We start from the raw sequence: 144,179 nt of genomic DNA, 5'->3' as shown, positions 1-144,179 counted from the left end.
GCTCTCTTGTAGAAAACTACTTTTTACATGTGCTGTTTCATAGATGTGAAACCATGTTCAAACATTTCTCAAAAAAGTATTTATTTTTTATGTTGGTAATTTCATTATACCATCTATATTATTCTTTTCAAAATTGAAATCTGGATGTGAATTTCCAGATCTACATTTTATTTGATTGTAGAAAAGTACTTTACAACCTCTGAAAAACGCTCTAGATGTACTGTTTATATATTATCAATGAAGTTCATAGATGAGAAAACTATGTTTACTCTTTTCCTAAAATGCATTTATTTCAATGTATGAACATTCATTTTAGAGTTATTTTTACTTTTTTCAAATTGAAATTTAAACGCGTATTTATTTTGCTACATTTTCTTTTCTGGTTGTAAACTATATTTTTAAACTTTGTTAAATGTTTTACAAAGGCTGTAAATATTTAAACATGAAAATTCATAGATGTGAAAGAAAGTTTAAACATTTATCAAAAAAGCATGTATTTTAATGTTTGTAGCTTCATTTTAAAATATATTTTATTCTTTTTAAAATTGAAATGTAGAAGTGAATTTATGGATCTACAATTTGCTTTCTTGTAGAAAAGTATTTTTTTCATGTGCTGTTTCATAGATGTGAAACCATGTTTAAACATTTCTCAAAAAAGCATTTATTTTTTATGTTTGTAATTTCACTTTACCATTTATATTATTCTTTTCTAAATTGAAATCTGGTTGTGAATTTCCAGATCTACATTTTATTGGCTTGTAGAAAAGTACTTTACAACCTCTGAAAAACGTTTTAAATGTACTGTTTATTTATTAACAACGAAGTTCATAGATGAGAAATGCATGTTTGATCTTTTCCTAAAATGCATTTATTTCAATGTGTGAACATTCATTTTAGCAGTTATTTTTACTTTTTTCAAATTGAAATTTAAACGCGTATTTATTTTTCTACATTTTCTTTTTTGGTTGTAAAGTATGTTTTTTAACTTTGTTAAATGTTTTACAAAGGGTGTAAATATTTAAACATGAAAATTCATAGATGTGAAAGAATGTTTAAACATTTCTCAAAAAAGCATGTATTTTAATGTTTGTAGCTTCATTTTAACATTTACGTTATTCTTTTTAAAATTGAAATGTAGAAGTGAATTTACAGATGTACATTTTGCTTTCTTGTAGAAAAGTACTTTACAACCTCTGAAAAACGTTTTAGATGTACTGTTTATATATTATCAATGAAGTTCATAGATGAGAAAAGTATGTTTACTCTTTTCCTAAAATGCATTTATTTCAATGTGTGAACATTCATTTTAGAATTAATTTTACTTTTTTCAAATTGAAATTTAAACGCGTATTTACTTTTCTGCATTTTCTTTTCTGGTTGTAAACTATATTTTTAAACTTTGTTAAATGTTTTACAAAGGCTGTAAATATTTAAACATGAAAATTCATAGATGTGAAAGAAAGTTTAAACATTTCTCAAAAAAGCATGTATTTTAATGTTTGTAGCTTCATTTTAACATTTATGTTATTCTTTTTAAAATTAAAATGTAGAAGTGAATTTACATATGTACATTTTGCTTTCTTGTAGAAAAGTACTTTTTACATGTACTGTTACATAGATGTGAAACCATGTTCAAACATTTCTCAAAAAAGTATTTATTTTTTATGTTGGTAATTTCATTATACCATCTATATTATTCTTTTCAAAATTGAAATCTGGATGTGAATTTCCAGATCTACATTTTATTTGATTGTAGAAAAGTACTTTACAACCTCTGAAAAACGCTCTAGATGTACTGTTTATATATTATCAATGAAGTTCATAGATGAGAAAAGTATGTTTACTCTTTTCCTAAAATGCATTTATTTCAATGTGTGAACATTCATTTTAGAGTTAATTTTACTTTTTTCAAATTGAAATTTAAACGCGTATTTATTTTGCTACATTTTCTTTTCTGGTTGTAAACTATATTTTTAAACTTTGTTAAATGTTTTACAAAGGCTGTAAATATTTAAACATGAAAATTCATAGATGTGAAAGAAAGTTTAAACATTTCTCAAAAAAGCATGTATTTTATTGTTTGTAGCTTCATTTTATCATTTACATTATTCTTTTTAAAATTGAAATGTAGAAGTGACTTTACAGATCTACATTTTGCTCTCTTGTAGAAAACTACTTTTTACATGTGCTGTTTCATAGATGTGAAACCATGTTCAAACATTTCTCAAAAAATTATTTATTTTTTATGTTGGTAATTTCATTATACCATCTATATTATTCTTTTCAAAATTGAAATCTGGATGTGAATTTCCAGATCTACATTTTATTTGATTGTAGAAAAGTACTTTACAACCTCTGAAAAACGTTTTAGATGTACTGTTTATATATTATCAATGAAGTTCATAGATGAGAAAAGTATGTTTACTCTTTTCCTAAAATGCATTTATTTCAATGTGTGAACATTCATTTTAGAATTAATTTTACTTTTTTCAAATTGAAATTTAAACGCGTATTTACTTTTCTACATTTTCTTTTTTGGTTGTAAAGTATGTTTTTTAACTTTGTTAAATGTTTTACAAAGGGTGTAAATATTTAAACATGAAAATTCATAGATGTGAAAGAATGTTTAAACATTTCTCAAAAAAGCATGTATTTTAATGTTTGTAGCTTCATTTTAACATTTACGTTATTCTTTTTAAAATTGAAATGTAGAAGTGAATTTACAGATGTACATTTTGCTTTCTTGTAGAAAAGTACTTTACAACCTCTGAAAAATGCTCTAGATGTACTATTGATATATTATCAATGAAGTTCATAGATGAGAAAGGTATGTTTCCTCTATTCCTAAAATGCATTTATTTCAATGTGTGAACATTCATTTTAGAGTTAATTTTACTTTTTTCAAACTGAAATTTAAACGCGTATTTATTTTGCTACATTTTCTTTTCTGGTTGTAAACTATATTTTTAAACTTTGTTAAATGTTTTACAAAGGCTGTAAATATTTAAACATGAAAATTCATAGATGTGAAAGAAAGTTTAAACATTTCTCAAAAAAGCATGTATTTTATTGTTTGTAGCTTCATTTTATCATTTACATTATTCTTTCTAAAATTGAAATGTAGAAGTGACTTTACAGATCTACATTTTGCTCTCTTGTAGAAAACTACTTTTTACATGTGGTGTTTCATAGATGTGAAACCATGTTCAAACATTTCTCAAAAAAGTATTTATTTTTTATGTTGGTATTTCATTATACCATCTATATTATTCTTTTCAAAATTGAAATCTGGATGTGAATTTCCAGATCTACATTTTATTTTATTTGATTGTAGGTACTTTACAACCTCTGAAAAACGTTTTAGATGTACTGTTTATATATTATCAATGAAGTTCAAAGATGAGAAACGTATGTTTAATCTTTTCCTAAAATGCATTTATTTCAAAGTGTGAACATTCATTTTAGCAGTTATTTTTACTTTTTTCAAATTGAAATTTAAACGCGTATTTATTTTTCTACATTTTCTTTTTTGGTTGTAAAGTATGTTTTTTAACTTTGTTAAATGTTTTACAAAGGGTGTAAATATTTAAACATGAAAATTCATAGATGTGAAAGAATGTTTAAACATTTCTCAAAAAAGCATGTATTTTAATGTTTGTAGCTTCATTTTAACATTTACGTTATTCTTTTTAAAATTGAAATGTAGAAGTGAATTTACAGATGTACATTTTGCTTTCTTGTAGAAAAGTACTTTACAACCTCTGAAAAACGTTTTAGATGTACTGTTTATATATTATCAATGAAGTTCATAGATGAGAAAAGTATGTTTACTCTTTTCCTAAAATGCATTTATTTCAATGTGTGAACATTCATTTTAGAATTAATTTTACTTTTTTCAAATTGAAATTTAAACGCGTATTTATATTTCTACATTTTCTTTTCTGGTTCTAACCTATATTTTTAAACTTCATTACAAGTTTTACAAAGGCTGTAAATATCTAAACATGAAAATTCATAGATGTGAATGAAAGTTTAAACATTTCTCAAAAAAGCATGTATTTTAATGTTTGTAGCTTCATTTTAAAATTTATTTTATTCTTTTTAAAATTGAAATGTAGAAGTGAATTTATGGATCTACAATTTGCTTTCTTGTAGAAAAGTATTTTTTTCATGTGCTGTTTCATAGATGTGAAACCATGTTTAAACATTTCTCAAAAAAGCATTTATTTTTTATGTTTGGAATTTCATTTTACCATTTATATTATTCTTTTCTAAATTGAAATCTGGTTGTGAATTTCCAGATCTACATTTTGCTTCCTTGTAGAAAAGTACTTTACAACCTCTGAAAAACGTTTTAGATGTACTGTTTATATATTATCAATGAAGTTCCTAGATGAGAAAAGTATGTTTACTCTTTTCCTAAAATGCATTTATTTCAATGTGTGAACATTCATTTTAGAGTTAATTTTACTTTTTTCAAATTGAAATTTAAAGGCGTATTTACTTTTCTGCATTTTCTTTTCTGGTTGTAAACTATATTTTTAAACTTTGTTAAATGTTTTACAAAGGCTGTAAATATTTAAACATGAAAATTCATAGATGTGAAAGAAAGTTTAAACATTTCTCAAAAAAGCATGTATTTTATTGTTTGTAGCTTCGTTTTATCATTTACATTATTCTTTCTAAAATTGAAATGTAGAAGTGACTTTACAGATCTACATTTTGCTCTCTTGTAGAAAACTACTTTTTACATGTGCTGTTTCATAGATGTGAAACCATGTTCAAACATTTCTCAAAAAAGTATTTATTTTTTATGTTGGTAATTTCATTATAGCATCTATATTATTCTTTTCAAAATTGAAATCTGGATGTGAATTTCCAGATCTACATTTTATTTGATTGTAGAAAAGTACTTTACAACCTCTGAAAAACGCTCTAGATGTACTGTTTATATATTATCAATGAAGTTCATAGATGAGAAAACTATGTTTACTCTTTTCCTAAAATGCATTTATTTCAATGTATGAACATTCATTTTAGAGTTATTTTTACTTTTTTCAAATTGAAATTTAAACGCGTATTTATTTTGCTACATTTTCTTTTCTGGTTGTAAACTATATTTTTAAACTTTGTTAAATGTTTTACAAAGGCTGTAAATATTTAAACATGAAAATTCATAGATGTGAAAGAAAGTTTAAACATTTATCAAAAAAGCATGTATTTTAATGTTTGTAGCTTCATTTTAAAATATATTTTATTCTTTTTAAAATTGAAATGTAGAAGTGAATTTATGGATCTACAATTTGCTTTCTTGTAGAAAAGTATTTTTTTCATGTGCTGTTTCATAGATGTGAAACCATGTTTAAACATTTCTCAAAAAAGCATTTATTTTTTATGTTTGTAATTTCATTTTACCATTTATATTATTCTTTTCTAAATTGAAATCTGGTTGTGAATTTCCAGATCTACATTTTATTTGCTTGTAGAAAAGTACTTTACTACCTCTGAAAAACGTTTTAAATGTACTGTTTATTTATTAACAACGAAGTTCATAGATGAGAAATGCATGTTTGATCTTTTCCTAAAATGCATTTATTTCAATGTGTGAACATTCATTTTAGCAGTTATTTTTACTTTTTTCAAATTGAAATTTAAACGCGTATTTATTTTTCTACATTTTCTTTTTTGGTTGTAAAGTATGTTTTTTAACTTTGTTAAATATTTTACAAAGGGTGTAAATATTTAAACATGAAAATTCATAGATGTGAAAGAATGTTTAAACATTTCTCAAAAAAGCATGTATTTTAATGTTTGTAGCTTCATTTTAACATTTACGTTATTCTTTTTAAAATTGAAATGTAGAAGTGAATTTACAGATGTACATTTTGCTTTCTTGTAGAAAAGTACTTTACAACCTCTGAAAAACGTTTTAGATGTACTGTTTATATATTATCAATGAAGTTCATAGATGAGAAAAGTATGTTTACTCTTTTCCTAAAATGCATTTATTTCAATGTGTGAACATTCATTTTAGAATTAATTTTACTTTTTTCAAATTGAAATTTAAACGCGTATTTACTTTTCTGCATTTTCTTTTCTGGTTGTAAACTATATTTTTAAACTTTGTTAAATGTTTTACAACGGCTGTAAATATTTAAACATGAAAATTCATAGATGTGAAAGAAAGTTTAAACATTTCTCAAAAAAGCATGTATTTTATTGTTTGTAGCTTCATTTTATCATTTACATTATTCTTTCTAAAATTGAAATGTAGAAGTGACTTTACAGATCTACATTTTGCTCTCTTGTAGAAAACTACTTTTTACATGTGCTGTTTCATAGATGTGAAACCATGTTCAAACATTTCTCAAAAAAGTATTTATTTTTTATGTTGGTAATTTCATTATACCATCTATATTATTCTTTTCAAAATTGAAATCTGGATGTGAATTTCCAGATCTACATTTTATTTGATTGTAGAAAAGTACTTTACAACCTCTGAAAAACGCTCTAGATGTACTGTTTATATATTATCAATGAAGTTCATAGATGAGAAAACTATGTTTACTCTTTTCCTAAAATGCATTTATTTCAATGTATGAACATTCATTTTAGAGTTATTTTTACTTTTTTCAAATTGAAATTTAAACGCGTATTTATTTTGCTACATTTTCTTTTCTGGTTGTAAACTATATTTTTAAACTTTGTTAAATGTTTTACAAAGGCTGTAAATATTTAAACATGAAAATTCATAGATGTGAAAGAAAGTTTAAACATTTATCAAAAAAGCATGTATTTTAATGTTTGTAGCTTCATTTTAAAATATATTTTATTCTTTTTAAAATTGAAATGTAGAAGTGAATTTATGGATCTACAATTTGCTTTCTTGTAGAAAAGTATTTTTTTCATGTGCTGTTTCATAGATGTGAAGCCATGTTTAAACATTTCTCAAAAAAGCATTTATTTTTTATGTTTGTAATTTCACTTTACCATTTATATTATTCTTTTCTAAATTGAAATCTGGTTGTGAATTTCCAGATCTACATTTTATTGGCTTGTAGAAAAGTACTTTACAACCTCTGAAAAACGTTTTAAATGTACTGTTTATTTATTAACAACGAAGTTCATAGATGAGAAATGCATGTTTGATCTTTTCCTAAAATGCATTTATTTCAATGTGTGAACATTCATTTTAGCAGTTATTTTTACTTTTTTCAAATTGAAATTTAAACGCGTATTTATTTTTCTACATTTTCTTTTTTGGTTGTAAAGTATGTTTTTTAACTTTGTTAAATGTTTTACAAAGGGTGTAAATATTTAAACATGAAAATTCATAGATGTGAAAGAATGTTTAAACATTTCTCAAAAAAGCATGTATTTTAATGTTTGTAGCTTCATTTTAACATTTACGTTATTCTTTTTAAAATTGAAATGTAGAAGTGAATTTACAGATGTACATTTTGCTTTCTTGTAGAAAAGTACTTTACAACCTCTGAAAAACGTTTTAGATGTACTGTTTATATATTATCAATGAAGTTCATAGATGAGAAAAGTATGTTTACTCTTTTCCTAAAATGCATTTATTTCAATGTGTGAACATTCATTTTAGAATTAATTTTACTTTTTTCAAATTGAAATTTAAACGCGTATTTACTTTTCTGCATTTTCTTTTCTGGTTGTAAACTATATTTTTAAACTTTGTTAAATGTTTTACAAAGTCTGTAAATATTTAAACATGAAAATTCATAGATGTGAAAGAAAGTTTAAACATTTCTCAAAAAAGCATGTATTTTAATGTTTGTAGCTTCATTTTAACATTTATGTTATTCTTTTTAAAATTAAAATGTAGAAGTGAATTTACATATGTACATTTTGCTTTCTTGTAGAAAAGTACTTTTTACATGTACTGTTACATAGATGTGAAACCATGTTCAAACATTTCTCAAAAAAGTATTTATTTTTTATGTTGGTAATTTCATTATACCATCTATATTATTCTTTTCAAAATTGAAATCTGGATGTGAATTTCCAGATCTACATTTTATTTGATTGTAGAAAAGTACTTTACAACCTCTGAAAAACGCTCTAGATGTACTGTTTATATATTATCAATGAAGTTCATAGATGAGAAAAGTATGTTTACTCTTTTCCTAAAATGCATTTATTTCAATGTGTGAACATTCATTTTAGAGTTAATTTTACTTTTTTCAAATTGAAATTTAAACGCGTATTTATTTTGCTACATTTTCTTTTCTGGTTGTAAACTATATTTTTAAACTTTGTTAAATGTTTTACAAAGGCTGTAAATATTTAAACATGAAAATTCATAGATGTGAAAGAAAGTTTAAACATTTCTCAAAAAAGCATGTATTTTATTGTTTGTAGCTTCATTTTATCATTTACATTATTCTTTTTAAAATTGAAATGTAGAAGTGACTTTACAGATCTACATTTTGCTCTCTTGTAGAAAACTACTTTTTACATGTGCTGTTTCATAGATGTGAAACCATGTTCAAACATTTCTCAAAAAATTATTTATTTTTTATGTTGGTAATTTCATTATACCATCTATATTATTCTTTTCAAAATTGAAATCTGGATGTGAATTTCCAGATCTACATTTTATTTGATTGTAGAAAAGTACTTTACAACCTCTGAAAAACGTTTTAGATGTACTGTTTATATATTATCAATGAAGTTCATAGATGAGAAAAGTATGTTTACTCTTTTCCTAAAATGCATTTATTTCAATGTGTGAACATTCATTTTAGAATTAATTTTACTTTTTTCAAATTGAAATTTAAACGCGTATTTACTTTTCTACATTTTCTTTTTTGGTTGTAAAGTATGTTTTTTAACTTTGTTAAATGTTTTACAAAGGGTGTAAATATTTAAACATGAAAATTCATAGATGTGAAAGAATGTTTAAACATTTCTCAAAAAAGCATGTATTTTAATGTTTGTAGCTTCATTTTAACATTTACGTTATTCTTTTTAAAATTGAAATGTAGAAGTGAATTTACAGATGTACATTTTGCTTTCTTGTAGAAAAGTACTTTACAACCTCTGAAAAATGCTCTAGATGTACTATTGATATATTATCAATGAAGTTCATAGATGAGAAAGGTATGTTTCCTCTATTCCTAAAATGCATTTATTTCAATGTGTGAACATTCATTTTAGAGTTAATTTTACTTTTTTCAAACTGAAATTTAAACGCGTATTTATTTTGCTACATTTTCTTTTCTGGTTGTAAACTATATTTTTAAACTTTGTTAAATGTTTTACAAAGGCTGTAAATATTTAAACATGAAAATTCATAGATGTGAAAGAAAGTTTAAACATTTCTCAAAAAAGCATGTATTTTATTGTTTGTAGCTTCATTTTATCATTTACATTATTCTTTCTAAAATTGAAATGTAGAAGTGACTTTACAGATCTACATTTTGCTCTCTTGTAGAAAACTACTTTTTACATGTGGTGTTTCATAGATGTGAAACCATGTTCAAACATTTCTCAAAAAAGTATTTATTTTTTATGTTGGTATTTCATTATACCATCTATATTATTCTTTTCAAAATTGAAATCTGGATGTGAATTTCCAGATCTACATTTTATTTTATTTGATTGTAGGTACTTTACAACCTCTGAAAAACGTTTTAGATGTACTGTTTATATATTATCAATGAAGTTCAAAGATGAGAAACGTATGTTTAATCTTTTCCTAAAATGCATTTATTTCAATGTGTGAACATTCATTTTAGCAGTTATTTTTACTTTTTTCAAATTGAAATTTAAACGCGTATTTATTTTTCTACATTTTCTTTTTTGGTTGTAAAGTATGTTTTTTAACTTTGTTAAATGTTTTACAAAGGGTGTAAATATTTAAACATGAAAATTCATAGATGTGAAAGAATGTTTAAACATTTCTCAAAAAAGCATGTATTTTAATGTTTGTAGCTTCATTTTAACATTTACGTTATTCTTTTTAAAATTGAAATGTAGAAGTGAATTTACAGATGTACATTTTGCTTTCTTGTAGAAAAGTACTTTACAACCTCTGAAAAACGTTTTAGATGTACTGTTTATATATTATCAATGAAGTTCATAGATGAGAAAAGTATGTTTACTCTTTTCCTAAAATGCATTTATTTCAATGTGTGAACATTCATTTTAGAATTAATTTTACTTTTTTCAAATTGAAATTTAAACGCGTATTTACTTTTCTGCATTTTCTTTTCTGGTTGTAAACTATATTTTTAAACTTTGTTAAATGTTTTACAAAGGCTGTAAATATTTAAACATGAAAATTCATAGATGTGAAAGAAAGTTTAAACATTTCTCAAAAAAGCATGTATTTTAATGTTTGTAGCTTCATTTTAACATTTATGTTATTCTTTTTAAAATTAAAATGTAGAAGTGAATTTTGCTTTCTTGTAGAAAAGTACTTTTTACATGTACTGTTACATAGATGTGAAACCATGTTCAAACATTTCTCAAAAAAGTATTTATTTTTTATGTTGGTAATTTCATTATACCATCTATATTATTCTTTTCAAAATTGAAATCTGGATGTGAATTTCCAGATCTACCTTTTATTTGATTGTAGAAAAGTACTTTACAACCTCTGAAAAACGCTCTAGATGTACTGTTTATTTATTATCAATGAAGTTCATAGATGAAAAAAGTATGTTTCCTCTATTCCTAAAATGCATTTATTTCAATGTGTGAACATTCATTTTAGAGTTAATTTTACTTTTTTCAAATTGAAATTTAAACGCGTATTTATTTTGCTACATTTTCTTTTCTGGTTGTAAACTATATTTTTAAACTTTGTTAAATGTTTTACAAAGGCTGTAAATATTTCAACATGAAAATTCATAGATGTGAAAGAAAGTTTAAACATTTCTCAAAAAAGCATGTATTTTATTGTTTGTAGCTTCATTTTATCATTTACATTATTCTTTCTAAAATTGAAATGTAGAAGTGACTTTACAGATCTACATTTTGCTCTCTTGTAGAAAACTACTTTTTACATGTGGTGTTTCATAGATGTGAAACCATGTTCAAACATTTCTCAAAAAAGTATTTATTTTTTATGTTGGTATTTCATTATACCATCTATATTATTCTTTTCAAAATTGAAATCTGGATGTGAATTTCCAGATCTACATTTTATTTGATTGTAGAAAAGTACTTAACAACCTCTGAAAAACGTTTTAGATGTACTGTTTATATATTATCAATGAAGTTCATAGATGAGAAATGCATGTTTGATCTTTTCCTAAAATGCATTTATTTCAATGTGTGAACATTCATTGTAACAGTTATTTTTACTTTTTTCAAATTGAAATTTAAACGCGTATTTACTTTTCTACATTTTCTTTTTTGGTTGTAAAGTATGTTTTTAAACTTTGTTAAATGTTTTACAAAGGCTGTAAATATTTAAACATGAAAATTCATAGATGTGAATGAAAGTTTAAACATTTATCAAAAAAGCATGTATTTTAATGTTTGTAGCTTCATTTTAAAATTTATTTTATTCTTTTTAAAATTGAAATGTAGAAGTGAATTTATGGATCTACAATTTGCTTTCTTGTAGAAAAGTATTTTTTTCATGTGCTGTTTCATAGATGTGAAACCATGTTTAAACATTTCTCAAAAAAGCATTTATTTTTTATGTTTGTAATTTCATTTTACCATTTATATTATTCTTTTCTAAATTGAAATCTGGTTGTGAATTTCCAGATCTACATTTTATTTGCTTGTAGAAAAGTACTTTACAACCTCTGAAAAACGTTTTAAATGTACTGTTTATTTATTAACAACAAAGTTCATAGATGAGAAATGCATGTTTGATCTTTTCCTAAAATGCATTTATTTCAATGTGTGAACATTCATTTTAGCAGTTATTTTTACTTTTTTCAAATTGAAATTTAAACGCGTATTTATTTTTCTACATTTTCTTTTTTGGTTGTAAAGTATGTTTTTTAACTTTGTTAAATGTTTTACAAAGGGTGTAAATATTTAAACATGAAAATTCATAGATGTGAAAGAAAGTTTAAACATTTCTCAAAAAAGCATGTATTTTATTGTTTGTAGCTTCATTTTATCATTTACATTATTCTTTTTAAAATTGAAATGTAGAAGTGACTTTACAGATCTACATTTTGCTCTCTTGTAGAAAACTACTTTTTACATGTGCTGTTTCATAGATGTGAAACCATGTTCAAACATTTCTCAAAAAAGTATTTATTTTTTATGTTGGTAATTTCATTATACCATCTATATTATTCTTTTCAAAATTGAAATCTGGATGTGAATTTCCAGTTCTACATTTTATTTGATTGTAGAAAAGTACTTTACAACCTCTGAAAAATGTTTTAGATGTACTGTTTATATATTATCAATGAAGTTCATAGATGAGAAAAGTATGTTTACTCTTTTCCTAAAATGCATTTATTTCAATGTGTGAACATTCATTTTAATAGTTATTTTTACTTTTTCAAATTGAAATTTAAACGCGTATTTATATTTCTACATTTTCTTTTCTGGTTGTAACCTATATTTTTAAACTTCATTACAAGTGTTACAAAGGCTGTAAATATTTAAACATGAAAATTCATAGATGTGAAAGAAAGTTTAAACATTTCTCAAAAAAGCATGTATTTTATTGTTTGTAGCTTCATTTTATCATTTACATTATTCTTTCTAAAATTGAAATGTAGAAGTGACTTTACAGATCTACATTTTGCTCTCTTGTAGAAAACTACTTTTTACATGTGGTGTTTCATAGATGTGAAACCATGTTTAAACATTTCTCAAAAAAGCATTTATTTTTTATGTTTGTAATTTCGTTTTACCATTTATATTATTCATTTCAAAATTGAAATCTGGTTGTGAATTTCCAGATCTACATTTTATTTGCTTGTAGAAAAGTACTTTACAACCTCTGAAAATCTTTTTAAATGTACTGTTTATTTATTAACAACGAAGTTCATAGATGAGAAAAGTATGTTTAATCTTTTCCTAAAATGCTTTTATTTCAAAGTGTGAACATTCATTTTAGCAGTTATTTTTACTTTTTTCAAATTGAAATTTAAACGCGTATTTATTTTTCTACATTTTCTTTTTTGGTTGTAAACTATATATTTAAACTTTGTTAAATGTTTTACAAAGGCTGTAAATATTTAAACATGAAAATTCATAGATGTGAAAGAAAGTTTAAACATTTCTCAAAAAAGCATGTATTTTAATGTTTGTAGCTTCATTTTAAAATTTATGTTATTCTTTTTAAAATTAAAATGTAGAAGTGAATTTACAGATGTACATTTTGCTTTCTTGTAGAAAAGTACTTTTTCATGTGCTGTTACATAGATGTGAAACAATGTTCAAACATTTCTCAAAAAAGCATTTATTTTTTATGTTGGTAATTTCATTATACCATCTATATTATTCCTTTCAAAATTGAAATCTGGATGTGAATTTCCAGATCTACATTTTATTTGATTGTAGAAAAGTACTTTACAACCTCTGAAAAACGTTTTAGATGTACTGTTTATATATTATCAATGAAGTTCATAGATGAGAAAAATATGTTTACTCTTTTCCTAAAATGCATTTATTTCAATGTGTGAACATTCATTTTAACAGTTATTTTTACTTTTTCAAATTGAAATTTAAACGCGTATTTATATTTCTACATTTTCTTTTCTGGTTGTAACCTATATTTTTAAACTTCATTACAAGTTTTACAAAGGCTTTATATAGTTAAACATTAAAATTCATAGATGTGAAAGAAAGTTTAAACATTTATCAAAAAAGCATGTATTTTAATGTTTGTAGCTTCATTTTAAAATTTATTTTATTCTTTTTAAAATTGAAATGTAGAAGTGAATTTATGGATCTACAATTTGCTTTCTTGTAGAAAAGTACTTTTTTTCATGTGCTGTTTCATAGATGTGAAACCATGTTTAAACATTTCTCAAAAAAGCATTAATTTTTTATGTTTGTAATTTCATTTTACCATTTATATTATTCTTTTCTAAATTGAAATCTGGTTGTGAATTTCCAGATCTACATTTTATTTGCTTGTAGAAAAGTACTTTACAACCTCTGAAAAACGTTTTAAATGTACTGTTTATTTATTAACAACGAAGTTCATAGATGAGAAATGCATGTTTGATCTTTTCCTAAAATGCATTTATTTCAATGTGTGAACATTCATTTTAGCAGTTATTTTTACTTTTTTCAAATTGAAATTTAAACGCGTATTTATTTTTCTACATTTTCTTTTTTGGTTGTAAAGTATGTTTTTTTAACTTTGTTAAATGTTTTACAAAGGGTGTAAATATTTAAACATGAAAATTCATAGATGTGAAAGAATGTTTAAACATTTCTCAAAAAAGCATGTATTTTAATGTTTGTAGCTTCATTTTAACATTTACGTTATTCTTTTTAAAATTGAAATGTAGAAGTGAATTTACAGATGTACATTTTGCTTTCTTGTAGAAAAGTACTTTACAACCTCTAAAAAACGTTTTAGATGTACTGTTTATATATTATCAATGAAGTTCAAAGATGAGAAAAGTATGTTTAATCTTTTCCTAAAATGCATTTATTTCAAAGTGTGAACATTCATTTTAGAATTAATTTTACTTTTTTCAAATTGAAATTTAAACGCGTATTTACTTTTCTACATTTTCTTTTCTGGTTGTAAACTATATTTTTAAACTTTGTTAAATGTTTTACAAAGGCTGTAAATATTTAAACATGAAAATTCATAGATGTGAAAGAAAGTTTAAACATTTATCAAAAAAGCATGTATTTTAATGTTTGTAGCTTCATTTTAAAATTTTTTTTTTTCTTTTTAAAATTGAAATGTAGAAGTGAATTTATGGATCTACAATTTGCTTTCTTGTAGAAAAGTATTTTTTTCATGTGCTGTTTCATAGATGTGAGACCATGTTTAAACATTTCTCAAAAAAGCATTTATTTTTTATGTTTGTAATTTCATTTTACCATTTATATTATTCTTTTCTAAATTGAAATCTGGTTGTGAATTTCCAGATCTACATTTTATTTGCTTGTAGAAAAGTACTTTACAACCTCTGAAAAACGCTTTAAATGTACTTGTTTATTTATTAACAACGAAGTTCATAGATGAGAAATGCACTTTTGATCTTTTCCTAAAATGCATTTATTTCAATGTGTGAACATTCATTTTAGCAGTTATTTTTACTTTTTTCAAATTGAAATTTAAACGCGTATTTATTTTTCTACATTTTCTTTTTTGGTTGTAAAGTATGTTTTTTAACTTTGTTAAATGTTTTACAAAGGGTGTAAATATTTAAACATGAAAATTCATAGATGTGAAAGAATGTTTAAACATTTCTCAAAAAAGCATGTATTATAATGTTTGTAGCTTCATTTTAACATTTACTTTATTCTTTTTAAAATTGAAATGTAGAAGTGAATTTACACATGTACATTTTGCTTTCTTGTAGAAAAGTACATCCGGTACCGCACGGATGGCAGTCTCTTCAATCTGAGGCGCCTGCAAGCTCACACCAAGACACAAGAGAAACTTGTCCGTGAACTACTCTTTGCAGATGATGCCGCTTTAGTTGCCCATTCAGAGCCAGCTCTTCAGCGCTTGACGTCCTGCTTTGCGGAAACTGCCAAAATGTTTGGCCTGGAAGTCAGCCTGAAGAAAACTGAGGTCCTCCATCAGCCAGCTCCCCACCATGACTACCAGCCCCCCCACATCTCCATCGGGCACACAAAACTCAAAACGGTCAACCAGTTTACCTATCTCGGCTGCACCATTTCATCAGATGCAAGGATCGACAATGAGATAGACAACAGACTCGCCAAGGCAAATAGCGCCTTTGGAAGACTACACAAAAGAGTCTGGAAAAACAACCAACTGAAAAACCTCACAAAGATAAGCGTATACAGAGCCGTTGTCATACCCACACTCCTGTTCGGCTCCGAATCATGGGTCCTCTACCGGCACCACCTACGGCTCCTAGAACGCTTCCACCAGCGTTGTCTCCGCTCCATCCTCAACATCCATTGGAGCGCTCACACCCCTAACGTCGAGGTACTCGAGATGGCAGAGGTCGACAGCATCGAGTCCACGCTGCTGAAGATCCAGCTGCGCTGGATGGGTCACGTCTCCAGAATGGAGGACCATCGCCTTCCCAAGATCGTATTATATGGCGAGCTCCCCACTGGCCACCGTGACAGAGGTGCACCAAAGAAAAGGTACAAGGACTGCCTAAAGAAATCTCTTGGTGCCTGCCACATTGACCACCGCCAGTGGGCTGATAACGCCTCAAACCGTGCATCTTGGCGCCTCACAGTTTGGCGGGCAGCAGCCTCCTTTGAAGAAGACCGCAGAGCCCACCTCACTGACAAAAGGCAAAGGAGGAAAAACCCAACACCCAACCCCAACCAACCAATTTTCCCTTGCAACCGCTGCAATCGTGTCTGCCTGTCCCGCATCGGACTGGTCAGACACAAACGAGCCTGCAGCTGACGTGGACTTTTTACCCCCTCCATAAATCTTCGTCCGCGAAGCCAAGCCAAAGAAAAGTACTTTACAACCTCTGAAAAACGTTTTAGATGTACTGTTTATATATTATCAATGAAGTTCATAGATGAGAAAAGTATGTTTACTCTTTTCCTAAAATGCATTTATTTCAATGTGTGAACATTCATTTTAGAGTTAATTTTACTTTTTTCAAATTGAAATTTAAACGCGTATTTACTTTTCTACATTTTCTTTTCTGGTTGTAAACTATATTTTTAAACTTTGTTAAATGTTTTACAAAGGCTGTAAATATTTAAACATGAAAATTCATAGATGTGAAAGAAAGTTTAAACATTTCTCAAAAAAGCATGTATTTTAATGTTTGTAGCTTCATTTTAACATTTATGTTATTCTTTTTAAAATTAAAATGTAGAAGTGAATTTACAGATGTACATTTTGCTTTTTTGTAGAAAAGTACTTTTTACATGTACTGTTACATAGATGTGAAAGCATGTTCAAACATTTCTCAAAAAAGCATTTATTTTTTATGTTGGTAATTTCATTATACCATCTATATTATTCTTTTCAAAATTGAAATCTGGATGTGAATTTCCAGATCTACATTTTATTTGATTGTAGAAAAGTACTTTACAACCTCTGAAAAACGTTTTAGATGTACTGTTTGTATATTATCAATGAAGTACATAGATGAGAAAATTATGTTTACTCTTTTCCTAAAATACATTTATTTCAATGTGTGAACATTCATTTTAGAGTTAATTTTACTTTTTTCAAATTGAAATTTAAACGCGTATTTATTTTGCTACATTTTCTTTTCTGGTTGTAACCTATATTTTTAAACTTCATTACAAGTTTTACAAAGGCTATAAATATTTAAACATGAAAATTCATAGATGTGAAAGAAAGTTTAAACATTTCTCAAAAAAGCATGTATTTTAATGTTTGTAGCTTCATTTTAAAATTTATTTTATTCTTTTTAAAATTGAAATGTAGAAGTGAACTTATGGATCTACAGTTTGCTTTCTTGTAGAAAAGTATTTTTTTCATGTGCTGTTTCATAGATGTGAAACCATGTTTAAACATTTCTCAAAAAAGCATTTATTTTTTATGTTTGTAATTTCATTTTACCATTTATATTATTCATTTCAAAATTGAAATCTGGTTGTGAATTTCCAGATCTACATTTTATTTGCTTGTAGAAAAGTACTTTACAACCTCTGAAAATCGTTTTAAATGTACTGTTTATTTATTAACAACGAAGTTCATAGATGAGAAAAGTATGTTTAATCTTTTCCTAAAATGCTTTTATTTCAAAGTGTGAACATTCATTTTAGCAGTTATTTTTACTTTTTTCAAATTGAAATTTAAACTCGTATTTATTTTTCTACATTTTCTTTTTTGGTTGTAAACTATATATTTAAACTTTGTTAAATGTTTTACAAAGGCTGTAAATATTTAAACATGAAAATTCATAGATGTGAAAGAAAGTTTAAACATTTCTCAAAAAAGCATGTATTTTAATGTTTGTAGCTTCATTTTAAAATTTATGTTATTCTTTTTAAAATTAAAATGTAGAAGTGAATTTACAGATGTACATTTTGCTTTCTTGTAGAAAAGTACTTTTTACATGTGCTGTTACATAGATGTGAAACCATGTTCAAACATTTCTCAAAAAAGCATTTATTTTTTATGTTGGTAATTTCATTATACCATCTATATTATTCTTTTCAAAATTGAAATCTAGATGTGAATTTCCAGATCTACATTTTATTTGATTGTAGAAAAGTACTTTACAACCTCTGAAAAACGTTTTAGATGTACTGTTTATATATTATCAATGAAGTTCATAGATGAGAAAAATATGTTTACTCTTTTCCTAAAATGCATTTATTTCAATGTGTGAACATTCATTTTAACAGTTATTTTTACTTTTTCAAATTGAAATTTAAACGCGTATTTATATTTCTACATTTTCTTTTCTGGTTGTAACCTATATTTTTAAACTTCATTACAAGTTTTACAAAGGCTTTATATATTTAAACATTAAAATTCATAGATGTGAAAGAAAGTTTAAACATTTATCAAAAAAGCATGTATTTTAATGTTTGTAGCTTCATTTTAAAATTTATTTTATTCTTTTTAAAATTGAAATGTAGAAGTGAAATTATGGATCTACAATTTGCTTTCTTGTAGAAAAGTACTTTTTTTCATGTGCTGTTTCATAGATGTGAAAGAATGTTTAAACATTTCTCAAAAAAGCATTAATTTTTTATGTTTGTAATTTCATTTTACCATTTATATTATTCTTTTCTAAATTGAAATCTGGTTGTGAATTTCCAGATCTACATTTTGCTTTCTTGTAGAAAAGTACTTTACAACCTCTGAAAAACGTTTTAAATGTACTGTTTATTTATTAACAACGAAGTTCATAGATGAGAAATGCATGTTTGATCTTTTCCTAAAATGCATTTATTTCAATGTGTGAACATTCATTTTAGCAGTTATTTTTACTTTTTTCAAATTGAAATTTAAACGCGTATTTATTTTTCTACATTTTCTTTTTTGGTTGTAAAGTATGTTTTTTTAACTTTGTTAAATGTTTTACAAAGGGTGTAAATATTTAAACATGAAAATTCATAGATGTGAAAGAATGTTTAAACATTTCTCAAAAAAGCATGTATTTTAATGTTTGTAGCTTCATTTTAACATTTACGTTATTCTTTTTAAAATTGAAATGTAGAAGTGAATTTATGGATCTACAATTTGATTTCTTGTAGAAAAGTATTTTTTTCATGTGCTGTTTCATAGATGTGAAACCATGTTTAAACATTTCTCAAAAAAGCATTTATTTTTTATGTTTGTACTTTCATTTTACCATTTATATTATTCTTTTCTAAATTGAAATCTGGTTGTGAATTTCCAGATCTACATTTTATTTGCTTGTAGAAAAGAACTTTACAACCTCTGAAAAACGTTTTAAATGTACTGTTTATTTATTAACAACGAAGTTCATAGATGAGAAATGCATGTTTGATCTTTTCCTAAAATGCATTTATTTCAATGTGTGAACATTCATTTTAGCAGTTATTTTTACTTTATTCAAATTGAAATTTAAACGCGTATTTATTTTTCTACATTTTCTTTTTTGGTTGTAAAGTATGTTTTTTAACTTTGTTAAATGTTTTACAAAGGGTGTAAATATTTAAACATGAAAATTCATAGATGTGAAAGAATGTTTAAACATTTCTCAAAAAAGCATGTATTTTAATGTTTGTAGCTTCATTTTAACATTTATGTTATTCTTTTTAAAATTGAAATGTAGAAGTGAATTTACAGATGTACATTTTGCTTTCTTGTAGAAAAGTACTTTACAACCTCTGAAAAACGTTTTAGATGTACTGTTTATATATTATCAATGAAGTTCATAGATGAGAAAAGTATGTTTACTCTTTTCCTAAAATGCATTTATTTCAATGTGTGAACATTCATTTTAGAGTTAATTTTACTTTTTTCAAATTTAAATTTAAACGCGTATTTACTTTTCTACATTTTCTTTTCTGGTTGTAAACTATATTTTTAAACTTTGTTAAATGTTTTACAAAGGCTGTAAATATTTAAACATGAAAATTCATAGATGTGAAAGAAAGTTTAAACATTTCTCAAAAAAGCATGTATTTTAATGTTTGTAGCTTCATTTTAACATTTATGTTATTCTTTTTAAAATTAAAATGTAGAAGTGAATTTACAGATGTACATTTTGCTTTCTTGTAGAAAAGTACTTTTTATATGTACTGTTACATAGATGTGAAACCATGTTGAATCATTTCTCAAAAAAGCATTTATTTTTTATGTTGGTAATTTCATTATACCATCTATATTATTCTTTTCAAAATTGAAATCTGGATGTGAATTTCCAGATCTACATTTTATTTGATTGTAGAAAAGTACTTTACAACCTCTGAAAAACGCTCTAGATGTACTGTTTACATATTATCAATGAAGTTCATAGATGAGAAAAGTATGTTTACTCTTTTCCTAAAATGCATTTATTTCAATGTATGAACATTCATTTTAGAGTTATTTTTACTTTTTTCAATTTGAAATTTAAACGCATATTTATTTTGCTACATTTTCTTTTCTGGATGTAAACTATATTTTTAAACTTTTTTAAATGTTTTCAAAGGCTGTAAATATTTAAACATGAAAATTCATAGATGTGAAAGAAAGTTTAAACATTTATCAAAAAAGCATGTATTTTATTGTTTGTAGCTTCATTTTAAAATTTATTTTATTCTTTTTAAAATTGAAATGTAGAAGTGAATTTATGGATCTACAATTTGCTTTCTTGTAGAAAAGTATTTTTTTCATGTGCTCTTTGATAGATGTGAAACCATGTTTAAACATTTTTCAAAAAAGCATTTATTTTTTATGTTTGTAATTTCATTTTACCATTTATATTATTCTTTTCTAAATTGAAATCTGGTTGTGAATTTCCAGATCTACATTTTATTTGCTTGTAGAAAAGTACTTTACAACCTCTGAAAAACGCTTTAAATGTACTTGTTTATTTATTAACAACGAAGTTCATATATGAGAAATGCACTTTTGATCTTTTCCTAAAATGCATTTATTTCAATGTGTGAACATTCATTTTAGCAGTTATTTTTACTTTTTTCAAATTGAAATTTAAACGCGTATTTATTTTTCTACATTTTCTTTTTTGGTTGTAAAGTATGTTTTTTAACTTTGTTAAATGTTTTACAAAGGGTGTAAATATTTAAACATGAAAATTCATAGATGTGAAAGAATGTTTAAACATTTCTCAAAAAAGCATGTATTTTAATGTTTGTAGCTTCATTTTAACATTTACGTTATTCTTTTTAAAATTGAAATGTAGAAGTGAATTTACAGATGTACATTTTGCTTTCTTGTAGAAAAGTATTTTACAACCTCTGAAAAACGTTTTAGATGTACTGTTTATATATTATCAATGAAGTTCATAGATGAGAAAAGTATGTTTACTCTTTTCCTAAAATGCATTTATTTCAATGTGTGAACATTCATTTTAGCAGTTATTTTTACTTTTTTCAAATTGAAATTTAAACGCGTATTTACTTTTCTACATTTTCTTTTCTGGTTGTAAACTATATTTTTAAACTTTGTTAAATGTTTTACAAAGGCTGTAAATATTTAAACATGAAAATTCATAGATGTGAAAGAAAGTTTAAACATTTCTCAAAAAAGCATGTATTTTAATGTTTGTAGCTTCATTTTAACATTTATGTTATTCTTTTTAAAATTAAAATGTAGAAGTGAATTTACAGATGTACATTTTGCTTTTTTGTAGAAAAGTACTTTTTACATGTACTGTTACATAGATGTGAAAGCATGTTCAAACATTTCTCAAAAAAGCATTTATTTTTTATGTTGGTAATTTCATTATACCATCTATATTATTCTTTTCAAAATTGAAATCTGGATGTGAATTTCCAGATCTACATTTTATTTGATTGTAGAAAAGTACTTTACAACCTCTGAAAAACGTTTTAGATGTACTGTTTATATATTATCAATGAAGTACATAGATGAGAAAATTATGTTTACTCTTTTCCTAAAATACATTTATTTCAATGTGTGAACATTCATTTTAGAGTTAATTTTACTTTTTTCAAATTGAAATTTAAACGCGTATTTATTTTGCTACATTTTCTTTTCTGGTTGTAACCTATATTTTTAAACTTCATTACAAGTTTTACAAAGGCTATAAATATTTAAACATGAAAATTCATAGATGTGAAAGAAAGTTTAAACATTTCTCAAAAAAGCATGTATTTTAATGTTTGTAGCTTCATTTTAAAATTTATTTTATTCTTTTTAAAATTGAAATGTAGAAGTGAACTTATGGATCTACAGTTTGCTTTCTTGTAGAAAAGTATTTTTTTCATGTGCTGTTTCATAGATGTGAAACCATGTTTAAACATTTCTCAAAAAAGCATTTATTTTTTATGTTTGTAATTTCATTTTACCATTTATATTATTCATTTCAAAATTGAAATCTGGTTGTGAATTTCCAGATCTACATTTTATTTGCTTGTAGAAAAGTACTTTACAACCTCTGAAAATCGTTTTAAATGTACTGTTTATTTATTAACAACGAAGTTCATAGATGAGAAAAGTATGTTTAATCTTTTCCTAAAATGCTTTTATTTCAAAGTGTGAACATTCATTTTAGCAGTTATTTTTACTTTTTTCAAATTGAAATTTAAACTCGTATTTATTTTTCTACATTTTCTTTTTTGGTTGTAAACTATATATTTAAACTTTGTTAAATGTTTTACAAAGGCTGTAAATATTTAAACATGAAAATTCATAGATGTGAAAGAAAGTTTAAACATTTCTCAAAAAAGCATGTATTTTAATGTTTGTAGCTTCATTTTAAAATTTATGTTATTCTTTTTAAAATTAAAATGTAGAAGTGAATTTACAGATGTACATTTTGCTTTCTTGTAGAAAAGTACTTTTTACATGTGCTGTTACATAGATGTGAAACCATGTTCAAACATTTCTCAAAAAAGCATTTATTTTTTATGTTGGTAATTTCATTATACCATCTATATTATTCTTTTCAAAATTGAAATCTAGATGTGAATTTCCAGATCTACATTTTATTTGATTGTAGAAAAGTACTTTACAACCTCTGAAAAACGTTTTAGATGTACTGTTTATATATTATCAATGAAGTTCATAGATGAGAAAAATATGTTTACTCTTTTCCTAAAATGCATTTATTTCAATGTGTGAACATTCATTTTAACAGTTATTTTTACTTTTTCAAATTGAAATTTAAACGCGTATTTATATTTCTACATTTTCTTTTCTGGTTGTAACCTATATTTTTAAACTTCATTACAAGTTTTACAAAGGCTTTATATATTTAAACATTAAAATTCATAGATGTGAAAGAAAGTTTAAACGTTTATCAAAAAAGCATGTATTTTAATGTTTGTAGCTTCATTTTAAAATTTATTTTATTCTTTTTAAAATTGAAATGTAGAAGTGAATTTATGGATCTACAATTTGCTTTCTTGTAGAAAAGTACTTTTTTTCATGTGCTGTTTCATAGATGTGAAACCATGTTTAAACATTTCTCAAAAAAGCATTTATTTTTTATGTTTGTACTTTCATTTTACCATTTATATTATTCTTTTCTAAATTGAAATCTGGTTGTGAATTTCCAGATCTACATTTTATTTGCTTGTAGAAAAGTACTTTACAACCTCTGAAAAACGTTTTAAATGTACTGTTTATTTATTAACAACGAAGTTCATAGATGAGAAATGCATGTTTGATCTTTTCCTAAAATGCATTTATTTCAATGTGTGAACATTAATTTTAGCAGTTATTTTTACTTTATTCAAATTGAAATTTAAACGCGTATTTATTTTTCTACATTTTCTTTTTTGGTTGTAAAGTATGTTTTTTAACTTTGTTAAATGTTTTACAAAGGGTGTAAATATTTAAACATGAAAATTCATAGATGTGAAAGAATGTTTAAACATTTCTCAAAAAAGCATGTATTTTAATGTTTGTAGCTTCATTTTAACATTTACGTTATTCTTTTTAAAATTGAAATGTAGAAGTGAATTTACAGATGTACATTTTGCTTTCTTGTAGAAAAGTACTTTACAACCTCTGAAAAACGTTTTAGATGTACTGTTTATATATTATCAATGAAGTTCATAGATGAGAAAAGTATGTTTACTCTTTTCCTAAAATGCATTTATTTCAATGTGTGAACATTCATTTTAGAGTTAATTTTACTTTTTTCAAATTTAAATTTAAACGCGTATTTACTTTTCTACATTTTCTTTTCTGGTTGTAAACTATATTTTTAAACTTTGTTAAATGTTTTACAAAGGCTGTAAATATTTAAACATGAAAATTCATAGATGTGAAAGAAAGTTTAAACATTTCTCAAAAAAGCATGTATTTTAATGTTTGTAGCTTCATTTTAACATTTATGTTATTCTTTTTAAAATTAAAATGTAGAAGTGAATTTACAGATGTACATTTTGCTTTCTTGTAGAAAAGTACTTTTTATATGTACTGTTACATAGATGTGAAACCATGTTGAATCATTTCTCAAAAAAGCATTTATTTTTTATGTTGGTAATTTCATTATACCATCTATATTATTCTTTTCAAAATTGAAATCTGGATGTGAATTTCCAGATCTACATTTTATTTGATTGTAGAAAAGTACTTTACAACCTCTGAAAAACGCTCTAGATGTACTGTTTACATATTATCAATGAAGTTCATAGATGAGAAAAGTATGTTTACTCTTTTCCTAAAATGCATTTATTTCAATGTATGAACATTCAGTTTAGAGTTATTTTTACTTTTTTCAAATTGAAATTTAAACGCGCATTTATTTTGCTACATTTTCTTTTCTGGTTGTAAACTATATTTTTAAACTTTTTTAAATGTTTTCAAAGGCTGTAAATATTTAAACATGAAAATTCATAGATGTGAAAGAAAGTTTAAACATTTCTCAAAAAAGCATGTATTTTAATGTTTGTAGCTTCATTTTAACATTTATGTTATTCTTTTTAAAATTAAAATGTAGAAGTGAATTTACAGATGTACATTTTGCTTTCTTGTCGAAAAGTACTTTTTACATCTGCTGTTACATAGATGTGAAACCATGTTCAAACATTTCTCAAAAAAGCATTTATTTTTTATGTTGGTAATTTCATTATACCATCTATATTATTCTTTTCAAAATTGAAATCTGGATGTGAATTTCCAGATCTACATTTTATTTGATTGTAGAAAAGTACTTTACAACCTCTGAAAAACGTTTTAGATGTACTGTTTATATATTATCAATGAAGTTCATAGATGAGAAAAGTATGTTTACTCTTTTCCTAAAATACATTTATTTCAATGTGTGAACATTCATTTTAGAGTTAATTTTACTTTTTTCGAATTGAAATTTAAACGCTTATTTATTTTGCTACATTTTCTTTTCTGGTTGTAACCTATATTTTTAAACTTCATTACAAGTTTTACAAAGGCTATAAATATTTAAACATGAAAATTCATAGATGTGAAAGAAAGTTTAAACATTACTCAAAAAAGCATGTATTTTAATGTTTGTAGCTTCATTTTATCATTTACATTATTCTTTTTAAAATTGAAATGTAGAAGTGACTTTACAGATGTACATTTTGCTCCCTTGTAGAAAACTACTTTTTACATGTGCTGTTTCATAGATGTGAAACCATGTTGAAACATTTCTCAAAAAAGCATTTATTTTTTATGTTGGTAATTTCATTACACCATCTATATTATTCTTTTCAAAATTGAAATCTGGATGTGAATTTCCAGATCTACATTTTATTTGATTGTAGAAAAGTACTTAACAACCTCTGAAAAACGTTTTAGATGTACTGTTTATATATTATCAATGAAGTTCATAGATGAGAAATGCATGTTTGATCTTTTCCTAAAATGCATTTATTTCAATGTGTGAACATTCATTTTAACAGTTATTTTTACTTTTTCAAATTGAAATTTAAACGCGTATTTATATTTCTACATTTTCTTTTCTGGTTGTAACCTATATTTTTAAACTTCATTACAAGTTTTACAAAGGCTGTAAATATTTAAACATGAAAATTCATAGATGTGAAAGAAAGTTTAAACATTAATCAAAAAAGCATGTATTTTATTGTTTGTAGCTTCATTTTAAAATTTATTTTATTCTTTTTAAAATTGAAATGTAGAAGTGAATTTATGGATCTACAATTTGCTTTCTTGTAGAAAAGTATTTTTTTCATGTGCTCTTTGATAGATGTGAAACCATGTTTAAACATTTCTCAAAAAAGCATTTATTTTTTATGTTTGTAATTTCATTTTACCATTTATATTATTCTTTTCTAAATTGAAATCTGGTTGTGAATTTCCAGATCTACATTTTATTTGCTTGTAGAAAAGTACTTTACAACCTCTGAAAAACGCTTTAAATGTACTTGTTTATTTATTAACAACGAAGTTCATAGATGAGAAATGCACTTTTGATCTTTTCCTAAAATGCATTTATTTCAATGTGTGAACATTCATTTTAGCAGTTATTTTTACTTTTTTCAAATTGAAATTTAAACGCGTATTTATTTTTCTACATTTTCTTTTTTGGTTGTAAAGTATGTTTTTTAACTTTGTTAAATGTTTTACAAAGGGTGTAAATATTTAAACATGAAAATTCATAGATGTGAAAGAATGTTTAAACATTTCTCAAAAAAGCATGTATTATAATGTTTGTAGCTTCATTTTAACATTTACGTTATTCTTTTTAAAATTGAAATGTAGAAGTGAATTTACAGATGTACATTTTGCTTTCTTGTAGAAAAGTACATCCGGTACCGCACGGATGGCAGTCTCTTCAATCTGAGGCGCCTGCAAGCTCACACCAAGACACAAGAGAAACTTGTCCGTGAACTACTCTTTGCAGATGATGCCGCTTTAGTTGCCCATTCAGAGCCAGCTCTTCAGCGCTTGACGTCCTGCTTTGCGGAAACTGCCAAAATGTTTGGCCTGGAAGTCAGCCTGAAGAAAACTGAGGTCCTCCATCAGCCAGCTCCCCACCATGACTACCAGCCCCCCCACATCTCCATCGGGCACACAAAACTCAAAACGGTCAACCAGTTTACCTATCTCGGCTGCACCATTTCATCAGATGCAAGGATCGACAATGAGATAGACAACAGACTCGCCAAGGCAAATAGCGCCTTTGGAAGACTACACAAAAGAGTCTGGAAAAACAACCAACTGAAAAACCTCACAAAGATAAGCGTATACAGAGCCGTTGTCATACCCACACTCCTGTTCGGCTCCGAATCATGGGTCCTCTACCGGCACCACCTACGGCTCCTAGAACGCTTCCACCAGCGTTGTCTCCGCTCCATCCTCAACATCCATTGGAGCGCTCACACCCCTAACGTCGAGGTACTCGAGATGGCAGAGGTCGACAGCATCGAGTCCACGCTGCTGAAGATCCAGCTGCGCTGGATGGGTCACGTCTCCAGAATGGAGGACCATCGCCTTCCCAAGATCGTATTATATGGCGAGCTCCCCACTGGCCACCGTGACAGAGGTGCACCAAAGAAAAGGTACAAGGACTGCCTAAAGAAATCTCTTGGTGCCTGCCACATTGACCACCGCCAGTGGGCTGATAACGCCTCAAACCGTGCATCTTGGCGCCTCACAGTTTGGCGGGCAGCAGCCTCCTTTGAAGAAGACCGCAGAGCCCACCTCACTGACAAAAGGCAAAGGAGGAAAAACCCAACACCCAACCCCAACCAACCAATTTTCCCTTGCAACCGCTGCAATCGTGTCTGCCTGTCCCGCATCGGACTGGTCAGACACAAACGAGCCTGCAGCTGACGTGGACTTTTTACCCCCTCCATAAATCTTCGTCCGCGAAGCCAAGCCAAAGAAAAGTACTTTACAACCTCTGAAAAACGTTTTAGATGTACTGTTTATATATTATCAATGAAGTTCATAGATGAGAAAAGTATGTTTACTCTTTTCCTAAAATGCATTTATTTCAATGTGTGAACATTCATTTTAGAGTTAATTTTACTTTTTTCAAATTGAAATTTAAACGCGTATTTACTTTTCTACATTTTCTTTTCTGGTTGTAAACTATATTTTTAAACTTTGTTAAATGTTTTACAAAGGCTGTAAATATTTAAACATGAAAATTCATAGATGTGAAAGAAAGTTTAAACATTTCTCAAAAAAGCATGTATTTTAATGTTTGTAGCTTCATTTTAACATTTATGTTATTCTTTTTAAAATTAAAATGTAGAAGTGAATTTACAGATGTACATTTTGCTTTCTTGTAAAGTACTTTTTACATATGCTGTTCCATGGATGTGAAACCATGTTCAAACATTTCTCAAAAAAGCATTTATTTTTTATGTTGTTAATTTCATTTTACCATTTATATTATTCTTTTCAAAATTGAAATCTGGATGTGAATTTCCAGATCTCCATTTTCTTTGCTTGTAGAAAAGTACTTTACAACCTCTGAAAAACGTTTTAAATGTACTGTTTATTTATTAACAATGATGTTCATAGATGAGAAAACTATGTTTTATCTTTTCCTAAAATGCATTTATTTCTATGTGTGAACATTCATTTTAGCAGTTATTTTTACTTTTTGAAAAAGAAATTTAAATGCATATTTATTTTTTTTCACTTGCTTTTCTGGTTCTAACCCATATTGTTAAACATTGTTAATGGTTTTACAAAGGCTATAAATATGTAAACATGAAAATTCATAGATGTGAAGAAAGTTTTAACATTTCTCAAAAAAGCATGTATTTTAATGATTGTAGCTTCATTTTAACATTTATGTTATTCTTTTTTAAAATTGAAATGTAGCAGTGAATTTACAGATGTACATTTTGCTTTCTTGTAGAAAAGTACTTTTAACATGTGCTGTTTCATAGATGTGAAACCATGTTCAAACATTGCTCAAAAAAGCATTTATTTTTTATGTTTTAAATTTCATTTTACCATTTATATTATACTTTTCAAAATTGAAATCTGGATGTGAATTTCCTGGAATACATTTTATTTGATTGTAGAAAAGTACTTTACAAACTCTGAAAAACGTTTTAAATTTACTGTTTAAATTTATCAATGAAGTTCATAGATGAGAAAAGTATGTTTAATCTTTTCCTAAAATGCATTTATTTCAATGTGTGAACATACATTTTAGCAGTTATTTTTACTTTTATCAAATTGAAATTTAAACGCGTATTTATTTTTCTACATATGCTTTTCTTGTTGTAACCCATATTTTTAAACATTGTTAAAAGTTTTACAAAGGCTATAAACATGTAAACATGAGAATTCATAGATGTGAAAGAAAGTTTTAACATTTCTCAAAAAAGCATTTATTTTAATGATTGTAGCTTCATTTTGACATTTATGTTATTCTTTTTTAAAATTGAAATGTAGCAGTGAATTTACAGAAGTACATTTTGCTTTCTTGTAGAAAAGTACTTTTTACATGTGCTGTTTCATAGATGTGAAACCATGTTCAAACATTGCTCAAAAAAGCATTTATTTTTTATGTTTGTAATTTCATTTTACCATTTATATTATTCTTTTCAAAATTGAAATCTCGATGTGAATTTCCAGATCGACATTTTATATGATTGTAGAAAACTACTTTACAAACACTTAGAAAAATTTTAAATGTACTGTTTAAATATTATCAATGAAGTTCATAGATGAGAAAAGTATGTTTAATCTTTTCCTAAAATGCATTTATTTCAATGTGTGAACATTCATTTTAGCAGTTATTTTTACTTTTTTCAAATTGAAATTTAAACGCGTATTTATTTTTCTATATTTGCTTTTCTGGTTGTAACCCATATTTTTAAACGTTGTTAAAAGTTTTACAAAGGCTATAAACATGTAAACAAGAAAATTCATAGATGTGAAAGAAAGTTTTAACATTTCTCAAAAAAGCATGTATTTTAATGATTGTAGCTTCATTTTAACATTTATGTTATTCTTTTTTAAAATTGAAATATAGCAGTGAATTTACAGATGTACATTTTACTTTCTTGTAGAAAAGTACTTTTAACATGTGCTGTTTCATAGATGTGAAATCATGTTCAAACATTGCTCAAAAAAGCATTTATTTTTTATGTTTGAAATTTCATTTTACCATTTATATTATTCTTTTCAAAATTGAAATCTGGATGTGAATTTCCAGATCTACATTTTATTTGATTGTAGAAAAGTACTTTACGAACACTGAAAAACGTTTTAAATGTACTGTTTAAATATTATCAATGAAGTTCATAGATGAGAAAAGTATGTTTAATCTTTTCCTAAAATGCATTTATTTCAATGTGTGAACATTCATTTTAGCAGTTATTTTTACTTTTTTCAAATTGAAATTTAAACGCGTATTTATTTTTCTACATTTGCTTTTCTGGTTGTAACCCATATTTTTAAACGTTGTTAAAAGTTTTACAAAGGCTATAAACATGTAAACATGAAAATTCATAGATGTGAAAGAAAGTTGAAAATTTTCTCAAAAAAGCATGTATTTTAATGTTTGTAGCTTCATTTTAACATTTATATTATTCTTTTTAAAATTTAAATGTAGAAGTGAATTTACAGATGTACATTTTGCTTTCTTGTAAAGTACTTTTTACATATGCTGTTCCATGGATGTGAAACCATGTTCAAACATTTCTCAAAAAAGCATTTATTTTTTATGTTGTTAATTTCATTTTACCATTTATATTATTCTTTTCAAAATTGAAATCTGGATGTGAATTTCCAGATCTCCATTTTCTTTGCTTGTAGAAAAGTACTTTACAACCTCTGAAAAACGTTTTAAATGTACTGTTTATTTATTAACAATGATGTTCATAGATGAGAAAACTATGTTTTATCTTTTCCTAAAATGCATTTATTTCTATGTGTGAACATTCATTTTAGCAGTTATTTTTACTTTTTCAAAAAGAAATTTAAATGCATATTTATTTTTCTTCACTTGCTTTTCTGGTTCTAACCCATATTGTTAAACATTGTTAATGGTTTTACAAAGGCTATCAATATGTAAAGATGAAAATTCATAGATGTGAAGAAAGTTTTAACATTTCTCAAAAAAGCATGTATTTTAATGATTGTAGCTTCATTTTAACATTTATGTTATTCTTTTTTAAAATTGAAATGTAGAAGTGAATTTACAGATGTACATTTTGCTTTCTTGTAAAGTACTTTTTACATATGCTGTTCCATGGATGTGAAACCATGTTCAAACATTTCTCAAAAAAGCATTTATTTTTTATGTTGTTAATTTCATTTTACCATTTATATTATTCTTTTCAAAATTGAAATCTGGATGTGAATTTCCAGATCTCCATTTTCTTTGCTTGTAGAAAAGTACTTTACAACCTCTGAAAAACGTTTTAAATGTACTGTTTATTTATTAACAATGATGTTCATAGATGAGAAAACTATGTTTTATCTTTTCCTAAAATGCATTTATTTCTATGTGTGAACATTCATTTTAGCAGTTATTTTTACTTTTTGAAAAAGAAATTTAAATGCATATTTATTTTTTTTCACTTGCTTTTCTGGTTCTAACCCATATTGTTAAACATTGTTAATGGTTTTACAAAGGCTATAAATATGTAAACATGAAAATTCATAGATGTGAAGAAAGTTTTAACATTTCTCAAAAAAGCATGTATTTTAATGATTGTAGCTTCATTTTAACATTTATGTTATTCTTTTTTAAAATTGAAATGTAGCAGTGAATTTACAGATGTACATTTTGCTTTCTTGTAGAAAAGTACTTTTAACATGTGCTGTTTCATAGATGTGAAACCATGTTCAAACATTGCTCAAAAAAGCATTTATTTTTTATGTTTTAAATTTCATTTTACCATTTATATTATACTTTTCAAAATTGAAATCTGGATGTGAATTTCCTGGAATACATTTTATTTGATTGTAGAAAAGTACTTTACAAACTCTGAAAAACGTTTTAAATTTACTGTTTAAATTTATCAATGAAGTTCATAGATGAGAAAAGTATGTTTAATCTTTTCCTAAAATGCATTTATTTCAATGTGTGAACATACATTTTAGCAGTTATTTTTACTTTTATCAAATTGAAATTTAAACGCGTATTTATTTTTCTACATATGCTTTTCTTGTTGTAACCCATATTTTTAAACATTGTTAAAAGTTTTACAAAGGCTATAAACATGTAAACATGAGAATTCATAGATGTGAAAGAAAGTTTTAACATTTCTCAAAAAAGCATTTATTTTAATGATTGTAGCTTCATTTTGACATTTATGTTATTCTTTTTTAAAATTGAAATGTAGCAGTGAATTTACAGAAGTACATTTTGCTTTCTTGTAGAAAAGTACTTTTTACATGTGCTGTTTCATAGATGTGAAACCATGTTCAAACATTGCTCAAAAAAGCATTTATTTTTTATGTTTGTAATTTCATTTTACCATTTATATTATTCTTTTCAAAATTGAAATCTCGATGTGAATTTCCAGATCGACATTTTATATGATTGTAGAAAACTACTTTACAAACACTTAGAAAAATTTTAAATGTACTGTTTAAATATTATCAATGAAGTTCATAGATGAGAAAAGTATGTTTAATCTTTTCCTAAAATGCATTTATTTCAATGTGTGAACATTCATTTTAGCAGTTATTTTTACTTTTTTCAAATTGAAATTTAAACGCGTATTTATTTTTCTATATTTGCTTTTCTGGTTGTAACCCATATTTTTAAACGTTGTTAAAAGTTTTACAAAGGCTATAAACATGTAAACAAGAAAATTCATAGATGTGAAAGAAAGTTTTAACATTTCTCAAAAAAGCATGTATTTTAATGATTGTAGCTTCATTTTAACATTTATGTTATTCTTTTTTAAAATTGAAATATAGCAGTGAATTTACAGATGTACATTTTACTTTCTTGTAGAAAAGTACTTTTAACATGTGCTGTTTCATAGATGTGAAATCATGTTCAAACATTGCTCAAAAAAGCATTTATTTTTTATGTTTGAAATTTCATTTTACCATTTATATTATTCTTTTCAAAATTGAAATCTGGATGTGAATTTCCAGATCTACATTTTATTTGATTGTAGAAAAGTACTTTACGAACACTGAAAAACGTTTTAAATGTACTGTTTAAATATTATCAATGAAGTTCATAGATGAGAAAAGTATGTTTAATCTTTTCCTAAAATGCATTTATTTCAATGTGTGAACATTCATTTTAGCAGTTATTTTTACTTTTTTCAAATTGAAATTTAAACGCGTATTTATTTTTCTACATTTGCTTTTCTGGTTGTAACCCATATTTTTAAACGTTGTTAAAAGTTTTACAAAGGCTATAAACATGTAAACATGAAAATTCATAGATGTGAAAGAAAGTTGAAAATTTTCTCAAAAAAGCATGTATTTTAATGTTTGTAGCTTCATTTTAACATTTATATTATTCTTTTTAAAATTTAAATGTAGAAGTGAATTTACAGATGTACATTTTGCTTTCTTGTAGAAAAGTACTTTTTACATGTGCTGTTTCATAGATGTGAAACCATGTTCAAACATTGCTCAAAAAAGCATTTATTTTTTATGTTTGTAATTTCATTTTACCATTTATATTATTCTTTTCAAAATTGAAATCTGGATGTGAATTTCCAGGACTACATTTTATTTGATTGTAGAAAAGTACTTTACAAACTCTGAAAAGCTAAAATGCATTTATTTCAATGTGTGAACATACATTTTAGCAGTTATTTTTACTTTTTTCAAATTGAAATTTAAACGCGTATTTATTTTTCTACATTTGCTTTTCTGGTTGTAACCCATATTTTTAAACATTGTTAAAAGTTTTACAAAGGCTATAAACATGTAAACATGAAAATTCATAGATGTGAAAGAAAGTTTTAACATTTCTCAAAAAAGCATTTATTTTAATGATGGTAGCTTCATTTTGACATTTATGTTATTCTTTTTTAAAATTGAAATGTAGCAGTGAATTTACAGATGTACATTTTGCTTTCTTGTAGAAAAGTACTTTTTACATGTGCTGTTTCATAGATGTGAATCCATGTTCAAACATTGCTCAAAAAAGCATTTATTTTTTATGTTGTAAATTTCATTTTACCATTTATATTATTCTTTTCAAAATTGAAATCTCGATGTGAATTTCCAGGACTACATTTTATTTGATTGTAGAAAAGTACTTTACAAACTCTGAAAAACGTTTTAAATTTACTGTTTAAATATTATCAATGAAGTTCATAGATGAGAAAAGTATGTTTAATCTTTTCCTAAAATGCATTTATTTCAATGTGTGAACATACATTTTAGCAGTTATTTTTACTTTTTTCAAATTGAAATTTAAACGCGTATTTATTTTTCTACATTTGCTTTTCTGGTTGTAACCCACATTTTTAAACGTTGTTAAAAGTTTTACAAAGGCTATAAACATGTAAACATGAAAATTCATAGATGTGAAAGAAAGTTTTAACATTTCTCAAAAAAGCATGTATTTTAATGATTGTAGCTTCATTTTAACATTTATGTTATTCTTTTTTAAAATTGAAATATAGCAGTGAATTTACAGATGTACATTTTACTTTCTTATAGAAAAGTACTTTTAACATGTGCTGTTTCATAGATGTGAAATCATGTTCAAACACTGCTCAAAAAAGCATTTATTTTTTATGTTTGAAATTTCATTTTACCATTTATATTATTCTTTTCAAAATTGAAATCTGGATGTGAATTTCCAGATCTACATTTTATTTAATTGTAGAAAAGTACTTTACGAACACTGAAAAACGTTTTAAATGTACTGTTTAAATATTATCAATGAAGTTCATAGATGAGAAAAGTATGTTTAATCTTTTCCTAAAATGCATTTATTTCAATGTGTGAACATTCATTTTAGCAGTTATTTTTACTTTTTTCAAATTGAAATTTAAACGCGTATTTATTTTTCTACATTTGCTTTTCTGGTTGTAAACTATATTTTTAAACGTTGTTAAAAGTTTTACAAAGGCTATAAACATGTAAACATGAAAATTCATAGATGTGAAAGAAAATTTTAACATTTCTCAGAAAAGCATGTATTTTAATGATTGTAGCTTCATTTTAACATTTATGTTATTCTTTTTTAAAATTGAAATGTAGCAGTGAATTTACAGATGTACATTTTGCTTTCTTGTAGAAAAGTACTTTTAACATGTGCTGTTTCATAGATGTGAAACCATGTTCAAATATTGCTCAAAAAAGCATTTATTTTTTATGTTTGAAATTTCATTTTACCATTTATATTATTCTTTTCAAAATTGAAATCTGGATGTGAATTTCCAGATCTACATTTTATTTGATTGTAGAAAAGTACTTTACGAACACTGAAAAACGTTTTAAATGTACTGTTTAAATATTATCAATGAAGTTCATAGATGAGAAAAGTATGTTTAATCTTTTCCTAAAATGCATTTATTTCAATGTGTGAACATTCGTTTTAGCAGTTATTTTTACTTTTTCAAAAAGAAATTTAAATACATATTTATTTTTCTTCATTTGCTTTTCTGGTTCTAACCCATATTGTTAAACATTGTTAATGGTTTTACAAAGGCTATAAATATGTAAACATGAAACTTCATAGATGTGAAGAAAGTTTTAACATTTCTCAAAAAGCATTTATTTTAATGATGGTAGCTTCATTTTGACATTTATGTTATTCTTTTTTAAAATTGAAATGTAGCAGTGAATTTACAGATGTACATTTTGCTTTCTTGTAGAAAAGTACTTTTTACATGTGCTGTTTCATAGATGTGAAACCATGTTCAAATATTGCTCAAAAAAGCATTTATTTTTTATGTTTGAAATTTCATTTTACCATTTATATTATTCTTTTCAAAATTGAAATCTGGATGTGAATTTCCAGATCTACATTTTATTTGATTGTAGAAAAGTAGTTTACGAACACTGAAAAACGTTTTAAATGTACTGTTTAAATATTATCAATGAAGTTCATAGATGAGAAAAGTATGTTTAATCTTTTCCTAAAATGCATTTATTTCAATGTGTGAACATTCGTTTTAGCAGTTATTTTTACTTTTTCAAAAAGAAATTTAAATACATATTTATTTTTCTTCATTTGCTTTTCTGGTTCTAACCCATATTGTTAAACATTGTTAATGGTTTTACAAAGGCTATAAATATGTAAACATGAAACTTCATAGATGTGAAGAAAGTTTTAACATTTCTCAAAAAGCATGTATTTTAATGATTGTAGCTTCATTTTAACATTTATGTTATTCTTTTTTAAAATTGAAATATAGCAGTGAATTTACAGATGTACATTTTACTTACTTGTAGAAAAGTACTTTTAACATGTGCTGTTTCATAGATGTGAAATCATGTTCAAACAATGCTCAAAAAAGCATATATTTTTTATGTTTGAAATTTCATTTTACCATTTATATAATTCTTTTCAAAATTGAAATCTGGATGTGAATTTCCAGATCTACATTTTATTTAATTGTAGAAAAGTACTTTACGAACACTGAAAAACGTTTTAATGTACTGTTTAAATATTATCAATGAAGTTCATAGATGAGAAAAGTATGTTTAATCTTTTCCTAAAATGCGTTTATTTCAATGTGTGAACATTCATTTTAGCAGTTATATTTACTTTTTTCAAATTGAAATTAAAACGCGTATTTATTTTTCTACATTTGCTTTTCTGGTTGTAACCCATATTTTTAAACGTTGTTAAAAGTTTTACAAAGGCTATAAACATGTAAACATGAAAATTCATAGATGTGAAAGAAAGTTGAAAAATTTCTCAAAAAAGCATGTATTTTAATGTTTGTAGCTTCATTTTAACATTTATATTATCCTTTTTAAAATTTAAATGTAGAAGTGAATTTACAGATGTACATTTTGATTTCTTGTAGAAAAGTACTTTTTACATGTGCTGTTTCATAGATGTGAAACCATGTTCAAACATTGCTCAAAAAGAATTTATTTTTTATGTTTGTAATTTCATTTTACCATTTATATTATTCTTTTCAAAATTGAAATCTGGATGTGAATTTCCAGGACTACATTTTATTTGATTGTAGAAAAGTACTTTACAAACTCTGAAAAGCTAAAATGCATTTATTTCAATGTGTGAACATACATTTTAGCAGTTATTTTTACTTTTTTCAAATTGAAATTTAAACGCGTATTTATTTTTCTACATTTGCTTTTCTGGTTGTAACCCATATTTTTAAACATTGTTAAAAGTTTTACAAAGGCTATAAACATGTAAACATGAGAATTCATAGATGTGAAAGAAAGTTTTAACATTTCTCAAAAAAGCATTTATTTTAATGATTGTAGCTTCATTTTGACATTTATGTTATTCTTTTTTAAAATTGAAATGTAGCAGTGAATTTACAGAAGTACATTTTGCTTTCTTGTAGAAAAGTACTTTTTACATGTGCTGTTTCATAGATTTGAAACCATGTTCAAACATTGCTCAAAAAAGCATTTATTTTTTATGTTTGTAATTTCATTTTACCATTTATATTATTCTTTTCAAAATTGAAATCTCGATGTGAATTTCCAGATCGACATTTTATATGATTGTAGAAAACTACTTTACAAACACTTAAAAACATTTTAAATGTACTGTTTAAATATTATCAATGAAGTTCATAGATAAGAAAAGTATGTTTAATCTTTTCCTAAAATGCATTTATTTCAATGTGTGAACATACATTTTAGCAGTTATTTTAACTTTTTCAAATTGAAATTTAAACGCGTATTTATTTTTCTACATTTTCTTTTCAGGTTGTAAACTATATTTTTAAACTTTGTTAAATGTTTTACAAAGGCTGTAAATATTTAAACATGAAAATTCATAGATGTGAAAGAAAGTTTTAACATTTCTCAGAAAAGCATGTATTTTAATGATTGTAGCTTCATTTTAACATTTATGTTATTCTTTTTTAAAATTGAAATGTAGCAGTGAATTTACAGATGTACATTTTGCTTTCTTGTAGAAAAGTACTTTTAACATGTGCTGTTTCATAGATGTGAAACCATGTTCAAATATTGCTCAAAAAAGCATTTATTTTTTATGTTTGAAATTTCATTTTACCATTTATATTATTCTTTTCAAAATTGAAATCTGGATGTGAATTTCCAGATCTACATTTTATTTGATTGTAGAAAAGTACTTTACGAACACTGAAAAACGTTTTAAATGTACTGTTTAAATATTATGAATGAAGTTCATAGATGAGAAAAGTATGTTTAATCTTTTCCTAAAATGCATTTATTTCAATGTGTGAACATTCATTTTAGCAGTTATTTTTACTTTTTTCAAATTGAAATTTAAACGCGTATTTATTTTTCTACATTTGCTTTTCTGGTTGTAACCCATATTTTTAAACGTTGTTAAAAGTTTTACAAAGGCTATAAACATGTAAACATGAAAATTCATAGATGTGAAAGAAAGTTTTAACATTTCTCAAAAAAGCATGTATTTTAATGATTGTAGCTTCATTTTAACATTTATGTTATTCTTTTTTAAAATTGAAATTTAGCAGTGAATTTACAGATGTACATTTTACTTTCTTGTAGAAAAGTACTTTTTACATGTGCTGTTTCATAGACGTGAAACCATGTTCAAACATTTCTCAAAAAATGATTTATTTTTTAAGTTGGTAATTTCATTTTACCATTTATATTATTCTTTTGAAAATTAAAATCTGGATGTGAATTTCCAGGACTACATTTCATTTGCTTGTTGAAAAGTACTTTACAACCTCTGAAAAACGTTTTAAATGTACTGTTTATTTATTATCAATGAAGTTCATAGATGAGAAATGCATGTTTAATCTTTTCCTAAAATGCATTTATTTCAATGTGTGAACATTCATTTTAGCAGTTATTTTTACTTTTTTCAAATTGAAATTTAAATGCGTATTTATTTTTCTACATTTGCTTTTCTGGTTGTAACCCATATTTTTAAACGTTGTTAAAAGTTTTACAAAGGCTATAAATATGTAAACATGAAAATTCATAGATGTGAAAGAAAGATGAAAAATTTCTCAAAAAAGCATGTATTTTAATGTTTGTAGCTTCATTTTAACATTTACGTTATTCTTTTTAAAATTGAAATGTAGAACTGAATTTACAGATGTACATTTTGCTTTCTTGTAGAAAAGTACTTTTTACATGTGCTGTTTCATAGATGTGAAACCATGTTCAAACATTTCTCAAAAAAGCATTTATTTTTTATGTTGTTAATTTCATTTTATCATTTATATTATTCTTTTCAAAATTGAAATCTGGATGTGAATTTCCAGATCTACATTCTATATGCTTGTAGAAAAGTACTTTACAACCTCTGAAAAACGTTTTAGATGTACTGTTTATATATTATCAATGAAGTACATAGATGAGAATAGTATGTTTCATCTTTTCCTAAAATGCATTTATTTCAATGTGTGAACATTCATTTTAGCAGTTATTTTTACTTTTTTCAAATTGAAATTTAAACGCGTATTTATTTTTCTACATTTGCTTTTCTGGTTGTAACCCATATTTTTAAACGTTGTTAAAAGTTTTACAAAGGCTATAAACATGTAAACATGAAAATTCATAGATGTGAAAGAAAGTTTTAACATTTCTCAAAAAAGCATGTATTTTAATGATTGTAGCTTCATTTTAACATTTATGTTATTCTTTTTTAAAATTGAAATATAGCAGTGAATTTACAGATGTATATTTTACTTTCTTGTAGAAAAGTACTTTTAACATGTGCTGTTTCATAGATGTGAAACCATGTTCAAACATTGCTCAAAAAAGCATTTATTTTTTATGTTTGAAATTTCATTTTACCATTTATATTATTCTTTTCAAAATTGAAATCTGGATGTGAATTTCCAGATCTACATTTTATTTAATTGTAGAAAAGTACTTTACGAACACTGAAAAACGTTTTAAATGTACTGTTTAAATATTATCAATGAAGTTCATAGATGAGAAAAGTATGTTTAATCTTTTCCTAAAATGCATTTATTTCAATGTGTGAACATTCATTTTAGCAGTTATTTTTACTTTTTTCAAATTGAAATTTAAACGCGTATTTATTTTTATACATTTGCTTTTCTGGTTGTAACCCATATTTTTAAACGTTGTTAAATGTTTTACAAAGGCTGTAAATATTTAAACACAGAAAATTCATAGATGTGAAAGAAAGTTTTTACATTTCTCAAAAAAGCATGTATTTTAATGTTTGTAGCTTCATTTTAACATTTATGTTATTCTTTTTAAAATTGAAATGTAGAACTGAATTTACAGATGTACATTTTGCTTTCTTGTAGAAAAGTACTTTTTACATGTGCTGTTTCATAGATGTGAAACCATGTTCAAACATTTCTCAAAAAAGCATTTATTTTTTATGTTGTTAATTTCATTTTACCATTTATATTATTCTTTTCAAAATTGAAATCTGGATGTGAATTTCCAGATCTACATTCTATATGCCTGTAGAAAAGTACTTTACAACCTCTGAAAAAGGATTTAGATGTACTGTTTATATATTATCAATGAAGTACATAGATGAGAAAAGTATGTTTAATCTTTTCCTAAAATGCATTTATTTCAATGTGTGAACATTCATTTTAGCAGTTATTTTTACTTTTTTCAAATTGAAATTTAAACGCGTATTTATTTTTCTACATTTGCTTTTCTGGTTGTAACCCATATTTTTAAACGTTGTTAAAAATTTTACAAAGGCTATAAACATGTAAACATGAAAATTCATAGAAGTGAAAGAAAGTTTTAACATTTCTCAAAAAAGCATGTATTTTAATGATTGTAGCTTCATTTTTAACATTTATGTTATTCTTTTTTAAAATTGAAATATAGCAGTGAATTTACAGATGTACATTTTACTTTCTTGTAGAAAAGTACTTTTAACATGTGCTGTTTCATAGATGTGAAATCATGTTCAAACTTTGCTCAAAAAAGCATTTATTTTTTATGTTTGAAATTTCATTTTACCATTTATACTATTCTTTTCAAAATTGAAATCTGGATGTGAATTTCCAGATCTACATTTTATTTAATTTTAGAAAAGTACTTTACGAACACTGAAAAACGTTTTAAATGTACTGTTTAAATATTATCAATGAAGTTCATAGATGAGAAAAGTATGTTTAATCTTTTCCTAAAATGCATTTATTTCAATGTGTGAACATTCATTTTAGCAGTTATTTTTACTTTTTTCAAATTGAAATTTAAACGCGTATTTATTTTTCTACATTTGCTTTTCTGGTTGTAACCCATATTTTTAAACGTTGTTAAAAGTTTTACAAAGGCTATAAACATGTAAACATGAAAATTCTTAGATTAGAAAGAAAGTTGAAAAATTTCTCAAAAAAGCATGTATTTTAATGTTTGTAGCTTCATTTTAACATTTATATTATTCTTTTTAAAATTTAAATGTAGAAGTGAATTTACAGATGTACATTTTGCTTTCTTGTAGAAAAGTACTTTTTACATGTGCTGTTTCATAGATGTGAAACCATGTTCAAACATTGCTCAAAAAAGCATTTATTTTTTATGTTTGTAATTTCATTTTACCATTTATATTATTCTTTTCAAAATTGAAATCTGGATGTGAATTTCCAGGACTACATTTTATTTGATTGTAGAAAAGTACTTTACAAACTCTGAAAAGCTAAAATGCATTTATTTCAATGTGTGAACATACATTTTAGCAGTTATTTTTACTTTTATCAAATTGAAATTTAAACGCGTATTTATTTTTCTACATTTGCTTTTCTGGTTGTAACCCATATTTTTAAACATTGTTAAAAGTTTTACAAAGGCTATAAACATGTAAACATGAGAATTCATAGATGTGAAAGAAAGTTTTAACATTTCTCAAAAAAGCATTTATTTTAATGATTGTAGCTTCATTTCGACATTTATGTTATTATTTTTTAAAATTTAAATGTAGCAGTGAATTTACAGAAGTACATTTTGCTTTCTTGTAGAAAAGTACTTTTTACATGTGCTGTTTCATAGATTTGAAACCATGTTCAAACATTGCTCAAAAAAGCATTTACTTTTTATGTTTGTAATTTCATTTTACCATTTATATTATTCTTTTCAAAATTGAAATCTCGATGTGAATTTCCAGATCGACATTTTATATGATTGTAGAAAACTACTTTACAAACACTTAGAAAAATTTTAAATGTACTGTTTAAATATTATCAATGAAGTTCATAGATGAGAAAAGTATGTTTAATCTTTTCCTAAAATGCATTTATTTCAATGTGTGAACATTCATTTTAGCAGTTATTTTTACTTTTTTCAAATTGAAATTTAAACTCGTATTTATTTTTCTACATTTGCTTTTCTGGTTGTAACCCATATTTTTAAACGTTGTTAAAAGTTTTACAAAGGCTATAAACATGTAAACATGAAAATTCATAGATGTGAAAGAAAGTTTTAACATTTCTCAAAAAAGCATGTATTTTAATGATTGTAGCTTCATTTTAACATTTATGTTATTCTTTTTTAAAATTGAAATATAGCAGTGAATTTACAGATGTACATTTTACTTTCTTGTAGAAAAGTACTTTTAACATGTGCTGTTTCATAGATGTGAAATCATGTTCAAACATTGCTCAAAAAAGCATTTATTTTTTATGTTTGAAATTTCATTTTACCATTTATATTATTCTTTTCAAAATTGAAATCTGGATGTGAATTTCCAGATCTACATTTTATTTAATTGTAGAAAAGTACTTTACGAACACTGAAAAACGTTTTAAATGTATTGTTTAAATATTATCAATGAAGTTCATAGATGAGAAAAGTATGTTTAATCTTTTCCTAAAATGCATTTATTTCAATGTGTGAACATTCATTTTAGCACTTATTTTTACTTTTTTCAAATTGAAATTTAAACGCGTATTTATTTTTCTACATTTGCTTTTCTGGTTGTAACCTATATTTTTAAACGTTGTTAAAAGTTTTACAAAGGCTATAAACATTTAAACATGAAAATTCATAGATGTGAAAGAAAGTTGAAAAATTTCTCAAAAAGGCATGTATTTTAATGTTTGAAGCTTCATTTTAACATTTATATTATTCTTTTTAAAATTTAAATGTAGAAGTGAATTTACAGATGTACATTTTGCTTTCTTGTAGAAAAGTACTTTTTACATGTGCTGTTTCATAGATGTGAAACCATGTTCAAACATTGCTCAAAAAAGCATTTATTTTTTATGTTTGTAATTTCATTTTACCATTTATATTATTCTTTTCAAAATTGAAATCTGGATGTGAAATTCCAGGACTACATTTTATTTGATTGTAGAAAAGTACTTTACAAACTCTGAAAAGCTAAAATGCATTTATTTCAATGTGTGAACATACATTTTAGCAGTTATTTTTACTTTTTTCAAATTGAAATTTAAACGCGTATTTATTTTTCTACATTTGCTTTTCTGGTTGTAACCCATATTTTTAAACATTGTTAAAGGTTTTACAAAGGATATAAACATGTCAACATGAGAATTCATAGATGTGAAAGAAAGTTTTAACATTTCTCAAAAAAGCATTTATTTTAATGATTGTAGCTTCATTTTGACATTTATGTTATTCTTTTTTAAAATTGAAATGTAGCAGTGAATTTACAGAAGTACATTTTGCTTTCTTGTAGAAAAGTACTTTTTACATGTGCTGTTTCATAGATTTGAAACCATGTTCAAACATTGCTCAAAAAAGCATTTATTTTTTATGTTTGTAATTTCATTTTACCATTTATATTATTCTTTTCAAAATTGAAATCTCGATGTGAATTTCCAGATCTACATTTTATTTAATTGTAGAAAACTACTTTACAAACACTGAAAAACGTTTTAAATGTACTGTTTAAATATTATCAATGAAGTTCATAGATGAGAAAAGTATGTTTAATCTTTTCTTAAAATGCATTTATTTCAATGTGTGAACATTCATTTTAGCAGTTATTTTTACTTTTTTCAAATTGAAATTTAAACGCGTATTTATTTTTCTACATTTGCTTTTCTGGTTGTAACCTATATTTTTAAACGTTGTTAAAAGTTTTACAAAGGCTATAAACATTTAAACATGAAAATTCATAGATGTGAAAGAAAGTTGAAAAATTTCTCAAAAAGGCATGTATTTTAATGTTTGAAGCTTCATTTTAACATTTATATTATTCTTTTTAAAATTTAAATGTAGAAGTGAATTTACAGATGTACATTTTGCTTTCTTGTAGAAAAGTACTTTTTACATGTGCTGTTTCATAGATGTGAAACCATGTTCAAACATTGCTCAAAAAAGCATTTATTTTTTATGTTTGTAATTTCATTTTACCATTTATATTATTCTTTTCAAAATTGAAATCTGGATGTGAAATTCCAGGACTACATTTTATTTGATTGTAGAAAAGTACTTTACAAACTCTGAAAAGCTAAAATGCATTTATTTCAATGTGTGAACATACATTTTAGCAGTTATTTTTACTTTTTTCAAATTGAAATTTAAACGCGTATTTATTTTTCTACATTTGCTTTTCTGGTTGTAACCCATATTTTTAAACATTGTTAAAGGTTTTACAAAGGATATAAACATGTAAACATGAGAATTCATAGATGTGAAAGAAAGTTTTAACATTTCTCAAAAAAGCATTTATTTTAATGATTGTAGCTTCATTTTGACATTTATGTTATTCTTTTTTAAAATTGAAATGTAGCAGTGAATTTACAGAAGTACATTTTGCTTTCTTGTAGAAAAGTACTTTTTACATGTGCTGTTTCATAGATTTGAAACCATGTTCAAACATTGCTCAAAAAAGCATTTATTTTTTATGTTTGTAATTTCATTTTACCATTTATATTATTCTTTTCAAAATTGAAATCTCGATGTGAATTTCCAGATCTACATTTTATTTAATTGTAGAAAACTACTTTACAAACACTGAAAAACGTTTTAAATGTACTGTTTAAATATTATCAATGAAGTTCATAGATGAGAAAAGTATGTTTAATCTTTTCTTAAAATGCATTTATTTCAATGTGTGAACATTCATTTTAGCAGTTATTTTTACTTTTTTCAAATTGAAATTTAAACGCGTATTTATTTTTCTACATTTGCTTTTCTGGTTGTAACCTATATTTTTAAACGTTGTTAAAAGTTTTACAAAGGCTATAAACATTTAAACATGAAAATTCATAGATGTGAAAGAAAGTTGAAAAATTTCTCAAAAAGGCATGTATTTTAATGTTTGAAGCTTCATTTTAACATTTATATTATTCTTTTTAAAATTTAAATGTAGAAGTGAATTTACAGATGTACATTTTGCTTTCTTGTAGAAAAGTACTTTTTACATGTGCTGTTTCATAGATGTGAAACCATGTTCAAACATTGCTCAAAAAAGCATTTATTTTTTATGTTTGTAATTTCATTTTACCATTTATATTATTCTTTTCAAAATTGAAATCTGGATGTGAAATTCCAGGACTACATTTTATTTGATTGTAGAAAAGTACTTTACAAACTCTGAAAAGCTAAAATGCATTTATTTCAATGTGTGAACATACATTTTAGCAGTTATTTTTACTTTTTTCAAATTGAAATTTAAACGCGTATTTATTTTTCTACATTTGCTTTTCTGGTTGTAACCCATATTTTTAAACATTGTTAAAGGTTTTACAAAGGATATAAACATGTAAACATGAGAATTCATAGATGTGAAAGAAAGTTTTAACATTTCTCAAAAAAGCATTTATTTTAATGATTGTAGCTTCATTTTGACATTTATGTTATTCTTTTTTAAAATTGAAATGTAGCAGTGAATTTACAGAAGTACATTTTGCTTTCTTGTAGAAAAGTACTTTTTACATGTGCTGTTTCATAGATTTGAAACCATGTTCAAACATTGCTCAAAAAAGCATTTATTTTTTATGTTTGTAATTTCATTTTACCATTTATATTATTCTTTTCAAAATTGAAATCTCGATGTGAATTTCCAGATCTACATTTTATTTAATTGTAGAAAACTACTTTACAAACACTGAAAAACGTTTTAAATGTACTGTTTAAATATTATCAATGAAGTTCATAGATGAGAAAAGTATGTTTAATCTTTTCTTAAAATGCATTTATTTCAATGTGTGAACATTCATTTTAGCAGTTATTTTTACTTTTTTCAAATTGAAATTTAAACGCGTATTTATTTTTCTACATTTGCTTTTCTGGTTGTAACCCATATTTTTAAACGTTGTTAAAAGTTTTACAAAGGCTATAAACATGTAAACATGAAAATTCATAGATGTGAAAGAAAGTTTTAACATTTCTCAAAAAAGCATGTATTTTAATGATTGTAGCTTCATTTTAACATTTATGTTATTCTTTTTTAAAATTGAAATATAGCAGTGAATTTACAGATGTACATTTTACTTTCTTGTAGAAAAGTACTTTTAACATGTGCTGTTTCATAGATGTGAAATCATGTTCAAACATTGCTCAAAAAAGCATTTATTTTTTATGTTTGAAATTTCATTTTACCATTTATATTATTCTTTTCAAAATTGAAATCTGGATGTGAATTTCCAGATCTACATTTTATTTAATTGTAGAAAAGTACTTTACGAACACTGAAAAACGTTTTAAATGTACTGTTTAAATATTATCAATGAAGTTCATAGATGAGAAAAGTATGTTTAATCTTTTCCTAAAATGCATTTATTTCAATGTGTGAACATTCGTTTTAGCAGTTATTTTTACTTTTTCAAAAAGAAATTTAAATGCATATTTATTTTTCTTCATTTGCTTTTCTGGTTCTCACCCATATTGTTAAACATTGTTAATGGTTTTACAAAGGCTATAAATATGTAAACATGAAACTTCATAGATGTGAAGAAAGTTTTAACATTTCTCAAAAAGCATGTATTTTAATGATTGTAGCTTCATTTTAACATTTATGTTATTCTTTTTTAAAATTGAAATATAGCAGTGAATTTACAGATGTACATTTTACTTTCTTGTAGAAAAGTACTTTTAACATGTGCTGTTTCATAGATGTGAAATCATGTTCAAACAATGCTCAAAAAAGCATATATTTTTTATGTTTGAAATTTCATTTTACCATTTATATAATTCTTTTCAAAATTGAAATCTGGATGTGAATTTCCAGATCTACATTTTATTTAATTGTAGAAAAGTACTTTACGAACACTGAAAAACGTTTTAATGTACTGTTTAAATATTATCAATGAAGTTCATAGATGAGAAAAGTATGTTTAATCTTTTCCTAAAATGCGTTTATTTCAATGTGTGAACATTCATTTTAGCAGTTATTTTTACTTTTTTCAAATTGAAATTAAAACGCGTATTTATTTTTCTACATTTGCTTTTCTGGTTGTAACCCATATTTTTAAACGTTGTTAAAAGTTTTACAAAGGCTATAAACATGTAAACATGAAAATTCATAGATGTGAAAGAAAGTTGAAAAATTTCTCAAAAAAGCATGTATTTTAATGTTTGTAGCTTCATTTTAACATTTATATTATCCTTTTTAAAATTTAAATGTAGAAGTGAATTTACAGATGTACGTTTTGCTTTCTTGTAGAAAAGTACTTTTTACATGTGCTGTTTCATAGATGTGAAACCATGTTCAAACATTGCTCAAAAAGAATTTATTTTTTATGTTTGTAATTTCATTTTACCATTTATATTATTCTTTTCAAAATTGAAATCTGGATGTGAATTTCCAGGACTACATTTTATTTGATTGTAGAAAAGTACTTTACAAACTCTGAAAAGCTAAAATGCATTTATTTCAACGTGTGAACATACATTTTAGCAGTTATTTTTACTTTTTTCAAATTGAAATTTAAACGCGTATTTATTTTTCTACATTTGCTTTTCTGGTTGTAACCCATATTTTTAAACATTGTTAAAAGTTTTACAAAGGCTATAAACATGTAAACATGAGAATTCATAGATGTGAAAGAAAGTTTTAACATTTCTCAAAAAAGCATTTATTTTAATGATTGTAGCTTCATTTTGACATTTATGTTATTCTTTTTTAAAATTGAAATGTAGCAGTGAATTTACAGAAGTACATTTTGCTTTCTTGTAGAAAAGTACTTTTTACATGTGCTGTTTCATAGATTTGAAACCATGTTCAAACATTGCTCAAAAAAGCATTTATTTTTTATGTTTGTAATTTCATTTTACCATTTATATTATTCTTTTCAAAATTGAAATCTCGATGTGAATTTCCAGATCGACATTTTATATGATTGTAGAACACTACTTTACAAACACTTAAAAACATTTTAAATGTACTGTTTAAATATTATCAATGAAGTTCATAGATAAGAAAAGTATGTTTAATCTTTTCCTAAAATGCATTTATTTCAATGTGTGAACATACATTTCAGCAGTTATTTTAACTTTTTCAAATTGAAATTTAAACGCGTATTTATTTTTCTACATTTTCTTTTCAGGTTGTAAACTATATTTTTAAACTTTGTTAAATGTTTTACAAAGGCTGTAAATATTTAAACATGAAAATTCATAGATGTGAAAGAAAGTTTTAACATTTGTCAGAAAAGCATGTATTTTAATGATTGTAGCTTCATTTTAACATTTATGTTATTCTTTTTTAAAATTGAAATGTAGCAGTGAATTTACAGATGTACATTTTGCTTTCTTGTAGAAAAGTACTTTTAACATGTGCTGTTTCATAGATGTGAAACCATGTTCAAATATTGCTCAAAAAAGCATTTATTTTTTATGTTTGAAATTTCATTTTACCATTTATATTATTCTTTTCAAAATTGAAATCTGGATGTGAATTTCCAGATCTACATTTTATTTGATTGTAGAAAAGTACTTTACGAACACTGAAAAACGTTTTAAATGTACTGTTTAAATATTATGAATGAAGTTCATAGATGAGAAAAGTATGTTTAATCTTTTCCTAAAATGCATTTATTTCAATGTGTGAACATTCATTTTAGCAGTTATTTTTACTTTTTTCAAATTGAAATTTAAACGCGTATTTATTTTTCTACATTTTCTTTTCAGGTTGTAAACTATATTTTTAAACTTTGTTAAATGTTTTACAAAGGCTGTAAATATTTAAACATGAAAATTCATAGATGTGAAAGAAAGTTTTAACATTTGTCAGAAAAGCATGTATTTTAATGATTGTAGCTTCATTTTAACATTTATGTTATTCTTTTTTAAAATTGAAATGTAGCAGTGAATTTACAGATGTACATTTTGCTTTCTTGTAGAAAAGTACTTTTAACATGTGCTGTTTCATAGATGTGAAACCATGTTCAAATATTGCTCAAAAAAGCATTTATTTTTTATGTTTGAAATTTCATTTTACCATTTATATTATTCTTTTCAAAATTGAAATCTGGATGTGAATTTCCAGATCTACATTTTATTTGATTGTAGAAAAGTACTTTACGAACACTGAAAAACGTTTTAAATGTACTGTTTAAATATTATGAATGAAGTTCATAGATGAGAAAAGTATGTTTAATCTTTTCCTAAAATGCATTTATTTCAATGTGTGAACATACATTTTAGCAGTTATTTTTACTTTTATCAAATTGAAATTTAAACGCGTATTTATTTTTCTACATTTGCTTTTCTGGTTGTAACCCATATTTTTAAACATTGTTAAAAGTTTTACAAAGGCTATAAACATGTAAACATGAGAATTCATAGATGTGAAAGAAAGTTTTAACATTTCTCAAAAAAGCATTTATTTTAATGATTGTAGCTTCATTTCGACATTTATGTTATTATTTTTTAAAATTTAAATGTAGCAGTGAATTTACAGAAGTACATTTTGCTTTCTTGTAGAAAAGTACTTTTTACATGTGCTGTTTCATAGATTTGAAACCATGTTCAAACATTGCTCAAAAAAGCATTTACTTTTTATGTTTGTAATTTCATTTTACCATTTATATTATTCTTTTCAAAATTGAAATCTCGATGTGAATTTCCAGATCGACATTTTATATGATTGTAGAAAACTACTTTACAAACACTTAGAAAAATTTTAAATGTACTGTTTAAATATTATCAATGAAGTTCATAGATGAGAAAAGTATGTTTAATCTTTTCCTAAAATGCATTTATTTCAATGTGTGAACATTCATTTTAGCAGTTATTTTTACTTTTTTCAAATTGAAATTTAAACTCGTATTTATTTTTCTACATTTGCTTTTCTGGTTGTAACCCATATTTTTAAACGTTGTTAAAAGTTTTACAAAGGCTATAAACATGTAAACATGAAAATTCATAGATGTGAAAGAAAGTTTTAACATTTCTCAAAAAAGCATGTATTTTAATGATTGTAGCTTCATTTTAACATTTATGTTATTCTTTTTTAAAATTGAAATATAGCAGTGAATTTACAGATGTACATTTTACTTTCTTGTAGAAAAGTACTTTTAACATGTGCTGTTTCATAGATGTGAAATCATGTTCAAACATTGCTCAAAAAAGCATTTATTTTTTATGTTTGAAATTTCATTTTACCATTTATATTATTCTTTTCAAAATTGAAATCTGGATGTGAATTTCCAGATCTACATTTTATTTAATTGTAGAAAAGTACTTTACGAACACTGAAAAACGTTTTAAATGTATTGTTTAAATATTATCAATGAAGTTCATAGATGAGAAAAGTATGTTTAATCTTTTCCTAAAATGCATTTATTTCAATGTGTGAACATTCATTTTAGCACTTATTTTTACTTTTTTCAAATTGAAATTTAAACGCGTATTTATTTTTCTACATTTGCTTTTCTGGTTGTAACCTATATTTTTAAACGTTGTTAAAAGTTTTACAAAGGCTATAAACATTTAAACATGAAAATTTATAGATGTGAAAGAAAGTTGAAAAATTTCTCAAAAAGGCATGTATTTTAATGTTTGAAGCTTCATTTTAACATTTATATTATTCTTTTTAAAATTTAAATGTAGAAGTGAATTTACAGATGTACATTTTGCTTTCTTGTAGAAAAGTACTTTTTACATGTGCTGTTTCATAGATGTGAAACCATGTTCAAACATTGCTCAAAAAAGCATTTATTTTTTATGTTTGTAATTTCATTTTACCATTTATATTATTCTTTTCAAAATTGAAATCTGGATGTGAAATTCCAGGACTACATTTTATTTGATTGTAGAAAAGTACTTTACAAACTCTGAAAAGCTAAAATGCATTTATTTCAATGTGTGAACATACATTTTAGCAGTTATTTTTACTTTTTTCAAATTGAAATTTAAACGCGTATTTATTTTTCTACATTTGCTTTTCTGGTTGTAACCCATATTTTTAAACATTGTTAAAGGTTTTACAAAGGATATAAACATGTCAACATGAGAATTCATAGATGTGAAAGAAAGTTTTAACATTTCTCAAAAAAGCATTTATTTTAATGATTGTAGCTTCATTTTGACATTTATGTTATTCTTTTTTAAAATTGAAATGTAGCAGTGAATTTACAGAAGTACATTTTGCTTTCTTGTAGAAAAGTACTTTTTACATGTGCTGTTTCATAGATTTGAAACCATGTTCAAACATTGCTCAAAAAAGCATTTATTTTTTATGTTTGTAATTTCATTTTACCATTTATATTATTCTTTTCAAAATTGAAATCTCGATGTGAATTTCCAGATCTACATTTTATTTAATTGTAGAAAACTACTTTACAAACACTGAAAAACGTTTTAAATGTACTGTTTAAATATTATCAATGAAGTTCATAGATGAGAAAAGTATGTTTAATCTTTTCTTAAAATGCATTTATTTCAATGTGTGAACATTCATTTTAGCAGTTATTTTTACTTTTTTCAAATTGAAATTTAAACGCGTATTTATTTTTCTACATTTGCTTTTCTGGTTGTAACCTATATTTTTAAACGTTGTTAAAAGTTTTACAAAGGCTATAAACATTTAAACATGAAAATTCATAGATGTGAAAGAAAGTTGAAAAATTTCTCAAAAAGGCATGTATTTTAATGTTTGAAGCTTCATTTTAACATTTATATTATTCTTTTTAAAATTTAAATGTAGAAGTGAATTTACAGATGTACATTTTGCTTTCTTGTAGAAAAGTACTTTTTACATGTGCTGTTTCATAGATGTGAAACCATGTTCAAACATTGCTCAAAAAAGCATTTATTTTTTATGTTTGTAATTTCATTTTACCATTTATATTATTCTTTTCAAAATTGAAATCTGGATGTGAAATTCCAGGACTACATTTTATTTGATTGTAGAAAAGTACTTTACAAACTCTGAAAAGCTAAAATGCATTTATTTCAATGTGTGAACATACATTTTAGCAGTTATTTTTACTTTTTTCAAATTGAAATTTAAACGCGTATTTATTTTTCTACATTTGCTTTTCTGGTTGTAACCCATATTTTTAAACATTGTTAAAGGTTTTGCAAAGGATATAAACATGTAAACATGAGAATTCATAGATGTGAAAGAAAGTTTTAACATTTCTCAAAAAAGCATTTATTTTAATGATTGTAGCTTCATTTTGACATTTATGTTATTCTTTTTTAAAATTGAAATGTAGCAGTGAATTTACAGAAGTACATTTTGCTTTCTTGTAGAAAAGTACTTTTTACATGTGCTGTTTCATAGATTTGAAACCATGTTCAAACATTGCTCAAAAAAGCATTTATTTTTTATGTTTGTAATTTCATTTTACCATTTATATTATTCTTTTCAAAATTGAAATCTCGATGTGAATTTCCAGATCTACATTATATTTAATTGTAGAAAACTACTTTACAAACACTGAAAAACGTTTTAAATGTACTGTTTAAATATTATCAATGAAGTTCATAGATGAGAAAAGTATGTTTAATCTTTTCTTAAAATGCATTTATTTCAATGTGTGAACATTCATTTTAGCAGTTATTTTTACTTTTTTCAAATTGAAATTTAAACGCGTATTTATTTTTCTACATTTGCTTTTCTGGTTGTAACCTATATTTTTAAACGTTGTTAAAAGTTTTACAAAGGCTATAAACATTTAAACATGAAAATTCATAGATGTGAAAGAAAGTTGAAAAATTTCTCAAAAAGGCATGTATTTTAATGTTTGAAGCTTCATTTTAACATTTATATTATTCTTTTTAAAATTTAAATGTAGAAGTGAATTTACAGATGTACATTTTGCTTTCTTGTAGAAAAGTACTTTTTACATGTGCTGTTTCATAGATGTGAAACCATGTTCAAACATTGCTCAAAAAAGCATTTATTTTTTATGTTTGTAATTTCATTTTACCATTTATATTATTCTTTTCAAAATTGAAATCTGGATGTGAAATTCCAGGACTACATTTTATTTGATTGTAGAAAAGTACTTTACAAACTCTGAAAAGCTAAAATGCATTTATTTCAATGTGTGAACATACATTTTAGCAGTTATTTTTACTTTTTTCAAATTGAAATTTAAACGCGTATTTATTTTTCTACATTTGCTTTTCTGGTTGTAACCCATATTTTTAAACATTGTTAAAGGTTTTACAAAGGATATAAACATGTAAACATGAGAATTCATAGATGTGAAAGAAAGTTTTAACATTTCTCAAAAAAGCATTTATTTTAATGATTGTAGCTTCATTTTGACATTTATGTTATTCTTTTTTAAAATTGAAATGTAGCAGTGAATTTACAGAAGTACATTTTGCTTTCTTGTAGAAAAGTACTTTTTACATGTGCTGTTTCATAGATTTGAAACCATGTTCAAACATTGCTCAAAAAAGCATTTATTTTTTATGTTTGTAATTTCATTTTACCATTTATATTATTCTTTTCAAAATTGAAATCTCGATGTGAATTTCCAGATCTACATTTTATTTAATTGTAGAAAACTACTTTACAAACACTGAAAAACGTTTTAAATGTACTGTTTAAATATTATCAATGAAGTTCATAGATGAGAAAAGTATGTTTAATCTTTTCTTAAAATGCATTTATTTCAATGTGTGAACATTCATTTTAGCAGTTATTTTTACTTTTTTCAAATTGAAATTTAAACGCGTATTTATTTTTCTACATTTGCTTTTCTGGTTGTAACCCATATTTTTAAACGTTGTTAAAAGTTTTACAAAGGCTATAAACATGTAAACATGAAAATTCATAGATGTGAAAGAAAGTTTTAACATTTCTCAAAAAAGCATGTATTTTAATGATTGTAGCTTCATTTTAACATTTATGTTATTCTTTTTTAAAATTGAAATATAGCAGTGAATTTACAGATGTACATTTTACTTTCTTGTAGAAAAGTACTTTTAACATGTGCTGTTTCATAGATGTGAAATCATGTTCAAACATTGCTCAAAAAAGCATTTATTTTTTATGTTTGAAATTTCATTTTACCATTTATATTATTCTTTTCAAAATTGAAATCTGGATGTGAATTTCCAGATCTACATTTTATTTAATTGTAGAAAAGTACTTTACGAACACTGAAAAACGTTTTAAATGTACTGTTTAAATATTATCAATGAAGTTCATAGATGAGAAAAGTATGTTTAATCTTTTCCTAAAATGCATTTATTTCAATGTGTGAACATTCATTTTAGCAGTTATTTTTACTTTTTTCAAATTGAAATTTTAACGCGTATTTATTTTTCAACTTTTTCTTTTCAGGTTGTAAACTATATTTTTAAACTTTGTTAAATGTTTTACAAAGGCTGTAAATATTTAAACATGAAAATTTATAGATGTGAAAGAAAGTTGAAAAATTTCTCAGAAAAGCATGTATTTTAATGATTGTAGCTTCATTTTAACATTTATGTTATTCTTTTTTAAAATTGAAATGTAGCAGTGAATTTACAGATGTACATTTTGCTTTCTTGTAGAAAAGTACTTTTAACATGTGCTGTTTCATAGATGTGAAACCATGTTCAAACATTGCTCAAAAAAGCATTTATTTTTTTTGTTTTAAATTTCATTTTACCATTTATATTATTCTTTTCAAAATTGAAATCTGGATGTGAATTTCCAGATCTACATTTTATTTGATTGTAGAAAAGTACTTTACGAACACTGAAAAACGTTTTAAATGTACTGTTTAAATATTATCAATGAAGTTCATAGATGAGAAAAGTATGTTTAATCTTTTCCTAAAATGCATTTATTTCAATGTGTGAACATTCGTTTTAGCAGTTATTTTTACTTTTTCAAAAAGAAATTTAAATGCATATTTATTTTTCTTCATTTGCTTTTCTGGTTCTCACCCATATTGTTAAACATTGTTAATGGTTTTACAAAGGCTATAAATATGTAAACATGAAACTTCATAGATGTGAAGAAAGTTTTAACATTTCTCAAAAAGCATGTATTTTAATGATTGTAGCTTCATTTTAACATTTATGTTATTCTTTTTTAAAATTGAAATATAGCAGTGAATTTACAGATGTACATTTTACTTTCTTGTAGAAAAGTACTTTTAACATGTGCTGTTTCATAGATGTGAAATCATGTTCAAACAATGCTCAAAAAAGCATATATTTTTTATGTTTGAAATTTCATTTTACCATTTATATAATTCTTTTCAAAATTGAAATCTGGATGTGAATTTCCAGATCTACATTTTATTTAATTGTAGAAAAGTACTTTACGAACACTGAAAAACGTTTTAATGTACTGTTTAAATATTATCAATGAAGTTCATAGATGAGAAAAGTATGTTTAATCTTTTCCTAAAATGCGTTTATTTCAATGTGTGAACATTCATTTTAGCAGTTATTTTTACTTTTTTCAAATTGAAATTAAAACGCGTATTTATTTTTCTACATTTGCTTTTCTGGTTGTAACCCATATTTTTAAACGTTGTTAAAAGTTTTACAAAGGCTATAAACATGTAAACATGAAAATTCATAGATGTGAAAGAAAGTTGAAAAATTTCTCAAAAAAGCATGTATTTTAATGTTTGTAGCTTCATTTTAACATTTATATTATCCTTTTTAAAATTTAAATGTAGAAGTGAATTTACAGATGTACATTTTGCTTTCTTGTAGAAAAGTACTTTTTACATGTGCTGTTTCATAGATGTGAAACCATGTTCAAACATTGCTCAAAAAGAATTTATTTTTTATGTTTGTAATTTCATTTTACCATTTATATTATTCTTTTCAAAATTGAAATCTGGATGTGAATTTCCAGGACTACATTTTATTTGATTGTAGAAAAGTACTTTACAAACTCTGAAAAGCTAAAATGCATTTATTTCAATGCGTGAACATACATTTTAGCAGTTATTTTTACTTTTTTCAAATTGAAATTTAAACGCGTATTTATTTTTCTACATTTGCTTTTCTGGTTGTAACCCATATTTTTAAACATTGTTAAAAGTTTTACAAAGGCTATAAACATGTAAACATGAGAATTCATAGATGTGAAAGAAAGTTTTAACATTTCTCAAAAAAGCATTTATTTTAATGATTGTAGCTTCATTTTGACATTTATGTTATTCTTTTTTAAAATTGAAATGTAGCAGTGAATTTACAGAAGTACATTTTGCTTTCTTGTAGAAAAGTACTTTTTACATGTGCTGTTTCATAGATTTGAAACCATGTTCAAACATTGCTCAAAAAAGCATTTATTTTTTATGTTTGTAATTTCATTTTACCATTTATATTATTCTTTTCAAAATTGAAATCTCGATGTGAATTTCCAGATCGACATTTTATATGATTGTAGAACACTACTTTACAAACACTTAAAAACATTTTAAATGTACTGTTTAAATATTATCAATGAAGTTCATAGATAAGAAAAGTATGTTTAATCTTTTCCTAAAATGCATTTATTTCAATGTGTGAACATACATTTCAGCAGTTATTTTAACTTTTTCAAATTGAAATTTAAACGCGTATTTATTTTTCTACATTTTCTTTTCAGGTTGTAAACTATATTTTTAAACTTTGTTAAATGTTTTACAAAGGCTGTAAATATTTAAACATGAAAATTCATAGATGTGAAAGAAAGTTTTAACATTTGTCAGAAAAGCATGTATTTTAATGATTGTAGCTTCATTTTAACATTTATGTTATTCTTTTTTAAAATTGAAATGTAGCAGTGAATTTACAGATGTACATTTTGCTTTCTTGTCGAAAAGTACTTTTAACATGTGCTGTTTCATAGATGTGAAACCATGTTCAAATATTGCTCAAAAAAGCATTTATTTTTTATGTTTGAAATTTCATTTTACCATTTATATTATTCTTTTCAAAATTGAAATCTGGATGTGAATTTCCAGATCTACATTTTATTTGATTGTAGAAAAGTACTTTACGAACACTGAAAAACGTTTTAAATGTACTGTTTAAATATTATGAATGAAGTTCATAGATGAGAAAAGTATGTTTAATCTTTTCCTAAAATGCATTTATTTCAATGTGTGAACATTCATTTTAGCAGTTATTTTTACTTTTTTCAAATTGAAATTTAAACGCGTATTTATTTTTCTACATTTTCTTTTCAGGTTGTAAACTATATTTTTAAACTTTGTTAAATGTTTTACAAAGGCTGTAAATATTTAAACATGAAAATTCATAGATGTGAAAGAAAGTTTTAACATTTGTCAGAAAAGCATGTATTTTAATGATTGTAGCTTCATTTTAACATTTATGTTATTCTTTTTTAAAATTGAAATGTAGCAGTGAATTTACAGATGTACATTTTGCTTTCTTGTAGAAAAGTACTTTTAACATGTGCTGTTTCATAGATGTGAAACCATGTTCAAATATTGCTCAAAAAAGCATTTATTTTTTATGTTTGAAATTTCATTTTACCATTTATATTATTCTTTTCAAAATTGAAATCTGGATGTGAATTTCCAGATCTACATTTTATTTGATTGTAGAAAAGTACTTTACGAACACTGAAAAACGTTTTAAATGTACTGTTTAAATATTATGAATGAAGTTCATAGATGAGAAAAGTATGTTTAATCTTTTCCTAAAATGCATTTATTTCAATGTGTGAACATTCATTTTAGCAGTTATTTTTACTTTTTTCAAATTGAAATTTAAACGCGTATTTATTTTTCTACATTTGCTTTTCTGGTTGTAACCCATATTTTTAAACGTTGTTAAAAGTTTTACAAAGGCTATAAACATGTAAACATGAAAATTCATAGATGTGAAAGAAAGTTTTAACATTTCTCAAAAAAGCATGTATTTTAATGATTGTAGCTTCATTTTAACATTTATGTTATTCTTTTTTAAAATTGAAATTTAGCAGTGAATTTACAGATGTACATTTTACTTTCTTGTAGAAAAGTACTTTTTACATGTGCTGTTTCATAGACGTGAAACCATGTTCAAACATTTCTCAAAAAATGATTTATTTTTTAAGTTGGTAATTTCATTTTACCATTTATATTATTCTTTTGAAAATTAAAATCTGGATGTGAATTTCCAGGACTACATTTCATTTGCTTGTTGAAAAGTACTTTACAACCTCTGAAAAACGTTTTAAATGTACTGTTTATTTATTATCAATGAAGTTCATAGATGAGAAATGCATGTTTAATCTTTTCCTAAAATGCATTTATTTCAATGTGTGAACATTCATTTTAGCAGTTATTTTTACTTTTTTCAAATTGAAATTTAAATGCGTATTTATTTTTCTACATTTGCTTTTCTGGTTGTAACCCATATTTTTAAATGTTGTTAAAAGTTTTACAAAGGCTATAAATATGTAAACATGAAAATTCATAGATGTGAAAGAAAGATGAAAAATTTCTCAAAAAAGCATGTATTTTAATGTTTGTAGCTTCATTTTAACATTTACGTTATTCTTTTTAAAATTGAAAAGTAGAACTGAATTTACAGATGTACATTTTGCTTTCTTGTAGAAAAGTACTTTTTACATGTGCTGTTTCATAGATGTGAAACCATGTTCAAACATTTCTCAAAAAAGCATTTATTTTTTATGTTGTTAATTTCATTTTATCATTTATATTATTCTTTTCAAAATTGAAATCTGGATGTGAATTTCCAGATCTACATTCTATATGCTTGTAGAAAAGTACTTTACAACCTCTGAAAAACGTTTTAGATGTACTGTTTATATATTATCAATGAAGTACATAGATGAGAATAGTATGTTTCATCTTTTCCTAAAATGCATTTATTTCAATGTGTGAACATTCATTTTAGCAGTTATTTTTACTTTTTTCAAATTGAAATTTAAACGCGTATTTATTTTTATACATTTGCTTTTCTGGTTGTAACCCATATTTTTAAACGTTGTTAAAAGTTTTACAAAGGCTATAAACATGTAAACATGAAAATTCATAGATGTGAAAGAAAGTTTTTACATTTCTCAAAAAAGCATGTATTTTAATGATTGTAGCTTCATTTTAACATTTATGTTATTCTTTTTTAAAATTGAAATATAGCAGTGAATTTACAGATGTATATTTTACTTTCTTGTAGAAAAGTACTTTTAACATGTGCTGTTTCATAGATGTGAAACCATGTTCAAACATTGCTCAAAAAAGCATTTATTTTTTATGTTTGAAATTTCATTTTACCATTTATATTATTCTTTTCAAAATTGAAATCTGGATGTGAATTTCCAGATCTACATTTTATTTAATTGTAGAAAAGTACTTTACGAACACTGAAAAACGTTTCAAATGTACTGTTTAAATATTATCAATGAAGTTCATAGATGAGAAAAGTATGTTTAATCTTTTCCTAAAATGCATTTATTTCAATGTGTGAACATTCATTTTAGCAGTTATTTTTACGTTTTTCAAATTGAAATTTAAACGCGTATTTATTTTTATACATTTGCTTTTCTGGTTGTAACCCATATTTTTAAACGTTGTTAAAAGTTTTACAAAGGCTATAAACATGTAAACATGAAAATTCATAGATGTGAAAGAAAGTTTTTACATTTCTCAAAAAAGCATGTATTTTAATGATTGTAGCTTCATTTTAACATTTATGTTATTCTTTTTTAAAATTGAAATGTAGCAGTGAATTTACAGATGTACATTTTACTTTCTTGTAGAAAAGTACTTTTTACATGTGCTGTTTCATAGATGTGAAACCATGTTCAAACATTGCTCAAAAAAGCATTTATTTTTTATGTTGTAAATTTCATTTTACCATTTATATTATTCTTTTCAAAATTGAAATCTCGATGTGAATTTCCAGGACTACATTTTATTTGATTGTAGAAAAGTACTTTACAAACTCTGAAAAACGTTTTAAATTTACTGTTTAAATATTATCAATGAAATTCATAGATGAGAAAAGTATGTTTAATCTTTTCCTAAAATGCATTTATTTCAATGTGTGAACATACATTTTAGCAGTTATTTTTACTTTTTTCAAATTGAAATTTAAACGCGTATTTATTTTTCTATATTTTCTTTTCTGGTTGTAAACTATATTTTTAAACTTTGTTAAATGTTTTACAAAGGCTGTAAATATTTAAACACAGAAAATTTATAGATGTGAAAGAAAGTTGAAAAATTTCTCAAAAAAGCATGTATTTTAATGTTTGTAGCTTCATTTTAACATTTACGTTATTCTTTTTTAAAATTGAAATGTAGCAGTGGATTTACAGATGTACATTTTGCTTTCTTGTAGAAAAGTACTTTTTACCTGTGCTGTTCCATGGATGTGAAACCATGTTCAAACATTTCTCAAAAAAGCATTTATTTTTTATGTTGTTAATTTCATTTTACCATTTATATTATTCTTTTCAAAATTGAAATCTGGATGTGAATTTCCAGATCTCCATTTTCTTTGCTTGTAGAAAAGTACTTTACAACCTCTGAAAAACGTTTTAAATGTACTGTTTATTTATTAACAATGATGTTCATAGATGAGAAAACTATGTTTTATCTTTTCCTAAAATGCATTTATTTCTATGTGTGAACATTCATTTTAGCAGTTATTTTTACTTTTTCAAAAAGAAATTTAAATGCATATTTATTTTTCTTCACTTGCTTTTCTGGTTCTAACCCATATTGTTAAACATTGTTAATGGTTTTACAAAGGCTATCAATATGTAAAGATGAAAATTCATAGATGTGAAGAAAGTTTTAACATTTCTCAAAAAAGCATGTATTTTAATGATTGTAGCTTCATTTTAACATTTATGTTATTCTTTTTTAAAATTGAAATGTAGCAGTGAATTTACAGATGTACATTTTGCTTTCTTGTAGAAAAGTACTTTTAACATGTGCTGTTTCATAGATGTGAAACCATGTTCAAACATTGCTCAAAAAAGCATTTATTTTTTATGTTTTAAATTTCATTTTACCATTTATTTTATTCTTTTCAAAATTGAAATCTCGATGTGAATTTCCAGGACTACATTTTATTTGATTGTAGAAAAGTACTTTAAAAACTCTGAAAAACGTTTTAAATTTACTGTTTAAATATTATCAATGAAGTTCATAGATGAGAAAAGTATGTTTAATCTTTTCCTAAAATACATTTATTTCAATGTGTGAACATACATTTTAGCAGTTATTTTTACTTTTTTCAAATTGAAATTTAAACGCGTATTTATTTTTCTATATTTTCTTTTCTGGTTGTAAACTATATTTTTAAACTTTGTTAAATGATTTACAAAGGCTGTAAATATTTAAACACAGAAAATTCATAGATGTGAAAGAAAGTTGAAAAATTTCACAAAAAAGCATGTATTTTAATGTTTGTAGCTTCATTTTAACATTTACGTTATTCTTTTTAAAATTGAAATGTAGAACTGAATTTACAGATGTACATTTTGCTTTCTTGTAGAAAAGTACTTTTTACATGTGCTGTTTCATAGATGTGAAACCATGTTCAAACATTTCTCAAAAAAGCATTTATTTTTTATGTTGTTAATTTCATTTTACCATTTATATTATTCTTTTCAAAATTGAAATCTGGATGTGAATTTCCAGATCTACATTCTATATGCCTGTAGAAAAGTACTTTACAACCTCTGAAAAACGATTTAGATGTACTGTTTATATATTATCAATGAAGTACATAGATGAGAAAAGTATGTTTAATCTTTTCCTAAAATGCATTTATTTCAATGTGTGAACATTCATTTTAGCAGTTATTTTTACTTTTTTCAAATTGAAATTTAAACGCGTATTTATTTTTCTACATTTGCTTTTCTGGTTGTAACCCATATTTTTAAACGTTGTTAAAAATTTTACAAAGGCTATAAACATGTAAACATGAAAATTCATAGAAGTGAAAGAAAGTTTTAACATTTCTCAAAAAAGCATGTATTTTAATGATTGTAGCTTCATTTTTAACATTTATGTTATTCTTTTTTAAAATTGAAATATAGCAGTGAATTTACAGATGTACATTTTACTTTCTTGTAGAAAAGTACTTTTAACATGTGCTGTTTCATAGATGTGAAATCATGTTCAAACATTGCTCAAAAAAGCATTTATTTTTTATGTTTGAAATTTCATTTGACCATTTATACTATTCTTTTCAAAATTGAAATCTGGATGTGAATTTCCAGATCTACATTTTATTTAATTTTAGAAAAGTACTTTACGAACACTGAAAAACGTTTTAATTGTACTGTTTAAATATTATCAATGAAGTTCATAGATGAGAAAAGTATGTTTAATCTTTTCCTAAAATGCATTTATTTCAATGTGTGAACATTCATTTTAGCAGTTATTTTTACTTTTTTCAAATTGAAATTTAAACGCGTATTTATTTTTCTACATTTGCTTTTCTGGTTGTAACCCATATTTTTAAACGTTGTTAAAAGTTTTACAAAGGCTATAAACATGTAAACATGAAAATTCTTAGATTAGAAAGAAAGTTGAAAAATTTCTCAAAAAAGCATGTATTTTAATGTTTGTAGCTTCATTTTAACATTTATATTATTCTTTTTAAAATTTAAATGTAGAAGTGAATTTACAGATGTACATTTTGCTTTCTTGTAGAAAAGTACTTTTTACATGTGCTGTTTCATAGATGTGAAACCATGTTCAAACATTGCTCAAAAAAGCATTTATTTTTTATGTTTGTAATTTCATTTTACCATTTATATTATTCTTTTCAAAATTGAAATCTGGATGTGAATTTCCAGGACTACATTTTATTTGATTGTAGAAAAGTACTTTACAAACTCTGAAAAGCTAAAATGCATTTATTTCAATGTGTGAACATACATTTTAGCAGTTATTTTTACTTTTATCAAATTGAAATTTAAACGCGTATTTATTTTTCTACATTTGCTTTTCTGGTTGTAACCCATATTTTTAAACATTGTTAAAAGTTTTACAAAGGCTATAAACATGTAAACATGAGAATTCATAGATGTGAAAGAAAGTTTTAACATTTCTCAAAAAAGCATTTATTTTAATGATTGTAGCTTCATTTCGACATTTATGTTATTATTTTTTAAAATTTAAATGTAGCAGTGAATTTACAGAAGTACATTTTGCTTTCTTGTAGAAAAGTACTTTTTACATGTGCTGTTTCATAGATTTGAAACCATGTTCAAACATTGCTCAAAAAAGCATTTACTTTTTATGTTTGTAATTTCATTTTACCATTTATATTATTCTTTTCAAAATTGAAATCTCGATGTGAATTTCCAGATCGACATTTTATATGATTGTAGAAAACTACTTTACAAACACTTAGAAAAATTTTAAATGTACTGTTTAAATATTATCAATGAAGTTCATAGATGAGAAAAGTATGTTTAATCTTTTCCTAAAATGCATTTATTTCAATGTGTGAACATTCATTTTAGCAGTTATTTTTACTTTTTTCAAATTGAAATTTAAACTCGTATTTATTTTTCTACATTTGCTTTTCTGGTTGTAACCCATATTTTTAAACGTTGTTAAAAGTTTTACAAAGGCTATAAACATGTAAACATGAAAATTCATAGATGTGAAAGAAAGTTTTAACATTTCTCAAAAAAGCATGTATTTTAATGATTGTAGCTTCATTTTAACATTTATGTTATTCTTTTTTAAAATTGAAATATAGCAGTGAATTTACAGATGTACATTTTACTTTCTTGTAGAAAAGTACTTTTAACATGTGCTGTTTCATAGATGTGAAATCATGTTCAAACATTGCTCAAAAAAGCATTTATTTTTTATGTTTGAAATTTCATTTTACCATTTATATTATTCTTTTCAAAATTGAAATCTGGATGTGAATTTCCAGATCTACATTTTATTTAATTGTAGAAAAGTACTTTACGAACACTGAAAAACGTTTTAAATGTATTGTTTAAATATTATCAATGAAGTTCATAGATGAGAAAAGTATGTTTAATCTTTTCCTAAAATGCATTTATTTCAATGTGTGAACATTCATTTTAGCACTTATTTTTACTTTTTTCAAATTGAAATTTAAACGCGTATTTATTTTTCTACATTTGCTTTTCTGGTTGTAACCTATATTTTTAAACGTTGTTAAAAGTTTTACAAAGGCTATAAACATTTAAACATGAAAATTCATAGATGTGAAAGAAAGTTGAAAAATTTCTCAAAAAGGCATGTATTTTAATGTTTGAAGCTTCATTTTAACATTTATATTATTCTTTTTAAAATTTAAATGTAGAAGTGAATTTACAGATGTACATTTTGCTTTCTTGTAGAAAAGTACTTTTTACATGTGCTGTTTCATAGATGTGAAACCATGTTCAAACATTGCTCAAAAAAGCATTTATTTTTTATGTTTGTAATTTCATTTTACCATTTATATTATTCTTTTCAAAATTGAAATCTGGATGTGAAATTCCAGGACTACATTTTATTTGATTGTAGAAAAGTACTTTACAAACTCTGAAAAGCTAAAATGCATTTATTTCAATGTGTGAACATACATTTTAGCAGTTATTTTTACTTTTTTCAAATTGAAATTTAAACGCGTATTTATTTTTCTACATTTGCTTTTCTGGTTGTAACCCATATTTTTAAACATTGTTAAAGGTTTTACAAAGGATATAAACATGTAAACATGAGAATTCATAGATGTGAAAGAAAGTTTTAACATTTCTCAAAAAAGCATTTATTTTAATGATTGTAGCTTCATTTTGACATTTATGTTATTCTTTTTTAAAATTGAAATGTAGCAGTGAATTTACAGAAGTACATTTTGCATTCTTGTAGAAAAGTACTTTTAACATGTGCTGTTTCATAGATGTGAAACCATGTTCAAACATTGCTCAAAAAAGCATTTATTTTTTTTGTTTTAAATTTCATTTTACCATTTATATTATTCTTTTCAAAATTGAAATCTGGATGTGAATTTCCAGATCTACATTTTATTTGATTGTAGAAAAGTACTTTACGAACACTGAAAAACGTTTTAAATGTACTGTTTAAATATTATCAATCAAGTTCATAGATGAGAAAAGTATGTTTAATCTTTTCCTAAAATGCATTTATTTCAATGTGTGAACATTCGTTTTAGCAGTTATTTTTACTTTTTCAAAAAGAAATTTAAATGCATATTTATTTTTCTTCATTTGCTTTTCTGGTTCTAACCCATATTGTTAAACATTGTTAATGGTTTTACAAAGGCTATAAATATGTAAACATGAAACTTCATAGATGTGAAGAAAGTTTTAACATTTCTCAAAAAGCATGTATTTTAATGATTGTAGCTTCATTTTAACATTTATGTTATTCTTTTTTAAAATTGAAATATAGCAGTGAATTTACAGATGTACATTTTACTTTCTTGTAGAAAAGTACTTTTAACATGTGCTGTTTCATAGATGTGAAATCATGTTCAAACAATGCTCAAAAAAGCATATATTTTTTATGTTTGAAATTTCATTTTACCATTTATATAATTCTTTTCAAAATTGAAATCTGGATGTGAATTTCCAGATCTACATTTTATTTAATTGTAGAAAAGTACTTTACGAACACTGAAAAACGTTTTAATGTACTGTTTAAATATTATCAATGAAGTTCATAGATGAGAAAAGTATGTTTAATCTTTTCCTAAAATGCGTTTATTTCAATGTGTGAACATTCATTTTAGCAGTTATTTTTACTTTTTTCAAATTGAAATTAAAACGCGTATTTATTTTTCTACATTTGCTTTTCTGGTTGTAACCCATATTTTTAAACGTTGTTAAAAGTTTTACAAAGGCTATAAACATGTAAACATGAAAATTCATAGATGTGAAAGAAAGTTGAAAAATTTCTCAAAAAAGCATGTATTTTAATGTTTGTAGCTTCATTTTAACATTTATATTATCCTTTTTAAAATTTAAATGTAGAAGTGAATTTACAGATGTACATTTTGCTTTCTTGTAGAAAAGTACTTTTTACATGTGCTGTTTCATAGATGTGAAACCATGTTCAAACATTGCTCAAAAAGAATTTATTTTTTATGTTTGTAATTTCATTTTACCATTTATATTATTCTTTTCAAAATTGAAATCTGGATGTGAATTTCCAGGACTACATTTTATTTGATTGTAGAAAAGTACTTTACAAACTCTGAAAAGCTAAAATGCATTTATTTCAATGTGTGAACATACATTTTAGCAGTTATTTTTACTTTTTTCAAATTGAAATTTAAACGCGTATTTATTTTTCTACATTTGCTTTTCTGGTTGTAACCCATATTTTTAAACATTGTTAAAAGTTTTACAAAGGCTATAAACATGTAAACATGAGAATTCATAGATGTGAAAGAAAGTTTTAACATTTCTCAAAAAAGCATTTATTTTAATGATTGTAGCTTCATTTTGACATTTATGTTATTCTTTTTTAAAATTGAAATGTAGCAGTGAATTTACAGAAGTACATTTTGCTTTCTTGTAGAAAAGTACTTTTTACATGTGCTGTTTCATAGATTTGAAACCATGTTCAAACATTGCTCAAAAAAGCATTTATTTTTTATGTTTGTAATTTCATTTTACCATTTATATTATTCTTTTCAAAATTGAAATCTTGATGTGAATTTCCAGATCGACATTTTATATGATTGTAGAAAACTACTTTACAAACACTTAAAAACATTTTATATGTACTGTTTAAATATTATCAATGAAGTTCATAGATAAGAAAAGTATGTTTAATCTTTTCCTAAAATGCATTTATTTCAATGTGTGAACATACATTTTAGCAGTTATTTTAACTTTTTCAAATTGAAATTTAAACGCGTATTTATTTTTCTACATTTTCTTTTCAGGTTGTAAACTATATTTTTAAACTTTGTTAAATGTTTTACAAAGGCTGTAAATATTTAAACATGAAAATTCATAGATGTGAAAGAAAGTTTTAACATTTGTCAGAAAAGCATGTATTTTAATGATTGTAGCTTCATTTTAACATTTATGTTATTCTTTTTTAAAATTGAAATGTAGCAGTGAATTTACAGATGTACATTTTGCTTTCTTGTAGAAAAGTACTTTTAACATGTGCTGTTTCATAGATGTGAAACCATGTTCAAATATTGCTCAAAAAAGCATTTATTTTTTATGTTTGAAATTTCATTTTACCATTTATATTATTCTTTTCAAAATTGAAATCTGGATGTGAATTTCCAGATCTACATTTTATTTGATTGTAGAAAAGTACTTTACGAACACTGAAAAACGTTTTAAATGTACTGTTTAAATATTATGAATGAAGTTCATAGATGAGAAAAGTATGTTTAATCTTTTCCTAAAATGCATTTATTTCAATGTGTGAACATTCATTTTAGCAGTTATTTTTACTTTTTTCAAATTGAAATTTAAACGCGTATTTATTTTTCTACATTTGCTTTTCTGGTTGTAACCCATATTTTTAAACGTTGTTAAAAGTTTTACAAAGGCTATAAACATGTAAACATGAAAATTCATAGATGTGAAAGAAAGTTTTAACATTTCTCAAAAAAGCATGTATTTTAATGATTGTAGCTTCATTTTAACATTTATGTTATTCTTTTTTAAAATTGAAATTTAGCAGTGAATTTACAGATGTACATTTTACTTTCTTGTAGAAAAGTACTTTTTACATGTGCTGTTTCATAGACGTGAAACCATGTTCAAACATTTCTCAAAAAATGATTTATTTTTTAAGTTGGTAATTTCATTTTACCATTTATATTATTCTTTTGAAAATTAAAATCTGGATGTGAATTTCCAGGACTACATTTCATTTGCTTGTTGAAAAGTACTTTACAACCTCTGAAAAACGTTTTAAATGTACTGTTTATTTATTATCAATGAAGTTCATAGATGAGAAATGCATGTTTAATCTTTTCCTAAAATGCATTTATTTCAATGTGTGAACATTCATTTTAGCAGTTATTTTTACTTTTTTCAAATTGAAATTTAAATGCGTATTTATTTTTCTACATTTGCTTTTCTGGTTGTAACCCATATTTTTAAACGTTGTTAAAAGTTTTACAAAGGCTATAAATATGTAAACATGAAAATTCATAGATGTGAAAGAAAGATGAAAAATTTCTCAAAAAAGCATGTATTTTAATGTTTGTAGCTTCATTTTAACATTTACGTTATTCTTTTTAAAATTGAAATGTAGAACTGAATTTACAGATGTACATTTTGCTTTCTTGTAGAAAAGTACTTTTTACATGTGCTGTTTCATAGATGTGAAACCATGTTCAAACATTTCTCAAAAAAGCATTTATTTTTTATGTTGTTAATTTCATTTTATCATTTATATTATTCTTTTCAAAATTGAAATCTGGATGTGAATTTCCAGATCTACATTCTATATGCTTGTAGAAAAGTACTTTACAACCTCTGAAAAACGTTTTAGATGTACTGTTTATATATTATCAATGAAGTACATAGATGAGAATAGTATGTTTCATCTTTTCCTAAAATGCATTTATTTCAATGTGTGAACATTCATTTTAGCAGTTATTTTTACTTTTTTCAAATTGAAATTTAAACGCGTATTTATTTTTATACATTTGCTTTTCTGGTTGTAACCCATATTTTTAAACGTTGTTAAAAGTTTTACAAAGGCTATAAACATGTAAACATGAAAATTCATAGATGTGAAAGAAAGTTTTTACATTTCTCAAAAAAGCATGTATTTTAATGATTGTAGCTTCATTTTAACATTTATGTTATTCTTTTTTAAAATTGAAATATAGCAGTGAATTTACAGATGTATATTTTACTTTCTTGTAGAAAAGTTCTTTTAACATGTGCTGTTTCATAGATGTGAAACCATGTTCAAACATTGCTCAAAAAAGCATTTATTTTTTATGTTTGAAATTTCATTTTACCATTTATATTATTCTTTTCAAAATTGAAATCTGGATGTGAATTTCCAGATCTACATTTTATTTAATTGTAGAAAAGTACTTTACGAACACTGAAAAACGTTTTAAATGTACTGTTTAAATATTATCAATGAAGTTCATAGATGAGAAAAGTATGTTTAATCTTTTCCTAAAATGCATTTATTTCAATGTGTGAACATTCATTTTAGCAGTTATTTTTACTTTTTTCAAATTGAAATTTAAACGCGTAGTTATTTTTATACATTTGCTTTTCTGGTTGTAACCCATATTTTTAAACGTTGTTAAAAGTTTTACAAAGGCTATAAACATGTAAACATGAAAATTCATAGATGTGAAAGAAAGTTTTTACATTTCTCAAAAAAGCATGTATTTTAATGATTGTAGCTTCATTTTAACATTTATGTTATTCTTTTTTAAAATTGAAATGTAGCAGTGAATTTACAGATGTACATTTTACTTTCTTGTAGAAAAGTACTTTTTACATGTGCTGTTTCATAGATGTGAAACCATGTTCAAACATTGCTCAAAAAAGCATTTATTTTTTATGTTGTAAATTTCATTTTACCATTTATATTATTCTTTTCAAAATTGAAATCTCGATGTGAATTTCCAGGACTACATTTTATTTGATTGTAGAAAAGTACTTTACAAACTCTGAAAAACGTTTTAAATTTACTGTTTAAATATTATCAATGAAATTCATAGATGAGAAAAGTATGTTTAATCTTTTCCTAAAATGCATTTATTTCAATGTGTGAACATACATTTTAGCAGTTATTTTTACTTTTTTCAAATTGAAATTTAAACGCGTATTTATTTTTCTATATTTTCTTTTCTGGTTGTAAACTATATTTTTAAACTTTGTTAAATGTTTTACAAAGGCTGTAAATATTTAAACACAGAAAATTTATAGATGTGAAAGAAAGTTGAAAAATTTCTCAAAAAAGCATGTATTTTAATGTTTGTAGCTTCATTTTAACATTTACGTTATTCTTTTTTAAAATTGAAATGTAGCAGTGGATTTACAGATGTACATTTTGCTTTCTTGTAGAAAAGTACTTTTTACCTGTGCTGTTCCATGGATGTGAAACCATGTTCAAACATTTCTCAAAAAAGCATTTATTTTTTATGTTGTTAATTTCATTTTACCATTTATATTATTCTTTTCAAAATTGAAATCTGGATGTGAATTTCCAGATCTCCATTTTCTTTGCTTGTAGAAAAGTACTTTACAACCTCTGAAAAACGTTTTAAATGTACTGTTTATTTATTAACAATGATGTTCATAGATGAGAAAACTATGTTTTATCTTTTCCTAAAATGCATTTATTTCTATGTGTGAACATTCATTTTAGCAGTTATTTTTACTTTTTCAAAAAGAAATTTAAATGCATATTTATTTTTCTTCACTTGCTTTTCTGGTTCTAACCCATATTTTTAAATATTGTTAAATGTTTTACAAAGGCTGTAAATATTTAAACATGAAAATTCATAGATGTGAAAGAAAGTTTTAACATTTGTCAGAAAAGCATGTATTTTAATGATTGTAGCTTCATTTTAACATTTATGTTATTCTTTTTTAAAATTGAAATGTAGCAGTGAATTTACAGATGTACATTTTGCTTTCTTGTAGAAAAGTACTTTTAACATGTGCTGTTTCATAGATGTGAAACCATGTTCAAATATTGCTCAAAAAAGCATTTATTTTTTATGTTTGAAATTTCATTTTACCATTTATATTATTCTTTTCAAAATTGAAATCTGGATGTGAATTTCCAGATCTACATTTTATTTGATTGTAGAAAAGTACTTTACGAACACTGAAAAACGTTTTAAATGTACTGTTTAAATATTATCAATGAAGTTCATAGATGAGAAAAGTATGTTTAATCTTTTCCTAAAATGCATTTATTTCAATGTGTGAACATTCATTTTAGCAGTTATTTTTACTTTTTTCAAATTGAAATTTAAACGCGTATTTATTTTTCTACATTTGCTTTTCTGGTTGTAACCCATATTTTTAAACGTTGTTAAAAGTTTTACAAAGGCTATAAACATGTAAACATGAAAATTCATAGATGTGAAAGAAAGTTTTAACATTTCTCAAAAAAGCATGTATTTTAATGATTGTAGCTTCATTTTAACATTTATGTTATTCTTTTTTAAAATTGAAATTTAGCAGTGAATTTACAGATGTACATTTTACTTTCTTGTAGAAAAGTACTTTTTACATGTGCTGTTTCATAGACGTGAAACCATGTTCAAACATTTCTCAAAAAATGATTTATTTTTTAAGTTGGTAATTTCATTTTACCATTTATATTATTCTTTTGAAAATTAAAATCTGGATGTGAATTTCCAGGACTACATTTCATTTGCTTGTTGAAAAGTACTTTACAACCTCTGAAAAACGTTTTAAATGTACTGTTTATTTATTATCAATGAAGTTCATAGATGAGAAATGCATGTTTAATCTTTTCCTAAAATGCATTTATTTCAATGTGTGAACATTCATTTTAGCAGTTATTTTTACTTTTTTCAAATTGAAATTTAAATGCGTATTTATTTTTCTACATTTGCTTTTCTGGTTGTAACCCATATTTTTAAACGTTGTTAAAAGTTTTACAAAGGCTATAAATATGTAAACATGAAAATTCATAGATGTGAAAGAAAGATGAAAAATTTCTCAAAAAAGCATGTATTTTAATGTTTGTAGCTTCATTTTAACATTTACGTTATTCTTTTTAAAATTGAAATGTAGAACTGAATTTACAGATGTACATTTTGCTTTCTTGTAGAAAAGTACTTTTTACATGTGCTGTTTCATAGATGTGAAACCATGTTCAAACATTTCTCAAAAAAGCATTTATTTTTTATGTTGTTAATTTCATTTTATCATTTATATTATTCTTTTCAAAATTGAAATCTGGATGTGAATTTCCAGATCTACATTCTATATGCTTGTAGAAAAGTACTTTACAACCTCTGAAAAACGTTTTAGATGTACTGTTTATATATTATCAATGAAGTACATAGATGAGAATAGTATGTTTCATCTTTTCCTAAAATGCATTTATTTCAATGTGTGAACATTCATTTTAGCAGTTATTTTTACTTTTTTCAAATTGAAATTTAAACGCGTATTTATTTTTATACATTTGCTTTTCTGGTTGTAACCCATATTTTTAAACGTTGTTAAAAGTTTTACAAAGGCTATAAACATGTAAACATGAAAATTCATAGATGTGAAAGAAAGTTTTTACATTTCTCAAAAAAGCATGTATTTTAATGATTGTAGCTTCATTTTAACATTTATGTTATTCTTTTTTAAAATTGAAATATAGCAGTGAATTTACAGATGTATATTTTACTTTCTTGTAGAAAAGTTCTTTTAACATGTGCTGTTTCATAGATGTGAAACCATGTTCAAACATTGCTCAAAAAAGCATTTATTTTTTATGTTTGAAATTTCATTTTACCATTTATATTATTCTTTTCAAAATTGAAATCTGGATGTGAATTTCCAGATCTACATTTTATTTAATTGTAGAAAAGTACTTTACGAACACTGAAAAACGTTTTAAATGTACTGTTTAAATATTATCAATGAAGTTCATAGATGAGAAAAGTATGTTTAATCTTTTCCTAAAATGCATTTATTTCAATGTGTGAACATTCATTTTAGCAGTTATTTTTACTTTTTTCAAATTGAAATTTAAACGCGTATTTATTTTTATACATTTGCTTTTCTGGTTGTAACCCATATTTTTAAACGTTGTTAAAAGTTTTACAAAGGCTATAAACATGTAAACATGAAAATTCATAGATGTGAAGAAAGTTTTAACATTTCTCAAAAAAGCATGTATTTTAATGATTGTAGCTTCATTTTAACATTTATGTTATTCTTTTTTAAAATTGAAATGTAGCAGTGAATTTACAGATGTACATTTTACTTTCTTGTAGAAAAGTACTTTTTACATGTGCTGTTTCATAGATGTGAAACCATGTTCAAACATTGCTCAAAAAAGCATTTATTTTTTATGTTGTAAATTTCATTTTACCATTTATATTATTCTTTTCAAAATTGAAATCTCGATGTGAATTTCCAGGACTACATTTTATTTGATTGTAGAAAAGTACTTTACAAACTCTGAAAAACGTTTTAAATTTACTGTTTAAATATTATCAATGAAATTCATAGATGAGAAAAGTATGTTTAATCTTTTCCTAAAATGCATTTATTTCAATGTGTGAACATACATTTTAGCAGTTATTTTTACTTTTTTCAAATTGAAATTTAAACGCGTATTTATTTTTCTATATTTTCTTTTCTGGTTGTAAACTATATTTTTAAACTTTGTTAAATGTTTTACAAAGGCTGTAAATATTTAAACACAGAAAATTTATAGATGTGAAAGAAAGTTGAAAAATTTCTCAAAAAAGCATGTATTTTAATGTTTGTAGCTTCATTTTAACATTTACGTTATTCTTTTTTAAAATTGAAATGTAGCAGTGGATTTACAGATGTACATTTTGCTTTCTTGTAGAAAAGTACTTTTTACCTGTGCTGTTCCATGGATGTGAAACCATGTTCAAACATTTCTCAAAAAAGCATTTATTTTTTATGTTGTTAATTTCATTTTACCATTTATATTATTCTTTTCAAAATTGAAATCTGGATGTGAATTTCCAGATCTCCATTTTCTTTGCTTGTAGAAAAGTACTTTACAACCTCTGAAAAACGTTTTAAATGTACTGTTTATTTATTAACAATGATGTTCATAGATGAGAAAACTATGTTTTATCTTTTCCTAAAATGCATTTATTTCTATGTGTGAACATTCATTTTAGCAGTTATTTTTACTTTTTCAAAAAGAAATTTAAATGCATATTTATTTTTCTTCACTTGCTTTTCTGGTTCTAACCCATATTGTTAAACATTGTTAATGGTTTTACAAAGGCTATCAATATGTAAAGATGAAAATTCATAGATGTGAAGAAAGTTTTAACATTTCTCAAAAAAGCATGTATTTTAATGATTGTAGCTTCATTTTAACATTTATGTTATTCTTTTTTAAAATTGAAATATAGCAGTGAATTTACAGATGTACATTTTACTTTCTTGTAGAAAAGTACTTTTAACATGTGCTGTTTCATAGATGTGAAATCATGTTCAAACAATGCTCAAAAAAGCATATATTTTTTATGTTTGAAATTTCATTTTACCATTTATATAATTCTTTTCAAAATTGAAATCTGGATGTGAATTTCCAGATCTACATTTTATTTAATTGTAGAAAAGTACTTTACGAACACTGAAAAACGTTTTAATGTACTGTTTAAATATTATCAATGAAGTTCATAGATGAGAAAAGTATGTTTAATCTTTTCCTAAAATGCGTTTATTTCAATGTGTGAACATTCATTTTAGCAGTTATTTTTACTTTTTTCAAATTGAAATTAAAACGCGTATTTATTTTTCTACATTTGCTTTTCTGGTTGTAACCCATATTTTTAAACGTTGTTAAAAGTTTTACAAAGGCTATAAACATGTAAACATGAAAATTCATAGATGTGAAAGAAAGTTGAAAAATTTCTCAAAAAAGCATGTATTTTAATGTTTGTAGCTTCATTTTAACATTTATATTATCCTTTTTAAAATTTAAATGTAGAAGTGAATTTACAGATGTACATTTTGCTTTCTTGTAGAAAAGTACTTTTTACATGTGCTGTTTCATAGATGTGAAACCATGTTCAAACATTGCTCAAAAAGAATTTATTTTTTATGTTTGTAATTTCATTTTACCATTTATATTATTCTTTTCAAAATTGAAATCTGGATGTGAATTTCCAGGACTACATTTTATTTGATTGTAGAAAAGTACTTTACAAACTCTGAAAAGCTAAAATGCATTTATTTCAATGTGTGAACATACATTTTAGCAGTTATTTTTACTTTTTTCAAATTGAAATTTAAACGCGTATTTATTTTTCTACATTTGCTTTTCTGGTTGTAACCCATATTTTTAAACATTGTTAAAAGTTTTACAAAGGCTATAAACATGTAAACATGAGAATTCATAGATGTGAAAGAAAGTTTTAACATTTCTCAAAAAAGCATTTATTTTAATGATTGTAGCTTCATTTTGACATTTATGTTATTCTTTTTTAAAATTGAAATGTAGCAGTGAATTTACAGAAGTACATTTTGCTTTCTTGTAGAAAAGTACTTTTTACATGTGCTGTTTCATAGATTTGAAACCATGTTCAAACATTGCTCAAAAAAGCATTTATTTTTTATGTTTGTAATTTCATTTTACCATTTATATTATTCTTTTCAAAATTGAAATCTTGATGTGAATTTCCAGATCGACATTTTATATGATTGTAGAAAACTACTTTACAAACACTTAAAAACATTTTATATGTACTGTTTAAATATTATCAATGAAGTTCATAGATTAGAAAAGTATGTTTAATCTTTTCCTAAAATGCATTTATTTCAATGTGTGAACATACATTTTAGCAGATATTTTAACTTTTTCAAATTGAAATTTAAACGCGTATTTATTTTTCTACATTTTCTTTTCAGGTTGTAAACTATATTTTTAAACTTTGTTAAATGTTTTACAAAGGCTGTAAATATTTAAACATGAAAATTCATAGATGTGAAAGAAAGTTTTAACATTTGTCAGAAAAGCATGTATTTTAATGATTGTAGCTTCATTTTAACATTTATGTTATTCTTTTTTAAAATTGAAATGTAGCAGTGAATTTACAGATGTACATTTTGCTTTCTTGTAGAAAAGTACTTTTAACATGTGCTGTTTCATAGATGTGAAACCATGTTCAAATATTGCTCAAAAAAGCATTTATTTTTTATGTTTGAAATTTCATTTTACCATTTATATTATTCTTTTCAAAATTGAAATCTGGATGTGAATTTCCAGATCTACATTTTATTTGATTGTAGAAAAGTACTTTACGAACACTGAAAAACGTTTTAAATGTACTGTTTAAATATTATGAATGAAGTTCATAGATGAGAAAAGTATGTTTAATCTTTTCCTAAAATGCATTTATTTCAATGTGTGAACATTCATTTTAGCAGTTATTTTTACTTTTTTCAAATTGAAATTTAAACGCGTATTTATTTTTCTACATTTGCTTTTCTGGTTGTAACCCATATTTTTAAACGTTGTTAAAAGTTTTACAAAGGCTATAAACATGTAAACATGAAAATTCATAGATGTGAAAGAAAGTTTTAACATTTCTCAAAAAAGCATGTATTTTAATGATTGTAGCTTCATTTTAACATTTATGTTATTCTTTTTTAAAATTGAAATTTAGCAGTGAATTTACAGATGTACATTTTACTTTCTTGTAGAAAAGTACTTTTTACATGTGCTGTTTCATAGACGTGAAACCATGTTCAAACATTTCTCAAAAAATGATTTATTTTTTAAGTTGGTAATTTCATTTTACCATTTATATTATTCTTTTGAAAATTAAAATCTGGATGTGAATTTCCAGGACTACATTTCATTTGCTTGTTGAAAAGTACTTTACAACCTCTGAAAAACGTTTTAAATGTACTGTTTATTTATTATCAATGAAGTTCATAGATGAGAAATGCATGTTTAATCTTTTCCTAAAATGCATTTATTTCAATGTGTGAACATTCATTTTAGCAGTTATTTTTACTTTTTTCAAATTGAAATTTAAATGCGTATTTATTTTTCTACATTTGCTTTTCTGGTTGTAACCCATATTTTTAAACGTTGTTAAAAGTTTTACAAAGGCTATAAATATGTAAACATGAAAATTCATAGATGTGAAAGAAAGATGAAAAATTTCTCAAAAAAGCATGTATTTTAATGTTTGTAGCTTCATTTTAACATTTACGTTATTCTTTTTAAAATTGAAATGTAGAACTGAATTTACAGATGTACATTTTGCTTTCTTGTAGAAAAGTACTTTTTACATGTGCTGTTTCATAGATGTGAAACCATGTTCAAACATTTCTCAAAAAAGCATTTATTTTTTATGTTGTTAATTTCATTTTATCATTTATATTATTCTTTTCAAAATTGAAATCTGGATGTGAATTTCCAGATCTACATTCTATATGCTTGTAGAAAAGTACTTTACAACCTCTGAAAAACGTTTTAGATGTACTGTTTATATATTATCAATGAAGTACATAGATGAGAATAGTATGTTTCATCTTTTCCTAAAATGCATTTATTTCAATGTGTGAACATTCATTTTAGCAGTTATTTTTACTTTTTTCAAATTGAAATTTAAACGCGTATTTATTTTTATACATTTGCTTTTCTGGTTGTAACCCATATTTTTAAACGTTGTTAAAAGTTTTACAAAGGCTATAAACATGTAAACATGAAAATTCATAGATGTGAAAGAAAGTTTTTACATTTCTCAAAAAAGCATGTATTTTAATGATTGTAGCTTCATTTTAACATTTATGTTATTCTTTTTTAAAATTGAAATATAGCAGTGAATTTACAGATGTATATTTTACTTTCTTGTAGAAAAGTTCTTTTAACATGTGCTGTTTCATAGATGTGAAACCATGTTCAAACATTGCTCAAAAAAGCATTTATTTTTTATGTTTGAAATTTCATTTTACCATTTATATTATTCTTTTCAAAATTGAAATCTGGATGTGAATTTCCAGATCTACATTTTATTTAATTGTAGAAAAGTACTTTACGAACACTGAAAAACGTTTTAAATGTACTGTTTAAATATTATCAATGAAGTTCATAGATGAGAAAAGTATGTTTAATCTTTTCCTAAAATGCATTTATTTCAATGTGTGAACATTCATTTTAGCAGTTATTTTTACTTTTTTCAAATTGAAATTTAAACGCGTATTTATTTTTATACATTTGCTTTTCTGGTTGTAACCCATATTTTTAAACGTTGTTAAAAGTTTTACAAAGGCTATAAACATGTAAACATGAAAATTCATAGATGTGAAAGAAAGTTTTTACATTTCTCAAAAAAGCATGTATTTTAATGATTGTAGCTTCATTTTAACATTTATGTTATTCTTTTTTAAAATTGAAATGTAGCAGTGAATTTACAGATGTACATTTTACTTTCTTGTAGAAAAGTACTTTTTACATGTGCTGTTTCATAGATGTGAAACCATGTTCAAACATTGCTCAAAAAAGCATTTATTTTTTATGTTGTAAATTTCATTTTACCATTTATATTATTCTTTTCAAAATTGAAATCTCGATGTGAATTTCCAGGACTACATTTTATTTGATTGTAGAAAAGTACTTTACAAACTCTGAAAAACGTTTTAAATTTACTGTTTAAATATTATCAATGAAATTCATAGATGAGAAAAGTATGTTTAATCTTTTCCTAAAATGCATTTATTTCAATGTGTGAACATACATTTTAGCAGTTATTTTTGCTTTTTTCAAATTGAAATTTAAACGCGTATTTATTTTTCTATATTTTCTTTTCTGGTTGTAAACTATATTTTTAAACTTTGTTAAATGTTTTACAAAGGCTGTAAATATTTAAACACAGAAAATTTATAGATGTGAAAGAAAGTTGAAAAATTTCTCAAAAAAGCATGTATTTTAATGTTTGTAGCTTCATTTTAACATTTACGTTATTCTTTTTTAAAATTGAAATGTAGCAGTGGATTTACAGATGTACATTTTGCTTTCTTGTAGAAAAGTACTTTTTACCTGTGCTGTTCCATGGATGTGAAACCATGTTCAAACATTTCTCAAAAAAGCATTTATTTTTTATGTTGTTAATTTCATTTTACCATTTATATTATTCTTTTCAAAATTGAAATCTGGATGTGAATTTCCAGATCTCCATTTTCTTTGCTTGTAGAAAAGTACTTTACAACCTCTGAAAAACGTTTTAAATGTACTGTTTATTTATTAACAATGATGTTCATAGATGAGAAAACTATGTTTTATCTTTTCCTAAAATGCATTTATTTCTATGTGTGAACATTCATTTTAGCAGTTATTTTTACTTTTTCAAAAAGAAATTTAAATGCATATTTATTTTTCTTCACTTGCTTTTCTGGTTCTAACCCATATTTTTAAACATTGTTAAATGTTTTACAAAGGCTGTAAATATTTAAACATGAAAATTCATAGATGTGAAAGAAAGTTTTAACATTTGTCAGAAAAGCATGTATTTTAATGATTGTAGCTTCATTTTAACATTTATGTTATTCTTTTTTAAAATTGAAATGTAGCAGTGAATTTACAGATGTACATTTTGCTTTCTTGTAGAAAAGTACTTTTAACATGTGCTGTTTCATAGATGTGAAACCATGTTCAAATATTGCTCAAAAAAGCATTTATTTTTTATGTTTGAAATTTCATTTTACCATTTATATTATTCTTTTCAAAATTGAAATCTGGATGTGAATTTCCAGATCTACATTTTATTTGATTGTAGAAAAGTACTTTACGAACACTGAAAAACGTTTTAAATGTACTGTTTAAATATTATGAATGAAGTTCATAGATGAGAAAAGTATGTTTAATCTTTTCCTAAAATGCATTTATTTCAATGTGTGAACATTCATTTTAGCAGTTATTTTTACTTTTTTCAAATTGAAATTTAAACGCGTATTTATTTTTCTACATTTGCTTTTCTGGTTGTAACCCATATTTTTAAACGTTGTTAAAAGTTTTACAAAGGCTATAAACATGTAAACATGAAAATTCATAGATGTGAAAGAAAGTTTTAACATTTCTCAAAAAAGCATGTATTTTAATGATTGTAGCTTCATTTTAACATTTATGTTATTCTTTTTTAAAATTGAAATTTAGCAGTGAATTTACAGATGTACATTTTACTTTCTTGTAGAAAAGTACTTTTTACATGTGCTGTTTCATAGACGTGAAACCATGTTCAAACATTTCTCAAAAAATGATTTATTTTTTAAGTTGGTAATTTCATTTTACCATTTATATTATTCTTTTGAAAATTAAAATCTGGATGTGAATTTCCAGGACTACATTTCATTTGCTTGTTGAAAAGTACTTTACAACCTCTGAAAAACGTTTTAAATGTACTGTTTATTTATTATCAATGAAGTTCATAGATGAGAAATGCATGTTTAATCTTTTCCTAAAATGCATTTATTTCAATGTGTGAACATTCATTTTAGCAGTTATTTTTACTTTTTTCAAATTGAAATTTAAATGCGTATTTATTTTTCTACATTTGCTTTTCTGGTTGTAACCCATATTTTTAAACGTTGTTAAAAGTTTTACAAAGGCTATAAATATGTAAACATGAAAATTCATAGATGTGAAAGAAAGATGAAAAATTTCTCAAAAAAGCATGTATTTTAATGTTTGTAGCTTCATTTTAACATTTACGTTATTCTTTTTAAAATTGAAATGTAGAACTGAATTTACAGATGTACATTTTGCTTTCTTGTAGAAAAGTACTTTTTACATGTGCTGTTTCATAGATGTGAAACCATGTTCAAACATTTCTCAAAAAAGCATTTATTTTTTATGTTGTTAATTTCATTTTATCATTTATATTATTCTTTTCAAAATTGAAATCTGGATGTGAATTTCCAGATCTACATTCTATATGCTTGTAGAAAAGTACTTTACAACCTCTGAAAAACGTTTTAGATGTACTGTTTATATATTATCAATGAAGTACATAGATGAGAATAGTATGTTTCATCTTTTCCTAAAATGCATTTATTTCAATGTGTGAACATTCATTTTAGCAGTTATTTTTACTTTTTTCAAATTGAAATTTAAACGCGTATTTATTTTTCTACATTTGCTTTTCTGGTTGTAACCCATATTTTTAAACGTTGTTAAAAGTTTTACAAAGGCTATAAACATGTAAACATGAAAATTCATAGATGTGAAAGAAAGTTTTTACATTTCTCAAAAAAGCATGTATTTTAATGATTGTAGCTTCATTTTAACATTTATGTTATTCTTTTTTAAAATTGAAATATAGCAGTGAATTTACAGATGTATATTTTACTTTCTTGTAGAAAAGTTCTTTTAACATGTGCTGTTTCATAGATGTGAAACCATGTTCAAACATTGCTCAAAAAAGCATTTATTTTTTATGTTTGAAATTTCATTTTACCATTTATATTATTCTTTTCAAAATTGAAATCTGGATGTGAATTTCCAGATCTACATTTTATTTAATTGTAGAAAAGTACTTTACGAACACTGAAAAACGTTTTAAATGTACTGTTTAAATATTATCAATGAAGTTCATAGATGAGAAAAGTATGTTTAATCTTTTCCTAAAATGCATTTATTTCAATGTGTGAACATTCATTTTAGCAGTTATTTTTACTTTTTTCAAATTGAAATTTAAACGCGTATTTATTTTTATACATTTGCTTTTCTGGTTGTAACCCATATTTTTAAACGTTGTTAAAAGTTTTACAAAGGCTATAAACATGTAAACATGAAAATTCATAGATGTGAAGAAAGTTTTAACATTTCTCAAAAAAGCATGTATTTTAATGATTGTAGCTTCATTTTAACATTTATGTTATTCTTTTTTAAAATTGAAATGTAGCAGTGAATTTACAGATGTACATTTTACTTTCTTGTAGAAAAGTACTTTTTACATGTGCTGTTTCATAGATGTGAAACCATGTTCAAACATTGCTCAAAAAAGCATTTATTTTTTATGTTGTAAATTTCATTTTACCATTTATATTATTCTTTTCAAAATTGAAATCTCGATGTGAATTTCCAGGACTACATTTTATTTGATTGTAGAAAAGTACTTTACAAACTCTGAAAAACGTTTTAAATTTACTGTTTAAATATTATCAATGAAATTCATAGATGAGAAAAGTTTGTTTAATCTTTTCCTAAAATGCATTTATTTCAATGTGTGAACATACATTTTAGCAGTTATTTTTACTTTTTTCAAATTGAAATTTAAACGCGTATTTATTTTTCTATATTTTCTTTTCTGGTTGTAAACTATATTTTTAAACTTTGTTAAATGTTTTACAAAGGCTGTAAATATTTAAACACAGAAAATTTATAGATGTGAAAGAAAGTTGAAAAATTTCTCAAAAAAGCATGTATTTTAATGTTTGTAGCTTCATTTTAACATTTACGTTATTCTTTTTTAAAATTGAAATGTAGCAGTGGATTTACAGATGTACATTTTGCTTTCTTGTAGAAAAGTACTTTTTACCTGTGCTGTTCCATGGATGTGAAACCATGTTCAAACATTTCTCAAAAAAGCATTTATTTTTTATGTTGTTAATTTCATTTTACCATTTATATTATTCTTTTCAAAATTGAAATCTGGATGTGAATTTCCAGATCTCCATTTTCTTTGCTTGTAGAAAAGTACTTTACAACCTCTGAAAAACGTTTTAAATGTACTGTTTATTTATTAACAATGATGTTCATAGATGAGAAAACTATGTTTTATCTTTTCCTAAAATGCATTTATTTCTATGTGTGAACATTCATTTTAGCAGTTATTTTTACTTTTTCAAAAAGAAATTTAAATGCATATTTATTTTTCTTCACTTGCTTTTCTGGTTCTAACCCATATTGTTAAACATTGTTAATGGTTTTACAAAGGCTATCAATATGTAAAGATGAAAATTCATAGATGTGAAGAAAGTTTTAACATTTCTCAAAAAAGCATGTATTTTAATGATTGTAGCTTCATTTTAACATTTATGTTATTCTTTTTTAAAATTGAAATGTAGCAGTGAATTTACAGATGTACATTTTGCTTTCTTGTAGAAAAGTACTTTTAACATGTGCTGTTTCATAGATGTGAAACCATGTTCAAACATTGCTCAAAAAAGCATTTATTTTTTATGTTTTAAATTTCATTTTACCATTTATTTTATTCTTTTCAAAATTGAAATCTCGATGTGAATTTCCAGGACTACATTTTATTTGATTGTAGAAAAGTACTTTAAAAACTCTGAAAAACGTTTTAAATTTACTGTTTAAATATTATCAATGAAGTTCATAGATGAGAAAAGTATGTTTTATCTTTTCCTAAAATACATTTATTTCAATGTGTGAACATACATTTTAGCAGTTATTTTTACTTTTTTCAAATTGAAATTTAAACGCGTATTTATTTTTCTATATTTTCTTTTCTGGTTGTAAACTATATTTTTAAACTTTGTTAAATGATTTACAAAGGCTGTAAATATTTAAACACAGAAAATTCATAGATGTGAAAGAAAGTTGAAAAATTTCACAAAAAAGCATGTATTTTAATGTTTGTAGCTTCATTTTAACATTTACGTTATTCTTTTTAAAATTGAAATGTAGAACTGAATTTACAGATGTACATTTTGCTTTCTTGTAGAAAAGTACTTTTTACATGTGCTGTTTCATAGATGTGAAACCATGTTCAAACATTTCTCAAAAAAGCATTTATTTTTTATGTTGTTAATTTCATTTTACCATTTATATTATTCTTTTCAAAATTGAAATCTGGATGTGAATTTCCAGATCTACATTCTATATGCCTGTAGAAAAGTACTTTACAACCTCTGAAAAACGATTTAGATGTACTGTTTATATATTATCAATGAAGTACATAGATGAGAAAAGTATGTTTAATCTTTTCCTAAAATGCATTTATTTCAATGTGTGAACATTCATTTTAGCAGTTATTTTTACTTTTTTCAAATTGAAATTTAAACGCGTATTTATTTTTCTACATTTGCTTTTCTGGTTGTAACCCATATTTTTAAACGTTGTTAAAAATTTTACAAAGGCTATAAACATGTAAACATGAAAATTCATAGAAGTGAAAGAAAGTTTTAACATTTCTCAAAAAAGCATGTATTTTAATGATTGTTGCTTCATTTTTAACATTTATGTTATTCTTTTTTAAAATTGAAATATAGCAGTGAATTTACAGATGTACATTTTACTTTCTTGTAGAAAAGTACTTTTAACATGTGCTGTTTCATAGATGTGAAATCATGTTCAAACATTGCTCAAAAAAGCATTTATTTTTTATGTTTGAAATTTCATTTTACCATTTATACTATTCTTTTCAAAATTGAAATCTGGATGTGAATTTCCAGATCTACATTTTATTTAATTTTAGAAAAGTACTTTACGAACACTGAAAAACGTTTTAAATGTACTGTTTAAATATTATCAATGAAGTTCATAGATGAGAAAAGTATGTTTAATCTTTTCCTAAAATGCATTTATTTCAATGTGTGAACATTCATTTTAGCAGTTATTTTTACTTTTTTCAAATTGAAATTTAAACGCGTATTTATTTTTCTACATTTGCTTTTCTGGTTGTAACCCATATTTTTAAACGTTGTTAAAAGTTTTACAAAGGCTATAAACATGTAAACATGAAAATTCTTAGATTAGAAAGAAAGTTGAAAAATTTCTCAAAAAAGCATGTATTTTAATGTTTGTAGCTTCATTTTAACATTTATATTATTCTTTTTAAAATTTAAATGTAGAAGTGAATTTACAGATGTACATTTTGCTTTCTTGTAGAAAAGTACTTTTTACATGTGCTGTTTCATAGATGTGAAACCATGTTCAAACATTGCTCAAAAAAGCATTTATTTTTTATGTTTGTAATTTCATTTTACCATTTATATTATTCTTTTCAAAATTGAAATCTGGATGTGAATTTCCAGGACTACATTTTATTTGATTGTAGAAAAGTACTTTACAAACTCTGAAAAGCTAAAATGCATTTATTTCAATGTGTGAACATACATTTTAGCAGATATTTTTACTTTTTTCAAATTGAAATTTAAACGCGTATTTATTTTTCTACATTTGCTTTTCTGGTTGTAACCCATATTTTTAAACATTGTTAAAAGTTTTACAAAGGCTATAAACATGTAAACATGAGAATTCATAGATGTGAAAGAAAGTTTTAACATTTCTCAAAAAAGCATTTATTTTAATGATTGTAGCTTCATTTTGACATTTATGTTATTCTTTTTTAAAATTGAAATGTAGCAGTGAATTTACAGAAGTACATTTTGCTTTCTTGTAGAAAAGTACTTTTTACATGTGCTGTTTCATAGATTTGAAACCAAGTTCAAACATTGCTCAAAAAAGCATTTATTTTTTATGTTTGTAATTTCATTTTACCATTTATATTATTCTTTTCAAAATTGAAATCTCGATGTGAATTTCCAGATCGACATTTTATATGATTGTAGAAAACTACTTTACAAACACTTAAAAACATTTTAAATGTACTGTTTAAATATTATCAATGAAGTTCATAGATAAGAAAAGTATGTTTAATCTTTTCCTAAAATGCATTTATTTCAATGTGTGAACATACATTTTAGCAGTTATTTTAACTTTTTCAAATTGAAATTTAAACGCGTATTTATTTTTCTACATTTTCTTTTCAGGTTGTAAACTATATTTTTAAACTTTGTTAAATGTTTTACAAAGGCTGTAAATATTTAAACATGAAAATTCATAGATGTGAAAGAAAGTTTTAACATTTGTCAGAAAAGCATGTATTTTAATGATTGTAGCTTCATTTTAACATTTATGTTATTCTTTTTTAAAATTGAAATGTAGCAGTGAATTTACAGATGTACATTTTGCTTTCTTGTAGAAAAGTACTTTTAACATGTGCTGTTTCATAGATGTGAAACCATGTTCAAATATTGCTCAAAAAAGCATTTATTTTTTATGTTTGAAATTTCATTTTACCATTTATATTATTCTTTTCAAAATTGAAATCTGGATGTGAATTTCCAGATCTACATTTTATTTGATTGTAGAAAAGTACTTTACGAACACTGAAAAACGTTTTAAATGTACTGTTTAAATATTATGAATGAAGTTCATAGATGAGAAAAGTATGTTTAATCTTTTCCTAAAATGCATTTATTTCAATGTGTGAACATTCATTTTAGCAGTTATTTTTACTTTTTTCAAATTGAAATTTAAACGCGTATTTATTTTTCTACATTTGCTTTTCTGGTTGTAACCCATATTTTTAAACGTTGTTAAAAGTTTTACAAAGGCTATAAACATGTAAACATGAAAATTCATAGATGTGAAAGAAAGTTTTAACATTTCTCAAAAAAGCATGTATTTTAATGATTGTAGCTTCATTTTAACATTTATGTTATTCTTTTTTAAAATTGAAATTTAGCAGTGAATTTACAGATGTACATTTTACTTTCTTGTAGAAAAGTACTTTTTACATGTGCTGTTTCATAGACGTGAAACCATGTTCAAACATTTCTCAAAAAATGATTTATTTTTTAAGTTGGTAATTTCATTTTACCATTTATATTATTCTTTTGAAAATTAAAATCTGGATGTGAATTTCCAGGACTACATTTCATTTGCTTGTTGAAAAGTACTTTACAACCTCTGAAAAACGTTTTAAATGTACTGTTTATTTATTATCAATGAAGTTCATAGATGAGAAATGCATGTTTAATCTTTTCCTAAAATGCATTTATTTCAATGTGTGAACATTCATTTTAGCAGTTATTTTTACTTTTTTCAAATTGAAATTTAAATGCGTATTTATTTTTCTACATTTGCTTTTCTGGTTGTAACCCATATTTTTAAACGTTGTTAAAAGTTTTACAAAGGCTATAAATATGTAAACATGAAAATTCATAGATGTGAAAGAAAGATGAAAAATTTCTCAAAAAAGCATGTATTTTAATGTTTGTAGCTTCATTTTAACATTTACGTTATTCTTTTTAAAATTGAAATGTAGAACTGAATTTACAGATGTACATTTTGCTTTCTTGTAGAAAAGTACTTTTTACATGTGCTGTTTCATAGATGTGAAACCATGTTCAAACATTTCTCAAAAAAGCATTTATTTTTTATGTTGTTAATTTCATTTTATCATTTATATTATTCTTTTCAAAATTGAAATCTGGATGTGAATTTCCAGATCTACATTCTATATGCTTGTAGAAAAGTACTTTACAACCTCTGAAAAACGTTTTAGATGTACTGTTTATATATTATCAATGAAGTACATAGATGAGAATAGTATGTTTCATCTTTTCCTAAAATGCATTTATTTCAATGTGTGAACATTCATTTTAGCAGTTATTTTTACTTTTTTCAAATTGAAATTTAAACGCGTATTTATTTTTATACATTTGCTTTTCTGGTTGTAACCCATATTTTTAAACGTTGTTAAAAGTTTTACAAAGGCTATAAACATGTAAACATGAAAATTCATAGATGTGAAAGAAAGTTTTTACATTTCTCAAAAAAGCATGTATTTTAATGATTGTAGCTTCATTTTAACATTTATGTTATTCTTTTTTAAAATTGAAATATAGCAGTGAATTTACAGATGTATATTTTACTTTCTTGTAGAAAAGTACTTTTAACATGTGCTGTTTCATAGATGTGAAACCATGTTCAAACATTGCTCAAAAAAGCATTTATTTTTTATGTTTGAAATTTCATTTTACCATTTATATTATTCTTTTCAAAATTGAAATCTGGATGTGAATTTCCAGATCTACATTTTATTTAATTGTAGAAAAGTACTTTACGAACACTGAAAAACGTTTTAAATGTACTGTTTAAATATTATCAATGAAGTTCATAGATGAGAAAAGTATGTTTAATCTTTTCCTAAAATGCATTTATTTCAATGTGTGAACATTCATTTTAGCAGTTATTTTTACTTTTTTCAAATTGAAATTTAAACGCGTATTTATTTTTATACATTTGCTTTTCTGGTTGTAACCCATATTTTTAAACGTTGTTAAAAGTTTTACAAAGGCTATAAACATGTAAACATGAAAATTCATAGATGTGAAAGAAAGTTTTAACATTTCTCAAAAAAGCATGTATTTTAATGATTGTAGCTTCATTTTAACATTTATGTTATTCTTTTTTAAAATTGAAATGTAGCAGTGAATTTACAGATGTACATTTTACTTTCTTGTAGAAAAGTACTTTTTACATGTGCTGTTTCATAGATGTGAAACCATGTTCAAACATTGCTCAAAAAAGCATTTATTTTTTATGTTGTAAATTTCATTTTACCATTTATATTATTCTTTTCAAAATTGAAATCTCGATGTGAATTTCCAGGACTACATTTTATTTGATTGTAGAAAAGTACTTTACAAACTCTGAAAAACGTTTTAAATTTACTGTTTAAATATTATCAATGAAATTCATAGATGAGAAAAGAATGTTTAATCTTTTCCTAAAATACATTTATTTCAATGTGTGAACATACATTTTAGCAGTTATTTTTACTTTTTTCAAATTGAAATTTAAACGCGTATTTATTTTTCTATATTTTCTTTTCTGGTTGTAAACTATATTTTTAAACTTTGTTAAATGTTTTACAAAGGCTGTAAATATTTAAACACAGAAAATTTATAGATGTGAAAGAAAGTTGAAAAATTTCTCAAAAAAGCATGTATTTTAATTTTTGTAGCTTCATTTTAACATTTACGTTATTCTTTTTTAAAATTGAAATGTAGCAGTGGATTTACAGATGTACATTTTGCTTTCTTGTAGAAAAGTACTTTTTACCTGTGCTGTTCCATGGATGTGAAACCATGTTCAAACATTTCTCAAAAAAGCATTTATTTTTTATGTTGTTAATTTCATTTTACCATTTATATTATTCTTTTCAAAATTGAAATCTGGATGTGAATTTCCAGATCTCCATTTTCTTTGCTTGTAGAAAAGTACTTTACAACCTCTGAAAAACGTTTTAAATGTACTGTTTATTTATTAACAATGATGTTCATAGATGAGAAAACTATGTTTTATCTTTTCCTAAAATGCATTTATTTCTATGTGTGAACATTCATTTTAGCAGTTATTTTTACTTTTTCAAAAAGAAATTTAAATGCATATTTATTTTTCTTCACTTGCTTTTCTGGTTCTAACCCATATTGTTAAACATTGTTAATGGTTTTACAAAGGCTATCAATATGTAAAGATGAAAATTCATAGATGTGAAGAAAGTTTTAACATTTCTCAAAAAAGCATGTATTTTAATGATTGTAGCTTCATTTTAACATTTATGTTATTCTTTTTTAAAATTGAAATGTAGCAGTGAATTTACAGATGTACATTTTGCTTTCTTGTAGAAAAGTACTTTTAACATGTGCTGTTTCATAGATGTGAAACCATGTTCAAACATTGCTCAAAAAAGCATTTATTTTTTATGTTTTAAATTTCATTTTACCATTTATTTTATTCTTTTCAAAATTGAAATCTCGATGTGAATTTCCAGGACTACATTTTATTTGATTGTAGAAAAGTACTTTACAAACTCTGAAAAACGTTTTAAATTTACTGTTTAAATATTATCAATGAAGTTCATAGATGAGAAAAGAATGTTTAATCTTTTCCTAAAATACATTTATTTCAATGTGTGAACATACATTTTAGCAGTTATTTTTACTTTTTTCAAATTGAAATTTAAACGCGTATTTATTTTTCTATATTTTCTTTTCTGGTTGTAAACTATATTTTTAAACTTTGTTAAATGATTTACAAAGGCTGTAAATATTTAAACACAGAAAATTCATAGATGTGAAAGAAAGTTGAAAAATTTCACAAAAAAGCATGTATTTTAATGTTTGTAGCTTCATTTTAACATTTACGTTATTCTTTTTAAAATTGAAATGTAGAACTGAATTTACAGATGTACATTTTGCTTTCTTGTAGAAAAGTACTTTTTACATGTGCTGTTTCATAGATGTGAAACCATGTTCAAACATTTCTCAAAAAAGCATTTATTTTTTATGTTGTTAATTTCATTTTACCATTTATATTATTCTTTTCAAAATTGAAATCTGGATGTGAATTTCCAGATCTACATTCTATATGCCTGTAGAAAAGTACTTTACAACCTCTGAAAAACGATTTAGATGTACTGTTTATATATTATCAATGAAGTACATAGATGAGAAAAGTATGTTTAATCTTTTCCTAAAATGCATTTATTTCAATGTGTGAACATTCATTTTAGCAGTTATTTTTACTTTTTTCAAATTGAAATTTAAACGCGTATTTATTTTTCTACATTTGCTTTTCTGGTTGTAACCCATATTTTTAAACGTTGTTAAAAATTTTACAAAGGCTATAAACATGTAAACATGAAAATTCATAGAAGTGAAAGAAAGTTTTAACATTTCTCAAAAAAGCATGTATTTTAATGATTGTAGCTTCATTTTTAACATTTATGTTATTCTTTTTTAAAATTGAAATATAGCAGTGAATTTACAGATGTACATTTTACTTTCTTGTAGAAAAGTACTTTTAACATGTGCTGTTTCATAGATGTGAAATCATGTTCAAACATTGCTCAAAAAAGCATTTATTTTTTATGTTTGAAATTTCATTTTACCATTTATACTATTCTTTTCAAAATTGAAATCTGGATGTGAATTTCCAGATCTACATTTTATTTAATTTTAGAAAAGTACTTTACGAACACTGAAAAACGTTTTAAATGTACTGTTTAAATATTATCAATGAAGTTCATAGATGAGAAAAGTATGTTTAATCTTTTCCTAAAATGCATTTATTTCAATGTGTGAACATTCATTTTAGCAGTTATTTTTACTTTTTTCAAATTGAAATTTAAACGCGTATTTATGTTTCTACATTTGCTTTTCTGGTTGTAACCCATATTTTTAAACGTTGTTAAAAGTTTTACAAAGGCTATAAACATGTAAACATGAAAATTCTTAGATTAGAAAGAAAGTTGAAAAATTTCTCAAAAAAGCATGTATTTTAATGTTTGTAGCTTCATTTTAACATTTATATTATTCTTTTTAAAATTTAAATGTAGAAGTGAATTTACAGATGTACATTTTGCTTTCTTGTAGAAAAGTACTTTTTACATGTGCTGTTTCATAGATGTGAAACCATGTTCAAACATTGCTCAAAAAAGCATTTATTTTTTATGTTTGTAATTTCATTTTACCATTTATATTATTCTTTTCAAAATTGAAATCTGGATGTGAATTTCCAGGACTACATTTTATTTGATTGTAGAAAAGTACTTTACAAACTCTGAAAAGCTAAAATGCATTTATTTCAATGTGTGAACATACATTTTAGCAGTTATTTTTACTTTTATCAAATTGAAATTTAAACGCGTATTTATTTTTCTACATTTGCTTTTCTGGTTGTAACCCATATTTTTAAACATTGTTAAAAGTTTTACAAAGGCTATAAACATGTAAACATGAGAATTCATAGATGTGAAAGAAAGTTTTAACATTTCTCAAAAAAGCATTTATTTTAATGATTGTAGCTTCATTTCGACATTTATGTTATTATTTTTTAAAATTTAAATGTAGCAGTGAATTTACAGAAGTACATTTTGCTTTCTTGTAGAAAAGTACTTTTTACATGTGCTGTTTCATAGATTTGAAACCATGTTCAAACATTGCTCAAAAAAGCATTTACTTTTTATGTTTGTAATTTCATTTTACCATTTATATTATTCTTTTCAAAATTGAAATCTCGATGTGAATTTCCAGATCGACATTTTATATGATTGTAGAAAACTACTTTACAAACACTTAGAAAAATTTTAAATGTACTGTTTAAATATTATCAATGAAGTTCATAGATGAGAAAAGTATGTTTAATCTTTTGCTAAAATGCATTTATTTCAATGTGTGAACATTCATTTTAGCAGTTATTTTTACTTTTTTCAAATTGAAATTTAAACTCGTATTTATTTTTCTACATTTGCTTTTCTGGTTGTAACCCATATTTTTAAACGTTGTTAAAAGTTTTACAAAGGCTATAAACATGTAAACATGAAAATTCATAGATGTGAAAGAAAGTTTTAACATTTCTCAAAAAAGCATGTATTTTAATGATTGTAGCTTCATTTTAACATTTATGTTATTCTTTTTTAAAATTGAAATATAGCAGTGAATTTACACATGTACATTTTACTTTCTTGTAGAAAAGTACTTTTAACATGTGCTGTTTCATAGATGTGAAATCATGTTCAAACATTGCTCAAAAAAGCATTTATTTTTTATGTTTGAAATTTCATTTTACCATTTATATTATTCTTTTCAAAATTGAAATCTGGATGTGAATTTCCAGATCTACATTTTATTTAATTGTAGAAAAGTACTTTACGAACACTGAAAAACGTTTTAAATGTATTGTTTAAATATTATCAATGAAGTTCATAGATGAGAAAAGTATGTTTAATCTTTTCCTAAAATGCATTTATTTCAATGTGTGAACATTCATTTTAGCACTTATTTTTACTTTTTTCAAATTGAAATTTAAACGCGTATTTATTTTTCTACATTTGCTTTTCTGGTTGTAACCTATATTTTTAAACGTTGTTAAAAGGTTTACAAAGGCTATAAACATTTAAACATGAAAATTCATAGATGTGAAAGAAAGTTGAAAAATTTCTCAAAAAGGCATGTATTTTAATGTTTGAAGCTTCATTTTAACATTTATATTATTCTTTTTAAAATTTAAATGTAGAAGTGAATTTACAGATCTACATTTTTCTTTCTTGTAGAAAAGTACTTTTTACATGTGCTGTTTCATAGATGTGAAACCATGTTCAAACATTGCTCAAAAAAGCATTTATTTTTTATGTTTGTAATTTCATTTTACCATTTATATTATTCTTTTCAAAATTGAAATCTGGATGTGAAATTCCAGGACTACATTTTATTTGATTGTAGAAAAGTACTTTACAAACTCTGAAAAGCTAAAATGCATTTATTTCAATGTGTGAACATACATTTTAGCAGTTATTTTTACTTTTTTCAAATTGAAATTTAAACGCGTATTTATTTTTCTACATTTGCTTTTCTGGTTGTAACCCATATTTTTAAACATTGTTAAAGGTTTTACAAAGGATATAAACATGTAAACATGAGAATTCATAGATGTGAAAGAAAGTTTTAACATTTCTCAAAAAAGCATTTATTTTAATGATTGTAGCTTCATTTTGACATTTATGTTATTCTTTTTTAAAATTGAAATGTAGCAGTGAATTTACAGAAGTACATTTTGCTTTCTTGTAGAAAAGTACTTTTTACATGTGCTGTTTCATAGATTTGAAACCATGTTCAAACATTGCTCAAAAAAGCATTTATTTTTTATGTTTGTAATTTCATTTTACCATTTATATTATTCTTTTCAAAATTGAAATCTCGATGTGAATTTCCAGATCTACATTTTATTTAATTGTAGAAAACTACTTTACAAACACTGAAAAACGTTTTAAATGTACTGTTTAAATATTATCAATGAAGTTCATAGATGAGAAAAGTATGTTTAATCTTTTCTTAAAATGCATTTATTTCAATGTATGAACATTCATTTTAGCAGTTATTTTTACTTTTTTCAAATTGAAATTTAAACGCGTATTTATTTTTCTACATTTGCTTTTCTGGTTGTAACCCATATTTTTAAACGTTGTTAAAAGTTTTACAAAGGCTATAAACATGTAAACATGAAAATTCATAGATGTGAAAGAAAGTTTTAACATTTCTCAAAAAAGCATGTATTTTAATGATTGTAGCTTCATTTTAACATTTATGTTATTCTTTTTTAAAATTGAAATATAGCAGTGAATTTACAGATGTACATTTTACTTTCTTGTAGAAAAGTACTTTTAACATGTGCTGTTTCATAGATGTGAAATCATGTTCAAACATTGCTCAAAAAAGCATTTATTTTTTATGTTTGAAATTTCATTTTACCATTTATATTATTCTTTTCAAAATTGAAATCTGGATGTGAATTTCCAGATCTACATTTTATTTAATTGTAGAAAAGTACTTTACGAACACTGAAAAACGTTTTAAATGTACTGTTTAAATATTATCAATGAAGTTCATAGATGAGAAAAGTATGTTTAATCTTTTCCTAAAATGCATTTATTTCAATGTGTGAACATTCATTTTAGCAGTTATTTTTACTTTTTTCAAATTGAAATTTTAACGCGTATTTATTTTTCAACTTTTTCTTTTCAGGTTGTAAACTATATTTTTAAACTTTGTTAAATGTTTTACAAAGGCTGTAAATATTTAAACATGAAAATTTATAGATGTGAAAGAAAGTTGAAAAATTTCTCAGAAAAGCATGTATTTTAATGATTGTAGCTTCATTTTAACATTTATGTTATTCTTTTTTAAAATTGAAATGTAGCAGTGAATTTACAGATGTACATTTTGCTTTCTTGTAGAAAAGTACTTTAACATGCGCTGTTTCATAGATGTGAAACCATGTTCAAACATTGCTCAAAAAAGCATTTATTTTTTTTGTTTGAAATTTCATTTTACCATTTATATTATTCTTTTCAAAATTGAAATCTGGATGTGAATTTCCAGGACTACATTTTATTTGATTGTAGAAAACTACTTTACAAACACTGAAAAACGTTTTAAATGTACTGTTTAAATATTATCAATGAAGTTCATAGATGAGAAAAGTATGTTTAATCTTTTCTTAAAATGCATTTATTTCAATGTGTGAACATTCATTTTAGCAGTTATTTTTACTTTTTTCAAATTGAAATTTAAACGCGTATTTATTTTTCTACATTTGCTTTTCTGGTTGTAACCCATATTTTTAAACGTTGTTAAAAGTTTTACAAAGGCTATAAACATGTAAACATGGAAATTCATAGATGTGAAAGAAAGTTTTAACATTTCTCAAAAAAGCATGTATTTTAATGATTGTAGCTTCATTTTAACATTTATGTTATTCATTTTTAAAATTGAAATATAGCAGTGAATTTACAGATGTACATTTTACTTTCTTGTAGAAAAGTACTTTTAACATGTGCTGTTTCATAGATGTGATATCATGTTCAAACATTGCTCAAAAAAGCATTTATTTTTTATGTTTGAAATTTCATTTTACCATTTATATTATTCTTTTCAAAATTGAAATCTGGATGTGAATTTCCAGATCTACATTTTATTTAATTGTAGAAAAGTACTTTACGAACACTGAAAAACGTTTTAAATGTACTGTTTAAATATTATCAATGAAGTTCATAGATGAGAAAAGTATGTTTAATCTTTTCCTAAAATGCATTTATTTCAATGTGTGAACATTCATTTTAGCAGTTATTTTAACTTTTTTCAAATTGAAATTTAAACGCGTATTTATTTTTCTACTTTTTCTTTTCAGGTTGTAAACTATATTTTTAAACTTTGTTAAATGTTTTACAAAGGCTGTAAATATTTAAACATGAAAATTCATAGATGTGAAAGAAAGTTTTAACATTTGTCAGAAAAGCATGTATTTTAATGATTGTAGCTTCATTTTAACATTTATGTTATTCTTTTTTAAAATTGAAATGTAGCAGTGAATTTACAGATGTACATTTTGCTTTCTTGTAGAAAAGTACTTTTAACATGTGCTGTTTCATAGATGTGAAACCATGTTCAAATATTGCTCAAAAAAGCATTTATTTTTTATGTTTGTAATTTCATTTTACCATTTATATTATTCTTTTCAAAATTGAAATCTGGATGTGAATTTCCAGATCTACATTTTATTTGATTGTAGAAAAGTACTTTACGAACACTGAAAAACGTTTTAAATGTACTGTTTAAATATTATCAATGAAGTTCATAGATGAGAAAAGTATGTTTAATCTTTTCCTAAAATGCATTTATTTCAATGTGTGAACATTCATTTTAGCAGTTATTTTTACTTTTTTCAAATTGAAATTTAAACGCGTATTTATTTTTCTACATTTGCTTTTCTGGTTGTAACCCATATTTTTAAACGTTGTTAAAAGTTTTACAAAGGCTATAAACATGTAAACATGAAAATTCATAGATGTGAAAGAAAGTTTTAACATTTCTCAAAAAAGCATGTATTTTAATGATTGTAGCTTCATTTTAACATTTATGTTATTCTTTTTTAAAATTGAAATTTAGCAGTGAATTTACAGATGTACATTTTACTTTCTTGTAGAAAAGTACTTTTTACATGTGCTGTTTCATAGACGTGAAACCATGTTCAAACATTTCTCAAAAAATGATTTATTTTTTAAGTTGGTAATTTCATTTTACCATTTATATTATTCTTTTGAAAATTAAAATCTGGATGTGAATTTCCAGGACTACATTTCATTTGCTTGTTGAAAAGTACTTTACAACCTCTGAAAAACGTTTTAAATGTACTGTTTATTTATTATCAATGAAGTTCATAGATGAGTAATGCATGTTTAATCTTTTCCTAAAATGCATTTATTTCAATGTGTGAACATTCATTTTAGCAGTTATTTTTACTTTTTTCAAATTGAAATTTAAATGCGTATTTATTTTTCTACATTTGCTTTTCTGGTTGTAACCCATATTTTTAAACGTTGTTAAAAGTTTTACAAAGGCTATAAATATGTAAACATGAAAATTCATAGATGTGAAAGAAAGTTGAAAAATTTCTCAAAAAAGCATGTATTTTAATGTTTGTAGCTTCATTTTAACATTTACGTTATTCTTTTTAAAATTGAAATGTAGAACTGAATTTACAGATGTACATTTTGCTTTCTTGTAGAAAAGTACTTTTTACATGTGCTGTTTCATAGATGTGAAACCATGTTCAAACATTTCTCAAAAAAGCATTTATTTTTTATGTTGTTAATTTCATTTTATCATTTATATTATTCTTTTCAAAATTGAAATCTGGATGTGAATTTCCAGATCTACATTCTATATGCTTGTAGAAAAGTACTTTACAACCTCTGAAAAACGTTTTAGATGTACTGTTTATATATTATCAATGAAGTACATAGATGAGAATAGTATGTTTCATCTTTTCCTAAAATGCATTTATTTCAATGTGTGAACATTCATTTTAGCAGTTATTTTTACTTTTTTCAAATTGAAATTTAAACGCGTATTTATTTTTCTACATTTGCTTTTCTGGTTGTAACCCATATTTTTAAACGTTGTTAAAAGTTTTACAAAGGCTATAAACATGTAAACATGAAAATTCATAGATGTGAAAGAAAGTTTTAACATTTCTCAAAAAAGCATGTAGTTTAATGATTGTAGCTTCATTTTAACATTTATGTTATTCTTTTTTAAAATTGAAATATAGCAGTGAATTTACAGATGTACATTTTACTTTCTTGTAGAAAAGTACTTTTAACATGTGCTGTTTCATAGATGTGAAATCATGTTCAAACATTGCTCAAAAAAGCATTTATTTTTTATGTTTGAAATTTCATTTTACCATTTATACTATTCTTTTCAAAATTGAAATCTGGATGTGAATTTCCAGATCTACATTTTATTTAATTTTAGAAAAGTACTTTACGAACACTGAAAAACGTTTTAAATGTACTGTTTAAATATTATCAATGAAGTTCATAGATGAGAAAAGTATGTTTAATCTTTTCCTAAAATGCATTTATTTCAATGTGTGAACATTCATTTTAGCAGTTATTTTTACTTTTTTCAAATTGAAATTTAAACGCGTATTTATGTTTCTACATTTGCTTTTCTGGTTGTAACCCATATTTTTAAACGTTGTTAAAAGTTTTACAAAGGCTATAAACATGTAAACATGAAAATTCTTAGATTAGAAAGAAAGTTGAAAAATTTCTCAAAAAAGCATGTATTTTAATGTTTGTAGCTTCATTTTAACATTTATATTATTCTTTTTAAAATTTAAATGTAGAAGTGAATTTACAGATGTACATTTTGCTTTCTTGTAGAAAAGTACTTTTTACATGTGCTGTTTCATAGATGTGAAACCATGTTCAAACATTGCTCAAAAAAGCATTTATTTTTTATGTTTGTAATTTCATTTTACCATTTATATTATTCTTTTCAAAATTGAAATCTGGATGTGAATTTCCAGGACTACATTTTATTTGATTGTAGAAAAGTACTTTACAAACTCTGAAAAGCTAAAATGCATTTATTTCAATGTGTGAACATACATTTTAGCAGTTATTTTTACTTTTATCAAATTGAAATTTAAACGCGTATTTATTTTTCTACATTTGCTTTTCTGGTTGTAACCCATATTTTTAAACATTGTTAAAAGTTTTACAAAGGCTATAAACATGTAAACATGAGAATTCATAGATGTGAAAGAAAGTTTTAACATTTCTCAAAAAAGCATTTATTTTAATGATTGTAGCTTCATTTCGACATTTATGTTATTATTTTTTAAAATTTAAATGTAGCAGTGAATTTACAGAAGTACATTTTGCTTTCTTGTAGAAAAGTACTTTTTACATGTGCTGTTTCATAGATTTGAAACCATGTTCAAACATTGCTCAAAAAAGCATTTACTTTTTATGTTTGTAATTTCATTTTACCATTTATATTATTCTTTTCAAAATTGAAATCTCGATGTGAATTTCCAGATCGACATTTTATATGATTGTAGAAAACTACTTTACAAACACTTAGAAAAATTTTAAATGTACTGTTTAAATATTATCAATGAAGTTCATAGATGAGAAAAGTATGTTTAATCTTTTCCTAAAATGCATTTATTTCAATGTGTGAACATTCATTTTAGCAGTTATTTTTACTTTTTTCAAATTGAAATTTAAACTCGTATTTATTTGTCTACATTTGCTTTTCTGGTTGTAACCCATATTTTTAAACGTTGTTAAAAGTTTTACAAAGGCTATAAACATGTAAACATGAAAATTCATAGATGTGAAAGAAAGTTTTAACATTTCTCAAAAAAGCATGTATTTTAATGATTGTAGCTTCATTTTAACATTTATGTTATTCTTTTTTAAAATTGAAATATAGCAGTGAATTTACACATGTACATTTTACTTTCTTGTAGAAAAGTACTTTTAACATGTGCTGTTTCATAGATGTGAAATCATGTTCAAACATTGCTCAAAAAAGCATTTATTTTTTATGTTTGAAATTTCATTTTACCATTTATATTATTCTTTTCAAAATTGAAATCTGGATGTGAATTTCCAGATCTACATTTTATTTAATTGTAGAAAAGTACTTTACGAACACTGAAAAACGTTTTAAATGTATTGTTTAAATATTATCAATGAAGTTCATAGATGAGAAAAGTATGTTTAATCTTTTCCTAAAATGCATTTATTTCAATGTGTGAACATTCATTTTAGCACTTATTTTTACTTTTTTCAAATTGAAATTTAAACGCGTATTTATTTTTCTACATTTGCTTTTCTGGTTGTAACCTATATTTTTAAACGTTGTTAAAATGTTTACAAAGGCTATAAACATTTAAACATGAAAATTCATAGATGTGAAAGAAAGTTGAAAAATTTCTCAAAAAGGCATGTATTTTAATGTTTGAAGCTTCATTTTAACATTTATATTATTCTTTTTAAAATTTAAATGTAGAAGTGAATTTACAGATCTACATTTTGCTTTCTTGTAGAAAAGTTATTTTTACATGTGCTGTTTCATAGATGTGAAACCATGTTCAAACATTGCTCAAAAAAGCATTTATTTTTTATGTTTGTAATTTCATTTTACCATTTATATTATTCTTTTCAAAATTGAAATCTGGATGTGAAATTCCAGGACTACATTTTATTTGATTGTAGAAAAGTACTTTACAAACTCTGAAAAGCTAAAATGCATTTATTTCAATGTGTGAACATACATTTTAGCAGTTATTTTTACTTTTTTCAAATTGAAATTTAAACGTGTATTTATTTTTCTACATTTGCTTTTCTGGTTGTAACCCATATTTTTAAACATTGTTAAAGGTTTTACAAAGGATATAAACATGTAAACATGAGAATTCATAGATGTGAAAGAAAGTTTTAACATTTCTCAAAAAAGCATTTATTTTAATGATTGTAGCTTCATTTTGACATTTATGTTATTCTTTTTTAAAATTGAAATGTAGCAGTGAATTTACAGAAGTACATTTTGCTTTCTTGTAGAAAAGTACTTTTTACATGTGCTGTTTCATAGATTTGAAACCATGTTCAAACATTGCTCAAAAAAGCATTTATTTTTTATGTTTGTAATTTCATTTTACCATTTATATTATTCTTTTCAAAATTGAAATCTCGATGTGAATTTCCAGATCTACATTTTATTTAATTGTAGAAAACTACTTTACAAACACTGAAAAACGTTTTAAATGTACTGTTTAAATATTATCAATGAAGTTCATAGATGAGAAAAGTATGTTTAATCTTTTCTTAAAATGCATTTATTTCAATGTATGAACATTCATTTTAGCAGTTATTTTTACTTTTTTCAAATTGAAATTTAAACGCGTATTTATTTTTCTACATTTGCTTTTCTGGTTGTAACCCATATTTTTAAACGTTGTTAAAAGTTTTACAAAGGCTATAAACATGTAAACATGAAAATTCATAGATGTGAAAGAAAGTTTTAACATTTCTCAAAAAAGCATGTATTTTAATGATTGTAGCTTCATTTTAACATTTATGTTATTCTTTTTTAAAATTGAAATATAGCAGTGAATTTACAGATGTACATTTTACTTTCTTGTAGAAAAGTACTTTTAACATGTGCTGTTTCATAGATGTGAAATCATGTTCAAACATTGCTCAAAAAAGCATTTATTTTTTATGTTTGAAATTTCATTTTACCATTTATATTATTCTTTTCAAAATTGAAATCTGGATGTGAATTTCCAGATCTACATTTTATTTAATTGTAGAAAAGTACTTTACGAACACTGAAAAACGTTTTAAATGTACTGTTTAAATATTATCAATGAAGTTCATAGATGAGAAAAGTATGTTTAATCTTTTCCTAAAATGCATTTATTTCAATGTGTGAACATTCATTTTAGCAGTTATTTTTACTTTTTTCAAATTGAAATTTTAACGCGTATTTATTTTTCAACTTTTTCTTTTCAGGTTGTAAACTATATTTTTAAACTTTGTTAAATGTTTTACAAAGGCTGTAAATATTTAAACATGAAAATTTATAGATGTGAAAGAAAGTTGAAAAATTTCTCAGAAAAGCATGTATTTTAATGATTGTAGCTTCATTTTAACATTTATGTTATTCTTTTTTAAAATTGAAATGTAGCAGTGAATTTACAGATGTACATTTTGCTTTCTTGTAGAAAAGTACTTTTAACATGCGCTGTTTCATAGATGTGAAACCATGTTCAAACATTGCTCAAAAAAGCATTTATTTTTTTTGTTTGAAATTTCATTTTACCATTTATATTATTCTTTTCAAAATTGAAATCTGGATGTGAATTTCCAGGACTACATTTTATTTGATTGTAGAAAACTACTTTACAAACACTGAAAAACGTTTTAAATGTACTGTTTAAATATTATCAATGAAGTTCATAGATGAGAAAAGTATGTTTAATCTTTTCTTAAAATGCATTTATTTCAATGTGTGAACATTCATTTTAGCAGTTATTTTTACTTTTTTCAAATTGAAATTTAAACGCGTATTTATTTTTCTACATTTGCTTTTCTGGTTGTAACCCATATTTTTAAACGTTGTTAAAAGTTTTACAAAGGCTATAAACATGTAAACATGGAAATTCATAGATGTGAAAGAAAGTTTTAACATTTCTCAAAAAAGCATGTATTTTAATGATTGTAGCTTCATTTTAACATTTATGTTATTCATTTTTAAAATTGAAATATAGCAGTGAATTTACAGATGTACATTTTACTTTCTTGTAGAAAAGTACTTTTAACATGTGCTGTTTCATAGATGTGATATCATGTTCAAACATTGCTCAAAAAAGCATTTATTTTTTATGTTTGAAATTTCATTTTACCATTTATATTATTCTTTTCAAAATTGAAATCTGGATGTGAATTTCCAGATCTACATTTTATTTAATTGTAGAAAAGTACTTTACGAACACTGAAAAACGTTTTAAATGTACTGTTTAAATATTATCAATGAAGTTCATAGATGAGAAAAGTATGTTTAATCTTTTCCTAAAATGCATTTATTTCAATGTGTGAACATTCATTTTAGCAGTTATTTTTACTTTTTTCAAATTGAAATTTTAACGCGTATTTATTTTTCTACTTTTTCTTTTCAGGTTGTAAACTATATTTTTAAACTTTGTTAAATGTTTTACAAAGGCTGTAAATATTTAAACATGAAAATTCATAGATGTGAAAGAAAGTTTTAACATTTCTCAGAAAAGCATGTATTTTAATGATTGTAGCTTCATTTTAACATTTATGTTATTCTTTTTTAAAATTGAAATGTAGCAGTGAATTTACAGATGTACATTTTGCTTTCTTGTAGAAAAGTACTTTTAACATGTGCTGTTTCATAGATGTGAAACCATGTTCAAATATTGCTCAAAAAAGCATTTATTTTTTATGTTTGTAATTTCATTTTACCATTTATATTATTCTTTTCAAAATTGAAATCTGGATGTGAATTTCCAGATCTACATTTTATTTGATTGTAGAAAAGTACTTTACGAACACTGAAAAACGTTTTAAATGTACTGTTTAAATATTATCAATGAAGTTCATAGATGAGAAAAGTATGTTTAATCTTTTCCTAAAATGCATTTATTTCAATGTGTGAACATTCATTTTAGCAGTTATTTTTACTTTTTTCAAATTGAAATTTAAACGCGTATTTATTTTTCTACATTTGCTTTTCTGGTTGTAACCCATATTTTTAAACGTTGTTAAAAGTTTTACAAAGGCTATAAACATGTAAACATGAAAATTCATAGATGTGAAAGAAAGTTTTAACATTTCTCAAAAAAGCATGTATTTTAATGATTGTAGCTTCATTTTAACATTTATGTTATTCTTTTTTAAAATTGAAATTTAGCAGTGAATTTACAGATGTACATTTTACTTTCTTGTAGAAAAGTACTTTTTACATGTGCTGTTTCATAGACGTGAAACCATGTTCAAACATTTCTCAAAAAATGATTTATTTTTTAAGTTGGTAATTTCATTTTACCATTTATATTATTCTTTTGAAAATTAAAATCTGGATGTGAATTTCCAGGACTACATTTCATTTGCTTGTTGAAAAGTACTTTACAACCTCTGAAAAACGTTTTAAATGTACTGTTTATTTATTATCAATGAAGTTCATAGATGAGTAATGCATGTTTAATCTTTTCCTAAAATGCATTTATTTCAATGTGTGAACATTCATTTTAGCAGTTATTTTTACTTTTTTCAAATTGAAATTTAAATGCGTATTTATTTTTCTACATTTGCTTTTCTGGTTGTAACCCATATTTTTAAACGTTGTTAAAAGTTTTACAAAGGCTATAAATATGTAAACATGAAAATTCATAGATGTGAAAGAAAGTTGAAAAATTTCTCAAAAAAGCATGTATTTTAATGTTTGTAGCTTCATTTTAACATTTACGTTATTCTTTTTAAAATTGAAATGTAGAACTGAATTTACAGATGTACATTTTGCTTTCTTGTAGAAAAGTACTTTTTACATGTGCTGTTTCATAGATGTGAAACCATGTTCAAACATTTCTCAAAAAAGCATTTATTTTTTATGTTGTTAATTTCATTTTATCATTTATATTATTCTTTTCAAAATTGAAATCTGGATGTGAATTTCCAGATCTACATTCTATATGCTTGTAGAAAAGTACTTTACAACCTCTGAAAAACGTTTTAGATGTACTGTTTATATATTATCAATGAAGTACATAGATGAGAATAGTATGTTTCATCTTTTCCTAAAATGCATTTATTTCAATGTGTGAACATTCATTTTAGCAGTTATTTTTACTTTTTTCAAATTGAAATTTAAACGCGTATTTATTTTTCTACATTTGCTTTTCTGGTTGTAACCCATATTTTTAAACGTTGTTAAAAGTTTTACAAAGGCTATAAACATGTAAACATGAAAATTCATAGATGTGAAAGAAAGTTTTAACATTTCTCAAAAAAGCATGTATTTTAATGATTGTAGCTTCATTTTAACATTTATGTTATTCTTTTTTAAAATTGAAATATAGCAGTGAATTTACAGATGTACATTTTACTTTCTTGTAGAAAAGTACTTTTAACATGTGCTGTTTCATAGATGTGAAATCATGTTCAAACATTGCTCAAAAAAGCATTTATTTTTTATGTTTGAAATTTCATTTTACCATTTATATTATTCTTTTCAAAATTGAAATCTGGATGTGAATTTCCAGATCTACATTTTATTTAATTGTAGAAAAGTACTTTACGAACACTGCAAAACGTTTTAAATGTACTGTTTAAATATTATCAATGAAGTTCATAGATGAGAAAACTATGTTTAATCTTTTCCTAAAATGCATTTATTTCAATGTGTGAACATTCATTTTAGCAGTTATTTTTACTTTTTTCAAATTGAAATTTTAACGCGTATTTATTTTTCTACTTTTTCTTTTCAGGTTGTAAACTATATTTTTAAACTTTGTTAAATGTTTTACAAAGGCTGTAAATATTTAAACATGAAAATTCATAGATGTGAAAGAAAGTTTTAACATTTCTCAGAAAAGCATGTATTTTAATGATTGTAGCTTCATTTTAACATTTATGTTATTCTTTTTTAAAATTGAAATGTAGCAGTGAATTTACAGATGTACATTTTGCTTTCTTGTAGAAAAGTACTTTTAACATGTGCTGTTTCATAGATGTGAAACCATGTTCAAACATTGCTCAAAAAAGCATTTATTTTTTATGTTTTAAATTTCATTTTACCATTTATATTATTCTTTTCAAAATTGAAATCTGGATGTGAATTTCCAGGACTACATTTTATTTGATTGTAGAAAACTACTTTACAAACACTGAAAAACGTTTTAAATGTACTGTTTAAATATTATCAATGAAGTTCATAGATAAGAAAAGTATGTTTAATCTTTTCCTAAAATGCATTTATTTCAATGTGTGAACATACATTTTAGCAGTTATTTTAACTTTTTTCAAATTGAAATTTAAACGCGTATTTATTTTTCTACATTTTCTTTTCAGGTTGTAAACTATATTTTTTAACTTTGTTAAATGTTTTACAAAGGCTGTAAATATTTAAACATGAAAATTCATAGATGTGAAAGAAAGTTTTAACATTTCTCAAAAAAGCATTTATTTTAATGATTGTAGCTTCATTTTGACATTTATGTTATTCTTTTTTAAAATTGAAATGTAGCAGTGAATTTACAGAAGTACATTTTGCTTTCTTGTAGAAAAGTACTTTTTACATGTGCTGTTTCATAGATTTGAAACCATGTTCAAACATTGCTCAAAAAAGCATTTATTTTTTATGTTTGTAATTTCATTTTACCATTTATATTATTCTTTTCAAAATTGAAATCTCGATGTGAATTTCCAGATCGACATTTCATATGATTGTAGAAAACTACTTTACAAACACTTAAAAATATTTTAAATGTACTTTTTAAATATTATCAATGAAGTTCATAGATGAGAAAAGTATGTTTAATCTTTTCCTAAAATGCATTTATTTCAGTGTGAACATACATTTTAGCAGTTATTTTAACTTTTTTCAAATTGAAATTTAAACGCGTATTTATTTTTCTACATTTTCTTTTCAGGTTGTAAACTATATTTTTAAACTTTGTTAAATGTTTTACAAAGGCTGTAAATATTTAAACATGAAAATTGATAGATGTGAAAGAAAGTTTTAACATTTCTCAGAAAAGCATGTATTTTAATGATTGTAGCTTCATTTTAACATTTATGTTATTCTTTTTTAAAATTGAAATGTAGCAGTGAATTTACAGATGTACATTTTGCTTTCTTGTAGAAAAGTACTTTTAACATGTGCTGTTTCATAGATGTGAAACCATGTTCAAATATTGCTCAAAAAAGCATTTATTTTTTATGTTTGAAATTTCATTTTACCATTTATATTATTCTTTTCAAAATTGAAATCTGGATGTGAATTTCCAGATCTACATTTTATTTGATTGTGGAAAAGTACTTTACAACCTCTGAAAAACGTTTTAAATGTACTGTTTATTTATTATCAATGAAGTTCATAGATGAGAAATGCATGTTTAATCTTTTCCTAAAATGCATTTATTTCAATGTGTGAACATTCATTTTAGCAGTTATTTTTACTTTTTTCAAATTGAAATTTAAATGCGTATTTATTTTTCTACATTTGCTTTTCTGGTTGTAACCTATATTTTTAAACGTTGTTAAAATGTTTACAAAGGCTATAAACATTTAAACATGAAAATTCATAGATGTGAAAGAAAGTTGAAAAATTTCTCAAAAAGGCATGTATTTTAATGTTTGAAGCTTCATTTTAACATTTATATTATTCTTTTTAAAATTTAAATGTAGAAGTGAATTTACAGATCTACATTTTGCTTTCTTGTAGAAAAGTTATTTTTACATGTGCTGTTTCATAGATGTGAAACCATGTTCAAACATTGCTCAAAAAAGCATTTATTTTTTATGTTTGTAATTTCATTTTACCATTTATATTATTCTTTTCAAAATTGAAATCTGGATGTGAAATTCCAGGACTACATTTTATTTGATTGTAGAAAAGTACTTTACAAACTCTGAAAAGCTAAAATGCATTTATTTCAATGTGTGAACATACATTTTAGCAGTTATTTTTACTTTTTTCAAATTGAAATTTAAACGTGTATTTATTTTTCTACATTTGCTTTTCTGGTTGTAACCCATATTTTTAAACATTGTTAAAGGTTTTACAAAGGATATAAACATGTAAACATGAGAATTCATAGATGTGAAAGAAAGTTTTAACATTTCTCAAAAAAGCATTTATTTTAATGATTGTAGCTTCATTTTGACATTTATGTTATTCTTTTTTAAAATTGAAATGTAGCAGTGAATTTACAGAAGTACATTTTGCTTTCTTGTAGAAAAGTACTTTTTACATGTGCTGTTTCATAGATTTGAAACCATGTTCAAACATTGCTCAAAAAAGCATTTATTTTTTATGTTTGTAATTTCATTTTACCATTTATATTATTCTTTTCAAAATTGAAATCTCGATGTGAATTTCCAGATCTACATTTTATTTAATTGTAGAAAACTACTTTACAAACACTGAAAAACGTTTTAAATGTACTGTTTAAATATTATCAATGAAGTTCATAGATGAGAAAAGTATGTTTAATCTTTTCTTAAAATGCATTTATTTCAATGTATGAACATTCATTTTAGCAGTTATTTTTACTTTTTTCAAATTGAAATTTAAACGCGTATTTATTTTTCTACATTTGCTTTTCTGGTTGTAACCCATATTTTTAAACGTTGTTAAAAGTTTTACAAAGGCTATAAACATGTAAACATGAAAATTCATAGATGTGAAAGAAAGTTTTAACATTTCTCAAAAAAGCATGTATTTTAATGATTGTAGCTTCATTTTAACATTTATGTTATTCTTTTTTAAAATTGAAATATAGCAGTGAATTTACAGATGTACATTTTACTTTCTTGTAGAAAAGTACTTTTAACATGTGCTGTTTCATAGATGTGAAATCATGTTCAAACATTGCTCAAAAAAGCATTTATTTTTTATGTTTGAAATTTCATTTTACCATTTATATTATTCTTTTCAAAATTGAAATCTGGATGTGAATTTCCAGATCTACATTTTATTTAATTGTAGAAAAGTACTTTACGAACACTGAAAAACGTTTTAAATGTACTGTTTAAATATTATCAATGAAGTTCATAGATGAGAAAAGTATGTTTAATCTTTTCCTAAAATGCATTTATTTCAATGTGTGAACATTCATTTTAGCAGTTATTTTTACTTTTTTCAAATTGAAATTTTAACGCGTATTTATTTTTCAACTTTTTCTTTTCAGGTTGTAAACTATATTTTTAAACTTTGTGAAATGTTTTACAAAGGCTGTAAATATTTAAACATGAAAATTTATAGATGTGAAAGAAAGTTGAAAAATTTCTCAGAAAAGCATGTATTTTAATGATTGTAGCTTCATTTTAACATTTATGTTATTCTTTTTTAAAATTGAAATGTAGCAGTGAATTTACAGATGTACATTTTGCTTTCTTGTAGAAAAGTACTTTTAACATGCGCTGTTTCATAGATGTGAAACCATGTTCAAACATTGCTCAAAAAAGCATTTATTTTTTTTGTTTGAAATTTCATTTTACCATTTATATTATTCTTTTCAAAATTGAAATCTGGATGTGAATTTCCAGGACTACATTTTATTTGATTGTAGAAAACTACTTTACAAACACTGAAAAACGTTTTAAATGTACTGTTTAAATATTATCAATGAAGTTCATAGATGAGAAAAGTATGTTTAATCTTTTCTTAAAATGCATTTATTTCAATGTGTGAACATTCATTTTAGCAGTTATTTTTACTTTTTTCAAATTGAAATTTAAACGCGTATTTATTTTTCTACATTTGCTTTTCTGGTTGTAACCCATATTTTTAAACGTTGTTAAAAGTTTTACAAAGGCTATAAACATGTAAACATGGAAATTCATAGATGTGAAAGAAAGTTTTAACATTTCTCAAAAAAGCATGTATTTTAATGATTGTAGCTTCATTTTAACATTTATGTTATTCATTTTTAAAATTGAAATATAGCAGTGAATTTACAGATGTACATTTTACTTTCTTGTAGAAAAGTACTTTTAACATGTGCTGTTTCATAGATGTGATATCATGTTCAAACATTGCTCAAAAAAGCATTTATTTTTTATGTTTGAAATTTCATTTTACCATTTATATTATTCTTTTCAAAATTGAAATCTGGATGTGAATTTCCAGATCTACATTTTATTTAATTGTAGAAAAGTACTTTACGAACACTGAAAAACGTTTTAAATGTACTGTTTAAATATTATCAATGAAGTTCATAGATGAGAAAAGTATGTTTAATCTTTTCCTAAAATGCATTTATTTCAATGTGTGAACATTCATTTTAGCAGTTATTTTTACTTTTTTCAAATTGAAATTTTAACGCGTATTTATTTTTCTACTTTTTCTTTTCAGGTTGTAAACTATATTTTTAAACTTTGTTAAATGTTTTACAAAGGCTGTAAATATTTAAACATGAAAATTCATAGATGTGAAAGAAAGTTTTAACATTTCTCAGAAAAGCATGTATTTTAATGATTGTAGCTTCATTTTAACATTTATGTTATTCTTTTTTAAAATTGAAATGTAGCAGTGAATTTACAGATGTACATTTTGCTTTCTTGTAGAAAAGTACTTTTAACATGTGCTGTTTCATAGATGTGAAACCATGTTCAAATATTGCTCAAAAAAGCATTTATTTTTTATGTTTGTAATTTCATTTTACCATTTATATTATTCTTTTCAAAATTGAAATCTGGATGTGAATTTCCAGATCTACATTTTATTTGATTGTAGAAAAGTACTTTACGAACACTGAAAAACGTTTTAAATGTACTGTTTAAATATTATCAATGAAGTTCATAGATGAGAAAAGTATGTTTAATCTTTTCCTAAAATGCATTTATTTCAATGTGTGAACATTCATTTTAGCAGTTATTTTTACTTTTTTCAAATTGAAATTTAAACGCGTATTTATTTTTCTACATTTGCTTTTCTGGTTGTAACCCATATTTTTAAACGTTGTTAAAAGTTTTACAAAGGCTATAAACATGTAAACATGAAAATTCATAGATGTGAAAGAAAGTTTTAACATTTCTCAAAAAAGCATGTATTTTAATGATTGTAGCTTCATTTTAACATTTATGTTATTCTTTTTTAAAATTGAAATTTAGCAGTGAATTTACAGATGTACATTTTACTTTCTTGTAGAAAAGTACTTTTTACATGTGCTGTTTCATAGACGTGAAACCATGTTCAAACATTTCTCAAAAAATGATTTATTTTTTAAGTTGGTAATTTCATTTTACCATTTATATTATTCTTTTGAAAATTAAAATCTGGATGTGAATTTCCAGGACTACATTTCATTTGCTTGTTGAAAAGTACTTTACAACCTCTGAAAAACGTTTTAAATGTACTGTTTATTTATTATCAATGAAGTTCATAGATGAGTAATGCATGTTTAATCTTTTCCTAAAATGCATTTATTTCAATGTGTGAACATTCATTTTAGCAGTTATTTTTACTTTTTTCAAATTGAAATTTAAATGCGTATTTATTTTTCTACATTTGCTTTTCTGGTTGTAACCCATATTTTTAAACGTTGTTAAAAGTTTTACAAAGGCTATAAATATGTAAACATGAAAATTCATAGATGTGAAAGAAAGTTGAAAAATTTCTCAAAAAAGCATGTATTTTAATGTTTGTAGCTTCATTTTAACATTTACGTTATTCTTTTTAAAATTGAAATGTAGAACTGAATTTACAGATGTACATTTTGCTTTCTTGTAGAAAAGTACTTTTTACATGTGCTGTTTCATAGATGTGAAACCATGTTCAAACATTTCTCAAAAAAGCATTTATTTTTTATGTTGTTAATTTCATTTTATCATTTATATTATTCTTTTCAAAATTGAAATCTGGATGTGAATTTCCAGATCTACATTCTATATGCTTGTAGAAAAGTACTTTACAACCTCTGAAAAACGTTTTAGATGTACTGTTTATATATTATCAATGAAGTACATAGATGAGAATAGTATGTTTCATCTTTTCCTAAAATGCATTTATTTCAATGTGTGAACATTCATTTTAGCAGTTATTTTTACTTTTTTCAAATTGAAATTTAAACGCGTATTTATTTTTCTACATTTGCTTTTCTGGTTGTAACCCATATTTTTAAACGTTGTTAAAAGTTTTACAAAGGCTATAAACATGTAAACATGAAAATTCATAGATGTGAAAGAAAGTTTTAACATTTCTCAAAAAAGCATGTATTTTAATGATTGTAGCTTCATTTTAACATTTATGTTATTCTTTTTTAAAATTGAAATATAGCAGTGAATTTACAGATGTACATTTTACTTTCTTGTAGAAAAGTACTTTTAACATGTGCTGTTTCATAGATGTGAAATCATGTTCAAACATTGCTCAAAAAAGCATTTATTTTTTATGTTTGAAATTTCATTTTACCATTTATATTATTCTTTTCAAAATTGAAATCTGGATGTGAATTTCCAGATCTACATTTTATTTAATTGTAGAAAAGTACTTTACGAACACTGCAAAACGTTTTAAATGTACTGTTTAAATATTATCAATGAAGTTCATAGATGAGAAAACTATGTTTAATCTTTTCCTAAAATGCATTTATTTCAATGTGTGAACATTCATTTTAGCAGTTATTTTTACTTTTTTCAAATTGAAATTTTAACGCGTATTTATTTTTCTACTTTTTCTTTTCAGGTTGTAAACTATATTTTTAAACTTTGTTAAATGTTTTACAAAGGCTGTAAATATTTAAACATGAAAATTCATAGATGTGAAAGAAAGTTTTAACATTTCTCAGAAAAGCATGTATTTTAATGATTGTAGCTTCATTTTAACATTTATGTTATTCTTTTTTAAAATTGAAATGTAGCAGTGAATTTACAGATGTACATTTTGCTTTCTTGTAGAAAAGTACTTTTAACATGTGCTGTTTCATAGATGTGAAACCATGTTCAAACATTGCTCAAAAAAGCATTTATTTTTTATGTTTTAAATTTCATTTTACCATTTATATTATTCTTTTCAAAATTGAAATCTGGATGTGAATTTCCAGGACTACATTTTATTTGATTGTAGAAAACTACTTTACAAACACTGAAAAACGTTTTAAATGTACTGTTTAAATATTATCAATGAAGTTCATAGATAAGAAAAGTATGTTTAATCTTTTCCTAAAATGCATTTATTTCAATGTGTGAACATACATTTTAGCAGTTATTTTAACTTTTTTCAAATTGAAATTTAAACGCGTATTTATTTTTCTACATTTTCTTTTCAGGTTGTAAACTATATTTTTTAACTTTGTTAAATGTTTTACAAAGGCTGTAAATATTTAAACATGAAAATTCATAGATGTGAAAGAAAGTTTTAACATTTCTCAAAAAAGCATTTATTTTAATGATTGTAGCTTCATTTTGACATTTATGTTATTCTTTTTTAAAATTGAAATGTAGCAGTGAATTTACAGAAGTACATTTTGCTTTCTTGTAGAAAAGTACTTTTTACATGTGCTGTTTCATAGATTTGAAACCATGTTCAAACATTGCTCAAAAAAGCATTTATTTTTTATGTTTGTAATTTCATTTTACCATTTATATTATTCTTTTCAAAATTGAAATCTCGATGTGAATTTCCAGATCGACATTTCATATGATTGTAGAAAACTACTTTACAAACACTTAAAAATATTTTAAATGTACTTTTTAAATATTATCAATGAAGTTCATAGATGAGAAAAGTATGTTTAATCTTTTCCTAAAATGCATTTATTTCAGTGTGAACATACATTTTAGCAGTTATTTTAACTTTTTTCAAATTGAAATTTAAACGCGTATTTATTTTTCTACATTTTCTTTTCAGGTTGTAAACTATATTTTTAAACTTTGTTAAATGTTTTACAAAGGCTGTAAATATTTAAACATGAAAATTGATAGATGTGAAAGAAAGTTTTAACATTTCTCAGAAAAGCATGTATTTTAATGATTGTAGCTTCATTTTAACATTTATGTTATTCTTTTTTAAAATTGAAATGTAGCAGTGAATTTACAGATGTACATTTTGCTTTCTTGTAGAAAAGTACTTTTAACATGTGCTGTTTCATAGATGTGAAACCATGTTCAAATATTGCTCAAAAAAGCATTTATTTTTTATGTTTGAAATTTCATTTTACCATTTATATTATTCTTTTCAAAATTGAAATCTGGATGTGAATTTCCAGATCTACATTTTATTTGATTGTGGAAAAGTACTTTACAACCTCTGAAAAACGTTTTAAATGTACTGTTTATTTATTATCAATGAAGTTCATAGATGAGAAATGCATGTTTAATCTTTTCCTAAAATGCATTTATTTCAATGTGTGAACATTCATTTTAGCAGTTATTTTTACTTTTTTCAAATTGAAATTTAAATGCGTATTTATTTTTCTACATTTGCTTTTCTGGTTGTAACCCATATTTTTAAACGTTGTTAAAAGTTTTACAAAGGCTATAAATATGTAAACATGAAAATTCATAGATGTGAAAGAAAGTTGAAAAATTTCTCAAAAAAGCATGTATTTTAATGTTTGTAGCTTCATTTTAACATTTACGTTATTCTTTTTAAAATTGAAATGTAGAACTGAATTTACAGATGTACATTTTGCTTTCTTGTAGATAAGTACTTTTTACATGTGCTGTTTCATAGATGTGAAACCATGTTCAAACATTTCTCAAAAAAGCATTTATTTTTTATGTTGTTAATTTCATTTTATCATTTATATTATTCTTTTCAAAATTGAAATCTGGATGTGAATTTCCAGATCTACATTCTATATGCTTGTAGAAAAGTACTTTACAACCTCTGAAAAACGTTTTAGATGTACTGTTTATATATTATCAATGAAGTACATAGATGAGAATAGTATGTTTCATCTTTTCCTAAAATGCATTTATTTCAATGTGTGAACATTCATTTTAGCAGTTATTTTTACTTTTTTCAAATTGAAATTTAAACGCGTATTTATTTTTATACATTTGCTTTTCTGGTTGTAACCCATATTTTTAAACGTTGTTAAAAGTTTTACAAAGGCTATAAACATGTAAACATGAAAATTCATAGATGTGAAAGAAAGTTTTAACATTTCTCAAAAAAGCATGTATTTTAATGATTGTAGCTTCATTTTAACATTTATGTTATTCTTTTTTAAAATTGAAATATAGCAGTGAATTTACAGATGTACATTTTACTTTCTTGTAGAAAAGTACTTTTAACATGTGCTGTTTCATAGATGTGAAATCATGTTCAAACATTGCTCAAAAAAGCATTTATTTTTTATGTTTGAAATTTCATTTTACCATTTATATTATTCTTTTCAAAATTGAAATCTGGATGTGAATTTCCAGATCTACATTTTATTTAATTGTAGAAAAGTACTTTACGAACACTGAAAAACGTTTTAAATGTACTGTTTAAATATTATCAATGAAGTTCATAGATGAGAAAAGTATGTTTAATCTTTTCCTAAAATGCATTTATTTCAATGTGTGAACATTCATTTTAGCAGTTATTTTTACTTTTTTCAAATTGAAATTTTAACGCGTATTTATTTTTCTACTTTTTCTTTTCAGGTTGTAAACTATATTTTTAAACTTTGTTAAATGTTTTACAAAGGCTGTAAATATTTAAACATGAAAATTCATAGATGTGAAAGAAAGTTTTAACATTTCTCAGAAAAGCATGTATTTTAATGATTGTAGCTTCATTTTAACATTTATGTTATTCTTTTTTAAAATTGAAATGTAGCACTGAATTTACAGATGTACATTTTGCTTTCTTGTAGAAAAGTACTTTTAACATGTGCTGTTTCATAGATGTGAAACCATGTTCAAATATTGCTCAAAAAAGCATTTATTTTTTATGTTTGTAATTTCATTTTACCATTTATATTATTCTTTTCAAAATTGAAATCTGGATGTGAATTTCCAGATCTACATTTTATTTGATTGTAGAAAAGTACTTTACGAACACTGAAAAACGTTTTAAATGTACTGTTTAAATATTATCAATGAAGTTCATAGATGAGAAAAGTATGTTTAATCTTTTCCTAAAATGCATTTATTTCAATGTGTGAACATTCATTTTAGCAGTTATTTTTACTTTTTTCAAATTGAAATTTAAACGCGTATTTATTTTTCTACATTTGCTTTTCTGGCTGTAACCCATATTTTTAAACGTTGTTAAAAGTTTTACAAAGGCTATAAACATGTAAACATGAAAATTCATAGATGTGAAAGAAAGTTTTAACATTTCTCAAAAAAGCATGTATTTTAATGATTGTAGCTTCATTTTAACATTTATGTTATTCTTTTTTACAATTGAAATATAGCAGTGAATTTACAGATGTACATTTTACTTTCTTGTAGAAAAGTACTTTTTACATGTGCTGTTTCATAGACGTGAAACCATGTTCAAACATTTCTCAAAAAATGATTTATTTTTTAAGTTGGTAATTTCATTTGACCATTTATATTATTCTTTTGAAAATTAAAATCTGGTTGTGAATTTCCAGGACTACATTTCATTTGCTTGTTGAAAAGTACTTTACAACCTCTGAAAAACGTTTTAAATGTACTGTTTATTTATTATCAATGAAGTTCATAGATGAGAAATGCATGTTTAATCTTTTCCTAAAATGCATTTATTTCAATGTGTGAACATTCATTTTAGCAGTTATTTTTACTTTTTTCAAATTGAAATTTAAATGCGTATTTATTTTTCTACATTTGCTTTTCTGGTTGTAACCCATATTTTTAAACGTTGTTAAAAGTTTTACAAAGGCTATAAATATGTAAACATGAAAATTCATAGATGTGAAAGAAAGATGAAAAATTTCTCAAAAAAGCATGTATTTTAATGTTTGTAGCTTCATTTTAACATTTACGTTATTCTTTTTAAAATTGAAATGTAGAACTGAATTTACAGATGTACATTTTGCTTTCTTGTAGAAAAGTACTTTTTACATGTGCTGTTTCATAGATGTGAAACCATGTTCAAACATTTCTCAAAAAAGCATTTATTTTTTATGTTGTTAATTTCATTTTATCATTTATATTATTCTTTTCAAAATTGAAATCTGGATGTGAATTTCCAGATCTACATTCTATATGCTTGTAGAAAAGTACTTTACAACCTCTGAAAAACGTTTTAGATGTACTGTTTATATATTATCAATGAAGTACATAGATGAGAATAGTTTGTTTCATCTTTTCCTAAAATGCATTTATTTCAATGTGTGAATATTCATTTTAGCAGTTATTTTTACTTTTTTCAACTTGAAATTTAAACGCGTATTTATTTTTATACATTTGCTTTTCTGGTTGTAACCCATATTTTTAAACGTTGTTAAAAGTTTTACAAAGGCTATAAACATGTAAACATGAAAATTCATAGATGTGAAAGAAAGTTTTAACATTTCTCAAAAAAGCATGTATTTTAATGATTGTAGCTTCATTTTAACATTTATGTTATTCTTTTTTAAAATTGAAATATAGCAGTGAATTTACAGATGTACATTTTACTTTCTTGTAGAAAAGTACTTTTAACATGTGCTGTTTCATAGATGTGAAATCATGTTCAAACATTGCTCAAAAAAGCATTTATTTTTTATGTTTGAAATTTCATTTTACCATTTATATTATTCTTTTCAAAATTGAAATCTGGATGTGAATTTCCAGATCTACATTTTATTTAATTGTAGAAAAGTACTTTACGAACACTGCAAAACGTTTTAAATGTACTGTTTAAATATTATCAATGAAGTTCATAGATGAGAAAACTATGTTTAATCTTTTCCTAAAATGCATTTATTTCAATGTGTGAACATTCATTTTAGCAGTTATTTTTACTTTTTTCAAATTGAAATTTTAACGCGTATTTATTTTTCTACTTTTTCTTTTCAGGTTGTAAACTATATTTTTAAACTTTGTTAAATGTTTTACAAAGGCTGTAAATATTTAAACATGAAAATTCATAGATGTGAAAGAAAGTTTTAACATTTCTCAGAAAAGCATGTATTTTAATGATTGTAGCTTCATTTTAACATTTATGTTATTCTTTTTTAAAATTGAAATGTAGCAGTGAATTTACAGATGTACATTTTGCTTTCTTGTAGAAAAGTACTTTTAACATGTGCTGTTTCATAGATGTGAAACCATGTTCAAACATTGCTCAAAAAAGCATTTATTTTTTATGTTTTAAATTTCATTTTACCATTTATATTATTCTTTTCAAAATTGAAATCTGGATGTGAATTTCCAGATCTACATTTTATTTAATTGTAGAAAACTACTTTACAAACACTGAAAAACGTTTTAAATGTACTGTTTAAATATTATCAATGAAGTTCATAGATGAGAAAAGTATGTTTAATCTTTTCCTAAAATGCATTTATTTCAATGTGTGAACATTCATTTTAGCAGTTATTTTTACTTTTTTCAAATTGAAATTTTAACGCGTATTTATTTTTCTACTTTTTCTTTTCAGGTTGTAAACTATATTTTTAAACTTTGTTAAATGTTTTACAAAGGCTGTAAATATTTAAACATGAAAATTCATAGATGTGAAAGAAAGTTTTAACATTTCTCAGAAAAGCATGTATTTTAATGATTGTAGCTTCATTTTAACATTTATGTTATTCTTTTTTAAAATTGAAATGTAGCAGTGAATTTACAGATGTACATTTTGCTTTCTTGTAGAAAAGTACTTTTAACATGTGCTGTTTCATAGATGTGAAACCATGTTCAAATATTGCTCAAAAAAGCATTTATTTTTTATGTTTGTAATTTCATTTTACCATTTATATTATTCTTTTCAAAATTGAAATCTGGATGTGAATTTCCAGATCTACATTTTATTTGATTGTAGAAAAGTACTTTACGAACACTGAAAAACGTTTTAAATGTACTGTTTAAATATTATCAATGAAGTTCATAGATGAGAAAAGTATGTTTAATCTTTTCCTAAAATGCATTTATTTCAATGTGTGAACATTCATTTTAGCAGTTATTTTTACTTTTTTCAAATTGAAATTTAAACGCGTATTTATTTTTCTACATTTGCTTTTCTGGTTGTAACCCATATTTTTAAACGTTGTTAAAAGTTTTACAAAGGCTATAAATATGTAAACATGAAAATTCATAGATGTGAAAGAAAGATGAAAAATTTCTCAAAAAAGCATGTATTTTAATGTTTGTAGCTTCATTTTAACATTTACGTTATTCTTTTTAAAATTGAAATGTAGAACTGAATTTACAGATGTACATTTTGCTTTCTTGTAGAAAAGTACTTTTTACATGTGCTGTTTCATAGATGTGAAACCATGTTCAAACATTTCTCAAAAAAGCATTTATTTTTTATGTTGTTAATTTCATTTTATCATTTATATTATTCTTTTCAAAATTGAAATCTGGATGTGAATTTCCAGATCTACATTCTATATGCTTGTAGAAAAGTACTTTACAACCTCTGAAAAACGTTTTAGATGTACTGTTTATATATTATCAATGAAGTACATAGATGAGAATAGTTTGTTTCATCTTTTCCTAAAATGCATTTATTTCAATGTGTGAATATTCATTTTAGCAGTTATTTTTACTTTTTTCAACTTGAAATTTAAACGCGTATTTATTTTTATACATTTGCTTTTCTGGTTGTAACCCATATTTTTAAACGTTGTTAAAAGTTTTACAAAGGCTATAAACATGTAAACATGAAAATTCATAGATGTGAAAGAAAGTTTTAACATTTCTCAAAAAAGCATGTATTTTAATGATTGTAGCTTCATTTTAACATTTATGTTATTCTTTTTTAAAATTGAAATATAGCAGTGAATTTACAGATGTACATTTTACTTTCTTGTAGAAAAGTACTTTTAACATGTGCTGTTTCATAGATGTGAAATCATGTTCAAACATTGCTCAAAAAAGCATTTATTTTTTATGTTTGAAATTTCATTTTACCATTTATATTATTCTTTTCAAAATTGAAATCTGGATGTGAATTTCCAGATCTACATTTTATTTAATTGTAGAAAAGTACTTTACGAACACTGCAAAACGTTTTAAATGTACTGTTTAAATATTATCAATGAAGTTCATAGATGAGAAAACTATGTTTAATCTTTTCCTAAAATGCATTTATTTCAATGTGTGAACATTCATTTTAGCAGTTATTTTTACTTTTTTCAAATTGAAATTTTAACGCGTATTTATTTTTCTACTTTTTCTTTTCAGGTTGTAAACTATATTTTTAAACTTTGTTAAATGTTTTACAAAGGCTGTAAATATTTAAACATGAAAATTCATAGATGTGAAAGAAAGTTTTAACATTTCTCAGAAAAGCATGTATTTTAATGATTGTAGCTTCATTTTAACATTTATGTTATTCTTTTTTAAAATTGAAATGTAGCAGTGAATTTACAGATGTACATTTTGCTTTCTTGTAGAAAAGTACTTTTAACATGTGCTGTTTCATAGATGTGAAACCATGTTCAAACATTGCTCAAAAAAGCATTTATTTTTTATGTTTTAAATTTCATTTTACCATTTATATTATTCTTTTCAAAATTGAAATCTGGATGTGAATTTCCAGATCTACATTTTATTTAATTGTAGAAAACTACTTTACAAACACTGAAAAACGTTTTAAATGTACTGTTTAAATATTATCAATGAAGTTCATAGATGAGAAAAGTATGTTTAATCTTTTCCTAAAATGCATTTATTTCAATGTGTGAACATTCATTTTAGCAGTTATTTTTACTTTTTTCAAATTGAAATTTTAACGCGTATTTATTTTTCTACTTTTTCTTTTCAGGTTGTAAACTATATTTTTAAACTTTGTTAAATGTTTTACAAAGGCTGTAAATATTTAAACATGAAAATTCATAGATGTGAAAGAAAGTTTTAACATTTCTCAGAAAAGCATGTATTTTAATGATTGTAGCTTCATTTTAACATTTATGTTATTCTTTTTTAAAATTGAAATGTAGCAGTGAATTTACAGATGTACATTTTGCTTTCTTGTAGAAAAGTACTTTTAACATGTGCTGTTTCATAGATGTGAAACCATGTTCAAATATTGCTCAAAAAAGCATTTATTTTTTATGTTTGTAATTTCATTTTACCATTTATATTATTCTTTTCAAAATTGAAATCTGGATGTGAATTTCCAGATCTACATTTTATTTGATTGTAGAAAAGTACTTTACGAACACTGAAAAACGTTTTAAATGTACTGTTTAAATATTATCAATGAAGTTCATAGATGAGAAAAGTATGTTTAATCTTTTCCTAAAATGCATTTATTTCAATGTGTGAACATTCATTTTAGCAGTTATTTTTACTTTTTTCAAATTGAAATTTAAACGCGTATTTATTTTTCTACATTTGCTTTTCTGGCTGTAACCCATATTTTTAAACGTTGTTAAAAGTTTTACAAAGGCTATAAACATGTAAACATGAAAATTCATAGATGTGAAAGAAAGTTTTAACATTTCTCAAAAAAGCATGTATTTTAATGATTGTAGCTTCATTTTAACATTTATGTTATTCTTTTTTACAATTGAAATATAGCAGTGAATTTACAGATGTACATTTTACTTTCTTGTAGAAAAGTACTTTTTACATGTGCTGTTTCATAGACGTGAAACCATGTTCAAACATTTCTCAAAAAATGATTTATTTTTTAAGTTGGTAATTTCATTTGACCATTTATATTATTCTTTTGAAAATTAAAATCTGGTTGTGAATTTCCAGGACTACATTTCATTTGCTTGTTGAAAAGTACTTTACAACCTCTGAAAAACGTTTTAAATGTACTGTTTATTTATTATCAATGAAGTTCATAGATGAGAAATGCATGTTTAATCTTTTCCTAAAATGCATTTATTTCAATGTGTGAACATTCATTTTAGCAGTTATTTTTACTTTTTTCAAATTGAAATTTAAATGCGTATTTATTTTTCTACATTTGCTTTTCTGGTTGTAACCCATATTTTTAAACGTTGTTAAAAGTTTTACAAAGGCTATAAATATGTAAACATGAAAATTCATAGATGTGAAAGAAAGATGAAAAATTTCTCAAAAAAGCATGTATTTTAATGTTTGTAGCTTCATTTTAACATTTACGTTATTCTTTTTAAAATTGAAATGTAGAACTGAATTTACAGATGTACATTTTGCTTTCTTGTAGAAAAGTACTTTTTACATGTGCTGTTTCATAGATGTGAAACCATGTTCAAACATTTCTCAAAAAAGCATTTATTTTTTATGTTGTTAATTTCATTTTATCATTTATATTATTCTTTTCAAAATTGAAATCTGGATGTGAATTTCCAGATCTACATTCTATATGCTTGTAGAAAAGTACTTTACAACCTCTGAAAAACGTTTTAGATGTACTGTTTATATATTATCAATGAAGTACATAGATGAGAATAGTTTGTTTCATCTTTTCCTAAAATGCATTTATTTCAATGTGTGAATATTCATTTTAGCAGTTATTTTTACTTTTTTCAACTTGAAATTTAAACGCGTATTTATTTTTATACATTTGCTTTTCTGGTTGTAACCCATATTTTTAAACGTTGTTAAAAGTTTTACAAAGGCTATAAACATGTAAACATGAAAATTCATAGATGTGAAAGAAAGTTTTAACATTTCTCAAAAAAGCATGTATTTTAATGATTGTAGCTTCATTTTAACATTTATGTTATTCTTTTTTAAAATTGAAATATAGCAGTGAATTTACAGATGTACATTTTACTCTCTTGTAGAAAAGTACTTTTAACATGTGCTGTTTCATAGATGTGAAATCATGTTCAAACATTGCTCAAAAAAGCATTTATTTTTTATGTTTGAAATTTCATTTTACCATTTATATTATTCTTTTCAAAATTGAAATCTGGATGTGAATTTCCAGATCTACATTTTATTTGATTGTAGAAAAGTACTTTACGAACACTGAAAAACGTTTTAAATGTACTGTTTAAATATTATCAATGAAGTTCATAGATAAGAAAAGTATGTTTAATCTTTTCCTAAAATGCATTTATTTCAATGTGTGAACATTCATTTTAGCAGTTATTTTTACTTTTTTCAAATTGAAATTTAAACGCGTATTTATTTTTCTACATTTGCTTTTCTGTTTGTAACCCATATTTTAAAACGTTGTTAAAAGTTTTACAAAGGCTATAAACATGTAAACATGAAAATTCTTAGATTAGAAAGAAAGTTGAAAAATTTCTCAAAAAAGCATGTATTTTAATGTTTGTAGCTTCATTTTAACATTTATATTATTCTTTTTAAAATTTAAATGTAGAAGTGAATTTACAGATGTACATTTTGCTTTCTTGTAGAAAAGTACTTTTTACATGTGCTGTTTCATAGATGTGAAACCATGTTCAAACATTGCTCAAAAAAGCATTTATTTTTTATGTTTGTAATTTCATTTTACCATTTATATTATTCTTTTCAAAATTGAAATCTGGATGTGAATTTCCAGGACTACATTTTATTTGATTGTAGAAAATTACTTTACAAACTCTGAAAAGCTAAAATGCATTTATTTCAATGTGTGAACATACATTTTAGCAGTTATTTTTACTTTTATCAAATTGAAATTTAAACGCGTATTTATTTTTCTACATTTGCTTTTCTGGTTGTAACCCATATTTTTAAACATTGTTAAAAGTTTTACAAAGGCTATAAACATGTAAACATGAAAATTCATAGATGTGAAAGAAAGTTTTAACATTTCTCAAAAAAGCATTTATTTTAATGATTGTAGCTTCATTTCGACATTTATGTTATTATTTTTTAAAATTTAAATGTAGCAGTGAATTTACAGAAGTACATTTTGCTTTCTTGTAGAAAAGTACTTTTTACATGTGCTGTTTCATAGATTTGAAACCATGTTCAAACATTGCTCAAAAAAGCATTTACTTTTTATGTTTGTAATTTCATTTTACCATTTATATTATTCTTTTCAAAATTGAAATCTCGATGTGAATTTCCAGATCGACATTTTATATGATTGTAGAAAACTACTTTACAAACACTTAGAAAAATTTTAAATGTACTGTTTAAATATTATCAATGAAGTTCATAGATGAGAAAAGTATGTTTAATCTTTTCCTAAAATGCATTTATTTCAATGTGTGAACATTCATTTTAGCACTTATTTTTACTTTTTTCAAATTGAAATTTAAACGCGTATTTATTTTTCTACATTTGCTTTTCTGGTTGTAACCTATATTTTTAAACGTTGTTAAAAGTTTTACAAAGGCTATAAACATTTAAACATGAAAATTCATAGATGTGAAAGAAAGTTGAAAAATTTCTCAAAAAGGCATGTATTTTAATGTTTGAAGCTTCATTTTAACATTTATATTATTCTTTTTAAAATTTAAATGTAGAAGTGAATTTACAGATGTACATTTTGCTTTCTTGTAGAAAAGTACTTTTTACATGTGCTGTTTCATAGATGTGAAACCATGTTCAAACATTGCTCAAAAAAGCATTTATTTTTTATGTTTGTAATTTCATTTTACCATTTATATTATTCTTTTCAAAATTGAAATCTGGATGTGAAATTCCAGGACTACATTTTATTTGATTGTAGAAAAGTACTTTACAAACTCTGAAAAGCTAAAATGCATTTATTTCAATGTGTGAACATACATTTTAGCAGTTATTTTTACTTTTTTCAAATTGAAATTTAAACGCGTATTTATTTTTCTACATTTGCTTTTCTGGTTGTAACCCATATTTTTAAACATTGTTAAAGGTTTTACAAAGGATATAAACATGTAAACATGAGAATTCATAGATGTGAAAGAAAGTTTTAACATTTCTCAAAAAAGCATTTATTTTAATGATTGTAGCTTCATTTTGACATTTATGTTATTCTTTTTTAAAATTGAAATGTAGCAGTGAATTTACAGAAGTACATTTTGCTTTCTTGTAGAAAAGTACTTTTTACATGTGCTGTTTCATAGATTTGAAACCATGTTCAAACATTGCTCAAAAAAGCATTTATTTTTTATGTTTGTAATTTCATTTTACCATTTATATTATTCTTTTCAAAATTGAAATCTCGATGTGAATTTCCAGATCTACATTTTATTTAATTGTAGAAAACTACTTTACAAACACTGAAAAACGTTTTAAATGTACTGTTTAAATATTATCAATGAAGTTCATAGATGAGAAAAGTATGTTTCATCTTTTCTTAAAATGCATTTATTTCAATGTGTGAACATTCATTTTAGCAGTTATTTTTATTTTTTTCAAATTGAAATTTAAACGCGTATTTATTTTTATACATTTGCTTTTCTGGTTGTAACCCATAATTTTAAACGTTGTTAAAAGTTTTACAAAGGCTATAAACATGTAAACATGAAAATTCATAGATGTGAAAGAAAGTTTTAACATTTCTCAAAAAAGCATGTATTTTAATGATTGTAGCTTCATTTTAACATTTATGTTATTCTTTTTTACAATTGAAATATAGCAGTGAATTTACAGATGTACATTTTACTTTCTTGTAGAAAAGTACTTTTAACATGTGCTGTTTCATAGATGTGAAATCATGTTCAAACATTGCTCAAAAAAGCATTTATTTTTTATGTTTGAAATTTCATTTTACCATTTATATTATTCTTTTCAAAATTGAAATCTGGATGTGAATTTCCAGATCTACATTTTATTTAATTGTAGAAAAGTACTTTACGAACACTGAAAAACGTTTTAAATGTACTGTTTAAATATTATCAATGAAGTTCATAGATGAGAAAAGTATGTTTAATCTTTTCCTAAAATGCATTTATTTCAATGTGTGAACATTCATTTTAGCAGTTATTTTTACTTTTTTCAAATTGAAATTTTAACGCGTATTTATTTTTCAACTTTTTATTTTCAGGTTGTAAACTATATTTTTAAACTTTGTTAAATGTTTTACAAAGGCTGTAAATATTTAAACATGAAAATTTATAGATGTGAAAGAAAGTTGAAAAATTTCTCAGAAAAGCATGTATTTTAATGATTGTAGCTTCATTTTAACATTTATGTTATTCTTTTTTAAAATTGAAATGTAGCAGTGAATTTACAGATGTACATTTTGCTTTCTTGTAGAAAAGTACTTTTAACATGTGCTGTTTCATAGATGTGAAACCATGTTCAAACATTGCTCAAAAAAGCATTTATTTTTTTTGTTTTAAATTTCATTTTACCATTTATATTATTCTTTTCAAAATTGAAATCTGGATGTGAATTTCCAGGACTACATTTTATTTGATTGTAGAAAACTACTTTACAAACACTGAAAAACGTTTTAAATGTACTGTTTAAATATTATCAATGAAGTTCATAGATGAGAAAAGTATGTTTAATCTTTTCTTAAAATGCATTTATTTCAATGTGTGAACATTCATTTTAGCAGTTATTTTTACTTTTTTCAAATTGAAATTTAAACGCGTATTTATTTTTCTACATTTGCTTTTCTGGTTGTAACCCATATTTTTAAACGTTGTTAAAAGTTTTACAAAGGCTATAAACATGTAAACATGGAAATTCATAGATGTGAAAGAAAGTTTTAACATTTCTCAAAAAAGCATGTATTTTAATGATTGTAGCTTCATTTTAACATTTATGTTATTCATTTTTAAAATTGAAATATAGCAGTGAATTTACAGATGTACATTTTACTTTCTTGTAGAAAAGTACTTTTAACATGTGCTGTTTCATAGATGTGATATCATGTTCAAACATTGCTCAAAAAAGCATTTATTTTTTATGTTTGAAATTTCATTTTACCATTTATATTATTCTTTTCAAAATTGAAATCTGGATGTGAATTTCCAGATCTACATTTTATTTAATTGTAGAAAAGTACTTTACGAACACTGAAAAACGTTTTAAATGTACTGTTTAAATATTATCAATGAAGTTCATAGATGAGAAAAGTATGTTTAATCTTTTCCTAAAATGCATTTATTTCAATGTGTGAACATACATTTTAGCAGTTATTTTAACTTTTTTCAAATTGAAATTTAAACGCGTATTTATTTTTCTACATTTTCTTTTCAGGTTGTAAACTATATTTTTAAACTTTGTTAAATGTTTTACAAAGGCTGTAAATATTTAAACATGAAAATTGATAGATGTGAAAGAAAGTTTTAACATTTCTCAGAAAAGCATGTATTTTAATGATTGTAGCTTCATTTTAACATTTATGTTATTCTTTTTTAAAATTGAAATGTAGCAGTGAATTTACAGATGTACATTTTGCTTTCTTGTAGAAAAGTACTTTTAACATGTGCTGTTTCATAGATGTGAAACCATGTTCAAATATTGCTCAAAAAAGCATTTATTTTTTATGTTTGAAATTTCATTTTACCATTTATATTATTCTTTTCAAAATTGAAATCTGGATGTGAATTTCCAGATCTACATTTTATTTGATTGTAGAAAAGTACTTTACAACCTCTGAAAAACGTTTTAAATGTACTGTTTATTTATTATCAATGAAGTTCATAGATGAGAAATGCATGTTTAATCTTTTCCTAAAATGCATTTATTTCAATGTGTGAACATTCATTTTAGCAGTTATTTTTACTTTTTTCAAATTGAAATTTAAATGCGTATTTATTTTTCTACATTTGCTTTTCTGGTTGTAACCCATATTTTTAAACGTTGTTAAAAGTTTTACAAAGGCTATAAATATGTAAACATGAAAATTCATAGATGTGAAAGAAAGTTGAAAAATTTCTCAAAAAAGCATGTATTTTAATGTTTGTAGCTTCATTTTAACATTTACGTTATTCTTTTTAAAATTGAAATGTAGAACTGAATTTACAGATGTACATTTTGCTTTCTTGTAGATAAGTACTTTTTACATGTGCTGTTTCATAGATGTGAAACCATGTTCAAACATTTCTCAAAAAAGCATTTATTTTTTATGTTGTTAATTTCATTTTATCATTTATATTATTCTTTTCAAAATTGAAATCTGGATGTGAATTTCCAGATCTACATTCTATATGCTTGTAGAAAAGTACTTTACAACCTCTGAAAAACGTTTTAGATGTACTGTTTATATATTATCAATGAAGTACATAGATGAGAATAGTATGTTTCATCTTTTCCTAAAATGCATTTATTTCAATGTGTGAACATTCATTTTAGCAGTTATTTTTACTTTTTTCAAATTGAAATTTAAACGCGTATTTATTTTTATACATTTGCTTTTCTGGTTGTAACCCATATTTTTAAACGTTGTTAAAAGTTTTACAAAGGCTATAAACATGTAAACATGAAAATTCATAGATGTGAAAGAAAGTTTTAACATTTCTCAAAAAAGCATGTATTTTAATGATTGTAGCTTCATTTTAACATTTATGTTATTCTTTTTTAAAATTGAAATATAGCAGTGAATTTACAGATGTACATTTTACTTTCTTGTAGAAAAGTACTTTTAACATGTGCTGTTTCATAGATGTGAAATCATGTTCAAACATTGCTCAAAAAAGCATTTATTTTTTATGTTTGAAATTTCATTTTACCATTTATATTATTCTTTTCAAAATTGAAATCTGGATGTGAATTTCCAGATCTACATTTTATTTAATTGTAGAAAAGTACTTTACGAACACTGAAAAACGTTTTAAATGTACTGTTTAAATATTATCAATGAAGTTCATAGATGAGAAAAGTATGTTTAATCTTTTCCTAAAATGCATTTATTTCAATGTGTGAACATTCATTTTAGCAGTTATTTTTACTTTTTTCAAATTGAAATTTTAACGCGTATTTATTTTTCTACTTTTTCTTTTCAGGTTGTAAACTATATTTTTAAACTTTGTTAAATGTTTTACAAAGGCTGTAAATATTTAAACATGAAAATTCATAGATGTGAAAGAAAGTTTTAACATTTCTCAGAAAAGCATGTATTTTAATGATTGTAGCTTCATTTTAACATTTATGTTATTCTTTTTTAAAATTGAAATGTAGCACTGAATTTACAGATGTACATTTTGCTTTCTTGTAGAAAAGTACTTTTAACATGTGCTGTTTCATAGATGTGAAACCATGTTCAAATATTGCTCAAAAAAGCATTTATTTTTTATGTTTGTAATTTCATTTTACCATTTATATTATTCTTTTCAAAATTGAAATCTGGATGTGAATTTCCAGATCTACATTTTATTTGATTGTAGAAAAGTACTTTACGAACACTGAAAAACGTTTTAAATGTACTGTTTAAATATTATCAATGAAGTTCATAGATGAGAAAAGTATGTTTAATCTTTTCCTAAAATGCATTTATTTCAATGTGTGAACATTCATTTTAGCAGTTATTTTTACTTTTTTCAAATTGAAATTTAAACGCGTATTTATTTTTCTACATTTGCTTTTCTGGTTGTAACCCATATTTTTAAACGTTGTTAAAAGTTTTACAAAGGCTATAAACATGTAAACATGAAAATTCATAGATGTGAAAGAAAGTTTTAACATTTCTCAAAAAAGCATGTATTTTAATGATTGTAGCTTCATTTTAACATTTATGTTATTCTTTTTTAAAATTGAAATTTAGCAGTGAATTTACAGATGTACATTTTACTTTCTTGTAGAAAAGTACTTTTTACATGTGCTGTTTCATAGACGTGAAACCATGTTCAAACATTTCTCAAAAAATGATTTATTTTTTAAGTTGGTAATTTCATTTGACCATTTATATTATTCTTTTGAAAATTAAAATCTGGTTGTGAATTTCCAGGACTACATTTCATTTGCTTGTTGAAAAGTACTTTACAACCTCTGAAAAACGTTTTAAATGTGCTGTTTATTTATTATCAATGAAGTTCATAGATGAGAAATGCATGTTTAATCTTTTCCTAAAATGCATTTATTTCAATGTGTGAACATTCATTTTAGCAGTTATTTTTACTTTTTTCAAATTGAAATTTAAATGCGTATTTATTTTTCTACATTTGCTTTTCTGGTTGTAACCCATATTTTTAAACGTTGTTAAAAGTTTTACAAAGGCTATAAATATGTAAACATGAAAATTCATAGATGTGAAAGAAAGATGAAAAATTTCTCAAAAAAGCATGTATTTTAATGTTTGTAGCTTCATTTTAACATTTACGTTATTCTTTTTAAAATTGAAATGTAGAACTGAATTTACAGATGTACATTTTGCTTTCTTGTAGAAAAGTACTTTTTATATGTGCTGTTTCATAGATGTGAAACCATGTTCAAACATTTCTCAAAAAAGCATTTATTTTTTATGTTGTTAATTTCATTTTATCATTTATATTATTCTTTTCAAAATTGAAATCTGGATGTGAATTTCCAGATCTACATTCTATATGCTTGTAGAAAAGTACTTTACAACCTCTGAAAAACGTTTTAGATGTACTGTTTATATATTATCAATGAAGTACATAGATGAGAATAGTTTGTTTCATCTTTTCCTAAAATGCATTTATTTCAATGTGTGAATATTCATTTTAGCAGTTATTTTTACTTTTTTCAACTTGAAATTTAAACGCGTATTTATTTTTATACATTTGCTTTTCTGGTTGTAACCCATATTTTTAAACGTTGTTAAAAGTTTTACAAAGGCTATAAACATGTAAACATGAAAATTCATAGATGTGAAAGAAAGTTTTAACATTTCTCAAAAAAGCATGTATTTTAATGATTGTAGCTTCATTTTAACATTTATGTTATTCTTTTTTAAAATTGAAATATAGCAGTGAATTTACAGATGTACATTTTACTCTCTTGTAGAAAAGTACTTTTAACATGTGCTGTTTCATAGATGTGAAATCATGTTCAAACATTGCTCAAAAAAGCATTTATTTTTTATGTTTGAAATTTCATTTTACCATTTATATTATTCTTTTCAAAATTGAAATCTGGATGTGAATTTCCAGATCTACATTTTATTTGATTGTAGAAAAGTACTTTACGAACACTGAAAAACGTTTTAAATGTACTGTTTAAATATTATCAATGAAGTTCATAGATAAGAAAAGTATGTTTAATCTTTTCCTAAAATGCATTTATTTCAATGTGTGAACATTCATTTTAGCAGTTATTTTTACTTTTTTCAAATTGAAATTTAAACACGTATTTATTTTTCTACATTTGCTTTTCTGTTTGTAACCCATATTTTTAAACGTTGTTAAAAGTTTTACAAAGGCTATAAACATGTAAACATGAAAATTCTTAGATTAGAAAGAAAGTTGAAAAATTTCTCAAAAAAGCATGTATTTTAATGTTTGTAGCTTCATTTTAACATTTATATTATTCTTTTTAAAATTTAAATGTAGAAGTGAATTTACAGATGTACATTTTGCTTTCTTGTAGAAAAGTACTTTTTACATGTGCTGTTTCATAGATGTGAAACCATGTTCAAACATTGCTCAAAAAAGCATTTATTTTTTATGTTTGTAATTTCATTTTACCATTTATATTATTCTTTTCAAAATTGAAATCTGGATGTGAATTTCCAGGACTACATTTTATTTGATTGTAGAAAATTACTTTACAAACTCTGAAAAGCTAAAATGCATTTATTTCAATGTGTGAACATACATTTTAGCAGTTATTTTTACTTTTATCAAATTGAAATTTAAACGCGTATTTATTTTTCTACATTTGCTTTTCTGGTTGTAACCCATATTTTTAAACATTGTTAAAAGTTTTACAAAGGCTATAAACATGTAAACATGAGAATTCATAGATGTGAAAGAAAGTTTTAACATTTCTCAAAAAAGCATTTATTTTAATGATTGTAGCTTCATTTCGACATTTATGTTATTATTTTTTAAAATTTAAATGTAGCAGTGAATTTACAGAAGTACATTTTGCTTTCTTGTAGAAAAGTACTTTTTACATGTGCTGTTTCATAGATTTGAAACCATGTTCAAACATTGCTCAAAAAAGCATTTACTTTTTATGTTTGTAATTTCATTTTACCATTTATATTATTCTTTTCAAAATTGAAATCTCGATGTGAATTTCCAGATCGACATTTTATATGATTGTAGAAAACTACTTTACAAACACTTAGAAAAATTTTAAATGTACTGTTTAAATATTATCAATGAAGTTCATAAATGAGAAAAGTATGTTTAATCTTTTCCTAAAATGCATTTATTTCAATGTGTGAACATTCATTTTAGCAGTTATTTTTACTTTTTTCAAATTGAAATTTAAACTCGTATTTATTTTTCTACATTTGCTTTTCTGGTTGTAACCCATATTTTTAAACGTTGTTAAAAGTTTTACAAAGGCTATAAACATGTAAACATGAAAATTCATAGATGTGAAAGAAAGTTTTAACATTTCTCAAAAAAGCATGTATTTTAATGATTGTAGCTTCATTTTAACATTTATGTTATTCTTTTTTAAAATTGAAATATAGCAGTGAATTTACACATGTACATTTTACTTTCTTGTAGAAAAGTACTTTTAACATGTGCTGTTTCATAGATGTGAAATCATGTTCAAACATTGCTCAAAAAAGCATTTATTTTTTATGTTTGAAATTTCATTTTACCATTTATATTATTCTTTTCAAAATTGAAATCTGGATGTGAATTTCCAGATCTACATTTTATTTAATTGTAGAAAAGTACTTTACGAACACTGAAAAACGTTTTAAATGTATTGTTTAAATATTATCAATGAAGTTCATAGATGAGAAAAGTATGTTTAATCTTTTCCTAAAATGCATTTATTTCAATGTGTGAACATTCATTTTAGCACTTATTTTTACTTTTTTCAAATTGAAATTTAAACGCGTATTTATTTTTCTACATTTGCTTTTCTGGTTGTAACCTATATTTTTAAACGTTGTTAAAAGTTTTACAAAGGCTATAAACATTTAAACATGAAAATTCATAGATGTGAAAGAAAGTTGAAAAATTTCTCAAAAAGGCATGTATTTTAATGTTTGAAGCTTCATTTTAACATTTATATTATTCTTTTTAAAATTTAAATGTAGAAGTGAATTTACAGATGTACATTTTGCTTTCTTGTAGAAAAGTACTTTTTACATGTGCTGTTTCATAGATGTGAAACCATGTTCAAACATTGCTCAAAAAAGCATTTATTTTTTATGTTTGTAATTTCATTTTACCATTTATATTATTCTTTTCAAAATTGAAATCTGGATGTGAAATTCCAGGACTACATTTTATTTGATTGTAGAAAAGTACTTTACAAACTCTGAAAAGCTAAAATGCATTTATTTCAATGTGTGAACATACATTTTAGCAGTTATTTTTACTTTTTTCAAATTGAAATTTAAACGCGTATTTATTTTTCTACATTTGCTTTTCTGGTTGTAACCCATATTTTTAAACATTGTTAAAGGTTTTACAAAGGATATAAACATGTAAACATGAGAATTCATAGATGTGAAAGAAAGTTTTAACATTTCTCAAAAAAGCATTTATTTTAATGATTGTAGCTTCATTTTGACATTTATGTTATTCTTTTTTAAAATTGAAATGTAGCAGTGAATTTACAGAAGTACATTTTGCTTTCTTGTAGAAAAGTACTTTTTACATGTGCTGTTTCATAGATTTGAAACCATGTTCAAACATTGCTCAAAAAAGCATTTATTTTTTATGTTTGTAATTTCATTTTACCATTTATATTATTCTTTTCAAAATTGAAATCTCGATGTGAATTTCCAGATCTACATTTTATTTAATTGTAGAAAAGTACTTTACGAACACTGAAAAACGTTTTAAATGTATTGTTTAAATATTATCAATGAAGTTCATAGATGAGAAAAGTATGTTTAATCTTTTCCTAAAATGCATTTATTTCAATGTGTGAACATTCATTTTAGCACTTATTTTTACTTTTTTCAAATTGAAATTTAAACGCGTATTTATTTTTCTACATTTGCTTTTCTGGTTGTAACCTATATTTTTAAACGTTGTTAAAAGTTTTACAAAGGCTATAAACATTTAAACATGAAAATTCATAGATGTGAAAGAAAGTTGAAAAATTTCTCAAAAAGGCATGTATTTTAATGTTTGAAGCTTCATTTTAACATTTATATTATTCTTTTTAAAATTTAAATGTAGAAGTGAATTTACAGATGTACATTTTGCTTTCTTGTAGAAAAGTACTTTTTACATGTGCTGTTTCATAGATGTGAAACCATGTTCAAACATTGCTCAAAAAAGCATTTATTTTTTATGTTTGTAATTTCATTTTACCATTTATATTATTCTTTTCAAAATTGAAATCTGGATGTGAAATTCCAGGACTACATTTTATTTGATTGTAGAAAAGTACTTTACAAACTCTGAAAAGCTAAAATGCATTTATTTCAATGTGTGAACATACATTTTAGCAGTTATTTTTACTTTTTTCAAATTGAAATTTAAACGCGTATTTATTTTTCTACATTTGCTTTTCTGGTTGTAACCCATATTTTTAAACATTGTTAAAGGTTTTACAAAGGATATAAACATGTAAACATGAGAATTCATAGATGTGAAAGAAAGTTTTAACATTTCTCAAAAAAGCATTTATTTTAATGATTGTAGCTTCATTTTGACATTTATGTTATTCTTTTTTAAAATTGAAATGTAGCAGTGAATTTACAGAAGTACATTTTGCTTTCTTGTAGAAAAGTACTTTTTACATGTGCTGTTTCATAGATGTGAAATCATGTTCAAACATTGCTCAAAAAAGCATTTATTTTTTATGTTTGAAATTTCATTTTACCATTTATATTATTCTTTTCAAAATTGAAATCTGGATGTGAATTTCCAGATCTACATTTTATTTAATTGTAGAAAAGTACTTTACGAACACTGAAAAACGTTTTAAATGTACTGTTTAAATATTATCAATGAAGTTCATAGATGAGAAAAGTATGTTTAATCTTTTCCTAAAATGCATTTATTTCAATGTGTGAACATTCATTTTAGCAGTTATTTTTACTTTTTTCAAATTGAAATTTTAACGCGTATTTATTTTTCAACTTTTTCTTTTCAGGTTGTAAACTATATTTTTAAACTTTGTTAAATGTTTTACAAAGGCTGTAAATATTTAAACATGAAAATTTATAGATGTGAAAGAAAGTTGAAAAATTTCTCAGAAAAGCATGTATTTTAATGATTGTAGCTTCATTTTAACATTTATGTTATTCTTTTTTAAAATTGAAATGTAGCAGTGAATTTACAGATGTACATTTTGCTTTCTTGTAGAAAAGTACTTTTAACATGTGCTGTTTCATAGATGTGAAACCATGTTCAAACATTGCTCAAAAAAGCATTTATTTTTTTTGTTTTAAATTTCATTTTACCATTTATATTATTCTTTTCAAAATTGAAATCTGGATGTGAATTTCCAGGACTACATTTTATTTGATTGTAGAAAACTACTTTACAAACACTGAAAAACGTTTTAAATGTACTGTTTAAATATTATCAATGAAGTTCATAGATGAGAAAAGTATGTTTAATCTTTTCTTAAAATGCATTTATTTCAATGTGTGAACATTCATTTTAGCAGTTATTTTTACTTTTTTCAAATTGAAATTTAAACGCGTATTTATTTTTCTACATTTGCTTTTCTGGTTGTAACCCATATTTTTAAACGTTGTTAAAAGTTTTACAAAGGCTATAAACATGTAAACATGGAAATTCATAGATGTGAAAGAAAGTTTTAACATTTCTCAAAAAAGCATGTATTTTAATGATTGTAGCTTCATTTTAACATTTATGTTATTCATTTTTAAAATTGAAATATAGCAGTGAATTTACAGATGTACATTTTACTTTCTTGTAGAAAAGTACTTTTAACATGTGCTGTTTCATAGATGTGATATCATGTTCAAACATTGCTCAAAAAAGCATTTATTTTTTATGTTTGAAATTTCATTTTACCATTTATATTATTCTTTTCAAAATTGAAATCTGGATGTGAATTTCCAGATCTACATTTTATTTAATTGTAGAAAAGTACTTTACGAACACTGAAAAACGTTTTAAATGTACTGTTTAAATATTATCAATGAAGTTCATAGATGAGAAAAGTATGTTTAATCTTTTCCTAAAATGCATTTATTTCAATGTGTGAACATACATTTTAGCAGTTATTTTAACTTTTTTCAAATTGAAATTTAAACGCGTATTTATTTTTCTACATTTTCTTTTCAGGTTGTAAACTATATTTTTAAACTTTGTTAAATGTTTTACAAAGGCTGTAAATATTTAAACATGAAAATTGATAGATGTGAAAGAAAGTTTTAACATTTCTCAGAAAAGCATGTATTTTAATGATTGTAGCTTCATTTTAACATTTATGTTATTCTTTTTTAAAATTGAAATGTAGCAGTGAATTTACAGATGTACATTTTGCTTTCTTGTAGAAAAGTACTTTTAACATGTGCTGTTTCATAGATGTGAAACCATGTTCAAATATTGCTCAAAAAAGCATTTATTTTTTATGTTTGAAATTTCATTTTACCATTTATATTATTCTTTTCAAAATTGAAATCTGGATGTGAATTTCCAGATCTACATTTTATTTGATTGTAGAAAAGTACTTTACAACCTCTGAAAAACGTTTTAAATGTACTGTTTATTTATTATCAATGAAGTTCATAGATGAGAAATGCATGTTTAATCTTTTCCTAAAATGCATTTATTTCAATGTGTGAACATTCATTTTAGCAGTTATTTTTACTTTTTTCAAATTGAAATTTAAATGCGTATTTATTTTTCTACATTTGCTTTTCTGGTTGTAACCCATATTTTTAAACGTTGTTAAAAGTTTTACAAAGGCTATAAATATGTAAACATGAAAATTCATAGATGTGAAAGAAAGTTGAAAAATTTCTCAAAAAAGCATGTATTTTAATGTTTGTAGCTTCATTTTGACATTTACGTTATTCTTTTTAAAATTGAAATGTAGAACTGAATTTACAGATGTACATTTTGCTTTCTTGTAGATAAGTACTTTTTACATGTGCTGTTTCATAGATGTGAAACCATGTTCAAACATTTCTCAAAAAAGCATTTATTTTTTATGTTGTTAATTTCATTTTATCATTTATATTATTCTTTTCAAAATTGAAATCTGGATGTGAATTTCCAGATCTACATTCTATATGCTTGTAGAAAAGTACTTTACAACCTCTGAAAAACGTTTTAGATGTACTGTTTATATATTATCAATGAAGTACATAGATGAGAATAGTATGTTTCATCTTTTCCTAAAATGCATTTATTTCAATGTGTGAACATTCATTTTAGCAGTTATTTTTACTTTTTTCAAATTGAAATTTAAACGCGTATTTATTTTTATACATTTGCTTTTCTGGTTGTAACCCATATTTTTAAACGTTGTTAAAAGTTTTACAAAGGCTATAAACATGTAAACATGAAAATTCATAGATGTGAAAGAAAGTTTTAACATTTCTCAAAAAAGCATGTATTTTAATGATTGTAGCTTCATTTTAACATTTATGTTATTCTTTTTTAAAATTGAAATATAGCAGTGAATTTACAGATGTACATTTTACTTTCTTGTAGAAAAGTACTTTTAACATGTGCTGTTTCATAGATGTGAAATCATGTTCAAACATTGCTCAAAAAAGCATTTATTTTTTATGTTTGAAATTTCATTTTACCATTTATATTATTCTTTTCAAAATTGAAATCTGGATGTGAATTTCCAGATCTACATTTTATTTAATTGTAGAAAAGTACTTTACGAACACTGAAAAACGTTTTAAATGTACTGTTTAAATATTATCAATGAAGTTCATAGATGAGAAAAGTATGTTTAATCTTTTCCTAAAATGCATTTATTTCAATGTGTGAACATTCATTTTAGCAGTTATTTTTACTTTTTTCAAATTGAAATTTTAACGCGTATTTATTTTTCTACTTTTTCTTTTCAGGTTGTAAACTATATTTTTAAACTTTGTTAAATGTTTTACAAAGGCTGTAAATATTTAAACATGAAAATTCATAGATGTGAAAGAAAGTTTTAACATTTCTCAGAAAAGCATGTATTTTAATGATTGTAGCTTCATTTTAACATTTATGTTATTCTTTTTTAAAATTGAAATGTAGCACTGAATTTACAGATGTACATTTTGCTTTCTTGTAGAAAAGTACTTTTAACATGTGCCGTTTCATAGATGTGAAACCATGTTCAAATATTGCTCAAAAAAGCATTTATTTTTTATGTTTGTAATTTCATTTTACCATTTATATTATTCTTTTCAAAATTGAAATCTGGATGTGAATTTCCAGATCTACATTTTATTTGATTGTAGAAAAGTACTTTACGAACACTGAAAAACGTTTTAAATGTACTGTTTAAATATTATCAATGAAGTTCATAGATGAGAAAAGTATGTTTAATCTTTTCCTAAAATGCATTTATTTCAATGTGTGAACATTCATTTTAGCAGTTATTTTTACTTTTTTCAAATTGAAATTTAAACGCGTATTTATTTTTCTACATTTGCTTTTCTGGTTGTAACCCATATTTTTAAACGTTGTTAAAAGTTTTACAAAGGCTATAAACATGTAAACATGAAAATTCATAGATGTGAAAGAAAGTTTTAACATTTCTCAAAAAAGCATGTATTTTAATGATTGTAGCTTCATTTTAACATTTATGTTATTCTTTTTTAAAATTGAAATTTAGCAGTGAATTTACAGATGTACATTTTACTTTCTTGTAGAAAAGTACTTTTTACATGTGCTGTTTCATAGACGTGAAACCATGTTCAAACATTTCTCAAAAAATGATTTATTTTTTAAGTTGGTAATTTCATTTGACCATTTATATTATTCTTTTGAAAATTAAAATCTGGTTGTGAATTTCCAGGACTACATTTCATTTGCTTGTTGAAAAGTACTTTACAACCTCTGAAAAACGTTTTAAATGTGCTGTTTATTTATTATCAATGAAGTTCATAGATGAGAAATGCATGTTTAATCTTTTCCTAAAATGCATTTATTTCAATGTGTGAACATTCATTTTAGCAGTTATTTTTACTTTTTTCGAATTGAAATTTAAATGCGTATTTATTTTTCTACATTTGCTTTTCTGGTTGTAACCCATATTTTTAAACGTTGTTAAAAGTTTTACAAAGGCTATAAATATGTAAACATGAAAATTCATAGATGTGAAAGAAAGATGAAAAATTTCTCAAAAAAGCATGTATTTTAATGTTTGTAGCTTCATTTTAACATTTACGTTATTCTTTTTAAAATTGAAATGTAGAACTGAATTTACAGATGTACATTTTGCTTTCTTGTAGAAAAGTACTTTTTACATGTGCTGTTTCATAGATGTGAAACCATGTTCAAACATTTCTCAAAAAAGCATTTATTTTTTATGTTGTTAATTTCATTTTATCATTTATATTATTCTTTTCAAAATTGAAATCTGGATGTGAATTTCCAGATCTACATTCTATATGCTTGTAGAAAAGTACTTTACAACCTCTGAAAAACGTTTTAGATGTACTGTTTATATATTATCAATGAAGTACATAGATGAGAATAGTTTGTTTCATCTTTTCCTAAAATGCATTTATTTCAATGTGTGAATATTCATTTTAGCAGTTATTTTTACTTTTTTCAACTTGAAATTTAAACGCGTATTTATTTTTATACATTTGCTTTTCTGGTTGTAACCCATATTTTTAAACGTTGTTAAAAGTTTTACAAAGGCTATAAACATGTAAACATGAAAATTCATAGATGTGAAAGAAAGTTTTAACATTTCTCAAAAAAGCATGTATTTTAATGATTGTAGCTTCATTTTAACATTTATGTTATTCTTTTTTAAAATTGAAATATAGCAGTGAATTTACAGATGTACATTTTACTCTCTTGTAGAAAAGTACTTTTAACATGTGCTGTTTCATAGATGTGAAATCATGTTCAAACATTGCTCAAAAAAGCATTTATTTTTTATGTTTGAAATTTCATTTTACCATTTATATTATTCTTTTCAAAATTGAAATCTGGATGTGAATTTCCAGATCTACATTTTATTTGATTGTAGAAAAGTACTTTACGAACACTGAAAAACGTTTTAAATGTACTGTTTAAATATTATCAATGAAGTTCATAGATAAGAAAAGTATGTTTAATCTTTTCCTAAAATGCATTTATTTCAATGTGTGAACATTCATTTTAGCAGTTATTTTTACTTTTTTCAAATTGAAATTTAAACGCGTATTTATTTTTCTACATTTGCTTTTCTGGTTGTAACCCATATTTTTAAACGTTGTTAAAAGTTTTACAAAGGCTATAAACATGTAAACATGAAAATTCTTAGATTAGAAAGAAAGTTGAAAAATTTCTCAAAAAAGCATGTATTTTAATGTTTGTAGCTTCATTTTAACATTTACGTTATTCTTTTTAAAATTGAAATGTAGAACTGAATTTACAGATGTACATTTTGCTTTCTTGTAGAAAAGTACTTTTTACATGTGCTGTTTCATAGATGTGAAACCATGTTCAAACATTGCTCAAAAAAGCATTTATTTTTTATGTTTGTAATTTCATTTTACCATTTATATTATTCTTTTCAAAATTGAAATCTGGATGTGAATTTCCAGGACTACATTTTATTTGATTGTAGAAAATTACTTTACAAACTCTGAAAAGCTAAAATGCATTTATTTCAATGTGTGAACATACATTTTAGCAGTTATTTTTACTTTTATCAAATTGAAATTTAAACGCGTATTTATTTTTCTACATTTGCTTTTCTGGTTGTAACCCATATTTTTAAACATTGTTAAAAGTTTTACAAAGGCTATAAACATGTAAACATGAGAATTCATAGATGTGAAAGAAAGTTTTAACATTTCTCAAAAAAGCATTTATTTTAATGATTGTAGCTTCATTTCGACATTTATGTTATTATTTTTTAAAATTTAAATGTAGCAGTGAATTTACAGAAGTACATTTTGCTTTCTTGTAGAAAAGTACTTTTTACATGTGCTGTTTCATAGATTTGAAACCATGTTCAAACATTGCTCAAAAAAGCATTTACTTTTTATGTTTGTAATTTCATTTTACCATTTATATTATTCTTTTCAAAATTGAAATCTCGATGTGAATTTCCAGATCGACATTTTATATGATTGTAGAAAACTACTTTACAAACACTTAGAAAAATTTTAAATGTACTGTTTAAATATTATCAATGAAGTTCATAAATGAGAAAAGTATGTTTAATCTTTTCCTAAAATGCATTTATTTCAATGTGTGAACATTCATTTTAGCAGTTATTTTTACTTTTTTCAAATTGAAATTTAAACTCGTATTTATTTTTCTACATTTGCTTTTCTGGTTGTAACCCATATTTTTAAACGTTGTTAAAAGTTTTACAAAGGCTATAAACATGTAAACATGAAAATTCATAGATGTGAAAGAAAGTTTTAACATTTCTCAAAAAAGCATGTATTTTAATGATTGTAGCTTCATTTTAACATTTATGTTATTCTTTTTTAAAATTGAAATATAGCAGTGAATTTACACATGTACATTTTACTTTCTTGTAGAAAAGTACTTTTAACATGTGCTGTTTCATAGATGTGAAATCATGTTCAAACATTGCTCAAAAAAGCATTTATTTTTTATGTTTGAAATTTCATTTTACCATTTATATTATTCTTTTCAAAATTGAAATCTGGATGTGAATTTCCAGATCTACATTTTATTTAATTGTAGAAAAGTACTTTACGAACACTGAAAAACGTTTTAAATGTATTGTTTAAATATTATCAATGAAGTTCATAGATGAGAAAAGTATGTTTAATCTTTTCCTAAAATGCATTTATTTCAATGTGTGAACATTCATTTTAGCACTTATTTTTACTTTTTTCAAATTGAAATTTAAACGCGTATTTATTTTTCTACATTTGCTTTTCTGGTTGTAACCTATATTTTTAAACGTTGTTAAAAGTTTTACAAAGGCTATAAACATTTAAACATGAAAATTCATAGATGTGAAAGAAAGTTGAAAAATTTCTCAAAAAGGCATGTATTTTAATGTTTGAAGCTTCATTTTAACATTTATATTATTCTTTTTAAAATTTAAATGTAGAAGTGAATTTACAGATGTACATTTTGCTTTCTTGTAGAAAAGTACTTTTTACATGTGCTGTTTCATAGATGTGAAACCATGTTCAAACATTGCTCAAAAAAGCATTTATTTTTTATGTTTGTAATTTCATTTTACCATTTATATTATTCTTTTCAAAATTGAAATCTGGATGTGAAATTCCAGGACTACATTTTATTTGATTGTAGAAAAGTACTTTACAAACTCTGAAAAGCTAAAATGCATTTATTTCAATGTGTGAACATACATTTTAGCAGTTATTTTTACTTTTTTCAAATTGAAATTTAAACGCGTATTTATTTTTCTACATTTGCTTTTCTGGTTGTAACCCATATTTTTAAACATTGTTAAAGGTTTTACAAAGGATATAAACATGTAAACATGAGAATTCATAGATGTGAAAGAAAGTTTTAACATTTCTCAAAAAAGCATTTATTTTAATGATTGTAGCTTCATTTTGACATTTATGTTATTCTTTTTTAAAATTGAAATGTAGCAGTGAATTTACAGAAGTACATTTTGCTTTCTTGTAGAAAAGTACTTTTTACATGTGCTGTTTCATAGATTTGAAACCATGTTCAAACATTGCTCAAAAAAGCATTTATTTTTTATGTTTGTAATTTCATTTTACCATTTATATTATTCTTTTCAAAATTGAAATCTCGATGTGAATTTCCAGATCTACATTTTATTTAATTGTAGAAAACTACTTTACAAACACTGAAAAACGTTTTAAATGTACTGTTTAAATATTATCAATGAAGTTCATAGATGAGAAAAGTATGTTTCATCTTTTCTTAAAATGCATTTATTTCAATGTGTGAACATTCATTTTAGCAGTTATTTTTATTTTTTTCAAATTGAAATTTAAACGCGTATTTATTTTTATACATTTGCTTTTCTGGTTGTAACCCATAATTTTAAACGTTGTTAAAAGTTTTACAAAGGCTATAAACATGTAAACATGAAAATTCATAGATGTGAAAGAAAGTTTTAACATTTCTCAAAAAAGCATGTATTTTAATGATTGTAGCTTCATTTTAACATTTATGTTATTCTTTTTTACAATTGAAATATAGCAGTGAATTTACAGATGTACATTTTACTTTCTTGTAGAAAAGTACTTTTAACATGTGCTGTTTCATAGATGTGAAATCATGTTCAAACATTGCTCAAAAAAGCATTTATTTTTTATGTTTGAAATTTCATTTTACCATTTATATTATTCTTTTCAAAATTGAAATCTGGATGTGAATTTCCAGATCTACATTTTATTTAATTGTAGAAAAGTACTTTACGAACACTGAAAAACGTTTTAAATGTACTGTTTAAATATTATCAATGAAGTTCATAGATGAGAAAAGTATGTTTAATCTTTTCCTAAAATGCATTTATTTCAATGTGTGAACATTCATTTTAGCAGTTATTTTTACTTTTTTCAAATTGAAATTTTAACGCGTATTTATTTTTCAACTTTTTCTTTTCAGGTTGTAAACTATATTTTTAAACTTTGTTAAATGTTTTACAAAGGCTGTAAATATTTAAACATGAAAATTTATAGATGTGAAAGAAAGTTGAAAAATTTCTCAGAAAAGCATGTATTTTAATGATTGTAGCTTCATTTTAACATTTATGTTATTCTTTTTTAAAATTGAAATGTAGCAGTGAATTTACAGATGTACATTTTGCTTTCTTGTAGAGAAGTACTTTTAACATGTGCTGTTTCATAGATGTGAAACCATGTTCAAACATTGCTCAAAAAAGCATTTATTTTTTTTGTTTTAAATTTCATTTTACCATTTATATTATTCTTTTCAAAATTGAAATCTGGATGTGAATTTCCAGGACTACATTTTATTTGATTGTAGAAAACTACTTTACAAACACTGAAAAACGTTTTAAATGTACTGTTTAAATATTATCAATGAAGTTCATAGATGAGAAAAGTATGTTTAATCTTTTCTTAAAATGCATTTATTTCAATGTGTGAACATTCATTTTAGCAGTTATTTTTACTTTTTTCAAATTGAAATTTAAACGCGTATTTATTTTTCTACATTTGCTTTTCTGGTTGTAACCCATATTTTTAAACGTTGTTAAAAGTTTTACAAAGGCTATAAACATGTAAACATGGAAATTCATAGATGTGAAAGAAAGTTTTAACATTTCTCAAAAAAGCATGTATTTTAATGATTGTAGCTTCATTTTAACATTTATGTTATTCATTTTTAAAATTGAAATATAGCAGTGAATTTACAGATGTACATTTTACTTTCTTGTAGAAAAGTACTTTTAACATGTGCTGTTTCATAGATGTGATATCATGTTCAAACATTGCTCAAAAAAGCATTTATTTTTTATGTTTGAAATTTCATTTTACCATTTATATTATTCTTTTCAAAATTGAAATCTGGATGTGAATTTCCAGATCTACATTTTATTTAATTGTAGAAAAGTACTTTACGAACACTGAAAAACGTTTTAAATGTACTGTTTAAATATTATCAATGAAGTTCATAGATGAGAAAAGTATGTTTAATCTTTTCCTAAAATGCATTTATTTCAATGTGTGAACATTCATTTTAGCAGTTATTTTTACTTTTTTCAAATTGAAATTTAAACGCGTATTTATTTTTCTACTTTTTCTTTTCAGGTTGTAAACTATATTTTTAAACTTTGTTAAATGTTTTACAAAGGCTGTAAATATTTAAACATGAAAATTCATAGATGTGAAAGAAAGTTTTAACATTTCTCAGAAAAGCATGTATTTTAATGATTGTAGCTTCATTTTAACATTTATGTTATTCTTTTTTAAAATTGAAATGTAGCAGTGAATTTACAG

The sequence above is a fragment of the Narcine bancroftii genome, chromosome 2 (assembly GCF_036971445.1).
Source record: "Narcine bancroftii isolate sNarBan1 chromosome 2, sNarBan1.hap1, whole genome shotgun sequence".
NCBI classification, from domain to species: Eukaryota; Metazoa; Chordata; class Chondrichthyes; order Torpediniformes; family Narcinidae; genus Narcine; species Narcine bancroftii.
Note: the sequence above shows the minus strand (reverse complement) of the source record.